The sequence below is a fragment of the Cornus florida genome, unplaced genomic scaffold (assembly GCF_030987335.1).
Source record: "Cornus florida cultivar Cherokee Brave unplaced genomic scaffold, ASM3098733v1 CherokeeBrave_3.0.0_Hap2_Chr05, whole genome shotgun sequence".
Taxonomy (NCBI): Eukaryota; Viridiplantae; Streptophyta; class Magnoliopsida; order Cornales; family Cornaceae; genus Cornus; species Cornus florida.
In genome coordinates, this window is record NW_026775575.1 from 115,932,149 (window position 1) to 116,054,140 (window position 121,992).

Sequence of the window (121,992 nt, forward strand, 5' to 3'; positions counted from 1 at the left end):
TGAAACAATTTAGATCAGAGGGACCAGGATAGCCAGCTGGGGGATGACCTGCCTGCTGGAGGATGTTCTGTCGGTATGTGGCGTATTACCGTGTGGAAAATATGCTTCAGCTGGTGGAGCTAGGGTGCTGTCTTGGAGGATATCCGGCGCCACTATGACCATGATGCGAGTGATGATGCCCTCTGTCACCCATGTCTTCAACACAAAACCGTTGGTACCTAGCAGACAGACAGTTAAGCATTATAGGAGACAAAAACATACATCAGATTGATTAAATCAAGAGACAAAATAAAATCAAACAATAAACAATATATTGATTCTAAGAACAACGCTTCCCAAATAAATATATTTGTGGCCACCCCATTTAGTCTATCAGTTGGAAAAGAAAACAAATATTCAACCAAATTATAAATGGACCAACTCCATATTTAGCACCCCAATCAACTCAAAGAAGAGGATTAATACCAGCTACCAAAAGAAGAGAGTACTCGAATGAATTGGAAGGTCCCAGTGCATGAATACAACCTGTAACAAAATTAATCATCCAAGTAATAATACGATCCAGCACATTTTTGCTCCCTATCCTTGGTCGAATCCAGTTTGTTGATTCTCGGGCGAAAATTAGTCGGGTCCCGCCTAAATGTGATGTCCAGATGCTGCATAAAATGCATTCAAAAGAAGATTACTAACAGAAAGAAAGAATATTCCCCAAACAAGTTTAAAACGGAAAGAAAAGGACTATCAGCTAATATTGACTAGTGAGCAAGGACATTCTCTCAAGTAAAAGTTCTGATAAAAGTGGAAATGTTTTAGATCAAATTCATTAAAGTTTTCTTAATTCCTTCTTTCCTTCCTTCTAATGAAGGACAGATGGCAAACAACAAAAACAAGAAAAAAGTTAGCAAGGCTTACGGATAAGAAAAGATTCATTCCAGCCAACAATGACTGAGGCGCATTTGCCGTACAATCCATTGAGGGCCTCCCATCATAGACAATGACCCTATCTGCCAAATATGTTGCCATTATGAAATCACGCTCCACCACAAATGCAGTCTTCTTCGCATGAAGGATAAATCTTTTAATGACTTTTGAAGCAACAATACGCTGCTCAGAGTCGAGATATGCACTTGGTTCATCTATCAGATAAATGTCCGCAGGCTGCACGAACCAACAGGTTTCAAGTTAGATTACAAGCATATATTAACTACAGTGATAGTCCAAGTGATGTGCTTTCTGAAAGAAAACATCTTTTGTTTTGATTGTGATTACAAAAACTTCTGACTCAACTTCAAGGTTTGCCTTGCAAACAAGTCCCTCAAAAAACAAAAAGAAAAAAAGTAACTCCATAAAGACAACAAAACCAAACCCATGTTTACTAAACAATTCACAAGACCAAAAGTTTCAACTGTTTCGATCAATAACAATCATGTCTTGTTTCAGTTATCGTAACTGGACCAGATACTTTGACATGCGAACACACCCAAACATGCAATATTGTAACCAATCAATTTACGTTGAAAAAAAAAAAGAAGTACAAGAAATATAACAAAGCATAAAGAAGAAAAGGCAGAAACCGGAGGGAAATGTAAAACAAAGCCAAGCATCTCCAAACTGAAAGACCAAACCCCTAAGAAAATCAGAAAATTAACTACTCCAAAAATGTCCACAAGTGTGTCCAGCAACAGCATTTGGATTGGTCCCAACTCTCTTGATTACTTTTGAGAGATACCAAACTATGGTAAAATGGAAGAGCAGCTTTTAAAGCCCTATAATGTTAACCATATAGAAGACCACACAGCATAAAGCAAAGTTCGATAGACATAAGCTTTCAAAACCAGGGACTAAACGGAGCTGGAGAAATATATCTAATCAATAGGTTTCCGACTGATTCCATATCTAATACTCTACAAATAGATTCCTCATCATCATCCTTGCCTCTGTCTCATATAAATTTGGTCAGCCTTGTCTTTTCCATTTTTTTCTAAAACAATCAATGTCTCCTATTATATTTAATTTCTTTAATATGACTTCTAAAAACTTCATCCCACATGAGTTTTGGTCAGCATCTTTGTTTCTTACTTTCTATACAAACAGATCTACCTTTTCTTACCGGAGCATCCATCGATATGACCATACTACTTTCTCTAATCTTAACACTCCTAAATTCTCCCACACATTTGTAATTAATCCAATCCATTCTAGTCACTCCTACCAACCATCTTAACATTCTCATTTCAACTACAGGAATGTAATGTTCTCTCTCTCTCTCTCTCTAAACGTCCAAAATTATACTCCATATAGTTAGCTGGCCTAATAACCTTCTATAGATTTTCCTTTTTAACTTATTTGGTATTCATTTTTTTCATAGAATACCACTAGTTTGTCTCCATTTTATCCACTCTACTCCAATCTTACTCATACATCATTATCTATCTCTCCGACATGTTGTATAGTTGACCCTATATATAGCAATTACTATTTTAAGAAACCTATTGGTCTCGGATTGTGACAGCTATATTTTCGTCCTTTATTACTTTATTAAACTTACATGCCATATGTTCTGTGGCCTACTAATTTTTAGGCTTTTCCCTTTGAAGACATTTCGCCGTATTTCTAATTTTACTGTTAATGATTCCTTAGAACTTAGAAGTATCCAATAGAACTATGTCATAAACAGACAACGTGCACCATGAAATGCCCTCTAGGATATTTTTCGTTATTTCATCTAAAACTACTATAAATAAATGTGGACCTAATACCGACTCTTGGTGTAATCCTACTTTTATAAAGAAACCACTAGTCTCTCCGCATATTATAGGAACTCTAGTCTTTGTGTCTCACTAATATCCTGAATAAGATTTATAAGTTTTGTAGGGACTTGTTTTCTTTGTAAAGCCCACCAAATTGGGCATTCTATGTGAATATATGACCATTGACATTTTGATCAAAAAACCTTAAGCCTCCCACTATCTTGACTCCTCGAATACAAAACCAGCTGCAGGTTCTGAACAGCTAACAAAGAAAGACTAGAGCGAACAAGGTGAAATTTTAACCAGGGATCACGATCGATAATAAACAAAAGAGGAGAACATTGAGATTCAAAAAAATAATGAAGTCCCCCAAAACAAAGCTCAACCTATTGTCCCAATCTCCCTCCTTTTCATGGTTATCAACAGTTCAACCCCCTCTTTACATGAACGTTAAAAATGACATTAACCTTTCCTTTTTGTTGCAGCTAAGGATATATTTAACAGATCCATGATATTAAAAATCTGCATTGCTTTTTCCAGAAAACAGATTGCATAATCATTTTGCTTCCAGTGAAATTGAACTCCTGATGAACCTACCACCATTCTTTTTTTTATTATCTTCTATCCCATTCTTTATCTAAATTTTTAATATAATTTTTTTTTCCTAAATCTAGCCATATGTCTACTTTCAGCCCTTCTATTTTATTTTAAGTAGATTGAATATCTGTTCCAAAGCTCATGGAAACAATTATATGTGGATGCCAAACTTGAGCAGATCATAGGACTAACGGATCAGTTTCCACGCACTTGTTCCATGCAAAAATGCTTCAATCTCCCGCACCATGACTTACCTAACCCTCTTCCCATTACCCAAAGACAACAAAGCTCTGTAGGAAGATGAAGCTTACCAAAATATTCATAAAAAAAAAAAGAGAGAGAAAAGAAAAAGAAAACAAGTAGCCAATTTTCCGGCAAGTAGCCAATTTTCCGGCATTCTTAATTTACAAATTGGACTACAATCAGTTCAGCACCACCACTGCGGTTCAAAGCCCAACGAAAAACCAATGCAATGTGGCACTGATTGCATAGAAATGTTATCGGTACAATATCAGATAAATCAACCATGAACTAGTGCAGGACAAAGTACTTTAGCTACAGCAGAATAATATTCTCAAAGAGAAAGGAAAAGGAAAATAAAAGGAGACAAATTATCTACTTTCCCTTTAAATAGAAAAAAGAATTAAATATTGTTTAATTTCTTTGGCTTTCAATAGATCCATCTCTTAACTCTTATTTCTATCATTCTTTCTCACCTTATATTGTGTGCATGCATTTATATATAATTTGCTGATGTAAAAATTCATTGATCTCTAGTAAATTATTTTCACTAGTTTGAGCAAAATTTTGGATTTTGATTTAACAAATTCCATGATTAGTTAAAAATTTCTGGGGAGACTCGTGGTTAGTCAAATTAGTTTCATCATGGATTGGGAACCTGTCAGGGTATGGGACTTGAACCATGTCAAGAGGGGCCCAGATGGTGTTTGCCAGATACCCAACCTGTCACTATTGCTAACCAGAGTTGGTCCAGTTAACCCGGCAATCAACAACATATGCTACTGACAGCAAAAAATGCACCACAACGACAGCAAAAATTACACAAGAACGAGAAATATTTACCTTCCCAAGGCACAGACACAATGCAACTCTCTGCAACTCCCCACCAGAAAGATTTACAACTTCTTGATCCATTAATCGCTCAATTTGAAGAGGCTTCATGACGTCTGACACAAACTGAGGGTGCATACATGAATCACGTATTTTTTGATGGAGTAGGTCCCTGACTGAAGATTTAAATCTTTTGGGGCTTGTAAGAAACATTGAACTCAGGAATCTCGACATCAGAATCTTCAACGGTATCGGGCTTCAATAAACCAGCCTGCAGTTTTGACCAGTAAAACAGCTCAGGCCTTCATGGTATGTAATAACTAAAACAACAATTCATTTTAAAGAAAACAGAGTGACAAAAATAATACCAGCATGCGAATAAATGTTGTCTTCCCTGTTCCATTCTCACCGAGCATTACAATAATCTGGGAATCAGTAAATTCACCCTCTATCACACGAAGCTTGAAATTACCCAGAGTTTTACTCATTGTTGGGTATTTGTATCGTGCATATGTTTCAATTTCCTCAGCGCTTTCCTCCGGAGTCTCGGCAACCTGGGGGAGAACAAAAGTGAAGTAAATAGTACCACAGCTGCGTTAAGACACTCCATATATTTGACAATTTTACCTTAAAAGTAAGAGATTCATCCCGAAAACGCAGGTTCTCTGTGGGAACAAATCCGGCCAAAAATATATTAATTCCTTCTCTGACAGAAAAGGGAAGGGTTACAACTCCATATGCGCCAGGCTTCCCATAGAGGCAGCAAATGAAATCAGATAAGTAATCTAGGACGCTAAGGTCATGCTCCACGACAATTACATAGCTGAAAGTGTCAACAACACTAGCAGTTAATTTTGAAGCTTCAAAAGAAGTAAACAAAATACGTAAAGACTCAATACAATATGAAATAGCTATGAAGTAAACCTATTTATTTGTCCTGAGCAACGATCGGACAACTTGAGCAGCTTTAAGTTTGACATCGAGATAACTTGAAGGTTCATCAAACATATATATCTCGGCATTCTGGATTGCTACGACAGCAATAGCAAATCTCTGAAGCTCCCCACCAGACAAATCCCCTACGTTACGGTCAATAACCTGGTTGACCTGAAGATCATGACATAGCTCTGCCTTCATACCTCTCTCATCATTTTGGTGAAGCACCTGCCCAACATTGCCTCTTACATCTTTCGGAATGTTACCAACATACTGGGGCTTGATAAGTGCCTATTGAACAATAAAATACATCGTTAATGGGACAAGTAAATATATGATTTGAAAAATATAGCGATTGATGTCATGAACATATAGATGACCAACATTTTAGGAAACAATTAATGCCAAAGATTAGAACAAAATGACCAGTCTTCATTGTAACTTGTGCATAATTTTTCAGGACTCTAATTGAACAAAATGATTAGAATATTTTCCACACTTCAAAATTCTATCATTTACAGCTTTAGAAGTCTATGAATTCACAATGCACGTGTATAAGAAAATTTTAAAGCAGGATGATTCAGCCATGGAAAAGAGTGACAATCAGATTGCCTCCCTTTCTTAACCAGAATGGTGAAGATTCCACTATATCACAAGGAGGTGCATTAGAAGGCCTAAAGTCCACACACTATGGCCTAGCCTCAGCGAACCAGTTGCAAGTTAAGAAGCTTAGATGAACACTGATACAAATCGATCAGAATTACGATGTGGGGGAGAAAAAAGAAAGAAGGAGAGCTATAGAAACTACGAATATTTCTGACAGAAAATTAGGTCAGTGACATAGTTAAATTGGTAAGTTTTTACATGTAATTAGATAATAGATTACAAAAACCTCACCAGAGCGACCCTTTAGTCCACTTCATAACATTTGAACATCCAACATGTGAAAAGTGAAAGCCTTCGTAACTTCATATTTTTTCGATTTCTTCTAACAGACCAGTTTACATTATACTTGTATAAAAAAAAAAACCAGCTCTCTTTAATCTTCAAATTTTTTTTTTTAAAAAAAAAAACGATTATCAATTTTTATATTAGTTTTTCAGTGCATGGATGCAGCTAGATCAAGTCACACTATTATTTATAATGTATTCCAGTATCTGTATCAACGTGCAAAACTTGCACAACAATAAAGAATCTCTAAACCATGAGAAAACAGATTCAATACTTAGCTTATTACTATGTTTAGATAATGAATTACAGATCCAGAGTAGATGCAACTGATTCCACACATTACAAGTGGTACAACAATCAGCCGATACCTTAAACATTTCTACGCCATAAAACAGAGAAATAAAGGGATAAGGTAGTGAAATGCCCACTTAAGCTAAGCATATGCTTTAAAATCTTGAAACAAACTCAGTTAACAAAAAAAATCCATTGGACCTTGACAAGTAAAAGAGGCTAAACAAACATCATTAGAAATCTCAATTCAGAAGGCACCTTCAAATTATCCTCCAGGATACGCGTAAAATAACACTGCAGTTCAGACCCTCGGAAGTACGTTAGGATTTCCTGCCAATCTGGTGGATTCGAAGATAATAAAAGGTAAACATGTATAGATTTTAAAAAATAAAATAATAATAATAATAAATAAATTAGTAAGATAGCCAAGAGAATTACATTGAAACGGCCCAGATTAGGTTTCAATTTTCCAGCCAAAACTTTAAGGGCAGTTGACTTCCCAATACCATTAGTTCCAACCAATCCAAGAACTTGCCCGGGCCTTGGGACTGGTAACCTGCAATTGAAATTTTCCTCAAATCCAAACAACAAAAAATTGGAAGCACTCATTATATAGGAACTGCAGTTGTAAATTAACCTGTGCAATTTGAAGGTGTTAGGGCCATAGCGATGGGTTGTATCTTTATCCAAGTCTTTTGGCAAATTAATGATATGGATTGCTTCAAATGGGCATTTCTTCATCAGCATATTAAACAAATATTAGCCTAAACATCCTGTTAATAGCTAGTAGGCAACACAATATTCACAAAAAATGGACTTATTGTATTTGACATGCCTTAACACAAATACCACATCCAATGCACAACTCCTCAGAGATAAAAGAAATCTAAGATGCTGGAGTGACCTCAATACAAAGTTTACCTGCAGGTATATAGAAGCCATGGGTCAAAGAAACAATACATCGATAGCACAAAGCAAGTCTAATGAGCACTGCAATCTGCCTTCCTTTTCTAATTTAAGTAGAAGGACGCATGATTAGACACATTCCTTAACAATAATAATCTGCCCTTAGTTACAAATACAAATATATATCCTGAAGCCCAATTTAGGAAACTAGCCTCGCATGTGCACTAAAAGTACTACAATTGAATAATCTCACAGAAAATTGCAAATGACCCAACTCTCATATGTAATCTGTTGTATGTAAAATATGTAAATAAAAAGTTATTTACATAATGGTTCCTGCACCAATTATGGATAGGGTGTCTCTCCCCCGGTCATACTTGAGTATCACATCGTAGACCCCCACCCCAACTCTATCTTCCTTATCAGTGAACCGGAACATAGTGCGTAGGTACTCTTCGATGCAGACCCCTTCGTTCGTGTAACATCCCTAGTACGAGCATTATTGCGATTAGATGGCCTCTACAAAGACTGCAAAACCTAAAAGGGACGAAGAAAGAGTAAATCCATCAACAAGGGCGGATAAAGCGGTTTCGCACTAAATTTACATGTCAAAATCTGTCCGTCTCATAGACTTGATCTATCATCGGATATACGCTATATCTTTTCGTTTATTATGAATTGCCTCTGCCTCCAGTGGACTCTGTAATGAGGAGTGTGAATTTGGCCTGTTTGATCAAGTTGAAAGCCATATATATTACATATACAAAACCTACCTGGGTTAAGATCGATCTGTCCTGAAGTGGTCGAGGAAGTATATATTATAGCAATCGCGCTTGGAGTACAAATGAAAGGAGTGGAACAAAGTGTCGTGTCATGGGTATTGAAAATCTTATAGGTTCCCAATTTTAAAGCCTCCTCATAGCACATCACACATTAAGTACTCTCGTTTATTGACTAGTATATATATTGAACGCGTGTGATGAAAAGAAGAGAGCGAAACCTTGAGAGCCAAGAAAGAGCGTACGCATGTAAGGCCAGCAAATTATTCACTGTCAGAAACAATTTTCAATATAAACACAAATTATTCACCTTTTTTTTATTATTACTATGTTTTTCCTTCTTTTGGCGCTATTCCTTGTCCAGTAAGGACTCTTAATTACAATATCAAATTAGAAACAATTTTCAATCTAAACACAAATTTACCTTAATTTTTGGAGGATGGTTTGATAGTTAATAAACATATCTGTAATTTTTTTTTGGCAAGTATATTATATTTATACTACACTTTATTTTTTTATTTTTCTTTTGCGCTATTCCGTGTCCAATAAGGACTCTTAATTAGAGATGAACTTAGGAACAATTTTCAATATAAACACAAAATTTACTCTAATTTTGGGAGGATGGTTTATGGTTAATAGAAATATTTTTAATCTTTTGGCAAAACTATTTTATAATTTATACTACACTTTATTTTATTTTATATTTTCTTAGTCTTGATTAGAGATGAATTAAGACACATCTCTCACTTGATTATGAAAAGGGTTCGTATGTTTTTTTTATTTTTATTTTTAATAGGGAGGTTTTCCTCAACAATACTTATTATCTCTACTTAAATATAATATATATATATATATATATATGTTTTTTTCCTAATTTTGGGAGGATGGTTTGATGGTTAATAGACAAATTTTTAATCTTTTGGCAAGCGTATTTTATAATTTATACTACACTTTATTTTATTTTATATTTTCTTAGTCTTTTGATTATGAAAAGGGTTCATTTGTTTTTGTTTTTTTTATTTTTATTTTTTTTAATAGGGAGGTTTTCCTCAACAATACTAATTATCTCTACTTAAATATAATATATATATATATATATATATATTTATTTATTTATTTATTTTTCGTACTCACACACACTTGTCCCTGTTGATATTTGAACCCTGACCTCCTATCGGGAAGTACTAGGTTGGCTCGTTGGTAATATAGTAATAGGTACCTACTATGTTATTATACTATATTTAGATTCAGATTCTAAGAGGGCACATAAAGCATTTGTTATTTGAAACATATTTGATTTAGTTTTCTAAAAAAAAAAAAGTTTAAAATTTCTGAGAAAAGAAAAAAATATATATAAAAAAATAAAAAAATATGAATAGTAATTTCAAAAAATAAACTAGTTTTTGAACTTCTTTCATTTTAATCAAGCATAAGCATGATTCCCCAGGAATTGACATTGAGCATCACTGATAGTCTAATAACAATCACTTGAGACTCCAATTCACCAGACCATAGAGAATTAAGAGGGTTGTGATGTTTTTTGACTTTCTTCACTCTCTTTCAATTGTCAGAGAAAAAGCACTTCCTGTTGATTCATATTTGAACTTGTGGATTGTAGGGATAGAATAAAAAATAAAAAAAGGAAAGAAAAAGCGATGTTTCATTTTTCTAACACTTGCATAATTTAACAAACAAACAAAAAAAAAAATATATATATATATATATAGGACTTGCATGTGTAATGACAAATATCAATTAGGCTTCTTGATATGGAAAATTTTTTACATGGTTCGGGCTACATTGGTCCCAAACAATCATAATTCAATACGCAAATAAAAAAACTGAATAAAGTTACGCATTTACTTGCGTGTAATCCCGGACCATATAATAATTTTTGATTGATATGGCACTCCTCCAAGCCCTCTCCCTCAAAAAGCCATGAATATACAACCATGCAACCAAAATAATTATTTGGTAAATGCCAGCTAGAGTTATTTTGAACAACAATTATTGTTTACATATTGATGAATACTATACATCTTGGATACAATTTCAAGAGGCCTAAATGATTCATGTAATATATAAACCATAGAAGAAAAAAAGAAAAACATCCCAAATGGAACTTTATTTTGATACATCAAGCCAACAGTGTGGTAATGAACATCCATCGAAGTCCTGTCCATTACCTTATTCATATAACCAGAATCAGAAACCGTAGTCAATGCATTCAGTTGAGGAACACTAAATTACTTCCACTTCTTGAACTTCCCTCCATGTCCATGCTTCCCATACTTGCCACCATGCTTGCCGTGCTTGAATTTCCCATGCCCACGTGTATGGCCAGCACCGTGTCCATAGTGAGCAACACCATGTCCATATCCAGGTGCGGCTCCATATCCGGGTGCTGCTCCATATCCAGGTCCAGGTGCAGCTGCATAAGCAGGTGCAGCTGCATAAGCAGGTGCAGAACCATGTCCATGTCCATGCCCATGTCCGTGTTTATGTCCTTTATGTCCGTGTTTATGTCCTTTGGCAACGTGGTGAACACCATAAGCAGCTGCTGCAGCTGCAGCACCCCCCATTAGCATTGTCCCAATGCCACGATCTGAAAAATAAATGTCCAGGTGACTCAGCATTCATAGCAATCAAAATCTAATTAGCAACATAATATCCCTCACATAATCAAGGCAGTATAACACTCCACACTTGACCTATAATGTGTAGGACAATATTTCTCCATATCAAAAATTGCAGCACAGAGACAATCATGTGTACCAATATTCACTAAAATGAAACGCATTTTTTTGGCACTTGCAGAGGTCTCTATCTTTTTATTCATTTGAAGAATGTGCAGAAGGGTATTCATGTCAAGGTGCAAAGAAACTTCTAATATAATCGTTATTTTTGTTGCTGTTTAACCCTCTATTTTTTTTCTCCATGCTTATACACACAGTAAGAGCAAATCATATACAGAAATATGTAGCTACATTTCCATGTCTAGACCTCAAACAGTTGATCAACACTTCCAGAAACCCTATGCTTGTGTCAAAACCAAACTCATGTCTTTGTTCACAATTCACAAAAGCTGCCGACTAAACACCACGAATCTACAAAACTCATGGCCACTGTCTACTGAGATAAAAAAAGCCTAGAAGAAATGTAAGGTGATCTAGACAAACTGGAACTTGCTCTTCAACTCAATCACGTCTTTGCTATTGTCAAAAATTACGTAATCATTCTTATCCCAAAAAAGGTGTACATATTAATGTATCATAGCACACTGACATGGTGTATCTTGGCTGTGAAAATATGTTTCTCGATTTTCACATTTCCATGAAAGCATCACATGGAAAGCATTTGGAGGCAAAAACAGCTTTTCTAATCATGCAGAGCTGTTTTCACATATAACTGCAATTATGAAACAATTTGGTAAATATACCTGCATTATTTGGGTCAGAACCACCAGGATAGCCAGCTGGGGGATAGCCTTCTGGAGGATGTCCTGTTGGTGGGTAATCACCTGGCGGATGGCCATGTGGAGGATATGCTTCAGCTGGTGGAGGATGCTGTCCGGGAGGATATCCTCCGCCACCATGACCGTGATGTCCTCTGTCACTCATGTCTTCAATACAAAACTGTTACTACCTAGCAGACAGACAGTTGACATATTATAGGTGACAAAAATATACATCAGATTGATTAAATCAAGAGACAAAATTAAATTAAACAATAAACAATATATTGATGCTAACAACAACCCATCCCAAATAAATATATTTGTGGCCACCCCATTTAGCATATCAGTTCGATTAGAAAACAAATATTCAACCAAATTACAAATGGAACAACTCCATATTTAGGTGAACCCCATTCGCCGATCAACCCAAAACCAAAATAATTACTTCTATTTTATTTATTTTTGTACATCTATATATATGTGTTGTTATACTCACATGGTCCACAAATGCTCATTATGGGGCTCGAACCCTCACTCCCCTCTGGGAGGAGAGATTATACCACCTTGGCCAATAACCTGGTGATTATATATCTTTAAAAAATTGTCTACTCTAGCAGTCACCTTACCATTCAATGCAAGAAAAGGAAAGGGAATGGAGCCCCTACTTTTTCTTTAATTGATAGCTGGACAGGATGGATTTGAATCTAACAGGGGAACAAGGCCCCTAAATTAATTTAATTAAATAAAAAAATAAAAGCAAACAAACATACAGACGGCTCAGTAACTTGAGCACAATAGAAAAATTAAACCCTCTCTTGTTAGACGGTAATAATTCACATCCGGTAAGCTGCACTTTATGCAAATTTAATCTACAGCAACTTTCTAGTCAAACCGAATGACAAGAAGATGGCCCCAGAAAACAGTATAATTTGCAATTATTTCTTCTCTTGAGGCATTCCTTTCCTACCTGTTCATGCCTTCCTATCCTGTTGAGGAAAACCTATGTTTCAAGATAAAAGATCACCATAGATTATGCCTTATGGTGCCTGTACCATCATCTTGCAATCTGACCAACTAGGATAGCATAAGGTAAATAGTGACACCAGCAATCATGAAACTGCTATTTGTCCAACAAATTTACATCAAAGCAGACAGAGGGTAGGGGCAAGCTTCTTTTGTCCTGCTAAGTCAGAACCTTAAATCATTTCAGCCAAGCACAGACAAGCATGCTCAAGGTAAAATATGCATGCTTCCCGCGTCAATAGTGCATGAGCTTGGTGTGAATCAGATGACAATGCTGAGTTTATGGCATTTATATTACATAGCAGGACCCTAAAACTGTCTGACAACTGATCAAAAAGCCATTAACAGACTCCTGGAAATGATCAAAACCAATATCTAACGCATTCCTCTTTATTATAATTCATAACAAGATAAATCATCTTGATCCTAGTGTAGAATCTATAGATGTGCCATATACAACTTTCCTATGTTAAAAGTAAATATTTTGGTGTAAGCATATGGATCTGTGTTTTCTTGTGCACATGCACCAAAGAAATATTATGATAAAAATAAAAATAAAAAAATAAATAAAAATCACTTTTATGTATTCTCTCAAATTTCCATTTGTATTATTAGAGTGAAAAAGATCCAATATGGGTGACCAAACGAAAAGGTGCTTGGAGTACAATGCTTCTGCACTCTCTCTTTTTTTTTTCCCCCATTTTTTTTGCCAATGACTTAGCCAATGTTCCCCACTCCAACTCCTGTCCAGGGTGCATGGAGTGATAGAAACTTGTCTAGGGTTGAATTTCAGTATCTTGTATACAGTAGAAATGGTATTTTCTAAAACTCAGTACAAAGAAAATACATTGACATATGTAGAAATTGTATTTCTTTTTACCCTTTCTTCAATAAAACCAAGTAAAAACAAAACACTTCATGTCAAAGGCTAACTTCTCTTTCTTCAATTGTTTTTTAGTTCTAAAAGAAAAGGGGGGAAGTTTCTGGGCCCTCAACAAAGGGAAGTGGCAGAACAAAGATGGCATGGGTGTGTCTCAAACAATATGTTTGATTGGTGGGAATGAATGGAGGGTAGAAAGGGTGGAAAGGTGGATGGGATGAGGGAGGAGCACCCCCTGTTTGATAGATGGGAGAGCGAAAGAGGAAAAGGAAGGACGGAGGAACTTCCCTCTGTAAAGTTTTCACTTCCGCCTAAAAGAGGTAAGATATTCCCCCCATTTTTGGCCTTGTTGTCAAAATTGCTTTATTTTTACCGTATAAATGACTTTCCCATCCCTTCCCTTCCTCCTCATTTTCTTCTCACTCAACCAAACAACACAAAAGAAAATATCCTTCCTTTCCCAATGTATACTACTTCCGTCCCTCCTGCTTGTCCATCATTCCAATTTTCCATCATTCATATTTCATACCAAACAAAAGCATAGAAGAATATGACATTGTAGAATTGAAACAGCTATATATTCATAAAATATATAAATGAGATAATCGTAATCAATCCGTCAAATACACACTCCTTTGTTGTCAAATATAGACAGCATACTACCAATTAGACCATATTCAAAAGTCAAACCCATTTGGCTAGGGCAAGCATAGCATTAGGAAATCATATATATTCCTGAGGCAAAAGCATGTCCCAATCCTACTCATCTGCTCATGCTAAACCTCCGACTCACCTGCTGCTAAGCTTAAGAAGGAAGAACTGGTGATGAGCACTATCAAGAAGATCGATCAGATGCACCAACAGCATTAGAGCAACGGGCAGAAATCCAAGAGCTATAAGGCTTTCCAAGAGAAACTCTCTCAAAATGCTCTTTTTCGAGGGAAGAAATGCGCAACTAGAAATTAGTTTGAAACTTTGAAGTTTATCATTAAATAGCCTATAACCGCGGGGGAGGGGGGAATGAGGGGAATGTCACTTATCCAAGCTCAAACAAAAGGTTACAAAGAATACATGGGTTCAAAAAACAGATAGAAAATCAAGGTATTAAAAGTGTATAAACGTTTGGAACCCCCGAAAAAGCCAATATCTACAACTAAAACCCAATGAATCGTTTCGGGCTTATTGAGCTAAGTTTTTCAATTCACATAAACCAAAAATAGTAGCAACTAATTGCAGAATCCAACACATCATTTATCTTCTTTCCCCAACAACCAAACGGACTGTACTTCCCTTACAAAGAAATCAAAAAGGCTCTAGAAATTAAGAATTCAATCAAATGCATGATCATAGTTACCAGTAAGAAGATTATATTTGTTCATACACATTTGAGCGGTGAAATTTGGTTATAGGACAGATCAACAAAGAATACAAGTGTGTGTATAAATCAATAAACAGAAAGCTTACAATTTTTTCTTGAGATAGAAGCTCCAATGGCTTCTCTTGCGAAAGTGTGAATTATCAAAACAAATGGAGGGAAATTATATATAAAAATTTTTGCTATATTGAGAAGAAAGAGAAGGGGAAGCATACCGTTTCTCCTTGAGAAGCTCCAACTGCTTCGGCCGCGAATTTGTAGTTAGAATGGAAATGGATGGAGGGAACCTAAATATATATGTATATATATAGATACACATTTTTTCTATATTGATTTGAGAGAGAGAGAGGGGTTAAGCTCCAATTGCTTGGGCTGCGAAATAGTAGTTAGTCAAAATGAACGGATCGAAAATAAATATATATTTTTTCATATTCAGCATTAGATATAGAGAGAGATTACAGGAAGCTCCAACTGCTTTGGACGCGAAACTGTAAATGGTCAACGAACGGGATGAAGGATCACCTGATGCCCATCATAATAAAGTGCTTTATTTAATTTCAAGCATAAACTTAAACTTAACATGCATAAGACATGTACAAGCAACCATAAACTTAAACTTAGAATTATTATTTTTATTTTTATTTTTATTTTTATCTATGCATAAGAACAAGTGCGCAGACATGGGGATGATTTTTATATTTTTTAAATTTACTCCTTAATATTTAACCTTTATTAGGTGTAGTAGTGGGAAATTACGTCTGATTTGATTTGGTAAACAAACGATTTGATTTTACTTTTAAAATTAATAAAACTATTGGAAATGATTTTCTTCACAATTTAGATATTACAAAAGTTGAATATGCTTTCAGGTTCTAATCAATCTCGATCATATACTTGCATTGCATTAACATAAAGTTTTACGTTAAAGAAATAGATGGAGAAAGAAAGAAAATGATGGATGAGACAATTTTAAAATAAAAAAAAAAAAAAAAAACAAAACGAATGTGACATAGTATTAATTTATATATATATATATACATTTGATACCTCCACCATTGCCATTCATTTTGAGAGATAGCCCTTGGTAGAGAGAGATTTTATTTAGTTCATAAAGTTAAATTTAAGTTAATGTAATTAATTATTGCCTTATATTATAAAGTAACCTTAATCCAATAATCCACGGAGAAACGAATAGGCTTTACCAAGCGTGGGACCTTAGCGGATATGTTGGATTTTAAATTTTTAATTGCGGGCAGTCGGCTTTCATTGAATACTCTAATAGTTAGACGTCTAAAACTTTCCTATTTTGAAACTACTTGGAGGGAACAACAATCCAGGGCCTTAGCTCAAATAGTATTTCTTTTAAGTTTAATCCCCCCATTATTTTTCCCTCCAAGGTATCTGATCAACTCAAACGTGTCACAAAAGTACCAGACCGTAAAATGAAAAGATAGAATCTTCATTTCGTAGTGCATATGTTAATAATGTATGCCAAGTATCAAAATCCTCACATACTTCTGCCTCAAGTTCATACAATTTCACCGGGTTCATCCCAGAAAATAGATTCATAGAAGAGCACTCAGTATATAAACTCTCTAACTGGAGATGCATAACGTCAAAAGTTAAAACTGATCCAAAACTCAAACTAATTTTATAATTTTAGAAGTTCAGGGAAAACCAAAGAGAGCTCCCATTACAAACAAAAGTCCCACAAAGTGGGAGAGAGGCTTCAGTATTTTTGAAGCACATCTAAACCATGCACCAAAACTAACAGACGGGGGTTATGTTCAAAGACACCATAATAGTTTAAAGATAGGAATACAAGTTTTTAGAAAGCCTAGCCTAACAAATGCATCACCCAGATTTGATGAAATGTTTCGACAACAATTTCGAGATCTCCCCAAAGGTAACCTTCTCTTTCCCCTCAAATAAGACCTTCAATTTCGCATCACAGCAGATGTCTTTCTTGTTTACGGGGTCCTGCAAAGCAACATTGCTATGTCATGCCACTGCAATTATCATTAAAATACCAACTTGAAAAACAAAAAAAAGGTGAAACAAAGTATAAATTTTAACCACAAAAGTGGCAGCTATGGAAGTTTTCACACCACTCCTACCTACTTATCATTAGGCAGTCAAAAATCATTCACAGGGCATTTGACCTGGCAGCAAATTGCTAATTTATAAAATCAGTGTTTTAGTTATAATTTCAGAAGTTTGACTCCGCTAAATGAGTTTCCATCAATTGTAAAGATAAAGAGGATGTCTCACAACAGAAGTATTCAAATACTTACCTCTGTGTGTTCAACTTCTCTTTAAGACATAAAGATGGAGCGAATTTTAAGACTAAATTGAACAAAAATAACACTATTTCAATCAATAGCAATGGAAAATTGAACAAGACAGGAACCAAACCAGCACAAATTATCAACACTCGACATTATGAGCATACGGATTTTGCCACCGTGATGCGATTCTCAAAATGTTACATTTTTGTATCCATTTACTAATGGACTAAGAAATCAAAAGAACTAATTGAAGCAACCTAAAGCAAATTATGTATATCAGACCCATACCACAACAATTTCTAAAAACAACCAATAAAAACGGAAAATCGAATAAAAGATATAAACCAAACCAGCACAACAGCAGCATAACACAGATACCTGATATTATCAATTCTAAATATTTGGGGATTGCTCAGTCAGAAATCTAGACAGTAGGGCTACTAAAAGAGATCAAAAATGTGAGCCAATGGAGGTTAGTTAATAGGTTTCCTTGTTAGCTTGAAAGAAGAGAGAAATTTGGCAAAAATTATGGTGAAAGTTAACAGCTGCGTTAATGCTTTTAGCCTCAGTTCCAAAAATGTAAGAGATGCACAATTGAAATCTAAAAACAAAAAAACAAAAGAAAAAGAAACCCATTTATCTATGGGCCACCGGGGTTTTGTTTTTCGATTGGTCAATCAAGGCTATTCTCTAGCATTCAATTTTTTTTTTTTCTTTTTCATTTGGTGGGGCTAGGGGATTAAGAGCTCTCTTAGTGGGTTTCAATGAAAATAGTTGGCCAACATTTAGAAATGTTCTAATTATATTACTACAAAAATAGGTTCCATCACAAGATTGAGATTCCACTCACATTTCGAGGGAATAACTTAATAAAAATTAAAAAAATTTGTGATGGATCCGGACCAGATCGAGCCAAATGCAATCTATTTTCGGGCCTATTGGCTATGCCACACGACACTACTTACAAATGCAGTCTCACAAGGTTAGATTTAATTGTTTACCAGTAGGAAATGATAAACTTCTAAGGAGAGGATGAGCTTCTATTAATTGACTTAATAGGCTTACAAATGCATTATTAATAAATAAACAAACTATATAAGAGGAGGAGAGGTGGATGCCAACAATAACCCTTTTGCTCAAAATCCCAGGAACAAAAATCTAACATAAGGAGCAATATCATCTACACAAACCAAGAAAATCTGATGCATTCAAATGTCAGAATAAACCAACACTTTCATTGAAATGAAAAAGAAAAAGGAACAGTTGCCACATATTGAACAATAATCTAATTGAACAATAATCTAACAGAAGAAACAATATTATCTACACAAACCAAGAAAATTTGATGCATTCAAATGTCAGAATAAACCAACATATTGAAGTGAAAAACAAATAAGAAGAATAGTTGCCGCATGCTATGTTTAGTAGCTGGCTTTCTTATTGGCCATTAAAGAGAGAGGACAAAGAAACAAAACATAATATCAATGCAATAGCTAAAACACAATATTATTAGGAAAAAAACTCAAAACTAATTTCTAAATACATCAAACTATGCATAAAGTCATTTACACAAAACAAAGTAGTTACCTAGAAGCAAGAACATTATCCCATGACGTGGTAACACTAAAATCACATATGGAGTGTGGAATTGAATCATGTCAGTATGTCACATGTATATAGATAATGTGTGTGTATATATATATATATGTTCCTCTTCTCTTTTACTCAATATTTTTTTATAAGTTCATTCATTTGAATATTTAAACAGAGAATTGAAATAGGAAAAAAAAAAATAATAAAAACACATGTAATAGGTCAAAACAGTTTTGCAAAGAGAAAAACATAAAGCTATTATCAATCCATCTACCTATACATAAAGTCGTTTGAAGCTCAGTAGAAATCAAAATTATAAACAGTACAGTCAAATAAAATGCTAACAGTACAAGATAACAACTAAAAATCGCTAAGAAAGATATAATATACAGATTTAATAAAATAAAAAAATAAAAAATAAAAAAATAAAAAACTAAAATCATACAAAAATCGTGAAATGGAATCATATCACATATATGCGAGTTACGTCGGCTAACCTAGCCTCTTCCGACCATCGATTACCCTGACTCACCTCCCTCCGTGGACGAACCTTGCGGAGGAACACTTTGAGGTTGAAGTACAGTACAGTCAAATAAAACGCTAAGAGCGAAATACTACGCAATAAACAACTAAAAATCACATATATACACGTACAAAAGGTTTCAGAGAGAGAGAGAGAGAGGAAGAGACCTGGAGGTTGTTGCCCTTGATATATGCCCACAACTTCTTGACGGCCTGGGGGCGGGAAGATTCAGAGACACCGCCGAGGAACTTCCCAAGAGCCGGCGATACCGGTAAAGGCTTCAGTATGCCGACTGGCTTAGTGTCCTTCGGGATGGAAGTGGCGGAACTTTTGGCGGCCGCCATGAGAGTTCTGCAACCCTTCGCGAAAACCATTGTTGAGGTCATGTCTCTTCGCTTCTTTCTCTCACCGCCTGTAAAACCACAACACAAAAACCTAGAGAGAGAGTGAGTATCCGAGAGTGGGTGGAACAATTAGGGCTTTTTGTGTCTACTTAAATAGAGCGAGAGAGTGGGGAACAATTAGGGCTTTTTTGTGTCCTTGTTTGTTTGGAACCAAATTCTTTGTATTTTGGACTTACTAAAATAGAATTTCATTTATGTGTTTGGAATAAATTATAATTTTTAAAATAAAAATATAATTTTGTACTATTTTATTATCTCATAAATATAGGTGTATAAAACAATGTATATAATTGTCCAATTTAGACCGAACATATGAAATAGATAATTGTTGTGAAATCCAACTCAAAATCGGGTGTACGGGTCATGAACAGATCTTCTATTTGCTTCACAGAGGAAGGAATTGAGGGAAATGCTAATATTATTACGCTATACAGGGGTGATTTTATTTTTACTAAAAAGGAAAAGAAAGTGAACTAAAAAATATGCCATTTTGCACTTATTTTCTATAACAAATTAAAAACTACTTAATATATATATTTATATACATATTTTGCACTTATTTTCTATAACAAATTAAAAACTACTTAATAACTACTTAATATATATATTTATATATATATATATAAATATATATATTAAGTAGTTTTTAATTTGTTATAGAAAATAAGTGCAAAATGGCATATTTTTTAGTTCACTTTCTTTTCCTTTTTAGTAAAAATAAAATCACCCCTATATATATATATATATATATATATATAATTTTCTTTCCTACATTACGAGTAAGATGAGAAATTCTTTTCCATGTACACAAGGATTAAAGATGTCATTTTTTTTATATAATTTTTCCTTTCATTTTTATGCATTTTTATATTCCTTTGTATGCATGAGTGATATTCCATTGATATCTTTGATACTAAATAATTTTCAAAATTCTAAGACCGTTTTACAGTTTTTAATCATTTAAAATCGCTTTTAATTTTTTTAAAAAATATTACATTAGACATGTTTGGTAATAATAATAATAATCATCGCTTTAAAGAGTAGATTAATAAAAAATAAAAACTTTTTGATGAAGCTAAGGGAGCTTTTAAAATCTCAGGATAGAATTAGAATATTTTAGCTAATTATTATTATTTTTTTTTTTGACAATCTAATTCCTCTTTATTTTTAATAAATATAAACAGCTAGGAAAGAATGGAAAGATTAATTTTTTTAATTTTTTTAGAGTTTGGATAGATAGAAAGAGAAACCTAATGGAAAATTTAGTTTCCCTCGTTGAGTATTTTCCCTCAAAATTTTCCCCGCGCCGAAATTTTCATGTGAAAGAAGCCCTTATTTATTTACAGTTCCTATTTTACCTGGTATATCTTGCAAAGTTCTTCCTAAAACAACTTGTATTCTAAGGTAAGTTCTCTCCAAAACAATTTCTATTTTGAGGTAAGTTTGCAAGGCAAATTATACAAATATATATACAGAATATCAATAATAATTTAGGTAAAATTGCTCAAAATAGATCCTATCTAAGGTAAGTTCTCTCTAAAAACAACTTATATTTTGAGGTAAGTTTGCAAGGCAAATTATACAATTATATATACAGAATATCAATAATAATTTAGGTAAAATTGTTCAAAATAGATCCCGCTTCTAAATAGAAATTTTTTTTTTTTTTAAATAGTTTGTTCCATGTTGCAATTCTAATCACTCATAATCTCGTATAAATATATATATTATATGGTGAAATACTTGATTTTTCTCCCAAACATAGTATTGTCTCTTCATTTCTAATTTTTTATTTTTTTAATTTATTTATGAAAATTTATTCAAGAAAATTATTAGTTTGTTAGTTTGGATGATATGAAAGTGAAAAGAAAGTGATTATGCATTCCAAAACTAACCTTATGAAGTAAAATGATAGATTATTAAATTCAAATATATAATTGTTTATATTCATTTTTATTATTTATATTTAGAATAAGGCTTCATAATATTTTCTTAGGTAAAACTAATTATTAGTTTAAGATAAACAAATTAAAAAAAGATAAAAAATTATATATGAAGAGATAAAACCGTAATACTACTGTTTGGGAGAAAAATCAAATATTTCACTTTATAATATATATATATATATATATATATATATATATATATATATATACCGAATTATGAGTAGTTAGAATTGCAACATAGAACATACAATTAAAAAAAATAAAAAAAAAATTCTATTTAGAAGCGGGATCTATTTTAAGCAATTCTACCCAAATTATCTTTGATATTCTATATATATAATTATATAATTTGTCTTGTGAACTTACCTCAGAATAAAAGTTTACCTCATAATAAAAGTTGTTTTGTATGTTTTGCAGGACAAATTTAAAGGGAAAATACTCAATAAAAGAAAGTAAATTTTCCACTAGTTTTCTTTTTCTATATATCCCAACTCTAAAAAATTTTATCTTTCCTTTCTTTTCTAACTGTTTCTACTTAACCAAACAAAGTCAAGCTAGTTTAATAAACAATAATGGAAAGAAATGGAATAAAATAAAATGATCATTTCACGTTGCAATTTTCTTTCTTTTAGTTGGTGTATCCTTTTAAAAGTGGAATGGGAATTCCAACCCATTCCCTTGAAAAGCTCATTCCATCAAAAATTCCTTTTTTCTGTTCCATCCCTTTCCATTATTAATTAAAAGGAAATACTCAAAAGACCAACTCTCTCCCTGTCTAAGAATCTACATATCTCTCTCCACACAAACTTGGATCCTTAAATATTCTTTAAGTTGTCATAGGTTGAAAACTGCACTCTTTTAAGATAAGAAAATTTTACCAAAGTTTAAAAACTGCACATTTTTTAATTAAGGAAAATTTATCATACTCTAACAAAGTTTAACATCATTATCTCTTCCCCATCTTCTCCAAAAAAAGATCATCCCTCTCTTTTCTTGCTCATTCCCACTATTAAGGAAATATTTCGTGCCAAAAATGAATGTACTTTGCCATGGAATTAGACGAAAATGTGATTGCAAGACATGCAACTTTTACCAACAAAAGTAAAGGTTGAAAAATAATATATATATATATATATAAGAATGGATATTGAAAAGCCATGTGTATAGAAAAGATGAGAGAGAACGTCGGTAGTGTTAAAAGAGAACAAATAGGAATAGAGAGGAAAGAGAGGGAGGATTTTTTTTTTTTTTTTTGGAAAAGATAGGGAGAGATAACAACGTTTAACTTCGTTAGAATATGGTGAATTTTTCTTAATTCAAAAGGGTGCAGTTTTTAAACTTTGGTAAATTTTTTTTGTCTCAAAATGGTGCAATTTTCAAATTTTATTTAAATTAATTGAAGTGATTTAACACCAGCAGTACATAGATTTTAAACTTAGAGAATATTTGATATATATATACGTATAAGTTTTTTTTATGTCATTTTAGAGCATGTATATATATATGTGTGTGTGTGTGTGTGTAGTTATAATATAATTTTTTTTAAAAAAAGAAATAAAATAATCAATTGTCATAATGTTACACGTTTTGGCAAATCCAAAAAGAAAGAAAATAATATATTTCCCCCTTTTTTTTTTTTTTTTGGCAATCTAGAATGTTATATATACACACACACACTACATATGTATGTGCATGTGACTATTTGTATATATGTATATCAGATAAAACTGAGGAAAGATAAGAAAAGGTTAAAATGTAATTTTGTTTTAAAATTTTATATTTTTAATTTTTATAAAGATGGGGTACATTTCGTAAATAAACATGTAATTATAGAAATTGTGACTAATAAGAAGCGCGACACAGCAAGTAGCACTCGTCATAATTTAAACATATTTAATGATTGTTAACTTGTAATTCCTTTGTTCCATATTTGATGTTTCTCAAGTACAATTTTTTAAGAGAATTTGTAATTATTGCATTGTTTTCTTTGAAAATTATTAAGGCCTTCAAGTTTCAATATACATATAATTAAGTTTTAAAATTTTAAAGGAATTTTATGAAAAGATGTAAAAAAAAGTTTTTAAAAGACTTAGAGTGGACTAATATTTTGGAACCAAAAAAAAAAAAAAATTGGATAACTAAATTAAGTCGGAGGGAGTATTTGATATAATTATTTTTTTTACATAAAGTGATGGATGTGATAGAAAGTGATTAGGAACAAACAAGAACGAAATGCAAATGAAGCTAGAAGGAAAATGATGCAAGAATGAAATGATCATTAATGGAATAATCATTCTTATCCGAGTGTTTGGCTGCAAATAAAGAATAATGTATGAATGAAATGACCATCCTCATTCTCCAATTTGATTAGGCTAAATAAAAAGTCAGAATGGAATAATTTTTTTATTAGATTTCCAAAATACCCTACTCGTAATATATTAAATATAATAATATTAAGATATATTTTATTATTTTGAAATAAAATATATAACTAGTTTATACTAATTAATGAATTTTTGTAAAATAAAAAAATAAATATATAATTATTTTACAAAAAGCGAGTTTTGTTTTGCAGCATTAAAAAAAATAAAAAAATCTTTTGTTTGCCCGACGAATGTACTCAAAGAACCCAAGTCAATATCAACAGTCCACACAAAAGTTTAGTTCAAGATTACTAGCACCAACAAAAAGAAATTATTTATACTCATTCTCAATACGAATCAGAATCAACAAACAGGGAGTACTAGAAGGAAAACAAATTGATCAAGTACAGACTGTAGTTAATTGATCAAGGAATTCAACGTAAATTCATATATAGTGCATAGTTAAAATATAATAAAAAAAGAAAAAAAAGAAATAATCCATTCCAATAATATTATTTGTTTTGACAATCCAAAGAGAAAGAAAATAATATATTCGTTGTTTTTTTTTTTTTTTGACAATTTAGAATGTTATTGATATAAGGAATAAAATTGAGGAGAGGAAAATAAAAGAACAGAGATAAGAAAAGGCTAAAGGATAATTTTGTCTTAAAAATTTATATTTTTAATTTTCATAAAGGCTGAAGACATCTCATAAATGAACGTATAATTGTAAGAATTGTGACCAATAAAAAACACGACTGTGGAAAGGCAATCGCAAATTTGTTGTCATATACAAATACTATATAATAAACAAAAATTTGATAATAAAGAAAAAAATTCAAAACAATTTGATTTTGATATAATAGTAATAAAAGTGGTTGACAATCCAACCAACCTAATTTGAAAATTAGCGTACAGACTTTATATAAGACTCCGTTTGTTTCGAATTCGACGTAAAATATTTTTAAAAATATATATATATATATATATTTTTTCTAGATAAAATATTTTTTATTTCTATTTTATCAGTATTTGGCAAACGTCAAGGTTGAGTGCCCGATAAGGTCGAGTCCATCGGGCATAACATGTAAAATAATTTGTCAAAAATTGATGAATAAGTTATTTTTATTAAATTTTAATATTTTTTTTCTTCGTAAATATTTTACAACAACCAAACACTATAAAATAAAAAAATATTTTCTAAAAAATATTTTACGTCCAAACAATCGGAGCCTTAAATTACAAGTTCTATTTACAAACTCAACCCGAGTTAACTCAACCAACCAAATGCTACAAGCATTTTCACAAACCCAGTTACCTTACCAAGCCAAAAATGCACAAGTACCCTCCACCACCACCCCTTTGATAAAGTCAGTCTTGTATAAAAATTGTAGTCAATGACAAGATTGTTAGAAATATTTTTAAATGACCAAAAATTTTGACCAGAAGATTGTAAAAGAATGACAAACTCAGATAGAAAGTTTCCTCAAAATTTTTGGCCAGAAGATTGTAAAAGATGGTGATATATCTTAAAATGACCAAAAATTTTGGTCAGAAGATTGTAAAAGAATGACAAACTCAGATAGAAAGTTTCCTGAAAAAATTGGGACAAAAATAGTATAAAGATCAGAGATGGTGATGAGCTTGGTTTTCGAAGCTTAGATTGGTGGTTTACTGAGTCAAATTGTCCAAGGGTTAACAATAAAGTATATATATATATATATATATATTTGTTACTTATAGAGAAACAAATCACATATGTAAGACCTTGTAGATAGAGCCAAAGCAGGTGGTGAGTTGGGGGTCTGGATTAATTACAAAGAAGCTAGCTGTGATCTTGAACACTGGTATGTTTACAAACTTTGACAAGGTACAAAGGAGGAAATAAATTCCTCATCCTTAAACAGTGATGCTGAGCCTCCCCTAACACATAAGTAATACCCCACGAGGCCAAGGCTTTCAACAAAGTTTCTCTAGCATTTTCATACCCATGGCTCACTTTGATAGTTGACATACACAAGGAAAATTGTTCATTTTGAGCAATCTTAAAAAATAAAAATAAAAATACAAAAAGAAAAAGAAAAAAGGGTAAGATAGTTTATCTCATTCTGATGGAGACTCAGAGTGATTCTGGCGACGGCGACGGCGATGGCGACGGTGACGACGGTGTCTACTTCGATTTTGGCTGTCAGAGTCCGAATTATTATATGAATAAGAACGCCTGTGTCTGCTCCTTTTATGATGCCTATCGTCATCTGAAGAACTTGATTCAGAATGTTTTCCCTTCTTTCTCTTGTGCGTCTTCTTCTTTGACCTCTTCTCATCATCATCAGGAGAAGACGACCAATCATCTGTATGATATTTTGATTTAGTACTAGTTGGTGACGACCGCCTTTTGTGCTTACTCTTACTGCTGGACTTTTTCTTCTTGGGTTTACTTGTGAAGCTGGTCAGCAACTCTGGGATGTTCTCCCCACCAAGGAATCCTACAAATTGGATAGGAATGACAATGAAAATCTATCCAGGTTACTTGAGAAACAAGAATTTCCAGAAATGAAGATGCCTTTTTACCTCCATACTCATCAAATATGTCCTCAGCGACTATTTGCTGGTTGGGATCATCAGGTTTGAATCCTCCACGAGGAGGACTCATTCCTGGTTTTTGTTTCAACTCCCACTTTAGGGGCTGAAAAAGAAGAAGAAGAGGCAAAGTACATCAAATGAGACGCTAGATATTGTAGTCAAAACAAGTAGTATGCAGGGCCATGCCATTTGAATTAAAGAATGTAAGAATGCATTAGCAAATTTCCAGTGTTAATTTATGACCGGCACATAATAAATTAAAATGACCGATAACGGGCATGAGCCTGCATAATAAACGACAGATGCAAAATTAACATCATCGTACCAAATAGTGACTGTTAACTACCATCTACTTCAAAAACTTAAGTTGTTAGAGAGAGTGTAGCTTAAATATATAAATCCTTCAACACGCCCCCTCACGTGTGGCCTTCTTTTGGTCCAACATGTGTTTTTCAATTTTTTTATTCAGGGTGACGGTGAGGTTTGAACTCGAGACCTTTGGCTCTGATGCCATGTTAACTACCATCTACTTCAAAAGCTTAAGCTGTTAGAGAGAGTGTAACTTAAATATATAAATCCTTCATCATTTAGCAACAAATTATAATCTAAATTCATCAATGAGATGGATGTGAAATATCAAAAACAAAATGTTTAAGATTATATGAGGATTTAAAGTACTGATATGAAAAGGGCGATGATGTGGAAAGCTGAATCTGATGGAGTGACAGAAAGAGTAGAGACAAAGGGTTCATCAGAAGAGGAAAAACAAATTCACAGAACAGTTTAAACAAGTTTGATAGAGAAATAGATTTGTCTAAAATTAAAGCAGTCTATAGATCACCAATTTTGGGTTAAGCAAATTTAATGTTCACTATCTTGCAAAGACATGAATGCATGCCATAAAATATTATATGATATAGGAATTAATGCGGAAAATTCTTAAGAAATTGGATAGGAATGAAGTGAAGACAGATCAACAAAGTTGAACATACCATGCTCCTCCTCCTCCTCTAAGCCAAACCCTCATCTAACCCACTATCTGCCCAGATTTCAACTCAGCATGTTGACTCCAATAAAATTGGATAGGAATTACTATTATTATTAAGTTATGGGGACATCCAAGGCATGTCCGCTGATCCAGATGATTCGGTAAATGGGCTTGGAATTCACCCTTGGCGCCACGGGCTGTTGACGTTTGGGCTTAGTAAGTGGGCCGGATGGCCTGGGTCAGCAGTCTATATGGAAGCAAGACTTTGTTTGGGCTTGTTCCGGGCTGGGTTCTCCCAATTTGGGTTTGACACCGATTGGGCCCTTGCTGCATCTAAGATAACTTTGAAGTATGATGACGTGGACGATTCTTACTAGAAGGGGGGATTTTTTCCCTCCACACTTTGCCCCAATTTCCTCTTTCAGAAAAAAAACAAGTTGTATTGTGTCTACATTGTATCTGACATGAAGATGGTCCACTTTAGAAGTGGACGTGCAGCATAGATTTGGAAATTCAATAATATTGTTCATTAAATCAATAAACTGACCAACGGGCCAGTGGCCTAGCGGTATTAGCCTCTTAGAGATCAAGGGTTCAAGTCTTAAAAGAGACAAATGTGTGTGAGAACCAACTAGGAAAAAAAAAAATCAATAAACTGGGTCAATCACTAAAAAATTGCTTTCTCTAAAGGATTGGGCAACTGTCCTATGAAATCTGTATATCTAGCTCAAGGTAACTAAGTTTCATATTTTCCCCAGTGACTAAACAAGAATTGATCATTAATATTAAAACAGAGAATCAAAACAACATATATATGTAAAATGAATTAAAAAAATAATAATTCCCTATCTTCTCACATTATAATTTTTTTTTTTTTTCCCTAGTAGATACTCACACACCCCCCTCCAAGGAATTGTTTGCACCCAAGAGGAGTCGAACCTTAGACAAAGGGGTTCGCTCACAGTATAATTACTATATTAGAGAGCCTTTAAATTACTTGCACCGCCCTGAAATCCTTGAGGGGATATTACAAAGCAAGAACTTTATTGAATTCATGCAATTCTATAAACATTAGTAGATTTCAGCTACAATTAACAAACAATATAGCAAGTAATCAACTTGACTCGAAAACATTATCATCAATCCTTCAATTCATGGGCAACTTATATTATTTTTAAAACTTTGACTACACCAAAATTAGGAACCTAGTCTTTCTTCCAAATACATGCCCACAAGAACATGATTCTCATTATCTGGCTAACTTTCACCAAATACTTCAAATTGTTTATTTAACATTTCAGATTAAAGAAATAAAAAGCATCAAAACCACCAACTTCTCCTACAGTTTCCTAGGTCAAACTTTCCAGAATCAATTTGATCTCAATTCAATTCTTGCACCAGCCCAGATCTAAGTTCAACCATACTTCAAAAATTTGCTAGTGTACTCCAATTTAGGTTTTACAATCCCATATATAGATTATTCAAACCCACCCAACCCCCACCCAAAAAAAAAAAAAACGAGACAGAGGAAGGATCGGTGATATGAGATGTCTCAATGTATAGGAAATTATGCCCCCAATAATAGTACTACTGATTAACAAGGGTGGGCCTAGGACCTTTTCTAAGGGAGGGCTAAAGCAAATGTATCACAAAAAAAAAAAAAAAAAAAAAGGTGTGAAAAATATCAATTTTTTTACTATTATAAGTTCAGGCATGTCAAAAAATGAGAAAACTTTTTTGTCCAAACCAAATCCCTTATGATACACCAGATCCAGCTCGGTCCGAAATAAGTATCTTCAAATTTTGAGAATCCCAATGATTCCCTAATTGTATTGTCTTTTATTTTATTTTTGTTAGCCATCCCTAATACAAATGAGACTTCAATTGCTCTGTTTGATCTAGAGCAAAAGAAAAGGTACAATCCTTAATTACAATTTTACATATAAACTAAACACACTTGAACATATGAAGATATAAAAATAAAAATAAATTACCACAGCGATCCGCTCAATTTGACATTCAGCATGTAAACAAGCTAAACTTGCTTCAATTACTTGCACAAAGGACTCAGTGCCCCCGCCATCTAAGTTCCCCCCCACCCCCCACAAAAAATAAAAAATAAAAAAAGGATTGGTAATATGAGATGTCACAATGTATTGGAAATTATACCCCCAATAATAGTACTATTGACTAACAAGGGTGGACCTAGGACCTTTTCTGGAGGAGGGCTAAAGCAAATGTATCAACAAAAAAAAAAAAAAAAAGGAAGTGTGAAAGAGATCAATTGTTTTATTATTATAAGTTCAGGCATGTCAAAAAATGAGAAAACTTTTTGTCCAAACAAGAGAATTACAATTTTCTATATAAACTAAACATACTTGGACATATGAATATAAAAAATAAAAAAATGAAAATGAAAAAAAAAAATTACCACGGCTATCCGCACAATTTGACATTAAGCATGTAAACAAACTAAACTTGCTTCAATTACTTGCACAAAGGACTCAGGGCCCCCACCCGAATTTATTATGTTCATCTACACTTTGAAATAGCATTGACTAAAAAGTACTTAACAATTAGTACCATAAATTCAAATCTATGTTCAATCAAACTTCAAATATTTGCTAATGTACTCCAATTTGGGTTTTACTATCCCGCGTATAGATTATGCCACCCCGAAAAGAGAAAAAAAAATAATAAAAAATAAAAAAAAAAATGGATAGGGTAATATGGCCAGAAAAATGGATTGGTAATATGACAAGTCTCAATGTCTTGGAAACCCAATAACAGTACTATTGATTAACAAGGGTGGACCTAGGACCTTTTCTGGGGGCGGGCTAAAGCAAATGCATCACAAAAACAAAATAAATAAATAACTGTGTGAAAAAGATCAATTGTTTTACTATTATAAGTTCAGGCATGTCAAAAAATGAGAGAACTTTTTGTCCAAACAACAGAATTACAATTTTCTATATAAACTAAACATACTTGAACATATGAATATGTAAAATAAAATAAAAAGGAAAAGAAAAATAAAATAAAAATAAAAAATACCACAGCTATCCACACAATTTGACATTAAGCATGTAAACAAGCTAAACTTGCTTCAATTACTTGCACAAAAGACTCAGTGGCCCCACCCCAATTTATTAAGTTCATCTACACTTAGAAATAGCATTGACTAAAAAGTACTTAACAATTAGTACAATATATTCACATCTAAGTTCAACCAAACTTCAAATATTTGCTGGTAATCCAATTTGGGCTTAAAAAAAAAAAAAAAAAATCATTTGTTTTATTATTATAAGTTCAGGCATGTCAAAAATGAGAAAACTTTTTGTCCAAACAAGAGAATTACAATTTTGTATATAAAATAAATATATATACACCACATCTACAACTTGGCATTAAGCATGTAAACAAGCTAAACTTGCTTCAATTACTTGCACAAAGGACTCAGTGGCCCCGCCCAGATTTATTGAGTTCATCTACACTTAGAAATAGCATTAAATAAAAGTACTTAACAACTAGTACCGTAAATTCACATCTAAACACGAGTTCTCTTAACTTTGGGTTATTATTAGGATTCAAAGCCTCTTCATGTGGAGGTAAGGCTACGTACATCTAACCCTCTTGGACCCCGCCGCCTTGTGCACTGGGCTGGCCTTTATTTATTATTATTATTATTATTCAGTTCGATTCGAACTTTATATTAAACAATGTAACCAGGCAGGTTGGTTTAATATTAAGATTAAAAAAAGTCATGAACGTAATCATAACGAGCAGAAAAAATGAGAAGGAAGGAGCACATAATAGTAAGAACCCCGTTAGCATGCTTCTTCTTGTGGAGACCTATGACACAAGTATATAGAGCTTTTTTATCTTGTTTTGGTTATGCCATCCAACATTAGCATGCTTCAACTAATTTTGGAAAAGACAACAATCTGACGCTAAGCTTCTTTAATATAATTGGATCAAAACAAAATTACTCTTCCTCACTTTGGTTGTTATTTAAGTTCCTTTATTAAATGATAGGACCAAAAAAAAACCTTTGCCCAATAAAGGGGCCATTGATTGGTGTAATGATAAAAACTCAAGTGGTCAAGTGCCATGGGGTCAAAATGTTCCCAAATTTTTCGCCCTGTGACGGCACTTGGTCCCACCAAGTCTCAGCCAATTCTCCCACACAAAAAGGTTGCACAAAGGACAAGCGCATGTTTATAGAAGCCTTTGGCTTCCAACCTTCCTATGGCACAAATATTTTTATTTATTTTTTGATAAGTCCTGTGGCACAAATATTACGAGGAAAATCCAGCCAAGGTTTGCAGCAAGCTCACAATGCACTCTCTATATGGCTGCAACCCCTAGCAAGCTTATTTGTAGGCAACTCACAAAACCACTCACAAAGCTAAGGTTCTTGTAATTGTTGTGCGTGCTTCCTTTTGTTCCTACTTAACGTTCGTTTAGTGGTAGTTTGACTTGGTGTGTGTTCCAGGCAGTCAGGCACCAAGGGTGTTTAAGTCAGAGGAAGTTGAGAGCTGGCTTCATAGCGGCAAAATTTTGGTGTGAAATTTGAGCTCTGTGACATCAAGCATGTAAATGATTTCTCAAATCGAAGAGAACATACTTGGTGGGAATTACCCAGTTTAACTGAGCATATTGTCTAGCACTTCCAGCCATTCTATGTTACCTGGGCTCGAGTTCAGCACCTCTTGTTGAAGCACCATTACCAGTTAATGCTTTTTTTGCAAACTTTGTATTCTTAATGGGAATATCAAGTTCAGTTTTTTACATTATTAAACATTTAAGACACAATTCTTATGCCACGTATTATTATCATAGACAGTAAGGAACTATTGCTGATAATGAACATTTCTATAAATTCAAATGTTATAGTTTACACTTTTCGCCCATTTCACTGTTTGAAAGAATGGCCATAATATTCTTTTAACACAATAATGATAGCTTAATGAGAGTCAAATAACCATCTGGAGGGCCAATTTGAACATCAATAATAAATTAAATTCTACAAAATAAAAGGAGTAAATCAGAAGTTTGAGACAAGATTTTTTTACCCCACCAACACCCCCCCCCCCCCCCCCCCCCCCCCCCTCCCCCCAACACAAACAAAAGAAAAAAAGCCTGTAAACTAGAGATTGAGCTATTTTACTCCTTCAATAGTAAGCTATCAACAGAAATAACAATACCTCACTAGAACCTGTTTGAGCAAGGATAGCGGTTAAGGGGTCGTCTCTTTTCAATCGACTCTCTTCACTAGGCATTATAGCGTCCTTCAATGGGCATTCACGATCACCACTTTGATGGCCAAAATTTCCGCATCTTACACATTTTACATTGCGCACTTCAACTGCAAATGGTTTAGACCTTGCTGGAACACCAGTCTCTAGCCTGAAAAATAACATCATTACCAGAACTAGACGCTTATAAGCATTTACTACCACATAAAAAGTATTATAAAAACAGCTATAGGAATAATTGTAATGGCAATATAATTACAAGTTACCATATCTAGGAAGAAACACCAGATAGAGATTTCAGTTAATACCTGACATGTCATAATGATTGTTTCATGAGGCTCTATTTGTTTGCCAAGAAATTTAAAATGTATGTTCATACATACATATATATATCCAGGAATTTAGATTTTTAGCGTATTCATGAAAAAAGAAAAGAAAAGAAGAAGAGAACATCCTAATTTTCTTTTTTTACCAGAAGTTTTTTTTTTTTTTTTTTTAAATGTGAGGGTAAAAAAGACACTGTGTAAGCTAGTTTCTAAAAACTTCACAGCCCTAGCCAATAAATAACAATAACTCAAAATAAGTTGCAATCCTGATTCCAAAAACTAACAGATGATAAAGATATAAATCATAAATTTTAAAATGGTATTGTAAAAAAAGGAAAAAGAGACAAATTGATCTAAGCTATCCGTATGCTGTTATTTTAAATAGCCTGATGTCTAATTGTGTCTTCTAGATTATCAATGTATCTCTTCTAATGCCTTTATTGCGCAACAATTACTGATGAACAGGTATATGGCGTGATGTACTAACAAAGGCTATCACGTCAACCAAGAACTGTGACCACCTCGCAAGGCTCAGTCATATGTTTAAAGCCAATTTGACAACATGAATAATATCTTACATTAAATGAATATGAGCAATATCTACACATGCCTTGGAGCATTTTTAAGAACTTCGAATTGTTCTTCTGTTGGTAGCGCTCGACCAAAAACATCTTTTGGCCTCGGCTTCTTTCTTTCTTCACCTGAAGGCTCTCTAATGGGCATAGGTTCTTTCGACCTTCAAGATAAACACAAACTGCATTAGTCACTTGTGGAAAGTGGGAACAACAATCAAGAAGCTTCAGTTCCAACACATGTAAACATTAGTACATTGCATTGGAAGCCCCACCCGTGGGTGGGTGTTGTGAAGGGCTGTCCTCCTCATGCTTTTTCCTCTCCTCGGCAACCTCTGCAGCTTTGGCACTCTCAGCATTGTAACCAGGTGGACGGACATACATAAAGCTAACAGCTTTCATTATCTCCATCTATCCAGTAGTCACACATCAATAGCTCAAACACTCAGTACAAATTATATACACACAAATTTCACATTTACATGTGCATTTCTAGCGTGTTGTGTGTGTTGGTTTTTTGTATAAGTGAGGCCAACAACACCCTTTGTCTCAAAACATCGAGGTATAGAGTAAGAAATTAGTCCATATCAACTTATCTAGGCAAGTAAGTGACTCTACATACATACATGTTTAAATGCAAACATATATATATGTATGTAAGTATATATGTCTGGATGTGAAATTACCTTTTCCTTCTCTTTCTTGGAGACGAGAGCGGACTGGCGGAAGAATTCTTGCTCCTGAGCATACTGCAGGAAGCCAGAATGAAATGAAAAAAAAAAAAAAAAAAGATGATTAGTTAGAGAGAGAGAATTTGTGTTAGTGGATTAGGGAGAGAAAATCAAATCATCCAACGAGAAAGCAAAAAGTAGAACCTCGCGTGCGACTTCTTGGGCACGACGATCGCGCTGGGCGTGGGTTTGTTCGGCGATCCATTTGCGTCGCTGGTTAGGGTAAGAGAGAGGGTGCCAAGGCTTCTGGTTGAGGTAAGAGTGGGACCAAGCTGTGCCGGCTTTGGTCTTGTAATCAACCTCTCCGTCTTTGTCCGAGAACCTCTTGCTCAGCCTTATTCCACCTCCTTCTTCTTCCTCCATCGTCCTCGATTCTCTGATTTTCTCTCTACCTTCCCTCTTTGCTGATTGAGGAAGGGAATGGTTGTTGCGAAATCGGATCAAAGCAGTCCCAATTGGACCGGTCTGTCTGGCCTGCCCTTTCGTGCAGGGCTACACGGCCCAACTCCAATTTATTTTATTTTTTATTTTTTATTTTTTATTTTTTTCCTTACAGAATCCAATGACAACTACATGTTTTTAATTGTAAATATAAGCTCATTATTATTATTATTATAGTCATTTTTTTTGGTTACATAATCCAATGACAACTACATATTTTTTCTTGTAAATATTCCTGCCAATAAAAATTGTTATATAATTTTTAGATATTTTTCTTGTAATCAAATACCATTTTAAAAAATGTTAGACAAAAAATGCTTCATGCATTTTTACCAAACATGAGGGAACATTAATTATTTTATTCCTTTTTTTTTCTCCCTTTAATTAATATTATAAATATTGTACGTGTATATATAAATAAAATAATGTGTTGCAATAATGACTATAATAATTATTTACCCAAAAAAAAATGACTATAATAATAATGAGCTTAAATTTTTGTTTCATAATATTTGAACTTTTAAAAGTATTTTTTTTTTTCCCTAGTTGGTAGACTTGAACCCTTAACATCCCTTTTGGAAGGGTTGATACCGCTAAACCACTAGTCGTTGGTCTTTTAAAAGTATTGTTTAAAAAGTGCAAATTGAAAAAAAATTAAATTTCAAGGAGACACGAACTCAATTTTTTTTCAAACTCTTTATTTTGGGTCAATATATGCATTTTGAAAAAGATTGGGGGCCAATTGAAATTTTTAATAAATTTTAGGGACAAAATCTACAAATTAATTAATATTTAGGGGCTATTAATAGAATTTTTAAAAAAACTTGGGTGCTCAATATATGTGTTTCAAAAATTAGGGGGCCAATTAAAAATTTTAATAGATTTAGAAGCAAAATTTACAAATTAATTAACATGTAGGAGGTAGTAAACAAAATTTCCAAAAAGTTTGGAGGGCTATGACCCTTTCTACCCCAGCTCCACCCTAGCAACAGTAGAGTTAAAGCATGGAAATAAATTATTTTCGAGCGCTCGTTTGCCCCAGCTCCACCCCTGGCAACATATATACATCAAGAAACCATCTTTCTTTATTTGAATTTGAAATAATAACATATATTGATTTAAAATTACTTACATTATGTAATAGATGATTGTATTTCTTGCAGGTTGCTAACGTATATTCAAGAATACATTATATATTGTAACCACCTATATATATATATATATATTCAATAATCATTGTATTATATATATAGCTGCTAAGCTTGCTATCTATAACTTCTACTTACTTTGTGTACCTAGTTTAATTGTTTTTTGTCTCAATATCCTTCTCTCTCCATCCTCATTCCTTCTATCTCCATCCTCAATCGTTTTTCATCCTCAGATTGCAGGATGTCTGATTTCTTTCGTGACATCAACGACCATCTGTCCAATGACTTGATGATGCATGTCTTTACTTATCTTTCACTACACTCGGTATTGGAATGCATGGGAGTTTGTAAGTTATGGCGGAATTGGATTAGTGGAGAGTCTTTTGCGTCCTTCTACGCCAACAGCGAAATTTGCTTCACCAATGATGTTGGGTTTATGCTTGTCCGTTCATTTCAAATAGAAGGTGGAAAGGAGGAGTTCTCTCTCTTTCGGGATGCTAATGCCGAATTGAATCTGCATTCAAGAGTCGTAGGATGCCCCATAGTCAGAGAGAACAAGTTATTTCATATCTATGGTTATTGTTATGGCCTTGCTCTTCTAATTGATCAAGACAACAATACCCTGAAAGATACTTTGTATCTATGGAATCCTACAACCCAATACTTCATTCAGCTTCACAACTCTCGTCAACAACCCATCATATGTCTTTTATGACAAGAATTTTTCCCTTGGATTTCAAACCACTACCAACGACTATAGGGTCGTCACTCTCATGTTTGTGCCCTCCTTATTTAGGCAAATTGGTCCACAAGTGCATATATACTCCATTAAAAAAGATACGTGGATTAACCAGATGTGTGATGTAGTAGTTGTTGTCCAATATCATTGTATCATACACTAGAGTATTACTATTTAAATATTATGTAAAAAAATATAGTGTGAATATATATATAATTATTATATATACATTATTGCAAATGATCCTAAAGGGAGTATTTATAGGCACTGGTTCAAAATAGGTGCAACCCTTTGATGCACTGATTTGGACTAGTCACACCCTTTAATGAAAACCAATTTAAATAAGTCTAGACCAAAAATTAAATTAAATCCAAATACAGGCCCAATTCAAAATTCCGTTTAATAAAAAATTAAACGAATTTTACAATTAAGCTTGGGCTCGGGAGGGGCGCGTGTATGGTAAATAGTTTGAACCCAAGCTTGTCTAGGACCTCCCTCTCTTAAAAACTTAGGTGCCCTTGGGCCAAAACCTAAACCCCAAACTTGGTTTATTTAAACTCCAATTGGTTTCATCATAATTTCAATGTGGGACAAGCACTTCTCACATTATGATAAGCTTAAATGGGTATACAAAATGTGGGAAGTGCTTGTCCCACATTGAAAATATTATGAAACCAATTGGAGTTAAAATAAGCCAAGTTTGTGATTTAGGTTTGGGCCCAAAGGGACCCAAGTTTTTAAAAGGGGGAAAACTTAGGCAAGTGTGGGTCCAAACCATTTACCATACACACGCCCTACCCAGGCCCGAGCCCGGGCTCGGGCTTAATTGTAAAATTCGTTTAATTTGGCCTTAAATGCATGGGAGTTTGTAAGCTACGGCGGACTTGGATCAATGGAGAGTCATTTGAGTCCCTCTACCCCAATCGCGAAATTCGCTTCACTAATGATGTTGGGTTTATGCTCGTCCATTCATTTCAAAAAGAGAGTAAAAGGGAAAAGTTCTCTCTCTTGCGGGATGTTAATGCCGAATTGAATTTGCATTCAAAAGTCGTAGGATGCCCCATAGTCCCCATAGTCAGAAAGAACAAGTTCTCCCATATATATGGTTATTGTCATGGCCTTGCTGTAATACCCCTAATTTTAAAAGGATAGTTCTGGAATTTATTTAAATGTTTAATTGTGTTTTTAGTTTATTTAGTTGGATTATTTGTAGTTATTGTGTTTATTTATTTATTTAAATTGTTATTTAGTTAAATTTTTGTTTTGTTTTAATTGCTTAAATTGATTATTTGTTTTATTTTAAATTGTTTTATTTTAAATTGGTTGTTTATGTTAGTTAGTATTTATTTGAATTAAGTTAAATGTTTTATTTATTAAATTAGGGTTTTATCAGTTTAGGGAAGCCACGTATTTAGCCGACTTATTTTTTTTCTGTCTAGTAATAGGATTAGGGTTTAATTGCACCTAGGTTTAGTTGGCCTATATATATATCCGTATAAGACTGCCAAGGGTTTAGAACCCTAACCACACGTATTGGAGGCAGAAGTATCAGGGGAGTTAGGAGAAGGTAGTTCGCTGGAAAACTTAGAAGAAAGACGTTGAGATTTTTGAACCGAATCTCACAGGCAAGTTTTATTACTAACTCTATCTCTTTGGCCTGTGTTCTTTGCATCTCTAATTCAGTTCCAGGAAGAAATAAAGCTAAATTAATTTGGTTGTAATTATTTGTTTCAAACAGTATGGGTTCTTGTATGTATTTTCCGTTCGTGATGAAACTGTTTGTGTTTGTTCTTGTTTTAATTGAATTTGATTAACAAGTAATGAACTTAAACAACTTTAGAACCCTTTGGGACTTAGTTTTAATCCATAGGAAACGTGGGTTGGAGGAACAAAGTTGCCGGAGTTGGAGAAGAAGTTGAACAGTATGTTTTCTTTTAGGTACATGTTAAGCGTTTTTAAATTATTCTGTTTAATTCTTGTTCCCACTGAATGTGATTATTAATCAAGGAAGTTAATTAACTTTTGAACACCCAAGGACTTAATTTTAATCAGCAAGAAATTTGGTTTGGAGGATCAACACAGCCGGACACCGCCGGGATTGGAAAAACGACGCACAGGGGAAGGAGCCTGCTCTATTTCAAGTAGAGCAGGCTCAATTAAAAAGTGGAGTAGGCTCTACTTTGTAGTAGAGCCGGCTCTACTTGGTAGTGGAGCCGGCTCCTTCAACAGGTTTCAGTTCTTCGCCTTTTCAGTGATGGTTTTGACTACGGGTTTCAGAATTTGGTGTTTTCAAATGTTATTAGGAGCTATGAAGGGATGTTTCAGTAGCATCTAAGTCCTATTAGAAATTCTAAAGGTGTGATGATACATAATAAATTACAAAGAAATCGGTAGATTTAAACCGTTATAGTTTCAGGTGAACTTGTGGACTATTCTTGGAAGCAGAGGATTTTAAGTGCATAACCCTATGAGTTGCAATTTATTTGGGAATGGTAATATTGTTAAATCATCTTTCTATAATTTAAGTTAAGTTTATTAGATTACAGAATGATCATATATATTCATAAGTGACAGTAAGACACTTTTAAGGAAGTTTACATGGTTGAAATTTTGTAGATGATTCAAGTTGATTAATTTTAAATGAGCAACTGAATTAGGAGTTTGATATGTAAATCATATATCAGTGGTATGGGGATTAAGCCTATTAACTAATATAAATTCAGTTAATACTTAATATGAAACCAGTTGATGTTACCAAGAATTTATTTATGTCAACTTGTGGGATGTTGTGGAATAATTACAAGTAAGCATGTATATACTATTGTTATTATTATTATGCTTATTGTGATTTACAGGATGGTTATATTTCTTCTCTGCATTTAAAAATTTGTCAGAGAATCAGTTACTAGATGTATGGAACAAGCATGCTAATTAAACATTCTTGTTATGCTTATGATTAGATATGTTGATATTGATATGTTATGCTATCATATATATATTATCAATACTGGATGGATGGTTTGTATGCACCGGTATGGGACGGTGTCATACTAGGGGAATTAGCTCAAAAAAATGCTAAGTCCTACCTACTCTAGATTAAGGGATGGATTAACTACAGAAGTTAAGTCCTACCTGTCTTCTGTGTCAAATCATAAATAATTGAGTGACACTTTGGTTTGGAATGGAATTTAAATATATTTTTATGATGCCACGATATGAGCCTGAGACTCAGAGTCGTTGGTTAGGGAGCGTATATGCATTGGGATACATAGCTGGCTATGATGGTTGGATGTGTACCCTGCTAGGGCTAGGTAGTCATGCCCACCTTTGGGTGCGTTTTCGCATGGTGCCTACTAGTCAGGTTGAGACAGGCTTGTAGTCCAGTGAGAGTCCTGAAGTGTGATTATATATATATATATATTTATCTATGAACTATTAGCTATTGTTGGATTGGTTGTGATGTACATGCGTATCGGGTCTCTGCTTGGGTAGTAGTAGTATAGAACTTGCATGTGGGCCTGACCCACTCATCATTTTTCAGGTATCGGACATTTCCAGTCTAGAGCTCGGTCGTGCTGAGCAGAGACGATCTTCCATTCTACCGACGACGTAGGACTTCTTTCAAAATATTAGATTTGGATTTTATTTTCAGTTTTTACTTTCATTTAGTTTGGGATTTTTATTAGGGGTCCACTAGAGATTAATTCCCGAATTGTTAAACTGATGGAGTTTTGGATTATCAGATTCTAAGTATTTAATCATAAAGGATTTTACTTTTAGTTTCTTCCAGCTTAAACTTTATTTATTAAATTCATTTTGTCATCTGTGTTCGATTAAATATTAATTGTTTGATATCCTTCGGATCTGTGCTCGGACTTGATCACCCGTGGCTCTAGAATCGAGGGGTATCACAGTTGGTATCAGAGTACTCCAGGTTCAAGTGTCTCTAGGATGTTTCGTATTAAGTCTTCCGCATAGCGTTTCCTCTTGATTAGAGCTTAAGTTTAGGATTCGTCGTATTCCTTTACGGTTCGTTTAGAGGTTACTGATGTCAAGTTTATTCTGTAATTGCAGAATGTTTGGCACTAGGAGAAGGATGAGGACCGCGATGAAAACAAAGAAGGGCCCAAGGCTGAGGAAAGTTACTCCGGTAATTCCCCTACGAAGGCCGACCAAGAAGGCGAAATTGGAGACCAGGGAGATGATGCCAATAGGCGTTGCATCGGAGTATAAGTCAAGGATAGTTTCTTGCATGCGGGACTGGCCACTATACTGTGGACCTAACATAACTTCGGTGGTGCTCAAAGCTGAGCCAAGCAGAGAAGAAGACCCCGAAGAAGATCAGGTTGGAGGAGATACCGTTGCATCCAAAATGGAGGGCAACGGAGTTCAAGGATAACTACTCTTTTAAGAGTACTTTTAATTACTAGTAAAAGAGGAGGTATTGGTAAAAGTGTAGTACGGATATAATCACGTACATTAGGATTATGTTAAAATACCTTACGGTTTTTGGTTTGACAGTTTTGGTTTGGAAAAGTTCTTAATAAAGTGAACTCACGGTTTTTGGTTATTTGTTTTTGTGATGGCATGCGTGTGATGTGTACATAAATGGTTTTATTAAACTATACTGGAATGTGTACATTGCGATCAGGAAGGAAAGTCACAGTAGAAGTGATTTGTATCTGAGTAAACACACAAAGCTTTGCTTATAGGTTTGTGGTGGTCAAACGGAACGATTACCAATGAGTTTATAAAAGAACTTGTAAATTTATATAGTAGGGTTGGTTTAGAAGGAGGAATTCCCAAGATAGAATAAAAATCTAAAAGGGAAGATTGCGGAGTATTTTTGTCTTCTTATTGTGTTCTGCTCTACGGAGTATTTTGGTTACTTTAAGTGTTTTGCATTACAGAGTATTCAGAACAGGGATTTAGGATGGTGACACATGTATGTAATAAACCTCAATTTCTACATTTTTGGCAATATAGCCATTTTACATGGTAATAATAGGCCTGTGACACTAGATATTGGCAGACTTAGATTTCTAGCCAGTTTTTTGGTCCTGGACATGCACACTTATGATGTGATACATGGATAGATTGGTGATTTTATTACCATGCCCAAGTTAACTGTTAGGGTAGGTCTATTGTATTCACCATGCCTGGTTAGGATATGTATGTCATCGTGATGCCACGTTTTAATGGAGGCACTAGCACTTACTTGTTCCATGTGGAGGAGCAAACGGAGGAGCAAGTTACTGTGTCATTGGATCGCATACCAATTATACAGGACTTTCCGGATGTGTTTTTTTAGAGATTCCGGGGTTGCCACCTAGTCGCGAGATCAATTTGGTTATTGATTTAGCTCCAGGCACTACGCCTATTGGTAGGGCACCATACAGGATGGCACCAGTGGAGATGAGGGAGCTGAGGGATCAGATTCAGCAGTTACTCAGCCAGGGCTTTATCTGTAGGAGTACTTCACCCTGGGGAGCACTGGTTTTGTTTGTGAAGAAGAAGGATGGTTCGTGTGATACCCCTCGGATCCGAGACACGGGTTGATCAAGCCCAGGCCCAAACCCGAGGGAATATCAAACAATTACAGTATTTTAAAGAGAACACAGATGAAGAAAATGAAACAATAAAGATGGAATAAAACTGAAAGAAGCATTAATTATAAAATCCTCCATGTATAACTAAAAATTGAAACTCCAATCCTTCAAAACTTCAAGATTACAACTTGGGAATCCACTGATGGACCCCTAACCAAAAGTTCAACTGAAACTGAAAACTGAAAAATAGATAATGCTAGAAATATCGAGAAAAGTCCTACGAAATCAGATGAAGGTGAGACTGTCCTCGACAAGCACGATAAAGCTCTAAGGCTGGAACCGTCCTGTACCTGAAAAGAATAATGAAGGAGTAGGTCAGACCCACGAGCAAGTTCTAATCTAACTGCAATCCATACAGTGACCCGATACGCAGATACACTGTAGACACCTCACAATATCTATCTAGTCCATACGTATGAATATATCCACACTAAGGGACATACACTAGTCTATAATAGGGGTCTCAACCTGAATAGAAGGCAACATGCGAATACGCACCCAAAGGTGGGCATGAGTACCTAGACCTAACAGGGTACACCTCAACCTATTATAACCAGTTACGCATCCACTGCATATACGCACCCTAACCAACGAGTCTGAGACTCAAGCTCAACTCGTGGTACCATAAACATATATATAAAGTCCGTCCAAATCCAGGGTATGCAATTCAACTATTTATTAAACTGACATACAATAACCAACTAAGTCACTCAACTTATTCAGTTGATATGATTTAACTACCATCCGTTAATCCAGGAAGTCATCCAACTTGGTTACAACTGATCTGACTTAGTCACAATTAGGATTCGATATCTTTCAATCCATTCCATTAATCCATTAGGTTAGGTTTATGCGTTTTGAGCAAAACCGTCCCTAGTATGTCACCATCCCATACCGGTACATACAATCCTCCATATCCATGTAAATTACAACATATATAACAGTTCAATAATTTACAGACCAAAAACCACCATCCAATAATTGTAGAAGGAATCTTAACAATCCAGCAAATAAAATCCAGTAGTACTCCAAGTAATTGCATCGAAGAATAAATTATTCTAACAATTAACATCCAACATATGCATAGTCAAATTTAATAAAACAGTGACCCTATCATGTATTTAAAATTAGTTCTATAATAATATTATAGTCCAATAAATCGCTAAATTAAACTAAGCAATCTAGTTCCTTCCATCCGGTAACAGAGTACTAAGTCATATACTTATATTTTATTGTATCCTTTAGCACAGAGCCTCCACTATGCCACAAGTCCAATATATTACTTTAAAAGACTTCCTCGTGCATCTAAAATAAATTTAAAATCATTTTATAGCACCCTAAACCGTCAGATTAAAATTAATCAACAAATCCCCTTTCAGCCGTTAACTGTACGCAAAGTTGTCAAATAGCGTACTGTTAATTATATTTAAAACTAAGGGGTAAATTTATGTAATTCAAGACCTTAGTTACATGTTAAAATTATTATTTAAACACCCAATTAAAATTTTAAAACTGATTAATGACACAGAATGCCCAAACAGTGACAAAAGTATTAAAAAGTGTCGTAAAAACAAATTCCAAAATTCACAAAAGGTTGGAGCCTGCTCTAAAAAGAAAGAGCAGGCTCTTTCTTACTTGGAGCCGGCTCCACATTCCCTTGGAGCCGGCTCTTGTTGAAGGAGAGCCGGCTCTCTCCCTCTTGAGAGCCTCCTGTTCTGTCTCTGCTCCGTTTCAGCTCATCTTCTCCATCTCTGATCCAGTCCTAACCCACTATTGGTCTCTAAAACTAATTTTAGAAGTTTAATTAACACCCAGTAGCTTCCTATTAATTTAATTACAGTAACTAGAATCAATTACCAGGATTACATTTGAATTAAAAAGGCTACTGAACTGCATAAACTTTAAAATCAAACTGAAACGGATTTACGACAACAGTTCCCTTCCAACTCATTTGTTCTTCCTCTAAATTTGAATTTAAAGGACTTAAATTACATCTAATATCCAGTCAGATCTTGGTTCATCGCAGTAAGGTTCAAAACCAAAAGTAAAACCGTGGAACGTTTCATGCCAAAACAGAGACAAGGAAAACATACATGTTATAATTGTTTGGTAAATAAAAACTCACAGATAAATCGATCAAGTAAAAAATATATAAAACATGCATGGTTCAGTTTAAGGCTAATTTATCTCCTAGAGACTGTCCAGGTGCACAGAACACAAATCAAAGGGAAGGAGGAAGATAAGAACTTGCCTTTGAGTTTCAGACTTGAAACTCTAAATTCCCAGTTCTGTATTGCCCGTTCAATTCCTCACTGCTGTTCCACAAACCCACATTCCTTCTACCTTGCTTCCACCTATCCTTCCTTTCCTATCTCTCTCTATTCTCCCTCTGTATCCCACGGTCTCTGTTGTTTTTACAGAAATTACATTTAATTATTTTCAAACCCTAAACCACCGTGACACACATACTTATAGGCTTAGTGATTAAACCCTAATCCATGTAACCTTAAAGCCAGAGCCCATCTCGGCCCATAAACCGACCTAAGATAAATACCTACGTCGGCCACCTATGTAAATTGCAACCCTAAATTCACGTAAAGAATAGAAAGCTAAATTCCCTTAAATTTAAATTTCTATTAAATAAAATTGATTAAACAATTAAATAAATAAATAAAATTATATAAACAGTTACCAAAACATATTAAGTAACATGACTGATTAAACAAATAAACCATTAAGCAATTAATTAAACCAAATAATGCACATACAACCAATTTAAACAAATGAAAAACAATAAAACAAATAAAAATGCGATTAAGACAATAAAATAAAGAAAAATGCAATACAATAAATATTAAAAAAAAAAAAAAAAATGTCGAGACTATCCTTTTAAAAATTAGGGGTATTACAGTTCGCTTCGTCTGTGTATAGATTACAAGGAGTTGAACAAGGTTACGATTCGTAACAAGTATCCTTTGCCCAGAATTGATGACTTGTTTGATCAGTTAAGGGGAGCCACATACTTCTCCAAGATTGATCTGCGTTCTGGGTATCATCAGCTGAGGGTTAGGGAGCAGGATGTTCCTAAGACAGCATTTCTCACGAGATATGGTTCTTATGAGTTTCGTGTTATGCCGTTTGGGACGACTAATGCACCTGCAGTATTCATAGACTTAATGAATAGAATCTTCCGGGCTTATTTGGATCAGTTTGTTATTGTCTTTATTGATGACATCTTGATCTATTCTCGGTCGGAGGACAATCATGCTAGACATCTTCACATAGTCTTACAGACGCTTCGTGAGCACCAGTTATATGCCAAGTTCGAGAAGTGTGAATTTTGGCAGCGGGAGGTGAAATTTCTGGGTCACGTGGTGTCAGAAAAGGGGATAGCAGTGGATCCGGCCAAGGTTTCAGCAGTGGTTGAGTGGGGACAGCCTACATCACCTACTGAGATTCGGAGTTTTCTCGGTCTGGCAAGATATTACAGGAGATTCATCCAGGGGTTCTCCAAGATAGCAGGACCACTCACTCATCTGACCAAGAAGGGTGTACAGTTCGTGTGGGATGAACACTGTCAGCGAGCTTTTGATGAGCTGAAAAGGAAGCTGACTTCTGCACCGGTTCTGGCTACTCCGCAGAGCGGGATAGAGTATCTTGTTTACACGGATGCTTCGTTGCAGGGTCTTGGATGTGTAATGATGCAGGAGGAACGACCGATTTCTTATGGATCTCGGAAACTTAAGCCTCATGAGCTTAATTATCCAACACATGATTTGGAGTTGGCAGCAGTGGTCTTTACCTTGCGTTTTTGGAGGCATTATCTGTTGGGTGAGTCCTTCAGATTATTCAGTGATCACAAGAGTCTGCAGTACTTGTTCACTCAGCGGGAGCTGAATATGAGACAGCGCAGATGGTTGGAGTTTGTAAAAGACTATCATTTTTCTATATAGTACCATCTAGGGAAAGCGAATGTAGTGGCGGATGCACTCAGTTGCCGACCTGTTGGTAGTCTTTCTGCTCTATTCACTACTGAGTGGAATGCTTTGAAGAGTGTGGATGAGTTATCGGATGCTTTTATGGCTTACATGGTGGTTACACCTTCCATCATTCGCAAGGTTTTACAAACACAACTCACCGATCAGCAGTGTGTCGACAAGGTCGCAGAGATAGCTTCCGGAGAGGTTCCATTCTACTATGTTGGATGCTTTTATGGCTTGTATGGTAAATATACCACGTTTATCTCCTTGCAAAGAGGAACATGTTCGTCTATAGATGCGTAAAAAATTCTTAGCGGAACCTATTCCAAATTCCATCCAAAGTTTCTGTTTTGTATGCCTCATTTCTAACAATAGTTCCATTTAAATGTGACTATGAGGCATTGTATCTATATGGGGTTCTCTATTGGTTTTGCAAGGGCATTCCGAGGGAAGTTTTTATTGTCTCTTTGGATCTAAATGAAGAATATTTTCATATAATTCCATTGCCTGCTACATTAAAGATGAATTTGGTTCCACATATAATTAACTTGGGTGTTTTTGAACACACGTTGGTTTTGTTCAAGAGTTAATTTTCAAAGGTAGAAGTCTGGCATATGGAACTCAATAGGCCCAATAGGGTATGGAGAAACATGTATAACCTCAGCTTGGGTATGGGAGTTTTGCCCAAGTTTCTTGGGGTACACACAAACGACAAGCTGTTTTTTGCTAAAGGCAGTGTTGTGAGCTTCTTCGACTCTAGTACTGAAAGCTTCTATGCACTCACAGGTATTGGAACTGAGGGTGCAATCTAGCTAACCTACCACAAGAACACACTCTATCTTCATAACAAGGTTACCTACCTCACACCTTGGCATTAAGAAAATGGAGTAGTAGTACGTAATAGCTTATTAATTTTTGTTCATGAATTCATTGTTGTAGGCTCACTCCCCCATCTAGAATAGTACTATCTGGATAGTGTATTTGGAGTTTTGTCTTTCTTATATTGAAAGAGGAAACAATGAAATCTTCTGTTTTGCCATTTTGTAATGTTTGATATAAGTGTCACAGCTTCAACCTAATAATACCACAGTAACAAAATGGAATATAACCTAATAAGTTTTGCCATTTTCTGGGATTCATTAATGTTGTATAAATACAATTAACTAAGGGTGCGATAAAAAACTCTTCAGAGAAAATGGGTGGAAGAGGATTTGGTTCTGTTTTCCCAATTCAGTTTTCATAGCTGTGAAGAAATTAACTTAAATTTTGCAACCAAGGAAAGAAGTAATTCCATACATAAGTGAGTACGATTGCAACAATCCATCACATAAATCTTGTTCGTCTAAGGAGGTCTTTTGTGCTAAAGGTATGGAAAGGTTCTTTGGAATGCATAAATCATTTTAAAGTTTTAGACTGGAAAACAAGATACCAAAAAGCACTTGGTATAGCAAGAGGTTTGCCTACCTCCATGAGAACTGCAGAAATTAAAAACATACTACTTGACACCTCCTTCAATCCTAAGGTTTCCGACTTTGGTATGCAAACACAAAGGGAATTGTGTATTCAAGATGATGAGAATGACAGACCATCCATAAGGGTGTCTTGGTGTAAGCAAAAGTACTGTTCTAACTCTACATTTTGGAATGTAATTCCTAAAATCTCTAACTCTGTTATTTGGAAGGCTATTGTGGATGCAAGAGAGGTAATGTTGTAGAATCTCACTTTTCAGATTGGGAGTGGTTAAGTGATCAGGTTGTTTCAAGACCCTTGGTGTGAGGGCTTAACAGTTGCACAAAAATTTGGTCGTAGACTTGCTAAAAGGTTACTATTTCACAGAGAAGCGTTGTTACAATGTCTTATTCAGACTGGAAGATGGAATATTGCTGTGTTACAGGATGAAATTTTCACTCCTTTTCGAAATTTTTTGCACACAGTTCCAGTTTCTACTAAACCAGATAAATTTTTATGGGATCTTTAAGAGAGCATATGAATGTTGTAGAAGTTCTGAAGTTGAAGTGCAATGGCATAAAATGGTTTGGGGCAAGGCCAGGCCTCGGTGGTCTCTACTAGCAATGCTGGTTATGCAAAATAAGCTACCTACAATGTTGAATTTGCAGAAGTGAAGGAATACATTGGTTGCCAGATGTGCTATTTGTTTACATGATCTGGACACTATGGATCATACTTTCATTACCTATCATTTTGCTAAGAATTTTTGGCAATGGATTATGATGTTTTGAATTGGAATATGTCACTTTTTGCAGAAATCTCTACAGTTTGGGATATTTTCATCTGGTGTGACAATCACTTTCAAAATTCAAAGACGCTTCGCAGTTTATTTGCTGCTTCTTTGTGGGCTATATGGAAGGAAAGAAATGGTAGATTTCATACTGGAGTTAGTACTTCTACCGTTTCAGTGGCTAGACAAATAATGTTTGAAGTTCTTACTATTCAGAATGCTAATCTTCAAGACATTATCAGTTAATTTTCTGTGCTGTCATGGCTGATTTGGTCGTTGTCGTTGTTTTTGCTGCTGGAGGTTTTTTGATTTTGCAAACAGTTCTTGGTAACTATTTTATTTGTTTTCTTTATGTTGTGGTAATGGGTTTTGTATCCACTAATCCAATGTTTTTTATTTTCTTTTCTCAGTTTATGGGAGTGGATAATTGTATCTAATCTCTCTTGAGAGTTTAATCTTTCTGATGGGATGCCCTCTGTGCACCTGTATATATTTTTTTCTTTTCTTTTTATATAACCACAATTAAGAAAAAAAAAAAAACTAAAGTATCAATGACAGGGATGGTTTCTGGATTTTAACTTGACGAAACATTAAACTTTGTCTCGTTAATTGCATGGATGGATTCTGGGTGTTTAGTTGATGAGTAATTTAAATTATGTATTTATCAACTATATGGATTATGTGGATTTATTTGATGTACTGCTTAAAATGTTGCATCATTTACGGAACATATGCATGGTATGTACCGGTATGGGATGGTGACATACAGAGGGACGGATTAGATCAAAACACTAATTCCAACCCAATCATACATACAGAATGGATTAACTAAAACAGTTAAATCCTACATGGTTTCATGTCCTGTCAATTAAAACAGTTGAACGACAGATTGGATGGTTGTTTATATTTTCTGTTAGTAGAGTGGATAGGGATTTAATTAAAACATTTAAATCCTAATTTTATGTCGTGTCATGGCAATGAACTGTTGAGCGGCACTACATTAGTTTAGATGGGAATTTATATATATAAATTATGGTACCGTGATCTGAGCTTGAGTCTCATAGTCGACGGTTAGGGAGCGTATATGCAGTAGGATGCGTAGCTAGCTATGTTGGTTGAGGTATACCCTGTTAGACTTAGGTAGTTATGCCCACTTAGGTGCATTTTTGCATGTTACCTTCTATTTAGGTTGGGACCCTCAACATAACCTAGTGAGAGTCCTGCAGTGTGGTTATATGTATATATCTATTTACGGACTATATAGATATGGTTGAGACATCTAGGATGTATCTGAGTATCGGGTCTCTATTTGGATTATAGTTAGGATAAAACTTGTTCGTGGGCCTGACCCACTATTATTTTTCAGGTAACGGATGGTATCAGGTTTTAGAGCTTGTTCGTGCTAAGCAGATACGACTACTCACTTTACCGACGACGTAGGCGGTTCCTGTATGGTTTAGCATTGGATTCCTTTCCGATGGTTCATTTCTCAGTGTTGGTTTTATTAGGGGTTCACCAGATGGATTCCCGAGTTGTATTAGAATTGGAGAAGTTGGATGTATCCGATTAATACTTTATTTATAAAATTTTTATTTTGAGGTTTTAATATTTGGATTATCATTCTAGTTTATTTTCAGTAATTTATTTATTCCTGTTTTCTTAATTGTATTCTGTATTCGTTTATTGCTAATTGGTTTGATATCCTTGGGTAATTGGGTGTGGGCCTGGCTAACCCGCATCCGAAAATCCGGGGGTATCACATCTCATAACTTCAAATTATTAAAAAAATGTCATTAGTGTCGGTGGTAGATTCATATTTTCCTAATCCCCACAAATTGAGATTTTTTTAAGGGCTAAAATCATAAAACCCCCACAACGTTCAATTTTTGATCATAAAATCCCAATGTATTTCTAAAAATGCCAACACTATTAGAAAGTTATCACATTGACTCAATTCTGTTAGTTTGGGACGTTAAAGTACTCACTTGCATTGGCAAAATATTTTTACTTACAAAATTATCCCCGTAAAAACATGTGTCAACCTGTGCTGTTACATTTTTTGTTATTCCAAAAATGCCCCTAAGTATGTTAAATAATAGAAGTCGTTGTTTGCTCATTTACTAAAAATGATTGAATTTTAATGTTTGAATTAAAATTTTAAATAATTTATGACTGAAGGCATTAAAAGAATATTTAAAAAATTTACCATCAAATTATGCATTTCCTTTTTAAACACAGATTAGGCCTTTCATTTTATTTATTTTTTAGAAATACAATAAATCTAACATTGGAGATCTTCTTCCAATTGAGTTTTGAATCTATTGTTTTTTTATTTATACCATTTTTCAAAATAAGAATTAAACTTTTGTAATTAAAATGTTATTCAAAATTTAGTGGTTATTCAAAATCTATTAGTTTGCCATTTAAACATATTTGAAAAAAATTATTAGCTATCCTAATTGTTGTCAATTTTTATATTTAAATTGTGTAGTAATTAGTCAGTTTTTTGAAGTGTGAAAATGATTCAATTTTTCAAAAATATAAAATAAATAATGATATTTTAATTACTTATTTAGTTTTTTGTTTACCAAATTATGAATTCTACAAAAGATTTTTTTTTTTTAACTTGAACTAAATTATAATATTTGTGTGAGGGTGATTTTGTAATTTGAAAAATATCAAATTTTCTTTTTTGAATTAAAGTGGTATATCATAAGGGTAATTTAGTCATTTAATTAGCCTTTAACAGTTCATTGACATAATTGGGCCAATGTGATAATTTTGTTTCAGTGTTAAGGTTTTTAGAAACATATTAGGGTTTTATGATAAAAAATTAAAAGTAGAGGGCCTTTTATGATTTTAGCCTTTTTTTTTTTTCCAAATAGTTCAATGTTATAATGTCAATTTAACAACATTAATTTATATATTTAAATGATAATTAATTAATACATTCTTAAATGCTATTAAATAATCATTAATTAATTTTAATCCACAATCAGTATGTATGTGAATCTAACAATTCTATCGGATTAGACTCCCGGATCAAATGCACACTCCTAATATTTAATAAATTCTACAATATTGCTTGGACTACGGATTAAATGCCCCCCCCCCCCCCCCCTAATATTTGACACCTTGGTTCCTACAATGTTGCTCACTTTCAGATACACAACATATATATTTGTATTACAACTTATATACTTGTATTTGTAAGCACTGCGGCCACCAAAGTCAGATGCGCTACATTTTTTGAAATGATTACCATTTTTATCACCAAGACAGACAGCACCTTGTTTTAAGAGCTCCTCACGTTTGCCATTATACAAGTTATTTTAATATTTAATTAGTTTGACACTGGCTGGGAGGCACGGTACCTGTTCCTACTAATTTTTTTTATTTACACTTTTAAATTTATATATATATTTTTTATATTTATACCTATAAAAATTTGAAATTACCACCACTAATATTATGAAAAACCTTTCTACATAATATTCCTCCTTACAAGAACAATAATTTAAGCGACAATTTAAATAAAAAGTATAAACACATTTATTATATATATATATATATATTAAATTCTCACATATTATATATGATATGAATTCTATTTATCTCATAATTAAGTCTAGTTTTATTTATTATTATTGTAAAAAAGAATTAAATTATTACTTAAAGGTCATAAATAAATAATTACATCAGTTCCATGTTCTTAATTTTTATTTATTTTTTTATTTTTATAAAAATCACTAAAATGTAATAAAATTCATTTTTAAATTGGGACAATCAACACATGATATGATTGTTCATTTATTAATGATTAAATTTATTATGGTTCATTAATTTGTTAAAAATGTAATTGTATTGCAACTTAAAATTATAAATAGGTTATTACATGCGTTAAATGGTCTTAAAAAATTCAATAAAAATTTACTAAAAATTTATTTTTATCGGATTAGTTGTAAAAATATGCGTATCAATACATTTTGTACCCAATGTGCGAGATTTCATTATACTAAAACCACGTCCGAGATTTCATTAAACTAAAACCACGTTCACGACAAAGTTGATATATCCTTTTCCCGAAAGTTAAAAGTTAAGGAAAATAAATTATATTTATGTCTTATCAAAATCCGTTTCTTTTTAAGTCCGTTTAGAAAATAGAATAAAGAAATACACTATATTTTGACCTAAGATTACTTACACTGTCCACAAAATCAAAAGTACTTTATATTTTCTTGTCTAATTAGAAATACAAAAAAATATATTAAATATTATATATTAAAGTATTTTCTTTTCTAATTATATATATTTTTAATTAGGTAATTTGTGATAGAGTTTTATATAAACTTTTTGAAAAAATAAATTATTTATTTTATGCATATATTTTATTTATTTATAAAATTAGAAAAGATGTGGAGACTAAATAGACTAAATTATTTATATATATATTTTTTATATGTTTTCTTGTCTAATTAGAAAGACTAAATTATTTATTTTCTTTATGTATTTCTTTATCTAATTAAATTTATTATTAAAAAATAATATATTGAAACATATTAATGTACTGAAATTCTTTGTATAACTCGAATCTTTTTATAATATATCATTGTACCATTGTGATTGTAAGATGAGTACCGTGCTTCCTTTGCAAAATTTCACCAGGCGGTGTCACTCTTGCAATTATCTCTGCCTGTGTAATCTCCTCGTGTTACGTGAACTTGCATGATTAATAATAAAAACAATTTAGCATTACAATTACAAAAATCTAGACAATAAACACATAAAAACATTGATACATAAGAGAGGTTGATAAAGTACATGAGACCAGGAGTTAGCTTGGGCCCGAGGGGCATGTGGCCCGGAGGGCCCTAAGCTAGCCCATTAAAATGATTACATACGTAGGTATAAAACTTATAAAATATTACTTTGTGTCTACTTGAAATGAATTTTTTTCACACATAAAACTAAATACTGGCTCATCTCTGCATGAGACTATCACAGAGTAAATTCTTTTAGCATTTTAAAATTCTTTTAGCATTAAAACTAAAAATTTTATACAAGAAACAGATATTGAAAAATTAAAATCTATACACTTCATAGGATAACATATATTGAATTTGTTTCTTTATATAATTTGTTGTCTAATTAAAAAGACTAAATTATTTATTTATTTTTTGTCTAATTAGAAAGACTAAATTATTTATTATTTCCTTATATAATTAAATTTATTATTAAAAATAATTTACTGAAACATTGAAATTTAGAAAATGAATTACGTTTCTCCGTGTGGCAAATAATTTTTTTAATATTTAAATATTAAATATTTCCTTCTCAAGAAAATATATTAAATATTATATATTAAAGTATTTCCTTTTTTAATTAGATAATTTGTGATAGAGTTTTATATATATTCTTGTTTAATTAGAAACACTAAATTATTTATTTATTTTTATATATTTTCTTGTCTAATTAGAAAGACTAAATTATTTATTTTCTTTATATATATCCTTATCTAATTAAATTTATTATTAAAAATAATATATTAAAATACATTAATGTACTGAATATAGATACATAAATTTAATATATGTGTTATAATAACCAGGCCAGATCACGAAGCACGCCTGAGCATTCATCGGCTCTGCCCTGCTTATTGGAGGTAAGGAAAGGTACAGATACAGTTCATTCTAATTTCTAAGCCGGTTTTGCAAGGGAACAATGGGCTTGGGCCTTTGTACGGATTAGTAGATCCAAATGACACAAGATGGATTTGCTTAGGGCCGATCAGCATTAGTCCATACCCGATAGGCCCGTTACCCAGTTGCCTCTGGAAGAAGAGTCCACCGTTGGAGTGGTGAGATCAGATCGACGGAAAACAACGGTTTAGAGAGAGAAAGTAACGAGAGAAGAAATACAGAAACAGTGAGACGGAGCACGTCATATATACCCGGTGTGTGTCTAATGGGAACGACGGCATTAGCGCCGGGATTGTCACGGAAGCTGAAGAAAGTGTTGGAAACTCGAACGGACAGTCCAGATCTGCTGGCATCGCTCAACACACTCTCCACCTTCTACGCCGAAAACACCCCTCACGCCCGTCGCAATCTCCGATCCACCATCGAGAAGCGATCTCTCTCCATCAACCATGAGTTTCTCCTCGCCTCCGATACTGCTCAACAGGTTCCCCTTTCTCTCTTTATCTATGAGATTCTCTCTCTAAAATTTTGCGTAATTGGGGTTCAATTTATATGTTGTTGGTTTAGGCGCTGGATCGGGTGGAGGAGGAGGTAAATGCGCTGGCTGAATGCTGCGACAAGTAAGATGAGAAGTTGTTCTTTCTTGCTTTTACTCAATTTATGTGGGTGCCTTTGTTTGGAGATAAAAATTATATCACTTCTATCTGATAGTTTTTTGAGCTTCGTATATAATGTATTTGGTTTCGTTGCATGGTCTCCAATTTAAAGTTTTTCTACTGTCTCTCATGGCTAGTGGCCAGAAAAAGACCAAAAAAAAAAAAAATCCTTGTTGAAAAAGGAACAATGTTTCCGATTTCTTGATGATTACTAATGTGCTGTACCATCTTTTATTGCTAGTAGTGGAAATTGGGACTGTGCATTATAGTCAAAGTTCCCTTAACTTCTAAATAACCTGGACTCCATCACTCTTGTCGAGCTGATGGTTACACAATTACTTTGTTGTTGCTTCTACCACTAATATAGGTTCTCATTCTCAATATTGACTTAAAAGAAACTGTGAACCAACATAACAATGATCAGTTTAATTGTGAAGAAAGATCTGAATCAAAGAAGCATGATTATATTTATGCTGCTGTCTCAGTAATATCAATTATCATTTTTTTTATAAGTATCATTAATGATCATATTTGAAGCATTACCAAAATGATTCTCTACATCACCCTTTGACTAAACAAAGAATTGAGAAAGCCAAGATCCTTGTAAAGCATGGGAGACACTAAAGATGTGCATCGAAGGAGGAAGAAGACAATCACTTTGTACTAGGAGTAGCAAGTCCGTATAGAAAAGTAATTACTTAGGATATGCAGTTTCTGTGTTGGGCAGGCGAACAAGTTGCACGATACTCCTCCCAGCTCTCACACAACATGTGAGAAATGGTCCATGTGTGTTAATTTTTTTTATTTTTTATGTAGGAAAAAAAGGTATCATGTTATCAAAAAAAAAAGAAAAAAGAAAAAAAGAAAAAAGAGGTATCATGTGCTTGGAGTCGCGGACTAAACATGCCAAACGTAGGATCTTTGTTGGCTGCATCCTCTACTCCTACCTGCTCTCAGACAACATGTGAGAAATGGTCCATGTTTGTGTTAAATTATTATATATTTTAGAAGAAAAAGGTGTCATGTGCTTGGGGTCACAGACTAAACAGGCCAAACATAGGATCTTTGTTGATTCCGATTGGGTGGGAATGGAATGTTGTCGTCCTGCCTTTACCTCGTTGCAGCATCCTTGCATGTTACATATTTTTATTTCATGCCTTTGGCTCAAAGGGGTGAAGGAAAAAGCTTCATTTCTTTTTTGACAAAGATAGTTGGGATTCAAAATTCTCCACAGGCATTTTTATACCACTTGCCTGGTATATAAAGAAATATTCCTTATAAGATCTTCTTATAAGACTTTAAGTTTGTATCTGCAGAATTGAAAAGGCATTAAGCAGTTGTAGTGCTACTACTGGAGATATTATCAGTACCACAGAAAGGCTCAAACAAGAACTTGAAATCACTACTCAGAGGCAAGAGATCGTGTCATGTTTCCTTCGTGATTATCAGCTTTCTAATGAAGAGGTCTATTTTTTACTCTCAAAATTTTGTACTCCTCTATACATTGTAAATTAAACTTGTGTTGTGCTTATCCATATTCATTGCTAGTGACTATCCCTTGTAGATAAATGCGCTGAGGGAAGAAGACCTGAATGAGAACTTTTTTAAGGCACTTTCTCATGTTCAAGAAATTCATGCCAACTGCAAAGTGCTGCTGCGGACACATCACCAGGTACTCTCTCACCTTCTCTCCCTCTCTCTCTCTCACCTACTCTGTCTTCCTCCCCCTACCTTCTTAGGTTTTTTTACTTCAACAGTGTGAACATGTTCAACAATTGCACACAGATATGCTGCACTTGGTTGTTGCACTCAACATAATTAATTAAGATAGTTATTGTTATGGTTGTGGTATTGATGGTGATACACTGGTTATCTGGCTACTATTCTTTTAAATATGTTGCCAAATTTGTGGGGAATTTTCCGCAATGGGCGAAAGCCTGACGGAGCAATGCCACGTGGAGGTTAATTAAGTTTTTGATATGGTTTATGGTTTTATGGTATTGATGGTGATACACTGGTTATCTTGCTACTATTCTTTTTGCCAAATTTGTGCCTACAGTTGGATTCTGGTCATATTATTGTGAATGTGAAGATAATACTCTGATGTAAGAATGAAATAAGTTCGCTTGGATTAGATTTTAGTACCTGAATACCATATATAAAGAAAGAAAGAAAGAAAAGAATGAAGTATAATGAAGATTGAAAATGCAGATGACTACTGAGGATGCTATATGTTGCTTGACAGACATCATTTAATGAAAGAAGATACAAGTTGCTAAGACAAGAAATTCTTATTTCTGTCAATATAGATTACTTTTTAGCCACTGTGCCCCCTTCTTCTAGATTATTTTTCTGACTTTTGTTGCTTCTAAGCAGAAAAAAAAAAAAAAAAAAAAAAAAAAAAAAACATGTATGCAGTATTCACTCGAGGACCTTTTTCAGCGTGCAGGTTTGGAGCTGATGGATATGATGGCTGTGTACCAAGAAGGAGCATATGAGCGCCTGTGCAGGTGAAGCTTCAAATCAACGTGTCTTTATCTAAAAGTTCCATTTCATTGGGATTCAATCTCTTTCTGACTATTGTGCTATTCGAGACATAATGGAACTAAAACTCTCTTCAGAGTTCTCTGTGAAAAATATCTCTGTCAATTTTGATAGCTTTTGCATCTTTATGAACATTTGGTAAAGAAGGTATCCCTTCTCACTAGAATATGTTGTTATCCTTGTTATTGTTTTAATCTCTTATACAACTTTACTTGCAGCTATTTTTAGCTGTTGTGCAGAGCAGTGTCGTAATCTTCTGCATTAGTGTGCCCATAATGTTGGCCAGCTTGATTTCAACCTGAATGTTGGCAATGTTTTATATCAGAATAAGCGCTACAGCTGTTCTCCACCTTAGGAATTGTTTACATTTTGATATTATGATACAACTAACCCTTTCAAGTTCAAATTGGTAAGGAATGTTGGTTGCTAAATGTTAAAAACCATCTACTCTAAAAGCTTAAGCTGTTAGAGGCAGTGTAACTTTAATATTTAAATCCTTCGACATGCCCCCTCACGTGTGGCCTTCCCTTCTTTTGGTCCAACACACGTTTCAGTTTTAATTCTGAGGGTGACGATGAGGTTTGAACAGAGTACGTTGCCTGCTCTGATACTATGATAACAACAATTCACTTTAAAAGCTTAAGCTATTAGAGAGGGTGTAACTTTAATATTTAAAGCATTCAGTGCTAAATTTAATGCTCTCTATCTCCTTGGGGCACTATGTTGTGAATATTAGTTGGCATCAAAGGTATATACACGTGCTTTCTGAGAGATGAGAAGTTTGTTTCTTTGTTCTAACCGGTCAGTCATAATATCTGTCATTTTTTAAGTACTTGTCATATACAAGGTCGGGTCTCTTATTTATTTGAATTTTTAGACAAGTGTATGGCAAAAAAATGAAAAAATGGAAACTTACGCCTTCTTGTGAAGTTGGAAGTAAGCATGAGTTGTAGATTTTATTAGAACGCCATTTAAGATGGTCTGTTCATGTGGAAGACCAATAATTGTACCATTGTCGAAGTGTGACATAGTCCATGTTGAGTGTGCTGGGATGGCAAAGGGGAGGCCAAAATTTTCTTGGGACATTATTGATAGCCTTGAAGGATGATGGGAATGCCAATGTTGATATGGATGAGGTGATAAGAAAAGATGGTTAATGCATGGCTTAAAAAATATTATGGCTGTATGGAGAAGAACGGACAAACAATATTGACACAGCTGACACCCAAATAGTTGGTTTTCTTGAGTCGAGTTATTCTGTGGACAAATTGGATACAAGTGTGGAACAACTTTTACTTTATCTTCCTAAAGCTGTAGATATTTGATTGTGAGCAACCAGGTTATATGTACTTGAGGTTATGTCTTATCCGGTCAGTAGAAAATGCATTCTGAATATTTGTTTTCTTTCATTAATCTGGAAGGAATGTTTTGATTGATTTTTAATAACAAGGGATTTCTTTTTTATGGAATAGGGAATGTATGTTAGGCTGTTCTGGTTGTTTGAAGTTCATAATGATTTTGGGATTTTTTTTAGACGCATGAAATAAGGGTTTTGCATTTTGTCCAAGCTTTTGTACATCACAAGGGCAAGCTCTTTTAGCATGTATACTTAAACTTTGAGTTCTTTAGATTCTAATAGAACATATTATACAATCCTTTCAATTTTTGAAGAAGTTGATATGCCAATAGTGAATGCCCCGCAAAGCCACGGACTATTTTTTTCAACGGTTTCTGTAACCTGATCATTCCAGTCGGAGAGCATATTCATTCTCAAACAACGGACTGGAGCATTGACAGTGAATCCCTACTCAATCTGCATATTAGATTTTTTGTATTGCAGTAGAGAGCTCTCATCAATGCGCCCCAAGATTTCTAAATTAGTTTTGTAGACAACTCTTTTGAGTTGTGGTTTGATAAGAAAAGTCTGAAAATTACAAAACACGCTGATACAGTAATGATCGCCTGCTGTTCTACTCCTTCAGTTATACTCAACTCTGGAAGTGCTATTTTTTATTAAGCACTCATCATCACCTTTTATTAACATACACACTATACTTCTGTATTAAAATACGGAGGCACGAATACTTTTGGACCTGAGGAATACATAAAATCAATAGTCATGAGCTTTTGCTTCTGCTTTAGTTACTTGGTAAAGAGATTGAGTTTTTTCTAGGTACGAAATTGTGGGGGTGGGGGGTAGAGGGGGTTGATCTTCCCTTCTGATACATTTTAATTTAAGCTTATTCAAATTAATTTACTCCAGTTGTGTTTCTTGGACAAGTACTCTTTCTTATGAGTTATGACTATTTTCACCTTCATCTAGGTGGCTTCAAGCAGAGTGTAGGAGACTAGGTGACACGGATAATCCCGAAGTTAGTGAACTTCTGAAAACAGCAGTTCGCTGCCTCAAAGAAAGGCCTGTTCTTTTCAAGTATTGCGCTGAAGAGGTTATTATTTTGTGGTAGTTTAAATGTGGAATAACCATGTTGTAAAAATCCTAGCGAGCTTTATCTAATTATTTATATTCACCATGTAAACATTTTGTCATACAGGTAGCAAATATGAGACATAACACATTGTTTAGAAGGTTTATAAGTGCCCTAACACGTGGAGGGCCTGGTGGACTGCCCAGACCAATTGAAGTGCATGCTCATGATCCCCTACGATATGTAGGTGACATGCTAGGGTGGCTACATCAGGTGAGAGGCTTGCTCCTGTAGGTTCGACTTTCATTTTTCTGATAAAGAGGATCTATTGTCATATATTGTTTCGGTTTTTGCAGGCTTTGGCATCTGAAAGAGAACTTGTCCTTGTTTTGTTTGATCCAGATGCAGTGGTTGATACTGGACCAACTGCACGCCGGTTCTCCAAAGGCTCTGAGAGTGATATAGGAAAGACTGAATCTGACTTGACATTTGTTCTAGACAGGATCTTTGAAGGAGTTTGCCGTCCTTTTAAAGTTAGAGTTGAACAAGTTTTGCAATCTCAACCCAGTCTAATAGTTTCCTACAAACTTAGTAATACCCTGGAGTTTTATACCTACACTGTGAGTTGAACTATTCCTCTTACCGATTGAATAATCACTATGTTTTTTATTATTTTTTTTTTTTTGTTTTTTTTTTTTTTGACTATATGTTACCTTACAGATATCAGATTTGCTAGGGAGAGAAACTGCTCTTTGTAATACACTTTGGGTACTCAAGGATGCTGCTCAGAAAACATTTTTTGACATTCTAAAAACTCGAGGGGAGAAGCTTTTACGATATCCTCCCCTTATTGCTGTTGATCTTTCTCCACCACCAGCGGTGAGGGAAGGAGTCTCTGTGTTGCTTGAAATAATTGATACACATGACAGCATGATGGTTCCTGCATCAGCAATGAAGCCTGCCTTTGATCCAGTGATATCTGCTTTACTAGATCCTATTATTCAGGTACGTTGTGCTTGTATTTAACATAGAGTATATCTTGTTGTATTGACAGACCTCTCCTGGTTGCCTATGCTGTAACAAAATAACACAATCTACATACTTGATGTTTCAGCAAAAGTTTTACTACCTTTTAATTTCATTTATTTACTTGGATCGCATTAGTGTTTGGGTATTGGTGGGTGGGCCTTTCACTTGGTCCAGTGGTCGTTCTCTTCCTACCTTCTCTCGACTTGATAGATTCCTTGTGTCGAGCGATTGGGAGGAGCACTTTTCGGATGTTGTTCAGGCCACTTTGGCTCGCCCTTTATTTGACCATGTTCCGTTGATGTTGGATTGTGGTGGGCTGCATAATAGAAGATCCCCTTTTCGATTTGAGAACATGTGGCTTCGGGCTGAGGGGTTTCTGGAGCAAGTTCGTTCTTGGTGGTTGGGGTATTGTGTGGCAGGCACCCCTAGTCACTCTCTCGCAGGTAAGCTGCGGTTCTTGAAGAATGATCTTAAGGTTTGGAACAAAGAGGTTTTTGGCAATCTTGTGTGGAGGAAGAATCGGGTTTTTGCTGAGATTGATCATTTGGAGGGTCAGGGCACTTTGGCGGACTCCTTTAAAATTAGGAGAGTGGAGTGTCAGGCGGAGTTTGTTGAGATTGCTGTCTTGGAAGAAATCTCATGGAGGCAAAAGTCTAGAGCTTTGTGGCTCAAGGAAGGTGACAATAATACGAAATTTTTTCATAGACTTGCCAACGCTCATAGAAGGGGCAACCATATTGGGAGGATTCGGGTGGATGGGGAGGTTTTTTTGTAAGGAGGAGGAGATTTGTAAGGGTTTTACTGATTTCTTTTCTATGTTGTTATTGAACTGGATGGTTGGAGACCTTTGCTGGCTGGGCTTCATTTTGACTCTATTTCGAGTGAGGAGTGTTCCATTTTGGAGGTGCCTTTCTCTGAAGAGGAAGTTTTGTCTGCTTTGAAAAGCTGTAACGGGGATAAAGCCCCAGGTCTTGATGGGCTTTCAATGCGTTTCCTTTTGGAGTGCTGGGAGGTGGTCAAAGAGGATGTGATGGGTTCTTTTAACGCTTTCCATGCTCATGGCTCTTTTGAGAAGAGTTTGAATGCCACTTTCATTGCCCTCATTCCGAAAAAGGGAGGAGCGTTTGATGTTAAGGATTTTCGTCCTATTTGCTTGGTGGGATGTTTTTACAAGTTAATTGCCAAAGCTTTGGCCTCGATGTTGAGGAAGGTTCTGGATGGCGTCATCTCGGACTCTCAGAATGCTTTTGTGGGAGGTCGTCAGATTTTGGATTTAGTTTTTATTGCCAGTGAATGTGTGGACTCCAAGTTGAGCAGTGGGGTTCCGGGTGTTTTATGCAAGCTGGACATTGAGAAGGCGTACGACCATGTGAGTTGGAGCTTTCTCATTTACTTGATGGAGAGGATGGGGTCTGGAGCCGGTGGAGGAGATGGATTCTTTTTTGTATCTCTAGTGCTCGCTTCTCTATCCTTGTGAACGGAGCTCCGACGGGATTTTTCTCTAGTTTGAAGGGTTTGAGACAGGGGGATTCGCTTTCCCCTTTCCTTTTCCTTTTTGTGATGGAGGCTCTCGGCAGATTGCTGAAAAAGGCTGTTGAGCTTGGCTTTCTGAGAGGTTTTCGGGTGGGCAGAGATGTTGCTAGTCAATTGGTGATCTCTCACTTGATGTTTGCAGATGATAACTTAGTTCTTTGTGATACTGATGCGTCTCGGCTGAGACATTTGAGATGCGTTTTAGTTTGGTTCCAAGTTGTCTCTGGGCTTAAGGTGAATGTCGGAAAGAGTGTTTTAGTGCCGGTTGGGGATGTTTCTGATATAGAGATGTTTGCTCAGATTCTTGGATGTCGCACCGGTTCTTTCCCCATCTCTTACTTAGGTTTACCTCTGGGAGCCTCTTCGAGATGTGTGGGGACCTGGAATCCGGTGGTGGATAGATTTGAGAAGAGATTAGCGAGTTGGAAGAAACAGTACCTCTCCAAGGGGGGACGGGTCACTCTGATTTAGAGCACCCTTTTTTGCCTCCCAACTTATTTCATATCTCTTTCAGATTCCTTCGTCTGTGGCTGAGAGAATTGAGAGTTTGCAGCGTAATTTTTTTTTTTTTTTTTTTTGGGGGGGGGGGGTGGTGGAGTTCAAGTATCATCTGGTTCGCTGGGAGCAAGTGTGTTGTCCTTTACGGAATGGAGGTCTAGGGATTAGAAGGTTGTTGCCTTTCAATAGGGCCCTTCTTGGGAAATGGCTTTAGAGATTTGGGGTGGAGAGGCATTGGCTCTGGAGGAGAGTTATTGCTAACAAATTTGGGGAGAGCAGTGGAGGGTGGAGTTCCCTTGAGGTGCGTGGTCCTAGGGGGGTGGGGGTTTGGACTTGCATCCGAAAGGGGTGGGACGCCTTTAGCAAACATGTTCGTTTTCGGATCAGAGATGGTAAGAGGATTAGATTTTGGGAGGACCTTTGGTGTGGGGAGCTTCCCCTAGCTCTTTCTTTCCCACGGTTCTATAGGATTGCTTCTTATAGGCAGGCCCTGATGGTTGACTGTTATCATCTTGATAACGGGAGACTAATTTGGGATGTTCTGTTTAAGAGGCATTTTCAAGATTGGGAGATTGAGGAGGTCACTCGTTTTTTGGAGTTATTGTATCGCCAGGTGATTTCTCATGGGGATTCTGATTGTTGGCTTTGGAGTTCTAATTCTCAGGGCAGGTTCGAGGTGAGGTCCTTTTTTAGGTGCCTTTCTGTTGGTAATGGAGTTCCTTTTCCGTGGAAGTCTATTTGGCATTCCAAGGCTCCCCGTAAGGTGGCTTTCTTTGCTTGGACCTCTGTCTTGGGTAGGATTTTAATCCAGGATAATTTAAGGAGGAGGAATCAGGTGGTTGTCAATCGTTGTTTCTTGTGCCTGCGCGATGAGGAGACTGTTGATCACCTTTTATTGCATTGTAGCATGGCTAGAGACTGTTGGGATTTGATGATTGGTTTATTTGGGGTCCCTTGGGTTATGCCATCTTCTTCTCGAGGGTTGATTGAGGTTTGGAGAGGTGTCTCAGTGGGGGCTCTAATTCAGGATGCATGGAGGGCTACGCCTCTTTGTATTTGGTGGTGCATTTGGCTCGAGAGGAATCGGAGATACTTCGAGGGAAAGGAGAAGCCTATGTCTGTGCTCAAGTTCTCCATTATTTCCACTCTCTTTTTTTGGGTTTCAGGGAGAGATTATTGTTCTATTGATCAGATTGTTATTTTTTTGGCCTCTTTGAAGGTTTGAGGCTTTTTATGGCCTTTTGTTTCTTTGGGATTCGCTCCCCTTTTGAGCGCTTTTTAATAACATTTTATTTATCAAAAAAAGAGTTTTTTTTTTTTTTTTTTTTTGAATATCTTGAAATCCATTCGTCAGTCACAAACTAGGAAATTCTTACCCTGGTTGAAGAAATTTCTATTCCAAATTAGTGGACAAATGTTTTTATCCACCAAAATGGATATGAATTATGATCTAAGTCACATAGAACGGGGCCAGGAGTGTGAAACAGGAATGGGAACGGGAATGCATGGAGAGCGGGAGCGCGTAAGAGTAGCACCCGTTGAGAAGAATTGTGTGACTTAGATTCTAATGTGTGTGCAAAATGTATAGAGCCAATGGTCTTAGATAACTATGTGAGAAACGGTTGAAGGCCTTCTAAAACTTGTTGCAAAATGGCAAGAAAGTTGGTTGGTAACCACCTTGCAAATGAGGGCCGCACCATTCAAGATGGAGTACAATTCTTGACAACCCCCCAAATGGGGTTAGCCATATCCTTGAAGCGGACATTTTCCAGGTTTATTGTTTGTGTTTGCTCTTCCCCTTCTACCCAGAAAAAATATAAAACAGGATTGTGTCAATCTGTGTTCCCTTTTAGAACAGTGCATACCTAAATGTTCTGGACCTGCTATTGTGGGATTGTATAATCCTGCAAGCAAACGCTACTTGAAGTATCAGGATAACTCGATGCACTATGAGATTGTTCAAGTTGGTGTCTCTAGCCTTGCAAGTGAAATCTTTATTACAGCCAACCTTTTTAAGCACATTAGAAGAGTATGCATTATCTTATTTTCGTTATACCTCCAGTAGACAAACATCATGTTATTTAATTGGTTGAACTGAGTCACTCAGTACTTTAAACTCTGGATTGAAGAAGTTCTAAACCATAAAGGGTATTCTCTAGTTGAAAATCACGTGCTGCTCCTCCGCTGATTAGTTTGATTGAGGACTGTGATTCTATATTTTATTTCAGAATATTCCAATCATTGCAGATTTGTGAACAAGCAGCAGAAGCACACAAGTCCAAGGGAGCCATGCAGTCATCTAGAAGAAACAGAATGAATTCCCCCCACTCAGGCCAACTCAGTAAATCATCTGTTGATGCAATTTTGGCAAACAGCAGCTCCATCCCCTCATCTCAGGTATGGAGTTGCTTATTTCCTGACTCCTGTACTCTATGTTTCCGCACTGTTAGATTTCAGATCTATTCCGGTGTGTATCCTAGACTGTCATTAATTTTTATACTGCTGTAGTCTTGAATGATATATTTATGCTATACCTTTTTACGTCTAATAGCTATACAAGTGGTGGAGTGCTGGTCCGGAAACAGCCTACTGGTTTACAAAGCGTACATGCCATTGCATCAAATCATGATACCATAAAAAACTGAATATGACTGTATGGTGTGAACTATCCTAATAAACATATTATAACTTTTAAAAAGAGCCCAAACGGTACCCAACTTTTTATTATGGAATTTAGTTCCTTACTTTTTTAAACGAGTAAATCTCTCTCTCCTAATTTTTTTTTTTCTTTCTTGGGATTCCATATGTCACACAAAATCAATGAACCAATTGAAGTAATTGAACAATGAAAGCATATCCTCTCTTCGTCTCTCTCTCCCTTCTCTCCTTCGCTTTTAGCTATCTTAAAACTCGTTGCTTTCCATATGCGGATTTATTCTCTAAAATATTTTAAGTCCCGACTGGTTCATGGTCTTTATGGGATTTAATTAGGCGTTTCAAGAACTTAAGAATGGTGTTTGAAATTATTCTTGTTGGGGCACGATTAATTCATAATGTTGCAAGGATATAGGATGTCATTATATTCTAACCATCATGTTCATTCACCTGTGATTTATTTCACACAGCGTTCTTCCTGTATGTCTAAAGACGATGTAATAATATTGATGATTATGATGTTGTGATAGAACTGATGGATTTGACCTTGTGCAAAGCTTCTTTGATTGCTTTCATCCTAATCTGATACTGTGGATTTATACAGACTAGTGAAGCGTCCTCCAAAATCTTCCTCGTTAACTGCTTGTGTGCAATCCAACAACCATTGCTAGGACATGAGATTGCATCTGGATATGTGAAGAAGCTTGGAGCAATGATAGATAATCACATGCATGATCTCGTGGAAAAAGAAGTTGACGCTATTCTAAGAAGATGTGGTTTCTCTAACAAGATGCCTCACTTCCATAATTCACAAAACAATGGGGAAGCCCCATTGGCAGAAATAGAGGACACATCCCCATCCTCTATTTCAGAGTGTTTGAAGGCTTTCTTTGGGCTTATTTTGGGAAGCGAAAGTTCCCTGCCTGAATTTGAGCAGATGCAGGTTCCGAAGCTGCGCTCTGAAGCTTATGTCCACGTGGCTAGATTGCTGGTTGAATCTTACGAACTTGTTTACAATGCAATCATGGATCCCAAGAACCAATACCCAGATCCCAGGTCACTGGCAAGGCATCCTCCTGATCAGATAAGGACAATTTTAGGAATATGAATATATACAAATGTTAAATAATGGTTCTTGTCAGAGTGAAATGCTGCTGTTCTTGTATGGTCTTTGACATTTTTTTTTTCTTTCTATATATTTTAATTTTTTCTTTTCTTGTAAAATTTTTAGGAACAGGTTTTGTATTGCAATTATTCTTGTGATTGATGGGCTCAAGTCTGCTACAGAGTAAATACTTGGTTAATAAATATTCAACATGATCATGGAAAAAAAAAAAAAATCATCATGATCATAAATATATAGGCTTTGGAATAATTCCACAAAAGCTTATCTGAAATGCATTTCACCTTTTAGGTTTTGGCATCTTTTCTTGTTTCTTCATCATGTCATTTGTTCATTTTTCATCAACCCAGCCAACTGGCATTCAGATCCTGTGTCCACGCAGTGGTGAATAGAAACATTACATGGCCTCAAAGCAACATAGAGTTTTTACTCAAGGAGATGGAGGCTAAACGTGGGGACTTGAATGGGATTAATCCAAAATTTAATTACTTAAGGTAACCCTCTCAAAATATTTTGGATTTGCAAGTATAGAAGTTAACAAAAATTTATGATTACAGTGTTAAATTTTTTCGTAATATATGAGTGTTTTTTTTTCCTTAGAAAATCTATCTTAAATTTGTTTGAATTCTAAAATTAAAAAAAAAAAAAGAAAAAAAAAAATTTGTTTGAGAGTGGGTCATTTTTGGGGAGTAATTTTAGTAATGTTTTGGGAGCACTTTGGATATAAAATTGGATATAAAATTGAAAGAAATTTAGTTAAAAATTTGTACTAAATTCATTTCAATTCTAAATTCAAAGCATCAATTGTGTGTGTTCAAACACAAACATAATTAAAATAATTCTAAGTGAATTGAATGTTCTTTGTGCATTTCAAACCTAATTTGAATTCAACTTTTTTAGCTCCGTGTTGGACTAGGCATGAGTAGTTCAGATTGTAGGGGAGGTTTGGATAAAATTTGCTAAACCTCATACCTCAACCTAACCTAACCTAACCTAACCTAACATCGGCTAAAATTGTCTAAAAATAATAATGCGCTGGTATTGGCCCTGGTTCCACGCTGGCTCCGACACTGTCGGCAGAAAGTGACTTTTGCATAGAAAGTCAAAACTTGATTCATTGCTTCTATTCCTATACGCGAAACACATTCTTACTGTACTTTTTGTCTTTGTTTTTGTTTTTGCATATGATGGTTTCGTAGATTCTGACTAAATATATTATGACGGTGGAGAAAGTACTTAAGTAAGCTTTTTCTGGTTAACAAGTTTCAATGCAGATGTTATTCTTGTTTTTATTATGTTGATTTACTTGACCTTTTAAACAGATCAGTCATTAGCAAAGGCTCACTTAATGTACTAATTAATTCCTTTCCTCAAGACACGAAAATAAAGCTGTGCAACAGAATTTACACTAGAAGAATAATTTCTTGAATGAAAAATTTATTTGATTTTTTTTAAAAATTAGTCTATTAGAATAAGGGAAATTTAAAGGGCATTTTGGATCTGATCTATATGTAATTATTTAATTTTATTCTATTAAAGTAAAAAATAAACTTTTAAAATAAATTACTTTGTTATTTAGGTAAATATAATTTATTCAAAAAATTTCCTCAACTTCCAAATTGATTTTTCAGGGAAAATAAAAAGAAACATGTATTCCAGCAAAACAAATAGTATGACGTTCAAAATCAAAATTAATTGTTATTACATTAATCATAAATTGAGTCAACTGTTAACCATTGTTATCTGTCAAAATTTGAGAAAATAGAATTTGATTGTTTCTCTGACAATTAAAATTGGGCAAACTGACCTCCCCTGAGGTTTGGCCTAATTGCAACTAAACCTGAAGTTTGCCATTTGTTTGCAAAGACCCCCTATGTCAGAATTTGCTATGAATTTACTTATTTACCCTCATTATTATATTATTAAAAATATTAAAAATATCTAAAAATATGAAATGACTATTTTACCCCAACCCAATCGCCGCCGCCACCACCACTCAACCTTCTACCACAATCTCTCTCCACCAGACCTATTTTCACGTTTCAATCCCAACTACGACACAAGATATATATAGCTACATATATACACAAATACCTATATATATGTATATATATGGAAATTTATATCTCAAAGTGGGTTCATGTGGAGACTTGAGCATCTTGGTGTCGGTGGCAGAGATGAGGACGGCATTGGTGGAGGAAGATCCACAATCGGCAATCTCAGATCGGCGTATAACTACAGCTCAAATCGTTCTTCCGACACAGACCCATCTGATCCGGTCCAAGTAAACCCCGTACCTTAGGACCATCTTCTTCCAAGGTCAAGATCATCGCCGGAGCTTCGGTTTTCTTCTTCATGTGACCGTCGAATAAGTGGGGAGGAGGCCACCATTTATCTGCTGCCTACCCCACTCCCCAATCGTCACACCTCTCAACCTCCTACCACTGCCACTGACAATCACTTGATAAAATCAAATATTGATATCGTGATTTAAAGAAATTAACTCCTTTCCAAGGAGTGATATAATCTCTGGATTGTCTTCTCCTCTAACATGATCGTTTCTGGTTTCAGCCTTTCACGTTGAAGATGAAAATTAGAATCTTTTTTTGGTTTGTTTCTTTTCTCCAATTAGGGCTTTTGTAAAACCCATCGTTGAAATATTAAAATGCCCTTTTGAATTGGGGTTGAAATTGTTTTCAGTGTCTTTTTATATATGTGTTTTGAGATTGTGTGTCTTACAGATGGGGTCGATTGCCCTACTGTTGCTTGTTTATCAATTGCTTTTCAATATATATATATGAACCCCAACAACACCAATAGCAAGTTAAAAAAAAAAAAAAAGACACCCCAACAACACCAATAGCAAGTTAAAAAAAAAAAAACAGACCTAATTTGGGAAATGAGACGAATTAGAAAAAATAGATGGTTGTTATCAATTTATTATTAATTTGTTTTAAAAAAATAAATGTTGTTTTAATTAAATATAATTAATAGTCTCTTAAATATATTTTGATTAAACTTTAATTATTGTAATTACATTTTAATAAAATTATTTGCATATAATATATATGTTTATATATAATGTATGTGTATATGTATATGAATGATAAAAGTATATGTATATGAATGATAAAAGACGTATCTGGATTTGCATTTGAAGTTTAATTTCATGCTTTGGTCTCATTTATATATAAAGGGTAATTTGGTCCATTAATGCATGATTTTTTTGGTTTTTTCATGACACTGTAAGGGTAATGAGGTCTTTTAACTTGGTTGATAGGCATTTTAGTCGCTTAAACCAAAATTTCTGACAAAAAGTATAATTTTTTGTACGGAGGGGATGTCTTTGCAAAAATGGGCAAACCTCAGGGTTCACAGTGCAAAAAAATGACAAACTTCAAGTTTAGTTACAATTAGACCAAACTTTAGGGGAGGTCATTGTAATTTGCCTTTAATAATTAGAAAGAAAAGAAAAGATTTATATTCTCAATTTTTTTTTTTTAAGAAAAAATAGTTGTAAAGTTTGTTTTTAAAAATTCATTCTTAATTTTTTTTTTTATTATTCTCATTGGGAGTTTTTTAAAGTTTGGGTAAAATACCACTACACCCCTGGAGGTTTGGCAAAAGGATATTCAGAGGAAACTTACGTATTTTTTGAACAAAGACACCCCCTAAAGGTTCAAAAAGGGACAAATACACTCCTTTACATGAGAAATTGACCAAATTACCCTTTGACCTTTTAAGAAACTTTTTTAACTTTACTATTTAATAAATTGGATCAATCTACCCTCATGAAAAATTTATGCATAAAAAAAAGTAAAAAAAAAAAAAAAAAAACTTTATTTTGTTCACTTTATTTTTATTTTATTTACTTTATAAATGTCCTAACTTTTCAAAAATGTAGACGTCTAAAATGATTTTTTGATTCAATACATATATTTCAAATAAATTATATTTTGTTATTATTTCTTTTTTTTTTTTTAAATTAAAATGCTTAATTCTTTCATCTAAAAAAATTAAACCAATCTCTTTTCGTTAAAAAAAAATAAATATGGTACCAGTATAACTTTATGCATCATAAATTATATATCAAATATTATGCATTTTCCAACATAAAAGGGGGGAAAAAAAATAAAGGGAAAAAATAATAATAATAAAACAAAGGGAAAAAAAAAAAACAAACAAACAAAGGCATGCATAAAGTTATATTGGTACCTAATTTTTTTTTTATGTTGGGAAATGCATAATATTTGATATATAATTTAAGATGCATAAAGTTATACTCGTACTATATATATTTTTTTTTAAGGAAAAGAGATTGGTTTAATTTTTTTTAGATGAAAGAATTAAGCATCTTAATTTAAAAATAAAAAAGAAAAAGAAAAAAAGTAATACCAAAATATAATTTATTTGAAATATATGTATTGGATCAAAAAATTATTTTAGACGTCTACATTCTTAAGAAATTGGGACACTTATAAAGTAAATAACAACAAAAAAAAAAAAAAAAAAAAAAAATTGAACAATATAAAGTTTTTTTTTTATATATATATTTTTATGCATAAATTATTCATGAGGGTATATTAGTCCAATTTATTAAATTGTAAAGTTAAAAAGTCCCCTAAATAGTTAAAGGGTAATTTGTTCAATTTTTGATGTAAATGAATGACTTTGTCTATTTTTGAATCTTTAAGGTGTCTTTGTCTAAAAAATACAAGTAAATTTTCTTTGGGGGTTCTTTTTCCAAACCTGTGGTGTCTGGTTGTACTTTAACCTTGAAGTTTTGAAGAAAGCTATGCCAAATAATTGGAGGGTTGTGTTAGTTTAAAATTATGAAAACTGTTCCAAGTTACTTTTTTCTCCCTCTATTTTATAGATATAAATATAGATATATGTATATATATGTATAACCACCAGCAGCTGAGATGGCAGCAGCAGCGGTTGCTGGAGGAGAAGTATGGAAAGCACACGCGGCCATGGCGATAAGCCAGCTTTTCTTTGGAGGGTACCATGTGGTCACCAAAGTCGCTCTCGACGTTGGAGTCAACCAGATCGTCTTCTGCGTTTTTCGCAACCTTATCGCCCTCTCAATTCTTGCACCTATTGCCTATATCCGAGAAAAGTCAGTTCGACTTTCTCTCTCTCTCAAATATGTACTTGCTTTTTATTTTTGGTAGCAAATAAACTGATCAATTTCTCTCTTTATTAGTTTTTCTTGAAATATTCTTAGATTTTGGATTTAATGGCCTCAGAAAGAACGATTTTCAATTCTTTTAATTAATTTGATCTAATATTGTAATCTGAACAAATTCTTTGAAATCTCTCTGATTATATCAATGATCTCTGTTTGAATTTCACAGTTTCATGTTCCGACAACTTTTCAATTTCAGGCTTAATTCATATTTCTGTGTTGCTGCTTGAAAAGTAAAATTGCTATCTTCTTGGTCTTCTTATGAACAAATTATTGATTTTTGTGATTTTGTCTTGCTTTAACTAGCTGTTGATGAAGCCAAGAGTAGTTACAATCTTTACATTATTGAATTTAAAAATTACTAGTGCTAAAAAAAAAAAAAGAATTTAAATATTAATCAGTTTAATTGTTCTATATGTTTCCTTGTTTCCTTGTTACTCGGTAGCCTGGTTTTTGCTATTATTGACATTGTTCAACACCAACATTTGTTGACCTACCAGTAGTGCAGTTTAGAATTTGCCGGTAACATATAAAAAAGCATTTTCATCTGAATCTTTAGTTGTAAAAATGGATCCCAACAACTTCTTCATACTTAATAGAATTTGCTTAAAAAAAATTAAGCTTTATGTTTGCAGAAGGGTTAGACTACCAATTACTAGGGGCCTGCTCATGTCATTCTTTTTTCTTGGACTGACTGGGTAAGTTTAGAAGCTCCAAAACCTTTTGTTGAGCTTGTTATTTGAAGTATTTTTGTGTGTGTAATGGCTCCAGTTGTGGTGGCATCCTACTGATCAATCTATATTGCTTTTTCCCTCTCATTTCATCTAATTGAAATAAGGATATTTGGGAATCAGCTTCTGTTTCTTATTGGTCTTGGGTACACAAATCCAGCTTATGCCGCAGCCGTACAACCTGCAATCCCGGTCTTCACATTTATATTGGCTGTTATGATGGGGTCAGTTTGATTATTTCTTGCCCTTATCTATATTTTTTTATGCGGCTTTCCTCTGTGTGTGTGTGCACACGCGAGCGCGCACATGGATATGCACATCTCTATATACATGTACATTAATGTCATACATTTTGTTGTTGCCGGTAAAACATTATATGCAAAAAATGTTCATGCAGTGCAGAAACAGTGAATTTGCTCAGGACTGAAGGTAAGGCAAAGGTTGGAGGTACACTCCTATGTGTTTCTGGTGCCATATTAATGGTTCTGTTTAGGGGCCCATCCTTGTTTGGATATAAGGAACCAGAATTTACAGCACAAACTGAAATAAGTATCAGGGGTCAACCAGAGCCTGCTGGATGGTTGATTTCTAATTTGCTGGAGTTTGGGCTTGAACGCTGGCACCTTGGTATCTTATGTCTGATAGGGAATTGTATGTCCATGGCGGCTTATCTAGCTATTCAGGTATTTAAATATTTATCTCATTTTTTCGGGTATTGATGGAACATTCTGTTGATAAACAGAGGAAACCATATACAAAAGTAAGCATAGTAAAGAAGATTTGCTGTACTCTGAAAATGCTCTGGTGGATCTTGATTTATGGTCAACCAAACTATCACTGGAACGACTATTGCATCTAGTGGAATTTATTGAGCCTCTTCACTCTTTTTTTTATGATTACTCCATCTTCCAAATAACCAATTTCAAAATGTAGTTAATTCTTGATGGCTTGTCAATGATTTTAAAAACTTCTCTAGGCAACTTAGGTGGCTAGGAAAGTGCATTTGCTTATTAAATTGTCTATGCAGCACCCAGGTGAGTTCCAACTAGATGTCCTAGGTTAGTGGAGCTTACTATGTAAATTTTTCTGGTAGAATTATAGGAATAAGTATCAACTGTGCAGCCTATTCACAAATATTTTACATTATTCCGAGCTTTCGTTAAGAACCCTGAAGGATATTTGAGTTCCCACTGCCGATCATTTAACAGTGGAGTTTTTCTTATATCTAATTTTGATATGTGACTTTAGATTTTATCGAATGCTTTATTTTTGAGATGGTGTTTGACCTGTAACTGTAAAATAATCAGGCTTCAGTTCTAGTGATATTTCCATCCAGCCTATCAGTGACAGCATTTTCATATTTCTTTGGTTCACTACTTATGGTAGTGACAGCATTATTTAAGACCAACGAATCAACAAACTGGAATTTGACCCGGTCAGAGTTTTTTGCAGTGTTCTATGCTGTAAGTATCTTTTCTTTCCTTCTTGCCATTTTATTTTTGGGGAGAAGGGATTCATGCAGTGAGTTTGTGTTCATTCTTTTATTTACTGTCAGTGAAAAGTTCTTCTAAATCATTTTGATTCCATTTTCCCTAGTAAATATTATAATTTTTTTCTGAATTTTGTTAAGTGTTGTAGCTTGGTTTTCTAGTGTTTCTCCCTGTTTTAACATTTAAAAGAATTGGGATGGTGCTATTGCCGGTTTTGGGAGACCTCCTCAGTCAAGTGAGATGATAGTTGATGGGTACATGTGATATGGAGCTGTACATGCTACACTCTGAAATTGTGTTTTTGGTTCTACCTTACTTGATTTTGCCTGTAGACAATTCATTTCCCTATCTAGATGCATGTATTTCGGATTACATAAATTGCTGCTTCTGCGGCACTCCCAGGACTCTCTACCCGGCGTCTACGCTTGATGAAGTTGTAAATCAAGAATGGTCCTATTAGTAGAGGATTCCCTTGCCATAGCTTTTCAGTTACTGGTTGACGCATAATGTTCACCTGCAACTTTATATTTAAATATATGCCTAGAATCTAGATGCATGTATCCCTCTGTATCATATGATTTTCCATGCATTTTTTATTGTTAACGGAATGCATTACGACCTTTCATGGCCCCTCCCCCCCACCCCAAAACTGAAATAAGAATTCTTTTGTTTTCAGGGAATCATTGTATCTGCACTTAACTATGGACTTGCGACATGGTCCACCAAGATCCTAGGGCCTGCTTTGGTCGCTCTTTACTTTCCACTTCAACCTGCAGCATCTGCCTTCCTGTCAAAGATTTTCCTTGGAAGTCCTATTTACTTAGGAAGGTTTTACTCTAAACACCCTTGACTGCATGTACACATACTTGGGCTGTTTTCTAGTTTACTGCCTATAAGAAGATCATAATTAATTTATGTAATCACTGTCTGTTACCTTGATAAAATATCTTGTCATCTTTGAAGGGGTGGTGTAGGGACCAAGGGCCTTGTGGCCTATTGGTATATCCTCTACCACCCAAAGTAGATGGTGATGGTTCAAGTCTCTAAAGGGGCAAAGTTGGAGTGTGTGCTTTTCGGCAATGAAAGAAAAAAGGGTGGTGTAGGGTTCAAATCCTGGTTTAGACACGGATCCATGTGTTGGTCAAGAAGGGTCTTTACTCAATGTGGTCAATATTAATTGATGGTGCTGGGAGGAGTGGATTGAACAGATTGGACCTTTGGCGTTTATTGCACCAAGTGTATTTTTGATACTAGAACCCAAATTCTCGTGCAGAAAGTGGTGGTATTTGTGTTTGCACGTTATTTATCAAAGTAAAAGAGAAGAAAGATGACAGTTTATGCAAACATGCCATAATTTGATAAGAAAATACTTTCTGCGTCCATGATGTATAAGACAACATCTCTTTTGAAATTTGAACTTGTATCAGAAACTAATCTTAAGTTCTTCAATTGGTTAAGTGTCTTTGTGTACTAACTCATAGTCTAATTTTCACCTGGAAACAGCATTTTAGGGGGATCTTTAATTATTGGCGGGCTTTATTTGGTCAATTGGGCATCCTATAGAGAAAGACAGGTAGCTATCGGAATTATCCCTCGCATTTCTGTGGTCTCCGAACCGCTCATTCACGGGGATTCATCTCTCAACAAGATTCCATACCTGAGATGACACATTTTCTTGGGGCAGCGGCCCCCCACCCCCCACCCCAAACGTCACCTAAAGTAAATGGTTGAAGCAATCATACCGTGGATGTCACGGTATCCTCATAATAATGTGTTTGATAGTATTGTGTTTTATGTCAAGGTATTCATATTTTCAATCTCTTTTTGAGTTGATGTACGGAGAAACATTCAATCATGTATAGTGTTTAAAGCTATGTTCTCTTGCAATCAATTTATCTCTAGCTTTGTTGCAGACACTTGACATTAGCAGGAGCAAGCCGTTTTGTCTACTATCCGTTTCCACGAGATCTTCTCGAATTCAATTGGAAGTCTATGAACTTATATTTCTGGATTTTAGTGCATGGACCGTGGTTTATACCATTTCTCAAACCCCTCTGTGATCACGATCTCCAGTTGATATCTTTTGTACTAGTCTCAGATCAACTACAATCTCATTCTCCAAAACGACCTCTAATTTGAGCAATACCACCAGGAGTGTGGAGGAAAAACATTTTTATATTAACAAATTTGTTTTGACTTTTTCTTTTTTAAATAATTGCTTTTGTGTAAGCGTAGAATCAGTCCTGTGACGCTTTGCAGAAAGTGACTGTTGCACAAATCATTTTGTCATTGATTTTTCAGAAAAAAAATGTATTCCACCAGAATAAATATTCCGTTAAAAATGTTCAAAATCATAATTAATTCTTGTTATGTTAGTCATAAATTGAGTCAACTGTTTAACCATTTTTACGTATTTCTCTTAAAATTAATTGGCAAGAAAAGAGAAAATATCTTATCTTCTCAAAACAAAAAAAAAACAAAAAAAAAATTCTTATTTGGAGTTTTTGAAAGTTCAGAACCCAATCAAGTATACCCATAACTATCCATAAGAGTGAGATAAACCAAAGAATTTTCAAAAGAATCATAAATTGTGGCAAGAAAGTAAGAGAGGCTCAGATTTTTCGGAAGGCTTGTATGCACATGGAAAGCTGAGACCACGTCAGAAAAAGCTCAAATATATGAAACCTTGAATCTCCAAATTCAGAAACAAATTCTTCATTTGCACGATTACATCATTCTTTACCCTCTACCTTCCAAAAAACAATATCTTTATATTCTACTATAGATATATATATATATATATATATAGAGAGAGAGAGAGAGAGAGAGAGAGGAGATAAAGAGCGTGGGGGTGAATAACCACCAGACCCAGATGATCGAGATGGCAACAACAGCAGGTTTTAGTGGAAGAGAAGTATGGAAAGCACACGCAGCAATGGCGATGGTGCAGGTTTTCAATGGAGGGTACCATGTCATCACCAAAGTGGCTCTCAACGTTGGAGTCAACGAGCTCGTCTTCTGCGTCTATCGCGACCTTATCGCCCTCTCCATTCTTGCTCCTATTGCCTATGTTCGTGAAAAGTCAGTTGCTCTATCTCTCTCCCTCTGTAGATATATTGAATATATATGCTTGCTTTTTGCTTTGTAGCTGACAAATCGATCAATTTCTCTCTTTTGTGTTTCTTGAAATGCTCTTAGATTTTGGATTTAATGGCTTTAGAAAGAGCGATTTTCAATTCTGTTCATTTGATCTCATATTGTAATCTTAACAAATTCTTTGAAATTTTCCTGAATTTGGGAAATGCTATTACTGGTCTCTGTTTGAATTTCACAGGTTCGTACAAATTTTCAATTTCAAGGCTTAGTTCCTATTTCCGTGTTGGTCCTTGAATTGTAAAATTCCTAGCTTCGTGGTCATGTTCTGAACAATAATTGATTGTTGATAAAATTTTTGTTTTGTTTGATTTACGTACGTGTGGAAACTAACTACTTGATGCTAAAGCCAAGAGTAACAAACTTTACATTAGTGAATTTAAAATTTCAGGGGAATTTCTTCTTCTGGTGTTATCCTAGGAACTTGTTTTATTGTGTTATATGTCTCCTTAGCTCTAAAAATTACATAGTTTTGTTGTTACTGTACATAGTTTTGTTGTTATTGACATTGTTGCAATGGTGTAGTTACTAAAACCAACACTTGTTAATCTTATCAGTAATGCAGTTTAGAAATAAAAGAGCATTCTCATCTACATATTTGGCTGTAAAAATGGACCTAACAACTTCTTCTTTCTTTTAATATTTGCTTTAGAAAATTATGCTTTATGTGTGAATGTCTGAAGTACAACATTGTGAAACATTTGTTATTTACTATTTGCAGAAGGGTTAGACTACCAATTACAAGGCGCCTCCTCTCGTCGTTCTTTTTTCTTGGATTGACTGGGTAAGTTTAGAAACTCCAAAACCTTTTGTTGAGCTTGTTTTTTTGCATTATCTTTTTGTGTAATGGCTCCAGTTGTTGTGTCATCCTACTGATCAATCTATATGGTTCTTTCCCTCTCATCTATTCTAATTGGAATAGGATATTTGGGAATCAGCTTCTGTTTCTTATTGGTCTTGGCTACACAAATCCAACTTATGCCGCAGCTATACAACCTGCAATTCCAGTCTTCACTTTTATATTGGCTGTAATGATGGGGTCAGTTTGATTATTTCTTGCCTTTATCTAATTTTTTTGATGATGTTTTCCTTTGTGTGTGGGTAAGCACATCTATATATATTTGTATATTAATGTCATACACTTTATTGTTGCCGGTAAAACATCATATGCAAAAATTATTCATGCAGTACAGAAACAGTGAATCTGCTCAGGACTGACGGTCAGGCAAAGGTTGGAGGTACACTCGTATGTGTTTCAGGCGCCATATTAATGGTTCTGTTTAGGGGCCCATCCTTGTTTGGATATAAGGAACCAAAATTTGCAGCACAAAGTGAAATAAGTATCAGGGGTCAACCAGAGCCTGCTGGATGGTTGATTTCTAATTTCCTGGAGTTTGGGCTTGACCGCTGGCACGTTGGTGTCTTATGTCTGATAGGGAATTGTATGTGCATGGCGGCTTATCTAGCTATTCAGGTATTTAAATATTTATCTCATTTGTTCGGATATTAATGGGAATATTCTATTGATAAACATTAAAAATAAATAAAATAAAAAGTAGGTATAGATAAGAAGATTCCCTGTGCTCTGAACATACTCTTGGATGATCTTGATTTATGGTCAATCAAATTATCACTGGAATGACTGGTGCATCTAGTGGAACTCAATGAGCCTCTTCACTTTTTTGATGATTATTCCACCTTCCCAATAAATTTTTTCAAGGTGTAGTTAATCTTCATGGTTTATCCATGATTTTAAAAACAATCTCAATGCAACTTAGGGTGGCTTGGAAGTGTCTTTGCCCATCGAATTGTCTATACAGCACCTAGGTGAGTTCCAACTAGATGTCCTAGGTTAATGGAGCTTACTATGTGAATTTTTCTGGTAGCATGATAGGAATAAGTATCGATTGCGCAGCCTATTCAAAATGCTTTATGTTAGTCTGATCTTTCATTAATAACCCTGCAAGATTTTTAAGTTCCCACCATTCATCATTTAACAGCTCCTGAGTAGCATTAATTGTGGTGGAAACTGGGAAGTGCAAATGATTGGAATACTTCTTGAAAATTTGACTTCTTTAATTTAGAATCTTTTTGGAGAGAGATGAAATTAGTCAAGATATTGACACATCCAAAAGTTTATTGACTCGGAGAGCTTCATTTTTTGCAAATGCTTGCAGGCTGGACTTTGATATTTTTATATTCATAGCTTCAAAATTTAAGTTTTACAATTTCTAAATGTTTCTCCCTTTGATTTGGGTTTTGGATTTCAAGTCTTGGTGTCATGGGTTATGAGTAGCAATAACCAGCCACTGTTTTATATTTTTTGGTAATTAATGTAAAAAATCTATTAACTTTGAAAAGATTTACTGGTATGGAGGGGGGCATACCCCCCTATACACATGAGAAAACCTAAGTATATAACCAAAAGGGGTGATATAGGCAGCCCAACAACAGAAACAAAAGCAAAACCATATGAACAAATAAGAGAGACTTACGATTTTTAAAGTTCTGTAGAGAACGTTGTAAAATAAGACTACAAAATACAGAAAAACCTTCATTGTAATTGAACATAGAGAGATTTATTGCTTCCGTATATATATTGACTACTGTCCAGAAATTGTTTCCATAGATACCTCTTCATCAATTTATCTAAATGAAAGCTGATGTAAATTACGGTTCTACCAATATTTTAGAACTCCTTTATAAAATATTCTACATGTTTCAAGAACTGATGAAAAAGTGTATCAACCAGGAAAAGTGGCATGATCTTTGTTGAGGGTTAGGACAGGGAAGGGAAGACAACCAACTTGAGTCACATGAAAGAGATGATAACATCTGGTACAGAAGTTAGATTAGGATGACAAAAACAGGCATATGCTGCCCCCAAACTGTTGGATTTGAAGAAGTTTTTATTTAGTTTAGTTGATAATGTTTTATGAACCAGCGGGTATTTTTGAAATAGAATTTCTGCTAATCGTTGTTACATATCTTCATCTTCAACTTATTTTTATGATGCAGTTCCAGTTAATTTTTGTTTATTTAAGAAATTGGATCTGTTCGGAGATGATTTGGTTCCGAAGGAAAAAGTTGCCAGCAGCCACCCTCGTAAACCTCTTTAAATAAAAAAATTTCTATCCATCATGTCCAACCCCCCCTCTCTAAAGTCTCTCTCTCTCTCTAAAGTCCCTCTAGAGTTATCCATGTAATATGTTTCTAAGATCTTCTTGCATCCAGAAGAACCCATTCGCTTAACTTGATTTGGATTAGATGCAGGACTAATCATTTTAGGATTGATTTTATGTGGTTTCTCCAGGAATATGACATCATCATCTTGATCAAGATATGGAGTCCTCTCCTTTATGGATTTTATACCCTCCATTAAATTTCTCAACTGTTTGAGTACGGAAGGATTGTGAACATGTTGTCAATACAGTAGAAAAGAAAGAAAAATGAATACATTTCTTACCGGTCTCAATTTGGTTTGAACTCTCACTGCTATTGTACACAAAAACCTTCATTGTGTAGCAGAATAATTATTTGAAGAGTGGTGTTATATGCATATAATGATAAGTGGCATTTTTTGTTACTCAAAAACACGTGTTTTCTAAATTCGAGGTCTAGTGCAGATGTGTTGGATGACTCCCTTCTTGCATGTAGGCAGCAAGAAATTTTATCATCTCTTATCTTTTTTTACTGAAAGCAAATCAATTATCATGTTGATCCCATTATCAGTTTGTGTGTTTCTTAACTAGATATGGAAGCTAGGAAGGCAGAATATGTCAAAAAAACTGTGTACCCCTTGATGATTAAAGCCTTCCAGATGAGCGGAACACTATTAACTGCTGTAGCAAGCAAAAAAGTTTGCAATGTAAGCATATGAGTTGTGTTATATATGATATATTTATTAATAGCGTTATTTGTATGTCTTTCAACGGCTTTTTCAAGAGTTCACTAACAGAAGTAAAGCCCAATTTAACGAATCATACCATGTTTGTTTTGGTATGTTGAATAGCTGAAAAGACAAATTTGCAATGAGGATATTGAAGTAAATGTGGATGCCAAAAGTATTGTCTTAACTGAATTGGTATATGATTTAGTTATGGAGTTAGGATATGTAGCTGTTCCTTATTCTTATCTTTGAGAGTCTTGAGACTACAAGGATCATCACATCAACATTATTGGTCCTCTCCTGGTTCATCTCAGTGTAGAGAAGGTTTCAGTTGAAAATTTAATACTTGTCTTCATCTATTAAATAAATGATTATTATATCTGAAAAAGAGAGTATTTTTAAATGAAAATTATTATTCAACCTTATAAAAAAGATTGAAAACCAAAAGAGCAAGCATCATCTCTCTTAAGAATTCAAATTAAAGAAGAGCTTTGCGTTTGTTGTGGTGGTGGGTTAACTGCTGAAATGTGCTCTGTTGGGGATATCATAGGAGTGATTTTAGCCTATGATAGAATATCGATTGGAGTGATTTATGGGATTGATTTTAGTAATCCTCCATCAATGTTTTTTCCATAGTTATCACTTGTATTCTTTCACCTATAAATAGAGGTGCTGATTGTAAATAATATTAAGAGAGAATATAATAAAAATGATGTAGCCCTTTGGGCTTTATGTGTCGTGGATGTAGGCCGTAGCGGCCGAACCACATTATATCCTTGTGCTCTTCATGTTTAATTTTTTTCTTCAATTGTTGGGTTTTTCTTTTTTATTTTTTATTTTATTTTTTTAACTTTAAGTCCCATAATTTAGTACAGGTTTTGACATTGGTCCATTTTTTTAAAAATGTTAGACATTGATCCTATTTTTATATTTTTTTGTTAGTCAACAAACGGTCCACTAAACAACATTGCAGTTAAAGAGTGTTTTTTATAAAATTCCAAAACTGCCCCTTTTCTTAAACTACCATAGTCACTTTCTTAGCCATCACCTCTAGATTTTCTCATTAAAAAAAAAAAAATTCGAAACCTTTGATCCACAAACAATCCTATTCAACAACACATGACGATGTCTTTATTTCTCCTTCTCAATCCATGATTCAGGTACATCTAGTTGCCCCTATTTTGTTTGGGCAAAATATAATAATAATAATAATGATGATGATGATGATGGGGAAGAAATTGATAGCACTGTGAAGATCTCCTCTGTTTGTAGCAAGGACGAGACTACTTGTTTGCATCTTCGTTTGGTCTTGTTTTGCTGAAGCAGCAAGAGACAGTTGATGATCAAAGAGAAGATGATGAGATTCGAGATCGAGACTTTAGTTTGCATATGGCATGATGAGATTTTGGTCTCTAGTTTGTGTTCATTGGTACGGAAGTTGTAACCAGGTAGGCGCACCTTCGCTGGATTTCATAGAAGAGCAGCAATGCATTTTGGGCACTTCGCTGAGCTTCCCTCTTGTGTATAAATAAATTTATTTTAAAAAAAATAAGAAGAAGAAGAAGAGAGAGGGTTAGGGTTTTGATCGGTTCTAATCATCAGGTAGTTTGGCTGGAAAAAAATTAGGGATAGTTTTGGAATTTTATCTAAAAAGGCTCTTAACATTAATATTGTTTATTAGCCTATTTGTTGACTAGCAGAAAATATCTAAAAAAGGGACTGATCTCTAATGTTTTTAAAAAAGGGATTGATGTCAAAACTTGTACAAAATTATGGGACTTAAGTCAAAAAAAGTCCTCAATCTTTCAACAGTGGTATCAGAGCAGGTTTACCATACCCTACTCTATACTCTCCTCATCTTGGATCTTCGGATCAACTCGTCTTGGATCTCTGGATCAACTCATCTTAGATCCTCGGATCAACTTGTCTCAAACTCTCTAAAAACTTTATATTAAGTTTCAAGTTGGACACTTGAGTTAAAATCTCCGTGTACCAAATTGGGTTTGGGGGGGGGGGGGGGGGGGGGGGGGGTGGTGTGGTGGTCTTGGGCTTTATGTGCTATGGATGTAGGCCGTAGTGGCCGAACCACGTTTTATATCCTTGTGTTCTTCATGTTTAGTATCTCTCTTCAAATTTTTATATCTTTCAACATGCTCCATATAAAGGTGAACTTTGAAATGGTTTAAACTAAGCAACACATGAAATGAAGTCTAAATTGTGTCTGAACTTTAAGGAACTCAAAAATTAAGAAGCAAAAGTGGTCACAGGCTTTGTGAAGTGGCCATAGGTACTTTTGTTGTCCGGTTCAAGTATGTCATGGCGTTAGATCTGGAACACACATTTTTTAGGATATGGGTATCCAACTAGAATTTTTAGTGTCCAATCTTTTTCATCTAGAACAAATGAAGTGTCTGTGTGAATGGAATTTCTAGTGGTGCTGCTCCAGCTTCTTGTGATTTATCCATGAGGCATTAACACGAGAAAAAATGATGAAGGTTATGAAGGATTATTCCTCTCTTTTCTTGGCCTGCATAAATGATGAGTACATCTCTGATAGCAAGCATGTTTGACAAACAAATAATGGCTACACAATCCAAGTGATCCAAGTGTTGTGTTTGAGATGAACACTTCTGCACATTTTTGTGTTAATTAGAAAGGAGCTTTAAATTTTACTATTATATATGAGATCTTGCTCCTTCTCTTTTCATGCTTTTGGATACAATCTGCTACTACTGGATATTCATGAGACACGAGGTAGAAAGCTTTTGTATATCTAATTATATGATTTTTATTTTTGTCCACGATGATGGTGTTGGTCCTCTTAAACACCCTATAGTCCACCACCGAACCCATGCAGTCCACCCATCCCACATGCACTAGGCAATTACCGAAAAATTCCTTGGAGTGGCCGAATTCCTTGCTATCAGACTATCCCCTGAGCTTGTAATTATATGAATGAAATCTGTAAATTTTGCTATGAAGTCTAATTCCTAATGCTATTTTCTACTTCTCACAATGTGTTTGGCATTAGTTTTGGGTTGTGAGTTCTCCAAATTCGGCTGATGATTTAGATGTACATCGTAATACAGCTGGCTCTAGTCTTTTTGGGAATGCTTTAGATGTCTGTTTGAGCAGTTTTTGCTTTTCCTGACTGGTATGAAAATCAGTAAAATGGTCATATGTCCATAGCTCCACTGATTTGGAAGGAATCTTTTTTTTTTTCCCACGAGCTATGGTTTTTCAGTTTTATCTACTAACATCATCCTCATTTTAAATTTTTTTGCTTTTGTATTCTCTAATATGCATTTCCTTCAATCCTAATCTTAATATTTTTTCCTGTGTGGCTCCAGGGGGATTCGAAATCTAAACCTCCAAGATTTGAGGTTCCTAACCTTAATATTCTTTTTGAAGGATAAGGGGCTTTAAACCCACAATATTGATTCATCACATATTCACCAAAATTTTGGATGCTGGTGTAGATTTGGTGTTAATACTGCTAGTAAATTTTATTAAGAAAAGTGTTTTTCAAAGTAACTAGGGGAATTCTATATGAATTTAAGTTATATCTAATATTGATACATGAGTTTAGATCATATCTAATGTTTTATGTTTGCTGTTGAGTTTGACGTGTTGCTGTAAAATAATCAGGCTAAAGTTCTAGTGAAATATCCATCCAGTCTATCAGTGACAGCATTTTCTTACTTCTTTGGTGCGCTACTTATGGTAGTGACAGCATTCTTTACGACCAACGAATCAACAAACTGGAATTTGACCCAGTCACAGTTTTTTGCTGTGTTCTACGCTGTAAGTATCTTTTCTTTCCTTCATTCCTATTTATTTCATGTTAATTTTTTTTTTGGGGAGGGGAATTGAGGATTCATGCAGTGAGTTTGTGTTCAATATTTTATTTACCGTCAGTCAAAAGCTCTGTATATCATTTTGATTCTATTTTCCTATCTAGATGCATGTATTTTGGATTACATAAATTGTTAAGTGATAGCTTTTCAGTTACTGCTTGACTCATAATGTTCGACTGCAACTTTATATTTAAATATATGCATGTAAGCGTGGTTGTGTGCCTAGAATCTAGATGCATGTATTCCTCTATTTGTTACTTTCAAACACACCCCCACCTCCCCCCTTCCCCTTCTCTCCCTCTCTCTTCCCAAAGAAGCAGCAAAAATGAAAACTGAAGGAAATATTTCTGTTTTCAGGGAATCATTGCATCTGCACTTAACTATGGCCTCCTGACATGGTCTAACAAGGTCCTAGGGCCTGCTTTGGTCGCTCTTTACAATCCACTTCAACCTGCTGCATCTGCCTTCCTGTCAAGAATTTTCCTTGGAAGTCCTATTTATTTAGCAAGGTTTTACTCTAAACACCCTTGATTGCATGTGCACACACTTGGCTGTTTTCTTGTTTACCACCTATAAGAAAATGATAATTGATTTATGTAACCACTGGCTGTTAGCTTGAGTAAAATATCTTCTGCCACTTTTGAAGGGGGGAGGTGCAGGGTTCAAATCCTGATTAGGACACAGGTTCATGTGTTGGTTAAAAAGAGTCATTACCTAATGTGGTCAATATTAATCGATGGTACTGGGAAGAGTGGATTGGAACATATTTGACTTTCGGCACCAATTGCATAAAGTGACTATCTTCAATATTAGAACACACATTCTCGTGCAGAAAATGGGGGTATTTATGTGTGCTTATTAGTTCTCAGAGAAAAAAGAGAGAAGATTATAGTTTATGTAAACATGGCATATAAAAGTATTTTTTGTCCATGATCTATCAGACTCTATCTCTTTGAAATTTGAACTCAATCAGAACCTTGAGTTCTTCAATAGATTAAGTGTCTTCTGGGCTAACTCTTAGTTTAATTTGCATCTGGAAACAGCATTTTAGGGGGATCTTTAATTATTGCCGGGCTTTATTTGGTCACATGGGCATCCTACAAGGAAAGACAGGCAGCTATCGGAATTATCCCTCAAGTTTCTCAGGTCTCTGAACCACTCATTCACAGGGACTCGTCTCTCAACAAGAATCCGTACCAGAGAGCACACATTGTCTCGGGGCAGTCCCCCTCATTACCTAAAGTTGTGGATTAAGCCAACATATGGTGGATGTCACAGTATCCTCATGATAGTGTGTTTTATAGTAAACTTTGTTAGAGTCAGCATTCACCTTTTCGATCTTTTTCAGAGTCGATGTAGAGAGGAATGTTTAATCGTGTATAGTAAAGCAATATTCTCTTGCGACCAGTTTATCTCCGGCTTTGTTGCAGACACTGACATTAGCAGCAGCAAAATGTTATGGCTGATATCCTTTTCCATGAGATCATCTTGAATTTACTTGTAAGTCAGATGAACTTATAGCTCCGGATTCTAGTGTATGGATGGACCAAAGTTTTATTTATTTATTTATTATTATTGCTATTAGTATTATTTGTGTATGTCTGTGGACTGTTATTTGTGTGTTTCGAGTGTTTGGATTGATAACTCGATTATCTCCAGTTACTCGCACCCCCTAGCTCTATGTTCACTGTCTCCAGTTGTCCCACAATATCTTTTTTACTAGTCTGATGTCAACTGTATCTCATTCTCCAAAACGAGATCTAATATTTTGATGTCGATGTATTGAGCAATACCACAAGGAAATAAGTGTTGGTTGTGATGACCAAGTCTTATTTTTATTTTTTTTCCTTTTTTATTTATTTTTAATTGCATTTTGTTATGTTGTGGGGCCTAGGTTGACTAGTGGGTAAGATGTGTGGATGGGAATGTGTGTGATATGTATATGTATGTTTGTATAGAGAGAGAATGTGGAATAAAAGTCAAAAATCCTCTCATTCTCCTACTTCACCGACACACTCTCTTCTCTCTCCCATTTTTTTATTTTTCATTTTACTTCAACCATTTCGCCACCATTTCGCCTCCAACCTTAGAGATTTTGAGCTTGCATAGAAGGAAAATTGACGGGGACTACGAGAGGAACAAAACCCGTCAATCAATTTCGGATTTGGAGCACACTTTTCCTTTAGAGTAGCTAGGGTTTGCTCCTAGCTTAAGGTAGAGGTGTATTGTACTTATAACCTAGGAGTTCTTGGAATTTTATGACCATTGTGTGAGTTATGCATACATTTGTGTGTGTGTTTAATTAGAGAGCTTATATAATGATTTAATTGTATGTCCATAATGTTTTATTGAGTTTTTATATCAATTTTCATGTGTAATATGTTATTTGTCCCATTGTTAATATTATGGATGTTTATTAAAATGCTAGATCTTAATGTATACAATTTCTTGTAATTAAAGTGCCTTATATGTTGTGTTTTTTCATGGAATTATCATGTATTTGTTATTTTGTGAAGGTTAATTTTGAAGATGTATATTTCTATGATGATGTTAAACTTTTACTCACTTGAAATTTGATATAATGATAACATGAATTTAAATGACTTTAAAATACCCAATTTGTAGACATTACATCAAAGAGTATGCCATTATCGTGATTTTGGACCATAGGACATGGATTGTGTGATTAGTATAATTTATGTGCGCATGCGAAATGCAATTTGGGCATATCATGGTATATTGATTATTTTGTAGACTTGTTTGGTGATTTTGGGAGATACGGGTTATTACTTTGAGAATGCGAGGGTTCAGCGCTCGCGGGTGAAACATGAGTTTCCCCACTTTATATTGGTCAATCAGTTAGTTTCTGACGGACTAGTAATCCGAAAACGACTATTTTTATTTAGGCGCATAGCATGACTATGTGACCGGGAGTGTGGGTGTGTTCCGAGTTATCCCGTTAATTGATTTCGACTTTTATTTTTAAGTTGGCATTTATGTGTTATTGCAACTTGTGAATTTATGTACATTACATTATATTATTTATGTTTGTCTTGATAAATGAATTAATATTATTTATGCTAGGCTAGGATGATCCTATTTAGGTTCCCCTTGAGACTAGATGTTAGGGAGCATATTCCATGTATTGTATGACCATGCAATGTTTGTAGAATTTTGAGAAACCTAGTTTATATTCATGAGACATTCCTACGGAACAATTCGTTGCTTACCCCGTTGTTTCTTATATTTTTCAGGAAAGGGCATTGCCCAAGAGGAGGTTCCTTATCCCTAGCTTGATTAGGATCTTGACAACATTTTTGAGCTACTTGTGATAATTGTGACATCCATTGTGTAGCTTACTTTTGGACTTGTATTTTGACACATGGTGTATTTTGGATATTATATTTGTTGTAAAGCATAAAACGGAAGTGAAGAGGGAAATGAAATACGAAGAACACAAGGCCTACATCCACGGTACAAAGAGCCCAAAGGGTTACATCACTTCATAATATATTCTCTCTTAATCTTTGTATACGATGATCACCTCTATTTATAGGTGAAATAATAGAAGTGATAAATATGGAAAATACATTAATGGAAGATTCCCAAAATCAATATCATAAATCACTCAAATCAATATTCTATTATATTCTAAAATCTCTCCTATGATATTTTCATATCAAATATTCTGTCAAGGAGTAATTTAAGGGTTCCTATAATACTATTTTCCAAATATAACATCTTTTAACACTCCCCCTCAAGCTGAAGAGTGTACGGAAATAGACAATAAAACTGTTAGAGACACGGTGAATGCGAAGAACAATGCTACCGAATACACAGCCCAAATAAGTCCACATAGCACCAAACACATGGCGAAGGTGACGAACAATGCTACCGAACACACCGGTAGCCCAAATAAGTCAATAAAAATTGCCGGAGACACGGCAAAGGCGAAAACATTACCGCCGAACAAACTGACAGCCCAAACAAGGCACAAATAGCACCAAGAAACCCATAACAACATTTCAGATGCTAAGGGAATACCCCAAAATAGGGGTCTGAACCTAAGAAGAAAATTAGGCTCTGATACCATGTTGTAAAGCATAAAACGGAAGTGAAGAGAGAAATGAAACACGAAGAACACAAGGCCTACATCCACGGTACAAAGAGCCCAAAGGGCTACATCACTTCATAATATATTCTCTTTTAATCTTTGTATACAATGATCACCTCTATTTATAGATGAAATAATAGAAGTGATAAATATAGAAAATACATTAATGGAAGATCCCCAAAATCAATATCATAAATCACTCCAATCAATATTCTATCATATTCTAAAATCTCTCCTATGATATTTTCATATCAAATATTCTGTCAAGGAGTAATTTAAGGATTCCTATAATACTATTTTTCAAATATAACATCTTCTAACAATATTTGATGACTGGTTTGTAATATTCTTTTGGAGGAAGGAAATGAAGTAGGAATTCACCCATCTATCTTTTGGAGTTCTTATGGAATTTCCTCTCATATCTTTACTCATGTAATCCCTTAACATTATTTCTCACCTTATGGATTGTAATGAGGCCATGGTGGCCATAACTTATATAGTGGGATTGAACAATTATTGTTTAAATTGTGTACATGTGGGTTCATTTGGATAATCTAATATAAATGGTTAATTAATCATGCTATTATTTATTTTATGAAACTATTATTATTATTATTATTATTATTTATGTGATGAATGACACCGATTTTCTCCAAATAATTATTTATTGACTCAAATGAATATAATTAATTAATTATTATTTAATTATCTATTTTTATTGTTTTTTTTTTCTTCGTGACCCGAGTCGTGAAATTCGGGGCGTGACATTGAGCTTAAGATTTGGACGTGTTTGTTCAAGCAGTTGTCAATATCACCATCCAAAACACAAAAAGTTCTCAGAGTGAGATTTTTTTAGTTTCATTCAAAAGTACCTAATTGAGCAAAACAAATACAGATGGAGTACGAGCCAGAACATTTCACAGAACTCCAAAACCATATGTACATAACTCTACCTTCTAGACCTCTACACAGTTTGAATGATGAAGAACTCGACTCCTGAACCACAGTGGAAAAACTAGACTTACTTTACACTTACACTGACCACAGCAACACACCCACATATATATTTTTCTAAGTAGCACACCCACCGCATATATATCTATATATATTGGTAAGTAATACCACGACAGTGCTATTTGACAGAAGTGGACCAAAAATCTAAAGCTATTCTTGGAGATCTCCGATATGCCCTCTTCATGCGGTGTTTGCTTAATCAGCATTCCTTAGCATCTCTGGAAAATCAGCAAGTTGTGGCAGGATCTGAATTGCAGCCTGTGTTGGAAGAAATATAAATCATCAGAACATGAACATTGTGATCGAACGAGTTGAATTATATTCACTTCATGTGAAAAGAAAATGCGTATGCAAATACTCACCCTCTCATCAAAAATCAAGTGCATTTCTCTGACTTCAGCAGCAACAGCATAAATATCACATGTAGACTTGTAGTCAGCAACAACCTCGGGCAAGAACCCTCTCGATGCATTTGAATTGAAATTCTTACCACTGCATCAAAGAGATGCAGTGAAAACCCACAAAATATGAAAAATGTAACGACCCTAATTGATGCCAAAATTTTAAAAAAAAAATTTGCATGACCTCCGCTAAAAATCGTCCTACAACAACCTGTTTAAAAGCATTTTTAACATGTCCCAACACAATAAACATCTAATACATTCCATGGTGGTACAACCACATACTATATCATCCAAGTATTATAATCACTGTCCCAAAATACAAGATTAAGATCAAATGTCTATGCTTTACAAGCCCATAGATATAATTATAATATTCAAAATCCATAAGTCATCGTACAAAATACATTATACTAAGTCGTACAAAAATAGTGAGACCCAAGTACAAAAATAACAAAATAAGCTCCTAATCCATACTAAGTCTGTGGTAAAATGTCATCCGCCACTTCTTTCCCGTTTCCTGAAAAAAATGTTAAATAAAAGGGGTGAACAAAATTACTCAATAGGTGGTGCCTAAGACACACCTCTTGAGACCCCGTGAATCCACACAATGAATAGGAATAAGAAAACGGGGATCATACCGTGCCGGGAGTAAAAGTATAACTACGATACCACATCATTAATCCAACACCACAAATAAATATGCCATGCACTGAAATGCCGTGCCATGCAATGTCACTCCCCATTTTCCCTAAACCATTTCCATTATCATTTCCAAACCGTTAGTGAACCTGTCCCATGGCAACTCTATGGCGGCACGAGAGGAGGATTGACCACTGTCCCTGACCCATGGCAACTCCAAGGCGTCATTTGGAGCTCAGGTAACTCAACCACATTAGGGCGGTCTCCTTAGTCCCCTCTAGGCCTCACTAACGCCGCGGTCCCTAGGCAACTCCTAGGCGGCCGGGTTTTTCACAAAAACCCTTTTCAAAATTCTTTCCCAAAATCAATTTCCTTTCTTTCAAATCAATTTTTCCCATCCTATCCTAATAAATGCATATATGTCTTATGCATTTCAATGACGTACCAATAAAGAAATTTTTATTTCTTACAAGTCAAATATGTACATTATACATGTCTCATAGAAGATTCATAAAATATATATATCATGCTTCTAAATTACCAAATTCAACACTTAATACACAATAGGCATGGAATTTATCATTTAGGCATGTTTTATAGAAATCTCTAAAATTTAACATCATACTTTTAAGTTATAATTTCAGCACATAAATTACAATAGGCATGAAATAAAGTAATTGAAACATATTTTCTCATACTACATGAACACACACATATAATCACATCTTTCATGAGTACAACAATTAGAATCATTTTAAAGAAATCAACACAAATATAGCATTTTAAACATCAAACAAGAAGAATAATTCATAAAGGTGCAAGAATGTATGACTTAGGAACCCATACCTCAATTATATGCAAAACTCCCAAATTCCACCTCAAACCCTCAAAATGGGTCAAGATTTTCGGAATCCCTAGGTTGCTCAAATCTGAAATTGCTGGTAAACATGTGTAGAGCTCGCCGTGCTCTTCGTTTGGCCGCAATCGGCACTTAAAAAGGCTAAGTAATGAGGGAGAAATCAAGAGTGGAAGTTTGAAATAAAAAAAAGAAAAAGAAAAAGAGAAGGAGGCCTCTGGAACGAGAGAGAGAGAGAGAGAATGAAATCAAGAGTGGTTTCATGACCATTGAAGTGCTTTGGGTCCCACCCATTTTTTTGAATTTTTTTTTCTTTTTCTTTTGCCTTTAAATTCACACCACACACACACACAATTACATATATATATATATATATACATAACACAGACGTTACAAAAAATACAACAATCCTTCCAGAGAACATGAGTCCCAACTGGGGATCAAAAGATAGTGTGAATCTGTAACATGTCTGAATCGAGAAGATTATTTCGGAGGACAAAAGCAGGGTTCTACAGACAATGACAAATACTTAACCTAGCTATAGCCTATAGCCCACTGAGGCATTGATATGGAAAGATGTTATCCTAATGCCATTAGATGTACAAGAATTATGGACAAGTGACAGTGGGCAGCAAAACATGGCAAATCGTCTGCATTCCAAAACCGAGAGGCAATACTAGTACCATGGACACATTCCATCAGTCACATTCTCAGGAGATTTACTCCCACAAGCAAACCTTACTTCGTTAAGCAACGATTCCTGGGGTTGAATGCCAGCCGCCTTCATTTGATATAGAAACTTAATGGCCTCAATACAAAAACCATGGTGTATGTAACTGGTAAGCATTGCATTCCAACAGGCAGCATTTCTCTTTTCTTCATTCATCTCAAATGCCTTTCTTGCATCTTCAACTAACCCGCATTTTCCATACATGTCAACCACCCCGCACTGCACATAATCGTCTGATTCAAGTCCCAGCTTTATTGCACTGGCATGGACTTGCTGGCCACACAGTCCATCATCCTCCATCCTGCAACATGCCCTGAGAACACTAGAAAATGTAAAGCTATTCTTCTTTATTCTCAATTTTCCCATCTCCTTAAAATCATCAAGCACTTCATCAAAACGCCCTTCTCTACAGTTGTTAACAATTTTTGCTGTCCAAATCACTGTGTTGCGACGATGCATATGATCAAAGACGAAGTCAGCACCTTCTACGCATCCACATTTACCATATAAATTGATTAAGGAGCTACTTAGAAACATATTTGTCGAATTGCCAACCTTAAGTAGCCAACCATGGATTTGCTTCCCAAGTTCTAAATTCATCGTGTGGAAACATGCCTTGAGAATGCATACAATAATCCAAGAAATTGGGAATTCAATCATGTCATCATTGTTATGGTATCGTCGGCGGTTTTGCATTTCTACAAACAAATTTATAGCTTCCTCATAGTCATCATTCTCCGCATAACCAGCAATCACGGTCGCCCACGAGTTAGAGTCCTTCATGGGCATTTTATCGAACAATTGGTGGGCATTCTCAATTAGACCACACGATACATACATCAGCAACAGGCGGTTAAGCAATGGCAAACCGGGACGGATGCCACTGCTGTCGATGTGGGCATGAAGCTCAACGGCACTGGCAATGTCCCGAGTATCACAACACTCTTTGATGAGAGAAGCGTATATATCTATCGGTGTGGGAAGGCCAAGGGCATCCATCAAGCGCAAAACGTCCGATATGGTGCTTGTGGTGGTGGTGGTGGTCTCCCTCCAACTACTATGCTTTGATGGTTTGATTAGTTGTTGAAGTTTTTGAAGATGGTATTTGGGTTCTCTTCGTTTGGGACGTTGTTGCAGTGCCAGCTGAATTTGAAGTGAAGGTCTTGATAAAGGATGGTTATTGACACTGACAGTGCTATATATTTTTTTACCATTGTTGTGTGAATGTATATTATTATTGTTATTATACATGTTCAAAGAATTATGGTTATTATTATAAAAAGCTGATTTTGGGGAGGTGTAAGTGATTTCCATTTTATGTGTGGATTTGTAGCTCACTATATTTTATTGATGAAACCACAAGATTGTGGAGACAGAAGGGTTCTTCATTAATGGTACTTGGAGAGGTGGTTTGCTGTAATATGCCAAGCTAGATGTTTTCACCTCTATAATACTACTACTTAAGCCATATAGCAGTTTTTCTTTTTAGTTTTAAAATTCGTTTCATTGTCACTTCTAACATGAAATTTGACTTCGTAAAACTGTCTTTTTGTAGCTTTAAAACTAAACTAAAATTCTGTTGTTTAGCTTCTTTACTACAGCTTTTGAAAACACAAAAAAAAAAAAACTGTTTTTGTGTTTTTTGGTGTTTGATTGTCCTAAAATATTTAAAAAAAATAAAAAAATATTAAAGCCAAATACACCCACAGCCCACCCTATGAACAGGGACGGACATGTGATTTTTTTTTTTTTTTTTTTTTTACTATTATGTCTCATTATTTTTGTCACCCTTTCCTTGAGTTTCTGGGTCCGTCCCTGGGATGGACTCAATCTCAACCTAAACCTAAATCTTTGTAAAAAATACCGTAAAATAAAAATAAAAAAAGAAAATATTTTACTTAAAAAATATATATATTTTCCTAAGATTTCACATCGACAATAACGGAGCCTAAATTAAAGAAATTTTTTGAGGCTATAAGATAACAAACAACTTTAAGAGTTTAATACAAAATAATTTTTGGTAAAATGTTTTCCAACAATTTTAACAAAAATTGTTTTACGCGTCGGCGTCGCGTCTTCTACCCCTTCGTTATTCCTCATACAGGTTGTATTTTTTTTTTTTGACAATTTTTCGAACATCCGAAAAGGCTAGAAAAAAATATTTTACATGAAAAATGATTTACGGAAAAATTATTTTTCAACAAAAATGTTTTACGTCGGAGCATTTTAGGCAACCAAACAAACCAAATCAAAACCAGCTAAAGCATAATTAGAGGAAAAATACACGCTCCTCCACGGATCACAAAGCATTAAACCATAAACTGATTATGGAAATCAACAGGCTTGAGACTAAAACATGACAAATTAGCAACAACAAATTATATTAACTGTCTTTCATTTCGCAAAAATACATGCTCCAAACATGGCTTTTCTAATCTCTCCCTTTGTGGTTTCTATGTTTTTTTTTTTTTGGGGCCATATTTTTAACCCAATAGTTGCTCCATAGACTAAGATATAGGCAATTCTAGAATACATGTCAAGAAGGAAACAAAAAATTTTGTATGAAGTCTTAATTTTTCCACTTTAACCTTTTTTCTTCAACGCATCACTGATTAGCCAGCAAAAGAGACATGGGATCAAAATACGCCAGAGGCAGACCAGAACCCATTTTAGGTTGGTTGTTTCACAACAGCACCTGCATAAAGGGAAATTACGATTCCCGATTGGCTTAACCTGCAAAAACATTATAACGAAGGGCAGCAGACAATTTTTGTCTGATTGTTCTGTTAAAAACCTGATCATGCAAATATAGGAGCTGCTTGGTGTTTTCTCCTTCCAAAATCCATTGCTCCCCATCACCAAAGAGGCCCTCAAATCAATGTCAAGTCATTCAGGCTGATAAATCAGTTCTCATTCCTTTCCATTGTCAATATGGCATGCTGTGGGATTTCCATTCTCTTCAGATGCATTATTATCTGATTCATCTCCAGAATTGCAAGCAGATGAACACAATTCCACACATTTCATTCTGCCCGCAGTCAGATCTTGGGATGATGAGTAATGGATTGATTGCAAGAAGTTGAAGTAAGCATACTTAATATCAAACTGCATATCGTACCCTGCCAGACAAAAACGAGTTTATACAACAGAAGAGAAAAGCCAAAACACGGGGGAAAAAAGAAGAGAAAAGGCTTTGAATATTATTACAATAATTTATTGCAATAGTGCGTCCCCTGCTGTCTGGACTCTGTCTAACATGATGGAACCACATACTCGGTCTGCATAAACTCCAGCATATCAGCACCGTCATGATAAACAAAAAACTTGTAAAAGGTCTGTTGAGTATAAAGTGCAACACCATGCAGTAGGTTTAAATATGTAAATATAACAAGGTAAACTTATAGGCATTTAGAAAACCAACTCGCCTTTCTCTCACAAGTAAATTTTTTTCTAAAATTTCAAGGTTTAACATTTGCATGTTGCAGAAGGTTTCTTAATGTCTGAGGCATCATGTCTTCATGTTTGGGGAGACATGAATCAGTTACACAGAGCACATCTTCCGATATGATTGACCATATGCAAAACAAGATTAAAACCTGCAGGCTTGGGCTTGTTCAAGAAGAACCCACTAATGCCCAATTACTCCTTTGCGAGGGACTTGAAATGAGTTACCATTTGTAGGTGACTCCTAAATGTAACCCTCAAAAGGTTACATCAAATGTTTAGTCCAGATAGAAGAGAGGATCTTTGACAAGCAATTGGCACTTTAAACTTGCAATTCAAGCACAGCATTTCACATTATGAAGATAAAAGTTGACAAGCATGTAGCAACTAACATCACCTTTTGACATGCATATTTTAAAATCAGATTGCTTTACAGAAGCAAATTTGATATAAATATAATCGAGTTCCTACTGTTTACCTTTTAAGATGCCATGTAAAAACAAAAACAAAAACAAAAAAAAAAAAAAAACACATCGAGATGAAGATGTAATTTTGACACTTGATTAATCATGAAACTAATAGGTGCTACTGGACAAGAAGCAAATTCTATCGACTTGCAACAATAAGAATCCAAAGGTAGCAAAAGACATGAGACCTTGACAACATTGCTGAGCCCACTTTTAAATAGTTTAAGCTTAGCAGTCCACTCCTCCAATATCAGATCAAAGTCCATAAAAAGTTGAAAATTGACACAAGTTTAACATATTTATCCCAAAAGAAACATAAATCAATTTCAACCTAAAAGTCCATTCTTTTATCAATATCTTTCACACATCTTATGTTCAAAACTGCTTCCTACATATTCCATAGGTCTATATATTACGATATCACTTTCTATAGAGCCTACTTGAAATATAAATAAATTTTTATGCATTCAGAATATCTTTCAAATATATAAATAAAACAGATAGAGAAATGCACCATAAGTGAAAAGCTTACAAGTAAAGAATCTCCCCAGCCTTAACCGTACACTCGAAAGGCTTTGGTCCCTTGAAATACAATGGGAATTCAGACATTTCTCTATCTCTGGTCTCTGGTGAAGGGTAAGGATTCACACTGCACCAAGGCACGTATCTTACAGGATCTTCAAGTTCCAACGTAAACTCTCCAGTATCCTACAAATCATAACCAAATACACCACCGAAACGTGTACATAAATTAAACAGTGCATGTGTGTGAAAAGAATGTGTGCGTGCTTGTGTGCCTTTATGTGTATACACATGAATTAGGTAAAGGAATGTCTATATCGATAACCAAATACACCACCAAAATGCCTACATAAATGCACATTAACATAAACACATATATACACTTGTGTAGGGTGTATAAATGAAGAACAAAGCAGCAAACTTTAATACACATATGTTTGGATGGGTTTGTGTCTCTATATTCTATATAGACGAAGAGTAAGGTAATGCTAGTACAAGAGACATGTGATATATGTGTGCGTATAAAAAGAAAGGTAATAGACCTACCTGGGAGTAGCAGTAATGAGCTGCAGGGTACTCACGAATGTACATGCGATGAACATCCGTGGGAGGAAGAAGAAGAAAATTTTTCTCGCCGGTCACAACGGCGTAGAGATTCTCGTAATGGTCCTTGTGGAATGAGGTCTCCGAGTGATGGTTTCCAATCCAGAGGTTCACGGCCTCAGGAAGACAACCCAGGGCTTCGGTGGCCCACGGAATGTGCGAATCGCAATCTCCGGCAAGCGATGAGTACTCCGATCGAAAACAATCGTTCTGTTGCTGTGCATAGGCGACGAATTTGGAGTCTGGATTGGAATTGTAGATAGCGCGGAGAGCGAGAGGGAAGGGCATGGGTTGGACGTGAGCGGAGGCGAAGCAGAGGGAGGAGGAGGGGTGAAGGGCGAGGGAGTCGGCGGCGCCGGTGGGGGAGAGGTGGAGGGAGACGGTGGCGGAGGAGAGGGAGCGGAGGAGGTAGGAGTCAGAGGACCAGGCGGTGATGGCGGGCCAGTGTAGGGTGGCGGCGGAGATGATGCAGGGCTTGTTTGGGGAGACGAAGTTTCGGAGGAATTGGAGTGGCGTTGGAGGTGTGTCCAAACGCTCCACTTGAGTGGAGTTCCCCAAGCTCAATTCTCTCACTTCTTCCCAGAGATTTTCCATATCTCCCCCCCTCGTAATGAGAGTGAAAACCTGTTTCGTTTGCGTTTCAAATTCTCACAACTTTGATCCATAAACGACCATGTAGCTTCAAATACATCAACACTACTGGTTTAAGATATGAATTTCGAAGTAAAAAAATAAAATAAACTAAAATTAGAATTATTTATTTAAAAATCTATGTACGTATTTTTTTTGGTGCTTCAAATACATAAACACTATCCTTAACTTTGATTTACACTGATTGCTGTAGACTTGATAGTAATTAAATTAGAAGCAAGACAAATCTCACATTTGGTCATTTTACACTTTGGCAAAAGTATTTAAAGGGAAATCAGTCCAACTTCATACTTATAAGCTCAACAATCTTACCTTGTTGTCCTATATAGTAATGTAAAAATGAGAATACAAGAGAGAAGAAAGCTAAAAAAATCCCATTCACTATTGGAACTGTCTCAATTTTCAATGAAATTCTTTTGACAATGAATATATCATTTGATAACCAGTCATGGCTAATGATTTATGAAATTAAAATGTAGATGCTCATCAAGTCTCGGCCTGCTAACCCACTGATCTGCACTTTTCCATTGTCGGTCCGGTCCATCTCTGAGGGTTCCAACTATTTTACCAAGGTCATCTCTGAGAGGTCGCACCCATTTACCAAGGCCAGCTGAACAAAATTGAGGATTCTGCCACACTTCTAGTTGGAGTTTTACTGTTTTGTCTTTCCCTGGAAAAGAACCTCTATAGTGTAATCTTTACTAGCATCAGTAGAGCTCAACAAGGCAGTAGATGGATACAAGCAATCCCATATGATCTGAAGGCAATTTTTCCCTCTTAGCTTGCCCGGGAGCAGCCATGCAAGCTATAAGACGAGGAGAAAGCCCTCCACGTATTATATCAGCAATCAACAGCAGATGGATGATTAATAGCCAGGACGAATTCTATTTGGCAAAGGCCTTGCAATAAGGGTGTCAGTGACCCAACCTGCTAGTTCCCCATCGTTTTGTACATGGTTGAATTCCCTTTGCACATACTCAAGAGATAGTTGCAGCCTTCCCCCAGGTCTGCAGTCATCAAAGGCACTACTCGTTTTGATTCCTGCATTTTTCTCCAGCCAGTAAAGATAATTAACATGGAACAAGGACTTCAGCATGTCTTGTGGTGAAGAGCTTTCTTTGAGTATTACCTGATACAAGCCAAATATTACAAATCAGGGTGAAAGAAGAGAAATAGAATGTGTCTTTCTGACATAATGTATGACACTATTTCCAAAAGGGCAAAATTCATTATATATATATATATATATATTCGGTAAATAAATGGGGTCTTCATGTTAGCTAACTGTATGTAGATAATCGACAAAAAACTCAGGGACATGAATGAAATTTGTTTCTCTATTTGTATTTTTTCTTTTGTTATATCTGTTTGTTTTTCAATATATACTTGTTTTGGAGAAAATGTGAGATTGACGAGAGGACAGAGAGAGGAGAAAAATAAGAGGGTAACCATTCCCATGCTTTATAGAGTGGGTTCTCTTTAAAAGGAGCTCTTGCTTGTTAGTAGAAGGGATTGCTTTTCCACTTTTTCTAACTCTAGATTGCTGTCCGGAATCCCCACAAGATCACTCCTAAATAGCACTTCCCTCTTGGCCACCAAACTACAACCTACATAAACAACCCCCGGGTACCCGTCGAGCCCTCCCGCAGAAAATGGGTTGCCAATGCAACTCGAACATGTCAAAGGGTGAAATCCCATGCCTACAAATATCCCACTGCACCTGCATTGATATTGATTGCATCTTATTCTAATCATGGAATGCCACCTCAGAGATTCAAAAGACGATTAATAAACTTCAATGGAATTACATAGTAGCGAGAATTACTGATGCTATCAGCACCAGAAATTTGCAAAAGGAAGTGCACCACTTAATCACAGTGTCACCTAGGTGATAACAAGGTGAAGCACAGCCACATAGAATGCCAACAGGATCATGATGCAAGCCTTTGGCCACACCATGAATGCCAACAAATTGTGACACAAGCCATGGGTCACCCACAGATGCTGAGATTACGATGCTCAAAGCCACAGACCATGACCATTTAAAAACTAATTAGGGATTAGTCATATTTTGACTTACATCTATAAATTATAGGATGGACCAGATAGTTTTACTAGCAAAAATACCAAAGCACGCCCTTAAAGCTAACCCTCCCTCCCTACCCCCACTTTCTACTTACTTCTTTCTCTCAGGTTCTGATCCTCACCGCTCACTCTACCTCACTCTCTCTCTCTAACCAAACCCACGAAGTCCGAAAATAAAATCAGCTAAAGCACAAGTGTGTTTCTGCTTTTACAGAAACTAACTCTACAGATTTAGCCAATTTTAATTTCCTATGATACTCATAAGAACTGAAAGAACTTGGCTTTCCTTTTGTAAGAATATGAATAAATCCATTTAAAATGGCCTCTACTCTACCATTTCATCTTAGCACTGTAGTCTGGTTCAGTAAAGATGTATGTATCCCTTTTGAAATTGATTAATCTCCCATAAAAATTACAGATTCACTGGCTTGAATACAAGTAAAGCCCTTCTGGAAAAAGGACTCACTGGGCAGAAGAAATAAGGTGCTGATGAGCACATTGAACTATTCATGTCATTGAGATCCCTCACTCTGTGGAAGAACTATTTTCTAATTTACTGAAGGTTACGCAAAACAACTTATAATCATAACCTAAATCAGAAAAGAAAGGAAAAAATAAAAACAAATCTCCCGAATGTGGTGGACTTGGTCAGAGAGAGAGTGAAGGAGAGAGAAGCAGGAAAACCAGAGAGGAAACGGAAAAGAATGGGTAAACAAAAGTTTAGGAGTGTTTTTCTGTTTTTGCTAGTACAAAACCATCGTTTAGTGTCAGTTAACAATTTGGGTCAAAATTACACCGATCAGAAAGTAATTTTAAAAAGAAACCAATAAGGTACATGCAGAATTATGGGACTTATATAATATAATAACAATGATAATAATAATAATAATACAGTGGACTGATGATGATGATGATGATAATAATAATATACTATATCGTATTTTTGAAGGATTGAATCTTTTCACAAAAGAAAAACATGAATATAATTATCTTATTGCATTCATATCTATCAAAAAGGTAATTATCTTATTACATTCATAGGATGAGATAATCTCGGTAAAAAAGATTTTAATAAAGGGGTCATCTGGTAATTTTGCCCTTTCAAGTACCTAGAGGTTCAGGTTTTCTATTATTTTGGATGGCAGAGATACAAATGACAGGGTTCTACCTATAGGATACCAAAACAAAAATAAGTGTAGAAGTCAAAAAACAGAAGGCATCAAAGGAGGTGAAGAAACTGACACCAACAACACACGCACAACCCACACACAAAAAAAAAAAAGAGGTGTTTGTGGGGGTGGGCTGTTAAAAACAGATTTTTAGAGGGATTGAGATAGTGATTTACTTACGCAAAATCTTCCCTCGTGTTCGGTCAAAATGTAACCCTCATTTTTGTACAGGTCAAACAATGCAAGGGCATCCTCCTTGTTTTTAATAACTTCAGAGAGCTTGGAGCCCAGCCGCAGCCGGTGCTCAATGTTAGCAGCTGCATCCTTGGCTTCCGAAGATAGGATTGCAGATTGTGCCTGAAAAGTGAAAATCATGACACAAGAATCAGACATCGGAGATTTGGAAAAAGTCTTCCCACAGCTAGTTTTGGACTATATATTCAAAATCCTGCATTCTTAGCTAATGACAGCTCAAAATCAAAAACAGCAAAGAGGCATCACTTTGGTTCTTGTGTCACATTTCAACAAACTGCAGAACCAGCGGGTAAATAAAAAGGTTGAGCAACTAAAATATTAATCAATTTTAGAGTGATACTACATCATATTGAAAAAACTCAAGTCCTTCAGGAGAAACCAAAGTGGAACTGGAAAATTATTTTATCACATTGAAAAATTACAACAAAAGAAACTTACTTTATATTCTGGCTTCATATTAAGAAGCGGTACAGCTGGAAAAAGTGGTTCCTCATTGTTGACCTCTTTAACAGAAGGAACCAGACCACAAAGCAGATATTCACTAAAAACCAAACCTGTCAAATTAAAATACAGAGTATATATTTTTTCATTATATAATTAATGGAAAAAATTGTGGCCTTCACTAGGCAAAACAAAATTAAAGATGACCGGTGCCATAATTGAATTAAAAATTTTGATAATTCGAAAAACCTTGTGACAACCATCTGATCCAGCATGTTTTCAATGAGTACTTAAACATAGCCAACAGAGATGTTGAGAGCCTAGCAAATTAGAACTCCAATGTATCCAAATCCTAAGGTTAGCAAAAATGACCATGGACTTATTTATAAAAATGTAAAGGAATAGATTAAGATGACCATGAAAGCTTTGTAGACTTGTGGGGAAGTTGAATAATAAATGGTGATGCAGAGTGAGTAGAGAGCTCTATGGGACGCCAGCATTTACTTCGCCAAGTATCATTTGGAATTGGAATTGTCCAGTAAATGATCATCAATAGTTATGTGTTTACGACCCCAAGTATTATGTATTTGTTCATATTTTATCTATCAATCAGTTTCTATTAAATAATTAAATGTACCTCACAGTTCAATACACTGTGAGGGCAAAATGAAAACCAATACTCACCATGATACAAGAGCTGACATTTACGAAAATATTTATAATTGCTACTTTCCACATGTCCACCTCCCAATCAGACACAAAAGCATATCTGTGGGACCTACCATTTCTGAACCCTTTTTGGATCATCTAAGCACCAACCCGATTCATATTGCTAAGCAGCAGATGATGTCAACATGCATAATGAACTGCTTTATATTTAATATAGCAGAAGTTCTCATATCATCATCACAATATCTTATTTATTAATAATAAAAAGGACGTACTCGCACGATACGGATTCAATGTCCTTAGTTGAATTGACTGGTATGATTTCAGATTGCAGAACATGTGGATCCAAGTTACTGCACCAAAAGTAGCAAGGGCAAGAGGTGTAGAAGAACGTATGCAGTTAGCAACTGCTATGCCAAGCATGATACCAATAGATTTGCTCACCATTCCCTGAGCTTCACCCTTTGCAATAACCTGCCATCACTAATCCTTTCAGGGAATATATGTAAAGGAGGTAAATACCATTGAAGATAGAAGTACAATATCGTGAAAGATACATAAGCAAAAGCAATGAATCGACAGAAACACATGCCCGTATTAGCTGAAACAAAACAGATGCCAATTAATGAAACTAGGTGCTTTGACAAAGATAGTCATTCAAATCTCTAGAACAAATGTCCAAGAGGGAATCTGCTTTACCTCGGCAAAATTCCTCTGAGCGGCAAAGCCTGCATAGAAGCAGCTCCTCGTAGCAGCCTGACAAGAGTTTCCACTATTAGGTAATGTACATCTTATTTCACGCATGAAATATTTTTCTTAGCGCGTCTCAAATGATGCTTGAAATTAAAAGCATTATAAGGTCCTGAAGATGTTTAAAAGGAAATTATATAACAAATTCACAATATATATCAATAAGAAAAAGATATAAAACTTTGTCAGTCCTTCAACCCTTTCACTTTATTTTTTTCCCATACAAGAATCAGTATTGAAAAATATTTACTGAAAAAAGTACAAATGAAAAAATATAAGAAATCCTTTAGAAGCACAAGCAGGAAAAATACATAAGAAGTGAAAAAGAAGTCCTCAACACAACCTAAGGAGTGTAAAGTGCCCCCTAAAATACTCGTAACATTATTGCCCTTGTTAAAACCAATTAGTTCAAAAGCTTGAGCGTTAAAAAAAAATTGACTGTTAACACAGTGACAGTGCAAAAGAAGTCTTATTTACAAACCCCGCCACCTCCCCATACTCTAGCCATCCAAGCAAACTTCACATTCAAATAAGTTAGGTCACTCCCAAGCATGAGATTGTTGTATTGCCACATACAAGGCAACGTGAATAATGATTGTTGAATACATTTCACCCTAAAGCTTGCCTATTTTAATAATTTGATATGCCCAAAACAATCCTAAACCCAAACAGGGCAAGCCTTTATTGGAGCTCTTTCGTTTTTAATAGGAAAAAGAAATTTTATAGAAGATAAAAAAATAAAAAATAATACCAAGGTGGAAACAGAGAAATCATGGCCTCAAACATAAAACTGAATAACCAGAAGCAAGAGGGTAGCGATAAAACCTAACACACCCGATGAAAGTCAGCCTCCTCTTAGCCAAGAATTCTGCCTTGGCATAGCCTGACTGACAAATCCAAGAAAAGGTAAAAAAGGATAACAGAGGACAAATCCTGATTTGCTAATCAAATAATCATAACATGAGTACGTCTCTCCTTCATAGCCCAACCCAAAATAACAGAGGAATCCCCATCTAAGATGGCTCTCTCCCAAACAAATTGCCTCTGCAAGCACAATAGGTTATCTGTTTTGACAGCTTCATCTTCATGGATTTAAGTAGTATATAATTATTGGCGACATTGTGGGTGGGTGTGCGTGGGCGGGTGCGAGGCACTGACAGGCTACGAATGCACGATCCCACATTGCCTGGGTTTGGAAAGGGGAAGTGCTATGTATGTAGGATTGGTACACTCCAAATGGTACGAGGTCATTTGGGATAAAATCCAAGAACAAGAACAAAACCGTATGGGCCCAAACCCAAAGCGTACAATATCATAACTTGTGGTGGAGTGCGCTGTTACAAATGGTATCAAAGAGTCACCCAGCCCGAAGTGTGCCGACGGGGACATCAGGCCTCTTAGGGGGTGCCGGGTGGGTAGTGGCGACCTTGTGGGTAGTTGTGCGTATACAGTAATTCTCTGCCTTGACATCTAAAATGCCACCACTCCTAATTAAACTGGATTCCCAATAAATACAGCCAACAAAGATAATTTTAACCACCCTAACAAAAGGAGCTTTCCATATAATCAAGGTCCTTCAAATTATAATACAAGTAAGCCACAATTCAATCTCCTTTAATCAACATACAAGGAAGCTTTTAGACTCCATAACCAAATCCTGTATGGAAGCCAAAAAAATCTCTATCCCCCATCTGACTTAAACCTTCAAACTTCTATTATAATAATAAATAAATAAATAAGTAATAAAAAAATGAAAAGAGTTCCTCTTTGTCTGATTAACCACATCAACAAAAGGAACAGAGAGTGCCAAAGAACTTTGCCTCTTTTGCTCTTGCCAATTCCTCTAAAATTAATTTTCGTCATCATACTACAATTAGTTGTGGACTTTCAACTCAGACCAACTAAAACAATAGTTTTCTCCACAACAAGGACTTACAAGAAAAGGTACCATCAGGGACAAGACTCCAACATCTAAAATCTAGATAATGAGATATACAGACATTATTAACAACTTGACGGAAAAGTGAAAGCTCTTCAATCCCCAAATCATTGAGATTCTCGAAGAAATTGAAATAACATCCGGATAGAAAGAAGTTACCTATAAAAAATTTTTAAAAATAAATACAAAGCGCTGAAAAGACAAACAAAAAGGAGCATCCCCCTTATAGATATCCCATAAATAAATTAAAAAAACATTATTCTTATTTGTACCATTTTTTCATGACTCACACCATCATACCACTATAGTTGGTGAATTCATGACTAAATTACTTACATACTTCTAATCAATTCAAACTTCTTCTGCCATAAATAACTTATGATACCTAGCTAGAAATGTTATGTTTTCCTTTTCAAAAAATTAGCTAGTCAATTCAGTATCCTTATTATAATGAATTAATCTATTCTTTCTACTTTTCTATTGATGAGTACAATTGCAAATGTGAATACGGGAAGCATGCAAATGAAGGCATCCATGACAATAATACGACATTTAGCATATAGCAGAAGTTTTCCGAGTTACCTGGATTAGTGCAGCCGCCGAGCGTCCTGCTCCAGCCGCAGCACCAATTGGAACAAAGAGATGAGGAAACGCAGGAGTTATAATCTCCAGTCCGTATGCAGCATTTTCCAAAAGATCAGCAAACAACCTCCATCCCTTTGGATTGACATCAAAATGTCGGCCAAATTTGGACAACATAATTTTGCTCAGATACCCAATTCCATCCTTGAGTACCCAATTCACAGCAGCTGCAAGTGGAATGGCTCCTTTTCCCAATCCAACAGCATAAAGCAAAGCCTGTATTTAAAACTAAGACCGGTGACTATATAAATAAGAGAAGTTTCAAAGGAATATACACAAATGACGTAGGAGAGAAAAATATACCTGGGTGGCAAGAACGCCACTAATTTGGGCGGCAACACCTTGGACCCCCCTCCAAAGAGAGTACTCTAAGTAGTCACTGGTAACGCTGTGAGGAAAACCTTCCGGGAGCATCAAGCGCACAAAGAGATCCCTACATTGCATCCACATATTGGAGACGAAACCCTCGACACCACCGCTGCCGCCGCCGAACGACGATTTCCCGGTAAGGACAACAAACGCATCCTTGTAATAATCAGGAATGAGCTTCGTCCAGTTCCCGCCCTTTATTTCCCATACAACTTCTTCCTTTTCATTCTCAGTAGTTGTGCTAGTCCTTGCTTTTGCCCAAGCGATCTGGAAGTAACTACAGCAACACAAGAAGGACATTAGGGATACAAAAGCCCTTTTGCATAGAGCTCTAGTTGTTCCATCATCAATGGCAAGCAAACGAGAGCAGAGGAAGGAGAGAAACTGATGATAGGGAACACAAGAACTACTATGGTCCTCTTGCCAACCCCACCACTCACCAGAACTAAAAGGGCCATCCCAACCGCCGCCGCCGCCGCCGCCGCCACTGCCTCCACGGTGGTGGTTGTTGGTGTTGTTTCCGTCGTCGCAATTGCCACCGCCATGTTCCAGAGAGAGCAGGGGAAGGAGAGGAGCATGAGATGGAGAGGAATTAGGGTTTCTGACAAATACAGACAGAGTTGATTCGTTGAGTTTCTGTGCGCTGTATTGTGAAATGAGTGATCCCCGCAGCTCACCACCACCGAAGGCAGCGGCGGAAGCGTTGTTTGGAATGGTGGCGGAAGAACTGGGGCGCAGTGACAGCAGAAGCGTAGTGGGTGGTGGTGCAGGCAATTGCGACGGCAATAAGGGCCTGCTAGCGCAGCCCATTCTCTCACTTTCTTCTTCTCCTCTCCGAGTCTTCGGACGGGTCGCGCACTCGCGCTTCTTTATTTCCTACGGACGGCCTTGATTTGTAGCAAATTATAATATTGACACTATATTAACTTTAAATTCTTTGTATTAATTTAATTTTTTTTTTTTTTAAATACACATTTGATTTTTTATAAATAAAACCTTACATGTTGTTAACGTAAATGATCCTTGTTCATGAACGTGATGGCATTGTATATGGAAAGTTTCTTATTCTAAATATATAATTTTGAAAAATTATAATTATAAATTCTTTATGGATATGTCACGTAAAATTGTAAATAATGATTATCACAAGACTCGCAACAAACTAACAATACTCATAAATAATTTGTCATATACTAAAATTGATCGGGGCGTTGTTGACGCAAATAAATTAAATTGAGCATTCTTCGATTTTATCCCTTTATAAACTCAATTTCAAATGAGTTGGCTTATAAAAAATACCATTTGAATTTTAATTGTATTTTGTTATTTCTTATATTTCATTATTTTATTACTATTTTCAATGATAATTTGATATAAATTGAGTCATTCATAAACAATTTACTCACCGAACAAGCCGAATTCAACCAAACATTTTTGAACTTGTTAAACAGATCGAAAAAGTCATTACTGAGCTCCTTGGGCTCACAAAAAAATACATTAAAACCTTCTGAACATTACTGTAATTTTTAAGAATTATTTGAATTTTAATTACTGTAATTTTTATTTATCAACCTTGATCTCAAACTCGAATTTAAAATGGACATTGACTAAACAAGCCAAGTTCAAACTCACCGAACACTGTTAAATATCAAGTTTGATGAGCCGAAAGAGGAGTTCATCCTCTCTACTCCAGTTACAGCCCTTTAAATAGGTATGTAAGTGGTAACTTTCCAAAATTATCTCTGCGAAAAAAAAAAAAAAAAAAAAAAAAACTTTTAAACATGTCGTGTGTTCATTACTTATCATTGTTTAGGCTTAGCTGTCATTGTCACTGTTGTTCATAATAAGGGTTTTGTGTGAATTAACCAGAAAGGAAAAGAAATGGAAAAAGTCTAAATTTTTAGAGTGGAAACTGAAAATTTTGAAGAAAATAGATTCCTCCGATTAATTTTTCCCAAAATAATTCCAGCTTAAAGCACTGAAAAGTTTTCCAACCGTCCTTTTATATGTCAATTTCCAATTCTGCCCCGAGTCTGTTTCTATATCATCACTCTTCTTTTCACAAACTGGATATAGATATAAATATAAAATAATTAGGTATAAATTAAATAATTATATATATATTTTTAATAATCTTTGTCAACAAAGAAAACTATATATATATATATATATATATATATATATATAAAATAATCCATATTTTACTATTTATTTGCTAAAATAAACAATTGAGTATAAAAAGTTATTCATTTAATACAAATTTATTTATTTTTTTAGTATTTAAAATTATAAGGGTATTTGGTAAGTAGAATCATTTTTTTTCTCTTTTCATACCATCTAAACTAACAAAATAATATTTTCTCGCAACTTTTTGCAAAACAAATTTCAGCTAACCAAATGCATGATAAAACTTAATTTTTTTTTTTTTTTTCACTTTTACTTTTACTTTTACTCCAACTTTTTATCATAAATTTTCCCCTAACCAAACCGACTATTGTAAACCATTGACTAAGAGGAAACATAAAACCTTTTCACATGATGAAACAACAAGACAAACGATAGAGGTGGCGGTTAAGTAACCGGCCTTTTTGAAAAAGAGAAAAAATAGAATTGAAAGTTAAATAACTTGTAAACTTGGGATCAGCCTAGGCCACCTGTCATATAAGTCCATTCACTCAATATATAAAATATAAAGAATTTAGGTTCTCATAGTTAGGATCACATTGGAAGTGCTGCTTGACCTAATTAGTATCTAATCTTTGCTGCCATGTAACTTATAGACGAAACATAACATTCACATGGTAACTATTCTGCAAATGCAAGTGAGACCATTTTCATATGCTAGCTCATATCAAACCTTACCAGGCAGTAACATAAACTTGTCTCATTATTTGCTTCATGAATTCTCGTGTGTTCTACTATTAGAAATCAGTTAAAAACCCACAAAAATATAGCCATTCAAGTCCTAATTGTCGATGAACTCACAAATGAATAGCGGACTCTTTGACAAAGAGCTGCTTCACTCAATAAGTCATAACAAACCAGATATGAAATCTTTTCATGTTTCCAAGAGGCAGTCCGTGCTTGAACCATTAATGGAAAATTACACAAGAAATTAATGGTTTCAATGGTATGTCACCTTTACTGCTGAGAACTGATCAAGTATACGCTCATCTCACCCTTGTAACCATGCAATTCAAACATGGTTCAATGTAAGCATTGACTGGGTCTAACAAAGATTACAGATATTGTGATAATATCTCTATTCATGAGAGATATATGTAATGACCTTAACAAGTTAGAAAAGAAAAGGAAAAATAAAAACTAAAAGATTGTACAGACAAGTCAAGTAACTGTACCTAAACAAAAATTCAAGGAACTGTTGACCGACCTTTAAGCCCTAAAGGCTTCCATGACGATTCAAGCCGCAAAAGGTGCAATTTCTCAACAAATGGCTCTAAAATTTCTGCATAGTCTTCTGGTGCAAAGGCCATGCAAATGCTAAGCTCTTGGACTGCCTCCTCATATTCCCTGGAATTTGCCACAAATAATTTTTACACCAGTTAGCCAGAAAGAGGAACAATCTAACCAAACACCCTCAAAACATAACTACCTTTAAAAGCAACTAGGAATTTTCCAAATATCATACCTATTATAATACAACATCATGCCATGATCTCTCCTTAAAGCCCAGTTATGTGGCTGCAGAATCAACAATCTCTCTGAAGCCATAATGGCCAGCCTAAAAAAAGAAGGATAACATGCCACACAAGATGTTATTTTGAGTAACATACAAACTAACATAATCTACTGTCAAAAGCTCAGCGCATAGTTAGCTATCCAACAAGACTAAAGAGCTTTCACCATTTGGTGATACTCAAAATGCAAAATGATACAATTACTGTGTCATGAAAATACAATCCATACTTCAATTTCCCTAAGAAAATAATCAATTTCTAGAACTTGGAGGCAAAAAAACTAAAATAACAAGAATTCACTATAATCAGAGATAAATTTTCAAGCTGGTCATTGCTAAATTCAACTAAACAAAGTCTTTTTTCAAGCTGGCCATAGCTGCTAAGGAAACCAAAATAACATGAATTCATCATAATCGGGGATTTTTATAAGCTGGCCACAGCTGATTATGTTTTTGTTTTTTTAAAGGTCAATACACAATAATTGACTATAAAGTTCGTCAAAATACACACACACACACACACACAATCTCCTTAACTGCCAGAAAATCTAGGATCCATTGTGCAATAGGTTGCTTAATTATCCAAAAAACCATCAAAAGTTTCTGCTATTTCTTTCATCCTACAATTTTTTCTTTGCTCAGCCAAAAGTAGAATTGCATAGAATCCTCATCTACATGTACTTCGATATTGCCAATAAATAAGAAGGATCAGTAAAGTGCAAGTAAGAAAAACCCAAATCATCCCAGAAACAAGACTGGCTCGGCCAGCACTAAAAGGTCCTCCCTTCAAAGCCATCCAATTCCCCATCTATCATGTACTCCAACATCGCCAATAAATAAAAATAGATTTCCAGAAACAAGACTGGCTTGCTAGCATCTCCTCTCGTCAATGTGTCCCGCATGGATTTAAGAAAGAATTTAAACAAAGAACAATGGCATACATATTACTAACATGGTTGCTCCCTCTCTCTCTAGCTCTCATTTTTTTTTTTTTTTGTGTGTGTGTGTGTGGGTGTGGGTGTGGGTGTGGTTGTGGGAGGTGGCGGCCAGGTGTATGTAAGACACTGCCTCTACACATTAGTCCACATCCGTTATCTTATGAAAGGTAGTAGCAAATTAAAATATAGATAGCAATCTGTTCACTAGAATTCTGTCCCCCGTATAAAGATTACAACGTAGCACTATGCTCAAGAATCAAGATAAGTGACCAAAATCAATATCACATCACATGCCAGAATAACCATAAAAAACAACCTGTTTTTTGTATGATAGGCAAAGAAAAAGATTTTACTGTGTTTTATGGCACATTTCTTTATTAAATGAAAAATAAATAAATATACCATGTTGATCTAATTATTAGACTAGAGTAAATAATCAAATACCATTGGAACTTCCAAGTATATTGTCCATGTTGGAAAATATCATATAACCCATCCCCTTGTCAACTACATTTTACCAAATTTTGGAGGGTAAGGGGGTCCATAAGGGTCAATGCTAGACTGTGGTTCATCTTGAAACTATGAGAAAAGGGCTTGCATATAGGAGAATATAACCAAATAAGCAAATCTACATCTACGCATCTGTCCTTTGCAGCATAAATTAAATAAACTTAACCATTTGATTTTTGGACCTGGTAATGTGTAACTAAATGTTTATTAAGAGTACAGGCTGAATCAAAACGAAGAAAGAGTAGTCAGTAGGAAGTCTAGGAATTATGGCATCTAAATACTGTATGCTACACTTCACAGTTTTTTTTTATCTTTCCCCAAAAGTTCGAGCAAACACACACACCCACTTCATATTTTTGCCCCCACCGGGGCTCGAACACTCAGCCTCCCCAAAGGGAGAGGAGAGCTTATACCATCTAGGCTAGAGACCATTGGTGTATGCTACAGTTTATATATAGAAATTCAATCATCACAACATGAAAACGCAACCGTTAATATGAGCCTTTCTGTAAAAAATTAGAATCTATGTGAACGATATTATGAATCCACGTTTCACAATTCTCCCATTCTGATGTTAATCTTGCAATATTAGCATCTTGAACCTGTGGGACAATGCAAAACAGGGGCTACATAATCAGGAAAGAAAAAGAATTATATTAGGTAATGCCTTACAGGAACAGATGAGTACTACCTTAGATCTTGAGGCCGCAGCAGAGGAACCTTTGAATCATCTGTTGTGGTAACTTTTTCACTAGCATCATGAACCGGCCTAAGCGGAGAAGTCAGCATCAATCCATGGTTTGTTTTCGAAGCACGCTTCCAATGAAGTCTCTGCAAAAGTTTTAATCCATTTCATTTATCTCATGGATGGGAGGTTTAGAAATTAAAAGTTCAGGACATGATTAATTGACAATGTTTAAACAAATTTAAATCATGACATACATTAGAAGTCTTTGCAGGGATAAGAGCTTACTATCATATTAGCCAAAGCAATCCCAATAATGTCTCGATTTGTTGCAATTTCAAGGCCTAAAAGTGAATTACTATTTAAGTCTGAGGCCTTTGATCTGGGGTCCTCCACACACCTTCCATTAACAACTCCAAACAAGCTGTGTCCCGAAGTTACCTTGAATAGCTCCTACAATAAGGACAGAACTTATAGGTTTTGAATCTTGTAAGATTAACATAAATTAGGGATTAGCCTGTAGGATATTGAGCTACAATTAGATAAGACATCAGCAATAAATTCAGAAAAGTGGACACTGATATTTAAAATTACAATAATTTATCATAAAAATGATTGCACTGATGATCTTGCAGAATCAACACACCTCAGGGTTCCCTGTTTGGGGCCAAATCAAAAAGTCTTCCCCAACTCGAGATCCCACAATGGTCAGATTAAGTCTTCGACAAACCTCAATATAAATTATGCTAAGTAAAATTGCTGTCAACAAGGTAATCATACATCAGGTGGCATCACTTGTCCATGAATAAAAGAGAGAACATAAAACAATAGAGAAGATATCTTTTAAGCCCCAGTATGGGCTAAACAAGAACAATGCATCTGAGTAAGCTAGATATAGACATATAGCAGAAGCAGGATGAAGCTTACCGCTGCCACATCCACAGCTTAAAACTGAGTGCAGGTAAGAATACTTTGAATCAACAAGCACAGGTGACCTTTTGAAACCTCTCGACTTAAAAAGAACAACATTCACTGCCTCCAGAACTTCAACCAAATGGCAACCTATGTCTCTTGAAACTAACTCCGCCTCGACTTCTTTGGCAATGGCATCCAACTCAGTCAGCCACCCGTTTATACTCTTTCCAGACAAAGGCATCATCTCCAAGCAATCCCAATTTTGGGAATCAGATGGGACCGAAGCATCTCTCCTTTCACTGAAGAGTGAACAAGCATCCATTTCTCGATTGAAGGCCATAAATGCCTCATCCTCAGCTGCAACATACAGCAGAGCCTGCACCATTGCATTTTGGAACAAAACTGAATCTCAGATATACTCTATAGTGATGCCAAAAAAAATGAAGATAATTTTCTATCTGCAGAATCTAAGTACTAAAATACAATATATATGATAAAAAGAAGGAAAAATCCCCCAGATTCTGAAAGCAAGAACATAATAAGAACTACAAAACCAGAAAGTATAAGTATATATTCTTAAACAATAAACAGAATTTGATCCGGGTTAGTATTGATTAGCCAATTGAAAACATCATTAACTTGAAACAAGATGGCAGAGGGATAGAATTACCTTTGAAATGGAGATGTCCTTGTCCTTGGACTGGAAAGATATCTCCTGCGTAAACTTTTCCCTGGCATCCTTTAGAACCTGACAATCATTATGAAATCAGTCAGAACTGCTAATTATAAAGGGTTAATTTCATTACCTGACTACCACCAATTCATGAAGCAAAAATTGATCAGATTACAAATGATTGAGCAAAGCAAGCAACGAGACTAGATAAATTGACAGTATCGAACCATTGTGCAATTATGGATAATTAAGAGAATAAAAATAATGGTTCCAAAGTATAATTCGAACCTCCAGGTATAAGTTGGGACGGGACAAATTCCTTGTCATAGCTAGAGCAGAGGTAGCCGTAGGCGAAAATTTCGACCCCCTCTTTGCCTTTGTTGCGAACTTGTTCTTCTTGGCTTTGCCACTCTCATTCCAGTAACCACGACAATCATAACCATACCTGATGATCGTAAAGAATCAGGCATATATGGGGATTGGCCAGCACAAATTCTTCTCCAACCCACTAATAATTTACATACAAATACAATAAACTAATTATCACTATAAACCCTTTTTCTAGAATTGCAAGAAAAACCAAATTCAATCAACCCTAAACATTTTAAGCACTAGAATTTCAATCGCGATTACCTGAGCCGCCGACAATCACTGTACCTGCAACAATTTGTCAAAAGCGCCGCCATAATTGAACTATTAGTGGTGGTAGTCATCGAATGACTATACAAACTAGGCATTGATACACACAACATTGCTTTCTATGAACACGATGATTCTATTTGGTTAAAAGAAAAGGAAAAGATGAAGACGATGATATAATAATATAGTACAATAGCAACGATTAAAAGAGAGGAGGAGTAGGGGAGAGATAGACAAATGAAATAAATGAACGTGAATCACGCGTCTTCTCCAGCAGACGAAGAAGACTTGACAGTGAAAGGAAAAGGGGTCAATTTGAAGGATGAGGGTTTCGTCATATTAGATTCAACCATCGGTTTGGGCACTGAGACAGCAATTCCAGAATACAAGGAAGACGAAGAAGACGTAGAAGAAGACAAGGAGAAATAGCAAGAAGAGCAAGAATAGTAGTAATGGAAGCTGAAGGTACAAGAAATCCGAAGATCCATAGTATTGGATATGTGAGAATGTCCCAAATGCAGCATTAGCCTATCCAACTCTTTTTTTTTAACTTCTTTTCGCCCTCTATATATATATATATATATTCAAATATATAGAAAGAAAGAGAGTGGCTGGCAGCGCAGAGAAGGAGCACTTGAATAATGATTATAAAGGGTAGCTCCTCCTTCAGAAGTTCGTCTTCCTCTTGATGCGGCTGATGTGGTTACAGAAGGAAGAAGACAGGGGTGACGTCAAAAAGAAAAAGAAATGAGAACCGAGTTGGCGTTTTATACAATAGTAGCTTTATATATATATTGTATATATTTATGAACATTGTATTATTTGTATATATACAATCTATATACGTTTGTGTAAGGAGAGGATAAATATACTTCTTTTTCCTCCTCCCTTCCAAAATTTTTGGACATCTTTGGAATTAATTTAACTTAGTAAGGAAAAAAAAAATAATGCTTTGTTAAGTTTTAAAAATAATAATAATAAAAAATCTTCAAAATTAAAAAGATGCTCGGGAGTTTTGGTTCATTTAATTTTGAGATATAAATTTTATAATACATATTTATCTTCATTGCATATGGTATACACAAGGAATGGTGAAGATTACTCCGCAGAAAGTGTGATGACCGCGCCTGTGGGGGTGCTCTCCATCTTTGGATGTGTGTTTTGCACATGATGTCCACACTGCAAGGGTGTAAACAGACGTCAATATAGTAGCTTCGACGAGGACTGCTGATGCAGTTGCATGCGCCAGTATAACATTTCTCATTGGTTAAAAAATTAATCATAAAAGGTATAATTAATATATCTTTTCTATTTTAACGAAACATTAAAACTTACCAAATTAATTTTTAAATTCTTACATCTTAATTTTTTTCGTTTGTATATATACATACATGTATATAATTTCATTATTTATTTTTTGATATAATTGTACAGAATTGTTCTCTTACTCCCTGGTGTGCAAAAAAATAAATAAATATATATATATATATACATATATATGGTTATATAAATATTTGTGCTCAAGTTGATGGAATCTTTAATTTTCATCATTATTAAATTTTAATTGAAGTAATATTATGAGATTGAGTTCTAATTGAATTAAAATTGTAGAATTTGAGTTTTAGTTAAAGTATAAAAGAAAAATAAGAATGGTTTTATAATTCATACATGATATGGTTAACTATATATATATATATAAACAATTAAAAGGAAAGAATTGAAAAAAAAAAAAAAATCTTTTGTTTTTTTTTTTTCTTCTTTCCATTCATATAATATTTAACGCTGACAACACACACACACACATGCATATAAACAGTTAAGAACCATAAAAAATAAATGAAATAAAGAAGGAAGGTAATATACATGTAACAAATGAAAAAAGGAATATTATATATGCGTATGTCATGAAAGGAAAATGTTAATTTGTAAAGGTTAATTTGGTCCTAAAATTTTAAGGTTTAAAGTCCAATAAAAATAGGAAAGATGCATTAATTATAAATGTTATGATTAATTTTTCAACCAATTATGCGACTCTAGCTACCAATCCTCTTCATATAAATATTAAAAATATTATTATGTGCACAAACTATCAAAGAATTTTTATTTTTTATTTTTTCAAATTCAAGCAAATCAAAACACATCAATATTATTGCTCCTATTAAACAATGATACATTCTTCAAAGAATGCTAATGGGATTTTGTGTGAGTGAGGAGGATGTGAACTTCACCATATAACATCACTCCGATATTATGTGATCGGACTCTTATTTCCAAACTAGTATGGACCTATTTTTACATATATATGATTTTTTATATATATAATGTCCCCTACAACTGTTAATTTCTAAAATTATCTCTCTCTCTCTTTTTATTTTTATTTTATTTTTTTACTCTTCAAAATCCTTTGATTTCGTAAAAAAAAAATTAAATTTCATTTCTTGAATCAAAGTCTAATTTTTTTTTTTTTTTTTTTTTTATCTCAAAGTTCTCATTTTCTTTCTTTTTCTTCTATTTTTTCCTACTTAAAAATTTTCTCTCTGCACTTACATATAATATATATATATATATAATATCTAATTTTTTCAACGAAAATATTACTAAACAATATTTTAGTTCTTATATTTCGTTTACTGCTCATTCATCTAGCATATTGTTTTGCATTAAATTTTTTTTTTTTTTCACACTACACCCCGTAATGAATTAAAATATTGATTTCGCCCCTGTTCTTACTCACATATTCCCCCTTTGACATATTATCATTATTTTAGCGCTCTCTAACAAAGCTCAAATACGCAACATTCCTTTTAGAATATCATCTTTTCAACTAAATTTTCAAGAATTTGGTAATTAAACAAAATTTCAAATTATTTTTGCTTTTTAAATTTTGTGAAATCATAAAAATTTTATTTTATACCACTGTATTTATTAAAAACGATGGAGGAGGTATTTTTGTATGGATTGTACTGAGGAGCAAATTTAGAAAAGTAAGATGATTTCAACTTTGTATTTACATTTCAAAATCCTTCAGCTCGTTAAGTACTCTCCAACCACCCCCTTGAAGGCCATTTCGAACTCTCAGTTCACGCGAAAGAAAAAAAAAAACTCTCAGTTCACAGTCACACGATCTAATCCTATGAACAGTACTATAGTAGTACTTTTAAAATATATATATAATAATAATTTCTTTCTCAAACATTTTGAATGAAGAAGATGTGAAAAGCTTTTCTTTTTAAAATAATGTGCTAAAAAAAATGTCATAATTGAGGTTTTGAATAAGATAAAATTTTAAAATTTTTCATTTTAAAATTTTTAATATTGAAAAAGTAAAATGAATGAGAGAAGGATAATAATTTCATTTATTTTGCTTTCACTTTTCAAGACAGGTAACCTAATGATTACATTTATTTTACTTTCATTTTTCAAAACAAGCAAGTTAATGGTTACATTTATTTTGCTTTCACTTTTCAAAACAGGTAATTAAGTGATTACATTAAATTTTTTTTTTTTTCCTTTGACCTTTTCAAAACAGGTAATTAAGTATTTTAGAACAACAAAAATATATATATATACTAGTAGTATTGATGACTTAACTTTCCTGCAATAAAGTTACCGTAAAACAATATTGCCTGGGTATAGTAGCTCTCACTTCTTGACGGGAGGGGACATCAAAGGATGAGTATTTTAATTTGTTTGACAATAATATTGCAGAACACTTCTATTACTAATTTGCTAATTTTACAATACTGTTTTTTTATATAATCCTATGTTACTATATGTAATAGAGTAATAATAGGATTCTATAAAAGAATGAATAATTTGTTTTTATAAAAAATAAAAAGAGATTAAATTAGGCTGTTATAAAAACTAATTAATTTAATTTCGTTTAAAAACTTTACTAAATTAAAATCTTTTACTATTTCAAAAAAGTAATGAACAAATTTAAAATTAAAATTCTTAATAAAAAAAGTATTAGTGGTCATATATGGTAAATATCATATGACCACTAGAGAATATATTATGGGAGTGAGTGGTGTGATGATGATAAGATTGATTTGGTGATGCGGGCCAAGTTCTGGAAGGAGGTCCACTTGACGTTTGCTTGTTTGCCCCATTGTCCCACACCGTCCCTTTTCATATTGAAATGATTAGCTTGCGTGACCAGAAGTAGAGCATTTCCGGCATAAAACAATTCGTTTTCTTTCCTCTTTACTAGGTCTTATCAATTAGCTTCATTCATTGGATATACGCAACATTCAATCTCTCTCTCTCTCTCTCTCTCTCTCTCTCTCTCTCTCTCTCTCTCAATAATATGGCTAGAATATAATGGTCTATCCCATATATATATTTTTTTACATTTTGAAGGATGATTGTAATTCTAAGAACCATATTGAATATGCCATATTCCACTTATCTTGGATCTAATTAATTTCAATGCGTCCACTTCTCAGCTCAAGTCCTACGTATGTGTGCTAGCCAGATGGATAAGGTATGGGACTGGGATCACAAGAGCACATTCCCACGGATGATGGGTCCCCCTCTTCCTCTCTTTTTTATTCAAGGAATACATATAAGAGTAGAGTGCACCACAATGCATCTTTTAGTGGCCAAATTGCACCAAACACCTATGTGATATAAAAAAGTTACAAAATATTTTCCTTTATTATTAGAGAAGTGATAGATCTTCCGACTTTAATTGTCGACTATTCCTCTGAATATAACATGGTTGGGAATGAGTCGACGAGAAAGAGATGTTTACGGGAATTTTTTTAAGAATTCGTCAATTAACGTCGGAAGACCTATCATTTTTCTTATTATTATTATCATTTAACAAGTAATACTCTCAATTTATCAAAAGTTATAAATTATTCTCTCTAATAAACAATAAAATTCTAGTGTTAATATAGTCATGTGCGACACCCGAGTTAATTGTTTTGACAAAAATGCTCATGTCAAATTTACTATTATATAATTAATTTTACAAATAAAAAGTTGAGGATGTTTCTTACATGCATGCGTAAAGATATTCTAGTGTAAACAATTAGCTCGTGTGTGATGCATGTTACACATGGTTTACCTTTAACACCATAATTTCAAGGTTATGCTGTCAAAGGGGGCGATTTGTCATTTTTAATAAATTGTGGGTTTTTGTTGTCAGAAAAAAATAATATAAGGACTATTTTACAAGTTTTTGGTGGTAGTGCAATTTGTCATGTTTTAGTAATTAATCCCCTGAACTAATTGTTTTGCAATTAACTCCTCCTATTATCATGCGAGTCATGTGACATGTATATTTTCTATAATATCAAAATTATCATTTTGTTGACTACGGTATTAGTACTTTTCTTCACAAAATTTCAACCAATAAAATTAGGACGCGTCTATCCTAATCTCTACCCCAATGCCACCAGAGACAACACCTACTTTGTCTGCCCTTCCCACCACTCCTTTCTTAAAAGGACCACCGACTTGATTTGGCCTCAATTTCTCTGAGTTGGGTAATTGTTATCCGAACCTAATTTTTTTATATTTATTTTTAATTTTTTTATTAAAAAAATCACTGCTACCGCTCCATTGGGTTAGGTTGTATTAACATTTTCTCATTTTCTCTCCAAGGAGGAGGAGAGGGTTCGAATTCCAAATTTAACAAAATTGTGTGAGCTGTTTACTTAACTATTAAAAAAATAACAAATAACAAATAACAAATAACTATTTTAGTAATTAATTATATAAAATAAAAAAATCTCTTATATTATACTATAGCAATTACTTATGGCATGCCATCCAACATAGTTACCCCAAGTATGCCACATAACAGTTAGGGCTGCACATAAGCAGGCCAAGACTGAAACAACCTGATCCATTATCAGGGACAAATTAAAGGCCGTCTAAGGTCCACCCAATAACCGTAATACCTAAGTAGAACTCGTTTTCATGGGCTTGCTGGTCTACAAGATGACCCCACCAAATCTGTAGCGCACCATCCCAAGCCCAGACGGCTGGCCCGTGCGGGCCTGGGTCCAAAACCGCGGGTCAAATTGACTCATTATGCACCCTAAAAACTCTATTATTAGAAGTTTAATTCCACCTCAGATTTGGATGCAGAGGATTTTCTGAGTATGCAATACCACCTTCATAATAAGTGTCTGCAATCCTAATCGGGTGTCATGTTAAGTTTCCACTCTAGCAGTGTTTTGCATTTTTCGATACAATGCATATTTAGTGCATCTAAGAGTTTAAATTTTTGAATTTGCGAAAGATTCTTTGGACTCTTCTAAAGAGTTGGTACACAAATATTACAATTATTCAAGAAATAAAAGATTTTGATAAACTTGAACTTGATGAATTCCATGACTCACTATCGACACATGAGATCACAATGAAAAATCAAGGAGCCATTCAAAAGAAAGGACTTGCTTTTCATGCAACCTGTTACGCTATGCAAAAAAATAAATAAAATACTGTAATAAATATAATAATACTATTACAAATGTATTCCCTCACACCCCACCACCACTGGCTGATCCAGCGTAGGGCTGGGCTGGGCTGGGCTCCAGTCTACCCCAATTTTTTTTTTATTTTTATTTTTTATTACTACGGGTATTTTTAGCCCAGCCCAAAAAAAAAAATTATTATTAATATTAGCCTACTCAAATAAGCCCAAGTCAGTTAAGTCACAATACTAAAATAAAGGCCAAAGATAAATTCATAATTTCAACACATTCAAATCATCATGAAAAAAAAAAACAGAGCTCTTGTGTTTATCTAGAAAGTATTCAACAAACAAACAAAAAAATCTATTGCATTATAAACTACCAAATTTTGATAATTTTGATCTCTAAGTAGACAAGGAGTATTAGTATAAAAGAAAATATCTAAATCCAATAATTCACAAATCAAAGGTTACTAACTTACTATACATTTAGATAAAACAAATATAGATGGGTAAGTGTT

The 121,992-nt window shown here is 34.8% G+C and overlaps 11 protein-coding genes across 18 annotated transcripts; 3 read left to right on the top strand and 8 right to left on the bottom strand.

Annotated features, from left to right (window-relative positions):
- Window positions 1-1,000: 1,000 nt before the first annotated feature.
- On the bottom strand, window positions 1,001-5,231 carry LOC132310503 (ABC transporter E family member 2). The gene is given in 5 exon segments (XM_059808672.1): window positions 1,001-1,036; window positions 1,039-1,158; window positions 4,431-4,611; window positions 4,613-4,689; window positions 4,787-5,231. Coding segments are annotated over 5 exon segments (534 nt in total). The 5' UTR covers window positions 4,907-5,231.
- A 4,995-nt stretch (window positions 5,232-10,226) lies between these two features.
- LOC132308847 (glycine-rich cell wall structural protein-like) lies at window positions 10,227-16,529 on the bottom strand. 2 transcript variants are annotated; one of them, XM_059807100.1, is made up of 3 exons: window positions 15,232-16,529; window positions 11,721-11,926; window positions 10,227-10,886 (listed from the first exon to the last, which is right to left on the bottom strand). In XM_059807100.1, exons 2-3 carry the CDS (start codon window positions 11,899-11,901, stop codon window positions 10,528-10,530), a joined length of 540 nt encoding a protein of 179 aa, XP_059663083.1. In that variant the 5' UTR covers window positions 11,902-11,926; window positions 15,232-16,529; the 3' UTR covers window positions 10,227-10,527. The 2 variants fall into 2 exon arrangements, with proteins under 2 accessions (XP_059663083.1, XP_059663084.1); XM_059807101.1 differs by lacking the exon at window positions 15,232-16,529 and adding an exon at window positions 15,106-15,154.
- Window positions 16,530-16,645: 116 nt separating this feature from the next.
- LOC132308848 (protein TRI1) lies at window positions 16,646-19,960 on the bottom strand. The gene is made up of 2 exons (XM_059807102.1): window positions 19,588-19,960; window positions 16,646-16,996 (listed from the first exon to the last, which is right to left on the bottom strand). Exons 1-2 carry the CDS (start codon window positions 19,804-19,806, stop codon window positions 16,871-16,873), a joined length of 345 nt encoding a protein of 114 aa, XP_059663085.1. The 5' UTR covers window positions 19,807-19,960; the 3' UTR covers window positions 16,646-16,870.
- A 5,961-nt stretch (window positions 19,961-25,921) lies between these two features.
- On the bottom strand, window positions 25,922-35,063 carry LOC132308849 (uncharacterized zinc finger CCHC domain-containing protein At4g19190). Its single transcript, XM_059807103.1, has 7 exons — window positions 34,736-35,063; window positions 34,547-34,609; window positions 34,117-34,271; window positions 33,899-34,024; window positions 32,912-33,113; window positions 26,705-26,819; window positions 25,922-26,619 (listed from the first exon to the last, which is right to left on the bottom strand). The coding sequence occupies exons 1-7, from the start codon at window positions 34,952-34,954 to the stop codon at window positions 26,237-26,239; spliced, it is 1,263 nt and encodes a 420-aa protein (XP_059663086.1). The 5' UTR covers window positions 34,955-35,063; the 3' UTR covers window positions 25,922-26,236.
- Window positions 35,064-54,593: 19,530 nt separating this feature from the next.
- LOC132308851 (conserved oligomeric Golgi complex subunit 6) lies at window positions 54,594-67,063 on the top strand. The gene is made up of 11 exons (XM_059807105.1): window positions 54,594-54,930; window positions 55,014-55,066; window positions 56,419-56,566; window positions 56,667-56,774; window positions 57,545-57,612; window positions 59,970-60,093; window positions 60,199-60,345; window positions 60,429-60,692; window positions 60,793-61,077; window positions 65,380-65,529; window positions 66,392-67,063. The coding sequence occupies exons 1-11, from the start codon at window positions 54,712-54,714 to the stop codon at window positions 66,893-66,895; spliced, it is 2,070 nt and encodes a 689-aa protein (XP_059663088.1). The 5' UTR covers window positions 54,594-54,711; the 3' UTR covers window positions 66,896-67,063.
- Window positions 67,064-71,730: 4,667 nt separating this feature from the next.
- On the top strand, window positions 71,731-76,648 carry LOC132308852 (WAT1-related protein At4g19185-like). Of its 5 annotated transcripts, none has more exons than XM_059807106.1 (7): window positions 71,731-72,032; window positions 72,737-72,799; window positions 72,940-73,056; window positions 73,230-73,515; window positions 74,140-74,295; window positions 74,999-75,150; window positions 76,236-76,648. In XM_059807106.1, the coding sequence occupies exons 1-7, from the start codon at window positions 71,836-71,838 to the stop codon at window positions 76,459-76,461; spliced, it is 1,197 nt and encodes a 398-aa protein (XP_059663089.1). In that variant the 5' UTR covers window positions 71,731-71,835; the 3' UTR covers window positions 76,462-76,648. The 5 variants fall into 5 exon arrangements, with proteins under 5 accessions (XP_059663089.1, XP_059663091.1, XP_059663093.1 ...); XM_059807107.1 differs by lacking the exon at window positions 76,236-76,648 and adding an exon at window positions 75,826-76,213 and having other exon boundaries at window positions 71,738-72,032; XM_059807108.1 differs by lacking the exon at window positions 72,737-72,799 and having other exon boundaries at window positions 71,732-72,032.
- Window positions 76,649-76,958: 310 nt separating this feature from the next.
- On the top strand, window positions 76,959-86,805 carry LOC132308853 (WAT1-related protein At3g45870-like). Its single transcript, XM_059807112.1, has 7 exons — window positions 76,959-77,403; window positions 78,197-78,259; window positions 78,398-78,514; window positions 78,664-78,949; window positions 85,013-85,168; window positions 85,579-85,730; window positions 86,265-86,805. Exons 1-7 carry the CDS (start codon window positions 77,195-77,197, stop codon window positions 86,473-86,475), a joined length of 1,194 nt encoding a protein of 397 aa, XP_059663095.1. The 5' UTR covers window positions 76,959-77,194; the 3' UTR covers window positions 86,476-86,805.
- A 3,372-nt stretch (window positions 86,806-90,177) lies between these two features.
- LOC132308854 (pentatricopeptide repeat-containing protein At1g31790) lies at window positions 90,178-94,439 on the bottom strand. 2 transcript variants are annotated; one of them, XM_059807114.1, is made up of 4 exons: window positions 92,239-94,439; window positions 91,228-91,270; window positions 90,712-90,841; window positions 90,178-90,607 (listed from the first exon to the last, which is right to left on the bottom strand). In XM_059807114.1, exon 1 carries the CDS (start codon window positions 94,290-94,292, stop codon window positions 92,925-92,927), a length of 1,368 nt encoding a protein of 455 aa, XP_059663097.1. In that variant the 5' UTR covers window positions 94,293-94,439; the 3' UTR covers window positions 90,178-90,607; window positions 90,712-90,841; window positions 91,228-91,270; window positions 92,239-92,924. The 2 variants fall into 2 exon arrangements, with proteins under 2 accessions (XP_059663097.1, XP_059663096.1); XM_059807113.1 differs by lacking the exon at window positions 91,228-91,270.
- Window positions 94,440-95,335: 896 nt separating this feature from the next.
- On the bottom strand, window positions 95,336-98,699 carry LOC132308855 (lysine-specific demethylase JMJ32). Its single transcript, XM_059807115.1, has 4 exons — window positions 97,958-98,699; window positions 97,422-97,597; window positions 96,186-96,256; window positions 95,336-96,097 (listed from the first exon to the last, which is right to left on the bottom strand). The coding sequence occupies exons 1-4, from the start codon at window positions 98,606-98,608 to the stop codon at window positions 95,889-95,891; spliced, it is 1,107 nt and encodes a 368-aa protein (XP_059663098.1). The 5' UTR covers window positions 98,609-98,699; the 3' UTR covers window positions 95,336-95,888.
- Window positions 98,700-98,927: 228 nt separating this feature from the next.
- Window positions 98,928-108,666, bottom strand: LOC132308856 (protein root UVB sensitive 1, chloroplastic). Its single transcript, XM_059807116.1, has 7 exons — window positions 106,919-108,666; window positions 106,556-106,831; window positions 103,984-104,040; window positions 103,560-103,758; window positions 102,613-102,728; window positions 102,100-102,276; window positions 98,928-99,794 (listed from the first exon to the last, which is right to left on the bottom strand). Exons 1-7 carry the CDS (start codon window positions 107,792-107,794, stop codon window positions 99,531-99,533), a joined length of 1,965 nt encoding a protein of 654 aa, XP_059663099.1. The 5' UTR covers window positions 107,795-108,666; the 3' UTR covers window positions 98,928-99,530.
- A 1,437-nt stretch (window positions 108,667-110,103) lies between these two features.
- On the bottom strand, window positions 110,104-115,794 carry LOC132308857 (uncharacterized). 2 transcript variants are annotated; one of them, XM_059807117.1, is made up of 9 exons: window positions 115,036-115,791; window positions 114,691-114,847; window positions 114,400-114,477; window positions 113,742-114,105; window positions 113,461-113,573; window positions 113,103-113,267; window positions 112,821-112,960; window positions 110,634-110,726; window positions 110,104-110,515 (listed from the first exon to the last, which is right to left on the bottom strand). In XM_059807117.1, exons 1-9 carry the CDS (start codon window positions 115,152-115,154, stop codon window positions 110,356-110,358), a joined length of 1,389 nt encoding a protein of 462 aa, XP_059663100.1. In that variant the 5' UTR covers window positions 115,155-115,791; the 3' UTR covers window positions 110,104-110,355. The 2 variants fall into 2 exon arrangements, with proteins under 2 accessions (XP_059663100.1, XP_059663101.1); XM_059807118.1 differs by lacking the exons at window positions 110,104-110,515; window positions 110,634-110,726 and adding an exon at window positions 111,644-112,731 and having other exon boundaries at window positions 115,036-115,794.
- Between the last annotated feature and the right edge of the window lie 6,198 nt (window positions 115,795-121,992).

Bases quoted from the DNA above. Each gene is read 5' to 3' on its own strand.
- LOC132308847 (XM_059807100.1), bottom strand. From the start codon at position 11,901: ATGAGTGACAGAGGACATCACGGTCATGGTGGCGGAGGATATCCTCCC. The intron at 10,887-11,720 runs GTATATTTACCA...TTTATTTTTCAG, and splicing joins TTCTGACCCAAATAATGCAG to ATCGTGGCATTGGGACAATG.
- LOC132308848 (XM_059807102.1), bottom strand. From the start codon at position 19,806: ATGACCTCAACAATGGTTTTCGCGAAGGGTTGCAGAACTCTCATGGCG. The intron at 16,997-19,587 runs GTCTCTTCCTCT...GTTGCTTTGCAG, and splicing joins TCAAGGGCAACAACCTCCAG to GACCCCGTAAACAAGAAAGA.
- LOC132308849 (XM_059807103.1), bottom strand. From the start codon at position 34,954: ATGGAGGAAGAAGAAGGAGGTGGAATAAGGCTGAGCAAGAGGTTCTCG. The intron at 26,820-32,911 runs GTATTGTTATTT...CTTCTTTTTCAG, and splicing joins CTCAAACAGGTTCTAGTGAG to CCCCTAAAGTGGGAGTTGAA. The intron at 26,620-26,704 runs GTAAAAAGGCAT...TCCAATTTGTAG, and splicing joins CATATTTGATGAGTATGGAG to GATTCCTTGGTGGGGAGAAC.
- LOC132308851 (XM_059807105.1), top strand. From the start codon at position 54,712: ATGGGAACGACGGCATTAGCGCCGGGATTGTCACGGAAGCTGAAGAAA. The intron at 56,775-57,544 runs GTACTCTCTCAC...GACCTTTTTCAG, and splicing joins TGCTGCGGACACATCACCAG to CGTGCAGGTTTGGAGCTGAT. The intron at 65,530-66,391 runs GTATGGAGTTGC...GGATTTATACAG, and splicing joins GCTCCATCCCCTCATCTCAG to ACTAGTGAAGCGTCCTCCAA.
- LOC132308852 (XM_059807106.1), top strand. From the start codon at position 71,836: ATGGCAGCAGCAGCGGTTGCTGGAGGAGAAGTATGGAAAGCACACGCG. The intron at 73,516-74,139 runs GTATTTAAATAT...TAAAATAATCAG, and splicing joins CGGCTTATCTAGCTATTCAG to GCTTCAGTTCTAGTGATATT. The intron at 74,296-74,998 runs GTAAGTATCTTT...TTTTGTTTTCAG, and splicing joins TTTTTGCAGTGTTCTATGCT to GGAATCATTGTATCTGCACT.
- LOC132308853 (XM_059807112.1), top strand. From the start codon at position 77,195: ATGATCGAGATGGCAACAACAGCAGGTTTTAGTGGAAGAGAAGTATGG. The intron at 78,260-78,397 runs GTAAGTTTAGAA...TAATTGGAATAG, and splicing joins TTTTTTCTTGGATTGACTGG to GATATTTGGGAATCAGCTTC. The intron at 85,731-86,264 runs GTTTTACTCTAA...ATCTGGAAACAG, and splicing joins AGTCCTATTTATTTAGCAAG to CATTTTAGGGGGATCTTTAA.
- LOC132308854 (XM_059807113.1), bottom strand. From the start codon at position 94,292: ATGGAAATCACTTACACCTCCCCAAAATCAGCTTTTTATAATAATAAC.
- LOC132308855 (XM_059807115.1), bottom strand. From the start codon at position 98,608: ATGGAAAATCTCTGGGAAGAAGTGAGAGAATTGAGCTTGGGGAACTCC. The intron at 97,598-97,957 runs GTAGGTCTATTA...TATGATTTGTAG, and splicing joins CTCATTACTGCTACTCCCAG to GATACTGGAGAGTTTACGTT. The intron at 96,098-96,185 runs GTAATAATATTC...TTTGTCTGGCAG, and splicing joins CACTATTGCAATAAATTATT to GGTACGATATGCAGTTTGAT.
- LOC132308856 (XM_059807116.1), bottom strand. From the start codon at position 107,794: ATGGGCTGCGCTAGCAGGCCCTTATTGCCGTCGCAATTGCCTGCACCA. The intron at 104,041-106,555 runs GTAACTCGGAAA...AACTCTTGTCAG, and splicing joins CGGCGGCTGCACTAATCCAG to GCTGCTACGAGGAGCTGCTT. The intron at 103,759-103,983 runs GTAAAGCAGATT...TAGTGATGGCAG, and splicing joins CTCAGAGGAATTTTGCCGAG to GTTATTGCAAAGGGTGAAGC.
- LOC132308857 (XM_059807117.1), bottom strand. From the start codon at position 115,154: ATGTTGTGTGTATCAATGCCTAGTTTGTATAGTCATTCGATGACTACC. The intron at 113,268-113,460 runs GTGTGTTGATTC...TCCTTATTGTAG, and splicing joins CCCAAACAGGGAACCCTGAG to GAGCTATTCAAGGTAACTTC. The intron at 112,961-113,102 runs GTAAGCTCTTAT...AAACTTTTGCAG, and splicing joins TTGCTTTGGCTAATATGATA to AGACTTCATTGGAAGCGTGC.